We start from the raw sequence: 115,401 nt of genomic DNA, 5'->3' as shown, positions 1-115,401 counted from the left end.
CTGATGAGTGAACTACTACTTGAAAAAGTTCACGCTTCTAAGAATGTAGCAGATATGTTGATAAAGTCTATTACCATGGATAAGTTCAAGCATTTTATGGACTTGATCAACAACTTAAATTGTTAGATGGGAGGCATCCCAACCTACTATCCCAAGTGGAGCTGCGGGTTATACTTTCGTATTTCTCCTAAGGGGTGAATATTTGCCAAAGTAGAAATTGTTGGAGTATATGGCTCATATTGAGTGGAACACATGTACAAGGAAAGCATGATGAGCAAGAACAATGAAGCTAGGTTGCAGGAGGACATCGTCAACGGTTACATCGATGGTTTACCATCGCGAGAAAACCATCGATGGTTTCAATCTTAGTATTTCAATCTCGGTATTAAACCATCAACGGTTTGCTGAAACCGTCAACAGTCTTATTTGACTATAATTTCGAAATTTGAATTGGGAAGATCAATCAATAGGTTGGGGATTCGAAGGCAAAACCTCTGAGGATTGGTATAGGGGTATTTTAGGAACTTCCTAAGTCCTTTGTACGTGTAGGGTTAGTATATAAACAATATTGTAACCCTGGTTTGACGATTGATAGTGAAAATTCAACCGCTTGCTCCCATGGACATAGGCACATTGTTGAACCACGTAAATTATTGTGGCATGCGTTTTATTGTTTTGATAATTACCTATGTGTGATTGTGTTTCCGTATTTTTCATTGTTGGTTGTTACATTACACAATCCGATCGATTTGTGTTTTCGCTGCGCATTGTTATTTTTGCACAACATAAAAGCAGAATGAAATCTAAGTTAGAACTTTGGAGAGTCAATTAGAGTCTAGAGGGTTTAGGATAGGTAAGAATAAGACAAAACATATGAAATGTAATTTCGATAATATAATGAGTAGCAATAAAGAGAAGATTAAACTAAATAATCAAGATATTAATAGCATTGATGGATTTAGATATCTTAGATTTATTATGTAAGCTAAAGGGGAAATTGAAGAAGATATAGTACATAGAACTAAGACAAGTTGGTCAAAATGGAGGAGTGTGTTAGGTGTGTTGTGTGATTGTAGAATACCTATAAAATTAGAAAGAATGTTTCAAAAGACAGTTATAAGACCAACTATACTTTATGATTCAGAATGTTGGGCAGCTAAGAAATAACATGTGCAAAAAATGAAAGTTGCTGAGATGGGTATACTAAAGTAGATGAGTGATCTAACATTAAAAAATAAAGTAAGAAATCAGCATATACACAATAATTTAAGTATAGCATCGATTGAAAACAAGATAAGGGAAGGGCAATTTAGTTGGTTTAGGCATTTGAAATGTAGGTCTAATAGAACACCTGTGAAAAAGGGTGAGTTAGTTATTATTTCTAGCATAAAAAAGGGTAAGAGGTAGGCCTAAAATTGTTTGGAATGAGGTAGTGAGAAAAGATTTAATAACACTTAATCTAATAGAAGAAACGCGTGAATTGACGAGAAATGATTCATCTAACCAATCCTACCTAGTGGGACTTAAGACTTGTTATTGTTCCCTAAGGTTTCAAAAATGTCATAAATTTCACTTAGGTTTTCAAAAATGTCTCAGGATAATCAAAAATATATAGGTTTGCTCTCAAAAATCTTATCCTTTTACAAAATATGAGAAAATATTTTTAAAATTTTCATAAAATATTTCTGCAATTCTTGAAATCTAAAAGAATATTTTTAAAATTTTAGAAAAAATATTATTTATTTGATAAATTTTAGAGGAGATTAGTTGTCACGCCTCGAACCCTAAAATGAGACCCAATGGTGAAAATGTAACCTAACTTGTCCCTGTATCATACAAATCATCCATAGATATAGTACAAAGGATGAGGGTCTGACCCCGTGGGGTTCCCAGGCACCCTAAACACATTTAAACACAACAGAATATACGCAACGGAAAAGGTCATTCTCTATATATACAGTACCATACCAGAGTCTATACAAGAGCAGACACAAGGCTCTATCAACATGTACAAACTGGTGCCCAATACATCTCAAAATGGCAACCCACCCAAAATACAGTCCTAGCACTTACCCAGCGCTAATCACAGTACGTGACCAAGAAACGCAATTTGCTCTAGCCAGAACTCACACTTCTTCAATTTAGCATACAATTTCTTATTCCTAAGCATTTGCAAGACAAGCCTCAAATCCCCCTCATGCTCTGCAGCGCTTCTAGAATACACTAGGATGTCGTCAATAAATACCACGACGAACCGGTCTAAATATTCGTGAAAGACCTTATTCATCAAATCCATAAAAGCTGCAGGTGCATTAGTCAAACCAAAAGGCATAACCATAAATTCATAATGGCCATACCGAGTTCGAAATGCTGTCTTAAAAACGTCTTCCACTTTCACCTTCAGCTGGTGATACCCAGATCGTAGATAAATCTTAGAGTAGATCTGCGTGCCCTGAAGCTGGTCAAACAGATCATCGATCCGAGGTAGCGGATATTTATTCTTTACCATCACCTTGTTCAGTTCTCTGTAGTCGATGCACATCCTCATCGACCCATCCTTCTTCTTAACAAACAAAACGGGTGACTCACTCGAAAAATGAGCAGCTCGGAAGCTATCCCAAGTGTAGGAGTTCTGTCGTGTAATATTTAGCCCAAGGGCTAGATCGTATCCTCAGGAAATGCGTTTAATCTCCGATTTAACGTTCTCCCAATCAAAATTAAATTGCACTGAACTTGGTTCAGATTCGGGTTTTCAAGATGGTTCAATTTCACTTTTGATAAATTAAATGACACATAATTTAAAATCCTAAACTAACATGCACTAAATAAAAGAAAACAAGAATAGAAACCCTACGTCTACTTAAGGAAATACCTAAACGCGCATTATTAAAGATGGCAGCTACAAATAAGGAATTAAAACATGCAAAGGAAACTCAATCAAACACACACATGCGCAATAAAAATCAAATCTGCAACATAAACCAAAAATTGCGAACCAAAATCACAAATTAAACACTGACTAAATACTGAACTTTTAATACGAGTCAAGAACTCGAACTGAAGGAACAAAGCACGAACAAAGATCTAAATTTAACGAATCACAATAACACCTTTCTCCTTTTTTTTATTATTATTATTTAAGAACTAGAATGGACATCACCAAATTAAGGTACTAAATCGAGCACTACCGATCCTAACACATACTCAATTAAAAGAAAAAGAAAATAAGTAAATAGATAAATAAATACTGTAAGAAGAATAAAAAGCCTAAATAAATATCCCAATGAAAATTTGTACTTTAATAAAAGTCTAAACAACAATCAAAGTCTAAAATAAAATTCAAACCAATTTAATTCAATGCTCAAACAATTAATACTAATAAAATAATCATAAAGAAAAGTTGAGAGAGAGAGAGAGAGAGAGAGAGAGAGAGAGAGAGAGAGAGAGAAGAGCTATGCAGGGGCTGCTGTGCCGTGAAGCTGTTGCTGTGCTGGAGAAGTTGCTGCAAGCTACGGGTATTGCTGCTGTGCCGTGAGGGTCTGCTGTGTTGCTGGTGTTGCAGCTATGCTGTGCGTGGGTGCTGTGCTGAAGGAGGACTAGAACAAAGGGCAAGGAAGAGAATAGGGAAAGGTAGAGCTAAGGAAGAACAGGGGAAGAAGGAAAGGGAAACAGAGAAGGAACAAAGCAAGAAAAAAAAAAAACTAACTAAAGAAAAAGAAGAAGAAGAAGAAGAGGGAAGAGAGGAGAATGGGGAGCCACGCTACCTACACAGGAAGAGGAAGAGAAGGGTTAAATAGGATAGGGGGGAAAGCCCTAGACCTGGATAGGAGACCCGACCTGGCAACTTGACCCAATTGGAGTTGACCCGAATTGCTATATTTTTTTCATTTTCTTTATTCTATGTTCATCGCAAATCTGACTCTTCTGGAGCCCATATCTCACAAAACTCAAAACACGAAAGTTGTAGATAATCCTTTTATCTTTTTATAGAAATTTGAATCGTCTTGATCAGAACTTGGACGGAAAAGTTATGTATGAAATACGAACAAGTGTTGGTTTTGGTTCCCGGGAATTTTCCTACGACAAAAAATTACCAAAACTTCATAAATAGTGCAATAAAATTCAAGAATGATGATTTTTGCACTTTATTAAAATATTGGACAATTTTGGACATTTAATTAAAAATATAAACCATAAAGCCGGGTTAAGATGCCCAATTACGCAGTTTTGGCGCGTAATCAACGGGCGCTCCCCAAGGAGAAACACTAGGACGAATGTACCCCTTGTCTAGGAGCTCCTGAAGTTGTTCCTTCAGTTCTTTCAATTCAGCTGGAGCCATACGGTACGGAGCTTTCAATATCGGTGCCGTACCTAGAACTAGCTCTATCGCGGATTCCACTTCCCTATCTGGAGGTAACCCTGGCAAGTCCTCTGGAAACACGTCAGGGAACTCGCATACTACAACAATTGTTTCCAACTTATTTTCTTCAACCGGCGTATCTTTCACAAACGCCAAATACCCTTGGCAGCCATCTAGGAGTAGCCTCCTAGCTTGCAAAGTTGAAAGGATTCGTTGTGTAGAACGCACACGACCCCTGGAATCTGAATTCCTGCTCCCCTGGTGGTTTAAACAACACCTCCCGCCTGCGGCAATCAATACTAGCATAACTGGCCGACAACCAGTCCATCCCAAAGATGATATCAAAACCATGCATGTCATAGACCACTAGGTTAACTGGTTGTATTCTTCCCTAAATTTCCACAAGGAAGTTACGGACTAACTTACTACACCCGACTGCAGACCTAAACGGCATAGTCACTACCAGTTCATAATCCAACAGTTGCACCTCCAAACCACATAATTTAACAAAATTACAAGAAATAAAAGAATGCGTAGCTCCAAAATCAAAAAGTACTACAGCTTCATGAAAAAACACATAAATAGTACCTGTGACCACGTCACCAGCGTTCTCAGCGTCACCAGGAGTCAGAGAATATACCCTAGCCTGGGCAGTACCCCCCTGCTGACCGCCACGCTGTGTCGGAGCATTCCCTCAGTATTACTACTGTGTGACTCCGTCATTCCTCTGCCTCGGACAATCTCTCATCTAATGTCCTTGTCTACCACACCGCATACAGGCTCCCGTAGACAACCAACACTGCCCCTGGTGTTTCTTACCACATAAAGAGCAACGTGGAACACTTGCGGCATTCTAGGACGTGCCACCACTATTTTTCTTCCACTTACTATGTCCTGCCCTAGATGAATAATTAGAAAGCGCTGGTCTCTTCTTCGTAACCTGAACTTATGCATCCTCTAGTAAACACTCCTCTGCTACCTTGGCTTTATCAACCAATGTAGCAAAATCCTGCAACTGCAGAATCGCCGTCTGCTTACGGATCTCGCTCCTCAGACCCCTCTGAAACTTCCAAGCCTTCTTTGCTTCATTAGGAATCACCAATGGAGCAAATTGAGATAGCTCCTAGAACTTGGCAGCGTACTGTTGCACTGTCAGTGAACCCTGCGTCAAATTCATAAATTCCTCCATTTTCACGTTTCTAATTGTGGCCGGAAAATAACATTCAAAGAAGATCTCTTTGAATCGGACCCATGTCAACACTATCGGTATCGGTCGATGCTCCTTCATCTGCTTTACCGACCCCCACCATCTCTCAGCCTCCCCTACCAACTTGAACGTGGCGAAGGTGACTTTCTGCTTTTCAATGCAGTTTAACACACCTAAGATCTTCTCGATCTCCTGGATCCAATTCTCAGCATGAACTGGATCTGTACCGCCCACAAAAGCAAAGGGCTTCAATCTGGTGAACTACTCAATGGAGCAACCCAACTCAGTCATAGGACGATCCTGCCCTCTATTCGTACGCACTACCTCAGCCATAAGCTGCTGTGTGAATTCACGTAACACACTAGTAGAGTCGTTACCAGCCTCAGGGCCGGCACCCTCACTACTACTGCCACCTATATTGGCAGTGATATCCCTGGATTCCATCCTGAAAACATTTACGAGAATCCATTAGAAGGTAATAGCCTAAGCATCAACTAACACTATCATACTATAGACTCAGTTCCTTAAATCCACATCCTGAATATCGATGTACTCCATTAATTTAACATCATCATTCTAACTCAAGTTCTGCCCTTCCACTTGGAAACAACACCATCAATAGATTGCCATGATTTTCTGAACCCTTCGAATGATCCAGAAAAACACAGAAGTCTTCCAATTGTTTTCGTCTCCAGGTATACAAAACAAAACTCAAGGCCATATCCATGTCCTATACTCTGGTATATTCTAGATTGTAACAACTAGAAACTTCTTAGTTTAGCACATATCCCGAACCAAGCAGCATGAATCAAATCATACTTCTGACTGGCTATGGGCTCTGATACCAACTGTAACAACCCGACCCTTTACACGAACTCAAGTGTCACTCACATACATCAAATACCTATACCTATTCAAGATATGGAAACAACCCGGCCCTAAACAGGGACATACGGGTGTAAATCATACATAATCATGATGTAAATGTCGCGGAAAAACATAAACATCCATTGGGATTACTACTAGCCTTATACCAGAGTTCACTAATACATCCATAATTTGCATACATTCGTTCTTAGAGTAATCGTCATATTACAACCCTCCAAAAAAAAAGACTTTCATCAAGTTTAGTACAAAATTTAGATGCTTACGTAAGCTAACCAAAATAACCTCCCCAGTCCCTTTATATACTAGGACCGACGCACAGACGGACCTGAAAACAAAGGTTGTAAGATAGGGTGAGACACCTCTCAGTAAGGAAAAAGGAGTTACAACAGTGTGTGACTGCATACATGCATATTTTCATTCAAGATCTGGAATATAAATCAAATATTTTCAATACAGTAATGCATCAGGTATATCATCATTCATATTACAAAATTCCCACATCTATCTTTCGACCATTTAATGATTTATCAGATGACCAATAGCAAAATATCCCTATAACCAGTTTTACCCCGTGGCTCGGGTTGTGCACTGATACTCGTCCAATGCCCTGTTCGTGCAGGCACTATTGAGTACCTACATACGATCCAACTGCCCCCATTGGCCCAATATCAGCCAATGGTTTCACCCTGCTAGCCAACCATCTTGGTACCCACATCATTTAATACGTGTGGTTGCACGTGTACATCTAGCTACGATATCGTGCAGTATCATATAACAGTAGTTTATTTCAACTCTACAAAGAAAGTATTTTTCAACCCTCCCAGGACTCTTAAGCTATGGTTTCGTGTATCATAAATTCAATTTATACAAATATGATTTTATCTCCCATATTCTATATCAATAGTATAGAAATAATTCCAGCGGGTTCAAACCGGCGTCTTTCCACTCAGTTTACCCCTCTTTGTTTACTGATGCGGCTCGGTGTATCACCAGCCTCTGTTTATCACATTGTCAGTATAACAAATTGGAATTTCATTCCCATATTCTATATCAGTAGTATAGAAAATACATTCATTTCCATTTCAACATATATCACACAAGTTTGATACAAAAACCCGCTAAATGATAGAAATTCAATATACATAGTTTAACTAAATAAATAAAGGAATCGAGCCTCTCCTACTATAGTATAAACACAAATAAACAATATTTGTAAAATTTGGAGATCACACGTCGAAATCGTTTTTACCAAAAATCGTAAAATCGTCAAACCGGCATTTATACTCAGTAGAATTTCACAAATAAGCATTTAAATCATACATAATAACATAAACTAGTTTTTTAGCGGTTTAGTTTTCCAAAATAACTGTTGTAATCAAGTTCCCCTTACCTTATATTCGAAATGAATCTTCGTATGAAAACGGTCCAAAACGACAACCTAAGATCCCGAAAACCTAAAACCACAGAATATAACCTTACTATGTTTTCTACTGCTATCCAAATATCCAATCAAAATTAGGATCAGATTTCTATCTCAATTCTTGGGAAAACCCGAAACTCTCCGAAACGACGATCCGATTCACTAAAAGTGTAGAGTTTCCTCTTCTTATCCAAACAGTACCCTCCGTTTTTTGAAACGGGCAACGAAAGGCGAAGGATCTTAGAGAGAGAGGGAGAGAGAGAGAGAAAGAGAGAGAGAGAGAGAGAGAGAGAGAGAGAGAGAGAGAGAGAGAGAGAGAGAAAGAGAATAAGAGAATTTATAGAATAAATCCTAACTTAGCCCTTAAGTAATCTAAATAAATATCTCCTCCAAGATATTTATATATAAATATCTCAAAATATCTCTTTTCAAAATATCTTCTCCAAAATATCTTCTTTTTTTTTTTCTTCGAGGTTGGGTTACTACAGAGACAACCTACACAGCCAACAATCCGTCAATCGCACTCCCAGGCCAGCCCAATCCCAAATCTCAAAGTCCCACTCCCACTGCCGTCACTGACTGCTATCCACAAGCCACGATTCCCTTGCTCAGTCACTCGCCCAGTCGGCCCTCGTCGGACACCCATCTCTGTCCTTGCTCTCTTCTCTGTCCCTCGTGGCTTTTCTGATCTACGATCCCAACTCCAAAGGCGATTCGGGTTCTTCTAGGGGATTTTGTTGTTGCGTGGTTGTGGTTTCAAAAGACTCCTACTCCTCCTTGTCATCTTGGCGACCTCCTCCTTTGATGGCGTTGATGACGAATTAGTTAGCCTAGATCCTTCTGCTTTTGAGGAATGGGAAGGTGTTGAAATGGGGAGGTGATGGAGATTAATGAGAGGGAGAGAGAGAGAGAGAGTGAGGGGTGTAGGTTTTTGGGTAGCTGCGGGAGATGTTATTGGAAACGAAGGGATAGGGGAAGCGCCATAGTTGTGCACACTAATTTTTGACACACAAAATCACATTACTATATTTTATCAAAACCACTCTCCTCTTTTACCAAATTATGGGGCAATGGGCTTTGCTCTTATTTTTGGGAGAAATTTTATTTATTTGTTTGCTAGGTTTGGTTCCTCAGAGTAATGAAACTAAATTATCATTAAAGTCCTAATTTTTTTTTAAATAAAAATTGTAATTTAATTTGGTTTTTTTATAATTTAAATTGTGATGCAATACTCGTGCTCAAATTTTTAGAAGGGCTTGACTTGAGAAGATCATGGAGACAACAACAGACTTTTGTTTATATGTTTGGTACATATAAATAGAATGAAATATTAGGGATGGTGAATAGAATTGAATTTATTATCTAATTTTATCCTTCTTTATATTCAATTTTTCATTCCGTATCTTTCTACTCCCATTACATTCGACAAAATCAACATGAAGTTAGAGGGCATTATAGTTACCCATCCCACATATTTGAGTCAACTCGAATCTTTTGAGACTATTAGGTATTATACATACATACATATACATATATACATATATATATATATATATATTCTTAATAGATTAAATATAATTAAAAAATTGATTTATGATCAATCGATTGATTTTTGGCTTATATTTTACCCTTTTTTTTTTAAGTTTTTCCCACACGGGGTTTTGTTGGTATGTATTAATTTAGTTACTTCTAACGTAATCTTAAAAGTTCGTTTGAGGCCATTGAAGACGATTTAGCATGGTATGTATTAATTTGATTGCTTCGATGTTATTATTATTATTATTATTATTATTATTATAAAAATAGTCTAGAAGTAAAATTGTGCACTATGATTAAAGTAAAATAGGCAAGAAAAATTTTCCACGTATTTTTTATGTGATGTCTTAACTGTTTAAACATGAGTTTTTCACATTAAAAAAAAAATGAACTTGATATTTTTAGTGTGTGGTTGTTGATCAACTCTTGATCCAAGATTTTGCAAGTGTTTGCTTTATTGAAAGGATTAAACTTTAACATTTTTATAATCCTAGGAACTACCACAAAAAAAAATATTACAAAAAGGAAAATAAAATATCATGGAATCCTCATATAGTGAAATATGCATTGTTTAAGCAATGGACAAAATATCATAAAATAAAATATTACATGAATCAGGAATTGTTAATTGGTATAAACGATTAAATGATTAATATAATTACTAGAAAAGTTAATACACAAACTAATTACAACTTATCATATACAACTTAAATTATTATGATACAAAATAAATTTTTAATAAAATTATATTTGAGAATGGCGGATTATCTGCCCATCCGCCATGAATTATCCGACCTGAAACCGCCTAATCCGCTATTTAAATGAGTCGAATATGGATTATGATTTCTTCACCCGATAATCCGCCTTATCCGTCACGGAATATCCAACCCAATCCGCTTTGCCAGGTCTAGGTGAGACACCTCTCAGTAAGGAAGAACACAGGTTTATCGGTGTGTGGCGTTTGAGTGTTATCATGACATACTAACATGCATAGCTCAATAGTCAAAACAATCAAAACCAATTCTAGTATTTTCACAAAACAAGCAATACAATCTGGTTTCATCACACCCTTTGGCTCGAAGCCGGACTATCTGGTGGTATTTCACACCCTTCGATAAAAATCGGTGATCTGGTGATATTTCACACCCTTCGACCAACACCAGCAATCTGGTAATTTTTCACACCCTTCGGCAAACGCCAGTAATCTGGTGATATTTCACACCCTTCGGCAAACGCTGGCAATCTGGTGATATTTCACACCCTTCGTAAAATGCCAGCCAATCTAGTGATATTGCGCACTCTTCGGCAAAAGCCAGATTTTCAAACCTAGAACAATTCGGAACCCCGTTCCTATTTCACCAAAATACAACATATGTATGCTCATATAACCAAACAAACCACACCCATTTGGTAATCTAAATCATGGTTTTCCAAACAAATACAGTTTAAACAAGTTAAGGCACGGCCATCCCAGTAATCTAGTATAAATCAACATATACCCTCAGTTTTCAACAAAACTAGGGATGCAACCCGTCGCCCCCTTTTCCCAAAACTGTAATAATGAAAAACTTATAGTTTTCCCCGTTAGATCCCCCCAAATGAGTCACCAAAACACATACAGGACCGTGAACCACAGTTTCACCGAATCTGATTTCAAAAATAACCAATATAAACATAGTTCCCGTTACCTTTTCCCCGAATAGCAAATCCCGAACTCCAAGGCCCCTAAACAGCGAACCGAGTTCCAAAACCTACAAACCACAGTACATAATATACTCATAAGACTGTTTCCTACAAAACTACCAGATCAAAATTGAAAATCGAGTCTTACCTTGATTTTACGCCGCAACCCGAAAATCTTTGAAATGGGATTCTGATCCGTAGAACTTGTAGAGAATCATTCCACGATCCTCGTGGTAACTTCAGATTTCTGATTTCAGCAACGATCGGCGAAGAAATCTAGAGACAGAAAGAGTATGGAGAGTTCTAGATAGAGAGAGATTTGAAGTTTTTTAATGAAGAAGTAATGAAAATTCTATTTATAGTACCTTTGACCCGGTCAAACTCGTCGACGAAATGGTGCCCTCGTCGACGAGGCCATATAGTCCTCTCGTCGACGAGACGAGAAATTCATCGATGAATCCTGCTATTCTAGGTTTCCCAAAACTCCTCGGCTTCTCCTCGTCGACGAGTCTCTGAATTTTGTCGACGAGAAGTACAAAGACTTCGTCGACGAAATTTGGCTTCGTCAATGAGGCCTGCTCTACCAAATGCCCCTCTCTTTAAATATTTAAAAACCATTATCAAAAGTCAGGTTCTTACAATCTCCCCTCCTTACAAAAATTTCGTCCTCGAAATTTGTCATCTCTCATTGATACCAACGAATACATATACACAATTCTAGAGAAAATTGACGACTACTACAGCATAGCCCCATCATACACATACACATACATACCCTCACTTATGGCAGAGGAATACCGTGGTTACATATACAATTGTCTCAAGAGGTCACAATACACACACTCCCGACGACTAACCACCTATCCTAACCCATAGTAGGATCACGTATAAGTGCTCAAAACAATTGTGGATACTCCCGGCGTATTTTCGTTTCCAGTTCCCAAGAAGCTTCCCAAATCTCGTGGTTTCACCACAATATTTTCACTAACGGTATCTCTTTGGTACGAAGTTTCTGAACTTTACAGTCCAGAACCTGAACAAGTATTTCCTCATACGCTAAAGTATCCCCAATTTCTAACTCATCATAACTAATAACATGTGAAGGATCCAACACGTACCTCCTCAACATGGATACGTGAAACACATCGTAAACCCTCGAAAGTGCTGGAAGTAATGCAATCCTGTAGGCTATCGGACCCACTCGCTCAAGTATCTCGAATGGTTCGATATACCTCGGGCTCAACTTGCCCTTCCTCCCAAATCTCATCACCCCTTTCATCGGAGCGACATGCAGAAATACCTTACCCCCCACCTCGAACTCTAAATCACGGCGACGAACATCTACATAACTCTTCTGCCGGCTCTGAGCTGATTTAATCCTCTCCCAGATCAAACCTACCTTCTCAGACGCCTGCTGCACAAGTTCAGGTCCTAACACCTGATGTTTACCAACCTTCTGCCAACACAAAGGAGATCGACACCTCCGACAATACAAAGCCTCGAATGGTGTCATCCCAATACTAGGCTGGAAGCTGTTATTATAAGCGAACTCTACTAGTGGCATAAATTGTATCCAGCTACCACCGAAATCTAACACACAAGTTCACAACATATCTTCCAATATCTGTATCGTCCTCTCCGACTATCCATCAGTCTGGGGGTGGAACACAGTATTGAAAGTAAGTTTCGTCCCCAATGCTTCCTGCAAACTCGTCCAGAATCAATAAGTAAACCTCGAATCTCGATCTGACACAATGAACACCGGTACTCCATGCATTCTCACAATCTCATGCACATACATATCTGCTAACCTACTCAAAGGATAACTAACCTTCATCGGTATGAAATGAGCAGATTTCGTCAATCTATCCACAATCACCCAAATAGCATTCTACCCGTGAAGTGATGGCGGCAATCCGATCACAAAATCCATGGAAATATGCTCTCATTTCCATACCGGAATAGGCAAAGGCTGCAACGGCTTTGCCGGCCTCTGATGTTCAACTTTCACCTACTGACACGTCAGACATTGCTCCACGAACTGAGCAATCTGCCTCTTCATACCCGACCACCAGAAGGTCTCGTGCAAGTCCCGATACATCTTTGTACTACCAGGATGTACCATATACAAAGAACAATGGGCCTTCTTTAGAATTGTCCTTCTGATCTCATTATCATTCGAAACACACAGTTTGGTCCCAAACCTCAATACACCCCATTCAGAGATGTTAAACTTTGTAGCTAGTCCCTGTTGTACCTTTTCCATAACCTCTACCAACTTTGCATCACTAGCCTGCGCGGCCTTTATACGCTCAAATAAAGTTGACTGGACCACCAAACCAGCAAGATAAGCCCGATGATCACCAACCACCAACTCTATACCTGAGCTCTCCAAATCTCGTATGATGTGACACTGAGTTACAACTACAAATACAGCCGTTGGCCCTGACTTCCGACTCAACGCATCAGCTACCACATTAGCCTTCCCCGGGTGATAACTGATCGTGCAATCGTAGTCCTTGATCAACTCTAGCCACCGTCTCTACCTCATATTCAACTCCTTCTGCATAAAGAAATACCTAAGGCTCTTATGGTCAGTGAAGATCTCATACTGCACCCTGTACAGATAGTGTCGCCAGCTCTTCAACGCATATACAACCGCAGCCAATTCCAAATCATACGTAGGGTAATTCTTCTCGTACTTTTTCAATTGCCGAGAAGCATAAGCTACTACCTTACCTTACTACATAAGCACACATCCCAAGCCTTTTAGAGACGCGTTGCTATAAATCACAAACCCACCATCCCCCGAAGGAATGGTCAATACTAGAGCAGTAACTAGTCGGTGTTTCAACTCCTAAAAACACTGCTCGCAATCAGTGGTAAACTTAAACTGTACTCCTTTCCTGGTCATTCGTGTCAGAGGTCCAGAAAGTTTAAAGAAACCCTCCACGAACCGACGATAGTAACCCACCAGTCCCAGAAAACTCCAAACCTCCTGCACATTCTTCGGCCTTACCCAGTCGACCATAGCTTCAATTTTGCTAGGATCAACTAATATACCATCACCAGTCACCACATGGCCTAAGAACGCAATCTGACTCAACCAGAATTCACACTTCTTCAGCTTAGCATACAGCTTCTTCTCACACAGAATCTGTAATACTAACCTCAAATGATCCTCATGCTCTTCCGTACTCCTCAAGTATACCAGAATATCATCAATGAACACCACCACGAACCGATCCAGGTACTCATGGAAAACCCTGTTCATCAAATCCATAAACACTGCCGGAGCATTTGTCAACCCAAAAGGCATGACCAAAAACTCGTAGTGGCCATATCTGGTTCGAAAAGTCGTCTTCGCTACATCCTCCGATTTATCCCTTACCTGATGATATCCTGACCACAAATCGATCTTTCGAAAAGACCCGTGTCCCCTGCAACTAGTCAAAGAGATCATCTATACGAGGTCAAGGATAGCAATTCTTCATAGTTACCTTGTTAATCTCTTGGTAATCAATGCACATCCGCATCGACCCGTCTTTCTTCTTCACAAACAATACTGGAGCTCCCCAGGGCAAAACACTAGGTCGAATGAATCCCCTGTCCAGTAATTCCTATAACTGCTCATTCAATTCTCGAAGTTCTGCTGGAGTCATTCAATACGAAGCTTTAGAGATGGGTGTCTTACCAAGCAGCAACTCTATCACAAACTCCACCTCACAATCCGAAGGTAAACCGAGTAAATCATCTGGAAACACATTCGCAAACTCGTTGACCACCCAAATGTCCTCGAGTCTTAACTCATCTTGCGATGGTTCCTTCACACAAGTTAGGTACCCCTGACATCTGTCCAAGAGTAACGTCCTCACCTGCAATGCCGATAGAATCTGTGGCGTCGAACGCACACACGATCCCATGAATTCATATTCCTGCTCCCCAGGTGGTCCAAACACTACTACCTTCCTATGACATTCAATCACCGCATAACTGGAGAACAACCAACCCATCCCCAGAATGATATCAAACCCCGATATGTCGTATACCACAAGATTAACCGGTAGTAGCTTCCCCTGAATTACCACTGGGCAGTCTTCTAACATCTTCCTACAGAATGATACACTCCTAGATGGCGTAGTAACAGATAACACCTCATTCATGTCTCGAGTCTCAACCCCACATCGTCCCACAAAATTTACAGATACAAAGGAATGGGTTGCACCTGAATCAAACAAAACACAAGCTTTATTTAAAAGTAACAATAAGGTACTTGTCACCACGTTCCCTGCATGCTCAGCGTCTACTGGAGTAAGAGAGTATACTCTGGCCAGAGCTGTATTTGTCTAAATGGTTCCCCGAGGTATCTGATTACTCCTTCGGCTCACACTAAATGCAGGCACGTCTCACCAAGGCCCCTGACAATCATGAAACATGTGACCTGACTGACCACAATTGTAGCAGTTACCTCCAAATGACCGGCACTCACCCCCGTGCCATTTGTGATATATGGTACAACAATCCCTAGTCTAGCTCCCCTGGAAACTCTGGCGCTCAGTATTCTGATGGTAACCCGAGCCCTTGCTCCTCTTCTTCCACAATCCCTGACAAGATCCTGTCTGAGAACCAAAAGGTAATATCCTCTTCCTCGATTCCTGATCCACCTCGTCCTCTCGGATACCGGTCTCAATCACCGTGGCTTTATCCACCAACATCGAGAACTCGCGAATCTAAAACATACCCACCAGTCTGCGGATATCCTTCCTCAAACCCTTTTCAAACCTCCGAGTCTTCTCATACTCGCTAGAGATCAAACATGGTGCAAAGCAGGACAGCTCTATGTATCGAGCCGCATACACCTATACCATCAAACTCCCCTGAGTCAGAACAGAAAACTCATCTACCTTCGCATCACGCACTGAAGCTGGGAAGTATCTATCAAAGAACACCTCTTTAAAACCGCTCCACGTCATCTCCTTAGGACCACCCCTCTGCTTCTCCAGCAGATTCATTGCAGTCCACCATCAACCCGCCTCCCCAGACAGCTGGAAAGTAGCATAGAGGACTCGCTACCTATCCGGGCAGTGCAGGACTTCCAGAATCCTCTCAGTTTTCTCCATCCAATCATCTGCTGTCGTTGGGTCAGGTCCTCCAGAGAACGTCGGAGGATGCAAGCGTGTGAAACCTCTCAATGGTGCACCCCGCAGTAGTAAGAGAGCACCTGCGTCTCCCCACACTCCGCCCTATCTCCCCTAACACCTGCCTCGTCAAACCTCAAGGCATAGAAGGAGACTCATCACTCACAATCTCCTCGGAGCCACTTCCTAGGTCATTATCCTTGGGCTCCATTTGGCAGCACAATAGAAATCTATCAACATCCCTACGACACATACAATTAACACCATGATCTACACTAATCGTGTTAACTACTTCCTGCTAGGTCTAGGTTTGTCCTATCACACCGACACGAAAGTCGTCAATGATTTGCCCTACTTTTACTAGAATCATCATTCCAAGAAAAACACGAAATACAGTCGACAAATCCCGGTCTAGCAACCGAACAACCCTCAACCAACTCTACCCATATCTACATCCTATACTCTGGTATGTACTCACAACTAAGTCTAACCAAGTCTACAAGATCTAGTAACCTGATTAGCTCTAATACCAAGTTATTACGCCCCAAACCCTGAAATGGGACCCAAGGGTGAAAATGTAACCTAACCTGTCCCTGTATCATACAAATCATCCATAGATACATTACAAAGGATGGGGGTCTAACCCCGTGGGGTTCCCAGGCACCTTGAACACATCCAAACACAACAGAATATACGCAGCGAAAAAGGTCATTCTCTATATATACAGTACCATACCAGAGTCTATACAAGAGCAGACATAAGGCTCTATCAATATGTACAAACGAGTGCCCAATACATCTCAAAATGGCAACCCACCCAAAATACAGTCCTAGCACTTACCTAGCGCTAACCGCAGTACATCGGCCACTACGCTCCCTATACCAGGATGCTAGTTCCGGTTACTCGAAGGACTTGTAAAAATGTACGTACAGCAGGGGTGAGACACTTCTCAGTAAGGAAGAACATAAGTTATATCGGTGTGTGGCATTTGAGTGTTATTATGACATACTAACATGCATAGCTCAATAGTCAAAACAATCAAAACCAGTTCCGGTATTTTCATAAAACAAGCAATACAATCTGATGTCGTCACACCCTTCGACTCGAAGTAGGACTGTCTGGTGGTATTTCACACCCTTCGGTAAAAATTGGTGATCTGGTGATATTTTACACCCTTCGGCCAACGCTGGCAATATGGTGATTTTTCACACCCTTCGGCAAACGTCGGCAATCTAGTGATATTTCACACCCTTCCGCAAATGCCGACCAATCTAGTGGTATTGTGCACTCTTTGGCAAAAGCTAGATTTTCAAAGCTAGAACAATTCGGAACCCCGTTCCTATTTCACCAAAATACAACATATGCATGCTTATATAACCAAACAAACCACACTCATTTGGTAATCTAAATCATGGTTTTCCAAACAAATACGATTTAAACAAGTCAAGGCACGACCATCCCACTAATCCAGTATAAATCAACATATACTCTCGGTTTTCAACAAAACCAGAGATGTAGTCCGTCGCCCCCTTTTCCCAAAACTGTAATAATGAAAAACTCATAGCTTTCCCCGTTAGATCTCCCCAAATGAGTAGCCAAAACACACAGGATCATGAACCACAGTTTCACTAAATCCGATTTCAAAAATAACCAATATAAACACAGCTCCCTTTACCTTTTCCCCGAATAGCAAATCTTGAATTCCAAGGCCCCTAAACAGCAAACTGAATTCCAAAACTTACAAACCACAGTACAAAATATACTCACAAGATTGTTTCCTACAAAACTACCATATCAGAATTGAAAATTGAGCCTTACCTCGATTTTACGCCGCAACCCGAAAATCTCTGAAACGGGATTCTGATCCGTAGAACTTATAGAGATTCCTTCCACGATCCTCGTGGTAACTTAAGATTTTCGATTCTAGCAATGATCGACAAAGAAATCTAGAGAGAGAGAAAGTAGGGAGAGTTCTAGAGAGAGAGAGAGAGAGAGAGAGAGAGAGCGAGAGATATTTGAAGTTTCTTAATGAAGAAGTAATGAAAATTCTACTTATAGCACCTTTGACCCGGGCAAACTCATTGATGAAATGGTGCCCTCGTCGACGAGGCCCTATAGTCCTCTCGTTGACAAATCGTAATATTCCCGGTTTCCTGAAACTCTTCGGCTTCTCCTTGTCAACGAGTCCCTGAATTTTGATTACGCGTCAAAACTGGGTAATTGGGCATCTTAACCCGGGCTTTACGGTTTATATTTTTAATTAAATGTCCAAAATTATCCAATATTTTAATAAAGTGCCAAAATCATCATTCTTGAACTTTATTGCACTATTTATGAAGTTTTGGTAATTTTTTGTTGCAGGAAAATTCCCGGGAACCAAAATCGACACCTGTTTGTATTTCGTGCATAACTTTTCCGTCTAAGCTCTGATTGAGACGATTCAAATTTCTAGAGAAATAGGAAAGGATTATCTACAACTTTCATGTTTTGAGTTTTGTGATAAATGGGCTCAAGAAGAGTCATATTTGCGATGAACAGAGAACAAATAAAATGAGAAAATAAAAAATATATATATTTGAATGGGTATTTGATGTGACCCGACCATGCATGGCCGGGTCGGGTTGGCTAAACCGGGTAGGGTTCAATTTTTCCTCTTTATAAGCTTCTTCCCCGCACAGCTGCAAAATCCTTTTCTTCTTTTTTTGCTTTCATTCTCCTTCTCCTCTTCCTCTTTTTCTTCTTCTTCGTCTTCTTTAATCTTTTCCTGTCTTGTCTCTCTTTTCAGCTCTCTCTATATCTTTCTCCTTCTCGTTTCTTCTTCTCCTTTCCCCTTTTTTTTTTCCTCCTCTGTTTTCCTACTGAACTCCCTCTGCACACGACCAGCCCCGTTCCTAGCTACCACCAGCAGAAGTCGTGAAGACCCGAGACTACCACCACCGAACACACCAGACACCAGCACAAGGCCAGCCACTCCATCCTTGGTAGCATCCTCAACTCCGGCAGCAGCAGATCCTCCAGCAAGCTCTGCAACTTGCTACAATTTTCCAGCAGCCACCAGCCCAAGACCTCTTGCTGCCACAGCTCCTCCTGCAAACAGCCAAGCTTCTCGAGTCACCTGCAGCATCTCTTCCATCCATTTGTTCCAGCACCAGGCTGAGTAGAGCACAACTCCCGTTCCACCAGGCTCTCGGTCTTCCACACAACAACAGCTGCAGTTCTCAGCCAGCCTCCCAGACCTCTACCCGAGCCAGAACAACAGCCTTGCTACAACCGGAGATCCACCTCTGCAACAACCAGCTAGCCACCACCATCTGTTTTACTCTTGCTCTCTCTCTCTTATTTCTTTATTTAGTAATACTATGTTTTGATTTGTTAATGTTACTTAAAAAAATATGAATTTTAATGTTTTATTCTTATTGTAGTAGCTATTTAATATTTTTTTTTTCTTTCGTTTTGTTTTGTTTTCCATGTAATTTAGCGGTGGAGTGGTTTATTTCCGTAAATTCGGTAATTCTAAATATATATATATATATATATAAGAATAAAAAAAAAATTGTTTTGGTTCAAAGAAATTAGGTTCGTCACCTTTTCAATATTTAATTTTTATTTACTGAAGCTTGATTTAGTTTAGGGTCGGTTTTTATTAAAGTTTGTGTTTTTATCGTGTTTTGTTTTCATTTAATTCATTAAAAATTTAGTTTTAATTCGAGGTCCTTCTTGTTAAAGGTTCATTTTGTGTGTGTGTGTGATTGAGTTTCCATTATGTGTTTTAATTCTATTATCAATGTTACCATTTTTAGTCAACGCGTGTTTTGATGTTTTTTTGAGTAGTTTAGAGTTTCCATTCTTACTCTTTAGTTCCATGCATATAGTATTAGGACTTTAATTTGTGTTTTTATTTAAATCTTCACAATCTTGAAAACTCCCGAATCTGAATTGAATTCAGTGCATTTTTAATTTCGATTGGAAGAATATAAATTTTGAAATTAAACGCATTCCCTGAGGAGACGATTTAACCCTTGGGTTTAATATTACACGACAGAACTCTTATACTTGAGATAGTTTCCGAACTGCTCATTTTTCGAGTGACTCAAATTTCATCGATGATAAGTACAAAGACTTCATCGACGAAATCTGGCTTCGTCGATGAGGCCTGCTCTTTTACCAAAATGCCACTTTCTTTAAATATTTAAAAACCGTTATCAAAAGTCGGGTTCTTACATTAGTGTTGTAGTATATTTTCTTCCTCTAGTAAATGGAAGGGATCTTTGAATAAAGTAGAAAATCACAATAAAATTATAATTTGAAAAAGAAACCAATAAAATTTTTATAAAAACTAAAAATTCAACCCCTTTTTTGTTTTTTATTTTAAAAATTACTGTTTGAACCACCGGGAGTGGAGCCTTGACAGTGAACCCGTATCAGCTTATCGACACTCTCGCCCTGCCATCCCCATTCCTGCAACTCATCACACTGAAAACCTCCATACCCTCCCATGTCTGCTCCGGTCCTCCTTCACCAGCTTTTCTTTTCCCCTCCTCCTCTCTCCTTCAAAACCCCTGACCCAAAACCCCTTCAAAAACCACTCTCTCCCATCATCGCCGGAACACCCCAACCTCTACCCTTCTCTGGCCGTAAGCTACGCGCCGCCGTGATCGGCGGTGGCCCTGCCGGCTCCTCGGCTGCCGAGGCCCTCGCGGCCGGCGGACTCGAGACTTTCCTGTTCGAGCGCAGCGCCGCCACCTCCAAGCCCTGCGGCGGCGCCATCCCCCTCTGCATGCTCGACGAGTTCTCCATCCCCGCTCACCTCATCGACCGTCAGGTCACTCAGATGCGGATCATCTCGCCGTCGAATCTCATCGTCGACTTCGGCAAAACACTAAAGCCTCACGAGTTCATCGCCATGCTCCGCCGCGAAGTCCTCGACTCCTACCTCCGCGATCGCGCCCAATTCAACGGCGCAAATCTCGTCTCCGCCCTCGTCACGCGTCTTGAGGTTCCCCGCTCTCCGAGCGCACCGTACGTCGTGCACTACACGATCAACAACTCCCGACGGTCCCTCGCCGTCGACGTCGTCATCGGCGCCGACGGAGCGAACAGCAAAGTGGCGAAGGCGATCGGAGCCGGGGAGTACACCTGCGCGATAGCGTTCCAGGAGAGGATCAAATTACCGGACGAGAAAATGGCGTACTACGAAAATCTCGCCGAGCTGTACATGGGCAGTGACGTGTCGCCTGACTTCTACGCGTGGGTGTTCCCCAAGTGCGACCACGTGGCGGTGGGCACGGGTACAGTGCAGTCGAAGCAGGATATTAAATTGTACCAGAGAGGGATCAGGCGGCGGGCGAAGGCGAAGATCAACGGCGGAAAAGTGATCAAGGTAGAGGCCCACCCAATCCCGGAGCACCCGAGGGCGCGGCGCGTGAGGGGGCGGGTGGCGCTGGTGGGGGACGCCGCGGGGTACGTGACGAAGTGCGCGGGGGAGGGAATATACTTCGCAGCGAAGAGCGGGAGGATGTGCGGGGAGGCGATAGTGAGGGCATCGGAGGGTGGGGAGAGGATGATAACGGAGGGTGATCTGAGGAGAGAGTACCTGAGGGAGTGGGACGCGAAGTACCTGAGCACATTCCGGGTGCTGGACCTGTTGCAGAGGGTGTTTTACGGGAGTAACGCGGCGAAGGAGGCTCTGGTGGAGATGTGCGGGAGCGAGTACGTGCAGCGCGTGACGTTTGAGAGCTACCTGTACAAGAGGTTGGCGGATGGGAATAGGTGGGAGGAGGTGAAGATGGTGTGGAACACCATTGGGAGTTTGGTTCGCTGTAACATTGTGGGCGGAAAATGGGGCGTTTGAAAGTGGTTTGTGGAAAATTCTGCTTTGGTTAATGAAAAAATTTAACTCTCTTCCTGATTTTGTTTGTTTTTCTCTTTAATTTCTTAGGGTTTTACACGCAATGGCCCAAAATTGTTGCAATGAGTTTTTTGGGTGAAGTGTGACTTACACACGTGCCATTTCATACCATTAAATCAATGAATAGAATTTTTGGAGACTGCACCTGCTTCCAAACAAGTAAGATTTGAGGGGTAATTCAATTTTTAGAGGGCTAATTTAAATAAATTAAATTAGATTCTTATATTTTTATTAATAATTTTTGAAAATATCATAATTATTTTAAAATATTAAAAATTCTATTATGAGTCTTAATTTGGGGTGAATCTTAAATTATTATTATTGTTATTATTTCACATTGAATTCTAAATTATTGGAAAGAACAATTGTTTAGTCACTTAAATTGAGAGAGATTTTTAATAGGATTTCAAAAAAGTTAATTATAAAAACTTGTCGTTGGTGTATTCTTTTTTGTTTTTTTGGTGAAATTAAAGTAGTGGAAAGTGAAGTTTGTTTTTTTCTTTTATTTTTCTTTTTTGTTTTAATTGGTACTCCTATGTATAGATTAATAATGTTATAGTTTATAATTATGAATGAATAGTTGTACTTATAAAATAACTCAGTCCTATTAGGTCTACCACTATATGTCATCATTTGTGAAATATAGACACATTAATATTTATTTCTCATCATGATATGTTTTTAAAGACATTTTGGTATTAATCTTAATGGACTTCCATAAGAAGCATATGCATTTTATGTAACGGCCTAAAATTTCCATCCATTTTTTTTTTCTTTTTCTATGTTAATAAATGATCTCTGAAACCTTACATGAGCATTATTATCATCATCACGGCCCGAAGTGGGACCGTGGTATCTTGTACATTTCATATAACACCTGAGCAGCATAAGTACATACATATCCAACAAATATCAAAATACAATACCAGAGTACTATATACCTAACTGTACACACACATACATATATACATGACTTTTCTCAAAAATTCCCAAAATATTGTGGGCTCCACAAACCAACCCAAAACTCACCCAAAAAACTACGCCAACTCAACACCGCCTCTACCCCTAAGCCGGCCCTGCTCACCTCTTTAGATTACATGAAATGTTTAATAATTTTGGGGTGAGACACATTTTAGTAAAGATAAACATGTTATCACCAGTGTGTGACATATGAGTCAATAAAAAAATATCATTTAATTAATATTTGACACGATATATATCAAGAAAACATTTGTATAATAATACATGTTTATATCATATAGAATATGAAAATTTCTGAATTATCTATTCAAAAGTATTTCTATCTTTAATACGTAATCTCTGCTTTTTGGGTATACTATACATAGCTATATATCTGTAAATTTCCCCCTGGATGGCTATATGTCATGACTTACCCTCTCATGACTGGGTTGTGCGGCCCGAAGGCGGGGCTAAACACTAGTTGGCCCTCTAGTGCTAGCCTAACTGTATGCATATCTAAATGCTTATAGTACGAAAGACCCGCTCCACCTGGTCCGAACGCTAGGGAGCTCACAACTCTTCCTAAGTGCACAATTAGTTGTAACATACTCTATTTGAGACGTATGGTTGCATTGTTTATACTGTAACGAAACGGTACCGTGTTCTATAAACCGTTGTATTCCATCAGGGTTTGATACTGTATAATAATATTTCTATATAAATCTAATTGTTTTGCCATGATTCTATATTTTTGTATTAACCATGATCTTGTATAACTGTATAACCATGATGCTATAATAACTGTATATCTGTATATTCTGTAATTTTGTAACTGTAATATTGTATTCTGTATGTCATGGCTCTATATTCTGTAATCCATGGTTCCATATTTTGTATATCATGGTTCTATATTTTGTATAATCATGGTTCTGTATATTTCTTTATAATCATGGTAGATGAAAACACTGTATAATTACTCTGTAAAATATTGTACAATCATGCTTTGAAATATACTACGAAATCATAATACTGTAAAATATTGTATAAGCATGATTATGTAAAATACTGTATATTAATAAGTTGTATTTCTGTGTAATTTTGTATAACCATAGCTTTGTATATAAAACTGTATAAGTTGTATTCCATAATTTTGTAGGCTATATAATCATGCTTCTATAAAACTGTATAACATATTCTATAATATTCTAATATTTCTCATGTCACATAATTCAATAAAACTCTATACATATGTTCTGTAAAACTGTATAATTTTCATGCTCTGATCAAATACTATATTATACTGATAAAATGTCAAATAAGACCGGTATAACATGTATTCCCCTTACCTGAATATCTAATTCTAAATATTACTCATAATTTCACACATGCGGCGCTCATAACTTTTAACTCCTTGAAATAACACCCATATAATTTTCAGTCACACAACTGAATTTAACATAATAATTATCATATTTTTATTTTCCCTAACTCCACGTATTCAATATTTATAAACTATAATTTACCTAAACTCTTGGAAATATACCCGCTGGGGTCCTCAACCCATATCTGCAGGGTCCGAAAAACACCCTAATCCTGATATACTAAGATCAGGATTAGGGTTATGAATGGATGAGGGTGGTCGCTATTCATCCATATCTTGTCCAGCTCTTCATGTCCCCATGAACCTGCCCATATGTCTGCACTAATTCTTATCCTTATGAACTTGCCTCATGTGTCTGTATTAATTCAGGTCCCTATAAACTTACCCCATATGTTTGCACTAATTTATGTCCTTATGAACTTGTCTCATATGTCTGTATTAATTATGTTCTCATGTGAACTTGCCTCATATGCTTGTACTAATAAAGTTAGTATTAACTAACTTGTGAAGGTTATAAATACCTCCTCTCACATAGTCATTGTAGAAAGAAAAGAAAAGTAGAGAAAAAGAAGTAGAAAAAGAAAGAAGTGGAAAGAAAAATGAAAAATATAAACGAAAGTGAGAGAGATATTTTGTACAAGTATGCCAATGTAAAATGGCTTATTTAATTATTTATTTATTTTTTGCATATTTTATAACAGTTATTGCTATTTTCCAACATTGCTGCCAAGCGTTTTCCCTATTTTAATTGGATATTATTAATTTTTGAACGAGGTGTCCATCTGCAGAGCCCCACCGCTCCAATTGCTGGAGAAAAGAGATCTTCACAAGAACAATCGAAGCTCTTCCAAATCCAAAATGTGAATCCAAGTCGTCTTCCTCTTTCAATTTTTTTTCCCTCTTCTTCTTCTTCTTCTTCTTCCTTCTCAAATCTCCCTGGCCATGGACTTCTCAACCCTCCAATCCAGAGCTTCCACTGCCTACATTCCTCCCCACCGCACCCAGCTACACCCCCGCATGCACTCCTTCTCCTCTTCACTTCCCCCTCCTCCCCCCACTCCCAAATCTCCTCTCCATTCCCGTGAAAAATGGCTGATCCTCGCCGCCTCCCTCTTCCTCCTCCCCTTCGTTTTCTACTTCTTCTCCATGGCCCGGGGCGTCCACCAATCCTCCAAGTTCTCCGCCCCCAAACCCAAGGGCTTCGCCGTTGTCGTCAGCGGCGGCGCTGCCGCGTTCCAAATCCGCGTCTTTGAGTTCTTGGTCGAGGGTCGGGTTCCGTTCGTCGATACCTGGGGCTCCAGTTCGAAAGTCCTGAAGGTTCGCCCGGGGTTGACGGCGTTCCGGGAGGATCCGAGTGAAGCAGGGAGTTCAGTCTTGGGGTTGATTGAGTTTGCGAAGCGGAGGGTGCCTAGATCGGAGTGGGGCAGCACCAGGGTGCAGTTTATGGCTAGTGGGGAATTGGAGAAGTTGGGTTTCCGTGTAAGGGACGCGATCTTGGAATCGTGCAGGCAGGTGCTGAGAGCGTCTGGATTTTTGTTTAAGGACGATTGGGCGGCTGTGATGAAAGGTTGGCTTTGGTTTATAATATTAAATTAAAATCAAAGTTGTTTGTTTTAATAATTTGAATTGTGCATGAATTCATTTCCTTATGAACTTTTGAATTATAGGCTGTGAAGTTAACCTGTGAAGTTAATCGAAATTGGGTGATTTTGAATTGAATTACTGATTATTTATGGTAGGAATCCCGGAGTATGTAATGTCTAATTGCTTCACGATAGTAGACACTGTTACTAAAAGCTTTAGCTAGTTGTTTTTATTCACTTTTGTATAAATGAAAGGAATGTGGTCCAGAAGTTATTGAACAATAGTAGATATTGCTACTAAAAGTGTGTTGATTCTAGTGTAATTTAGTTATAACACATACATTTGAAAGTTAAGAAAATCATCGAAAGGAGTTTTATCTTTTATTTCTTCATTTCTTGTCCTTATTGCTTGTAATTTAGTTTGTGGATATATTTTTTTTCCTGTTCTATTTTCTGGGTCAGGGAATCTAGAGAAAAGGATTCTTTCATACGTATCATCCGGTCTTCTCATATGCAAATTTACTCTTGGGCTGTCAACATCATTGACTGAAATACTATGTGAGAAATCTACTCTTGGGATTTCAAGGTCACAGGGTGGGAAAAGTGGTAGAAATAAGACCCCAAATGTTAGTTGTTTCATGTCTGCTTATAGTTATGTATTATGTCATAAGGAGGACAGTAAGCTGACCTGCCGAAAGTCTGAAACTGAATCAATAACTAAGACTTACTGGTGACACAACCTGTATTTACTGATATTGGATGATGCTAATTACATGGTGTGGTGTCATGAGCTTCGGAACTTGTAATGGCTTAATGGATTGCATTCTCTCAAGTAATAATCTAACATCCAAGTCAATTTCTTTGGTAGTGGATATCTTAATATTTCTCCTTGTGGGTTTAAAGGGTTTTATCTTTTACTGCATGCTTTCCTTAATTTTTAAAAATTCTGTATTGATGCAGGAGGAGAAGAAGGTGTTTATGCCTGGGTGGCTGTAAACTATGCACTTGGAAACTTGGGACGGGAGCCTCACGAAACCATTGGGGTGGTTGAACTCGGTGGGGCTTCTGCACAGGTTTTGTTCATTCACTTGTTTATGTCAATAGTTGTAAACTATTTGTTTTTTGTCAAAAGTTGCATTAATCAAAGTATCAAACATAGGCAGATTTCTGGCAGATCCTGATGAATAGTGAGAACCGTTTTATCAATTTATTGAACTGTACAAATCATTTTGTTTGTAATACTAGATTTCACTTTTTTGTGTCCTCCAATAGGGGTTGGGGTTGGAGGTTAGGGTGGGGTCTAGTGGCTGATGCCATGCTACATCTTTTGTCATTTTTTTTGGCCATTATAGAGACTCTTCTTTTGGGCTTTTATATTTAATTTGCTATTCTATAATTCTAGCATCTTTCTACCATTTTCCCTGAAATAACCTGTGTATTAGTCTCCAAAACCAGTCTCCTGCTTCCTGTCCCACTTCATATTGTTATTGCTAGGAAGTAAGCCATCTAGCCTATCTTGAAGGAAACTAAATTTATGTTATAAAAGTCAATTATACTTGCTACTTATCTCTAAAAATATAAAATGATATTGAAAAATATATTTAATTTATAATTGTGATTATATACCTAATGTGAGAACAAATAATAATAATTACTGTCGTTGTTGTTATTGTTGTTAATTATTATTATTATCATTATTATCATTATTATTATTCTTGTTATTATTATTATATTTGTCACCATAGTCATTATCTTCATCATCATTGTCATTGTCATTTGTTCATTTATAGGAAAACATTTGGGTTCTTCATCATCATCAACATCATCATTATCATTATTCTTGCTATTTTTATTTTTGTTATTACTATAAATGTATGTGTCACTATCGTCATTATCTTCATAATCGTTGTCATCTGTTCATTTATGGGAAGACATTTGAGTTAAGATTGCTCCTTTGTCTGTTTTCCCCCCTTTTTCTCTGGCTTTATAAGCTCCTACCCTCTTCTTTATGTTCTTTGGATTGAAGTTATATTATTGTGATTTTCATCTCTTAAAAAATCTCAATGATAGGGAACTGGAAGGGCTAGCTCATCTAATGGAGGTTCTTGCTTCCTTCACCTCTCATTCAAGGGCAAATGAGAAGGACTTGCATAAGGGATGGTTATAGTTTGTTTTTTGCACAAAATTTCTTGATGCATTTGCTGTAATACTCCTCTTTTTCTACTTTTTTTGGATAGCATTGTTTAGCAAGAAAAATTTGCTTCTAAATTAAATCCTTCCCATGAATTTCGATTTTTATCAAAGTTAATATTATGATTTATCGTAGGTGATAATACCTTAGATGACCTATAATCCAGGTTGAAAACTAAGGTGTAGTCCTAAGAGGGGGAGAGGTGAATTGGGTTTTTAAAAGTTTTTTAATTTTTTTTTTATTATAAATTCACAACCTTTTGTAAGTTTCTTAATCACACAAGAATGATTTGATTTTCAATGCTTAATTAAGCCAATCACAATCCACACTAAATCAATGAATTGATCAAATACAAACTAATGATTCTTAATGTGATACTTTCAACAATGTCAAACAATACCCAATCAACCAACCAATTTACCAATCACAAGTTACTTAACCAATATTTTTGCAGCAGCACTTTCAACGATTCAGTGTATTTATGAACTTTATGCACTTCCTTTTAACCAAGGTTTCCGCAAACGATTAATCAACGTACTCCCTTTAAGGTTTCCGTAAAAGATCAATCAACGTACTTCCTTAAATTAAAATTTTTTCAATCTCAACTTTCAGTTTCCTGCATTTAGATACACAACCACGCAATTTATATATGCAGAAAAATTAAAGAGTAAGGGTAGAGAGTGAGACCGAGCTTTTACGAGGTTTGGCTTATACCAGCCTACGTCCTCTCCTTAGGCAAGACCACCTAAGGATTCCACTATAACACTTCTTTACGGGCGAAGCAAACTGTTACAATCCCTCCTTCAAATTAGGGTGGTGCCCCCTCTCCAAGCGATACCCCACGCTTGGTACAACGATCCAATAACTCTGAACCGTCAAGAAAATAAAGAGACAAGAAAGAATTCTTGTGTACAAGAAGTGCTCTCAAATAGAGCTGGTTAGTACAAGATTAAGCACAACTAATACTTCAAAGTAAATATCAAATAAGAATGAATTCGAAGCTCAAGAATGTCACCCTCCCTCTTGGGACTACACCTAGTTTTCAATTGGGTTCAGGCGACTGACCCTCATAAACGACTAGTTTTTTAAATGACTTTTAAATTTCAAATTCAAGTTGCTTGTGCCCCAAACTTTATAAAAACTTGGGAAACACTTCAAGTTAGATACACAACCACACAATTTATATATGTAGAAAAATTAAAGAGTAAGGGTAGAGAGTGAGACCGAGCTTTTACGAGGTTTGGCTTATACCAGCCTACGTCCTCGCCTTAGGTAAGACCACCTAAGGATTTCACTATAACGCTTCTTTACGGGCGAAGTAAACCGTTACAACCCTCCTTCAATTAGGGTGGAGCCCCCTCTCCAAGCGATACCCCACGCTTGGTATAATGATTCAATAATTCTGAATCATCAAGAAAACAAAGAGACAAGAAAGAATTCTTGTGTACAAGAAGTGCTTTTAGATAGAGTTGGTTAGTACAAGATTAAGCACAGCTAATACTTCAAAGTAAATATCAAATAAGAATGAATTTGAAGCTCAAGAATGTCACCGGGTTTCTTCCTTTGATTTGAATCAAACTCAGAAGTTTTTGCTCTCAGATCAGTAATCAAAGACTCAATATATCTTGGAAAATTCTCAGCAAGAATATGTGTGCTAGAGGGTTTTGAGAGAGAGTGAGCAATATAGTTTGAAAACTGATTTTCAATTCTTGGTGTGTGATTTGATTTGAGAAACCATGTATTTATAGACTCAAAAAGTGATAAATTCATGTTACCCAAGTAACTTGGAGTGTTTCCTAAGTTTTTATAAAGTTTGGGGCACAAGCAACTCGAATTTGAAATTTAAAAGTTATTTAAAAAACTAGCCATTTACAAGGGTCAGTCGCCTGAACCCTTCAGGGTTAGTCGCCTAATCCTTTGAACACAGTGTATTTTTTTTAGTTCAAAATAGGGTCAGTCGCTTGAGGTGCTAGGGGCCAGTCGCTTGATCCTTCACTGTCTGTTCAAATTCATTTCAAGATTTTTGTCAGTCGCCTGACCAAGCACAGGTCAGACGTTTGAACAGATAAAGATATTGTTTTTCAAGTTTGTTTTCAAAATCCTTAGCCATCTTGCTTTGATACTTTTAAAGAGTACTTTATGGGGTTTTTAAAGTAAGGTCTCTAAGTCCATATTAACCCCTAATGAGCTTCAAAGCATTCAAAATGATATTTAAAGTGAAGTACTTATATAAGACTTCCTAAAGACATTAAAAACTCTCTAAACTTTGAAGTCTTCATGTATATCATTGCTTTGAATCATCTTTGCCTTGAGCTTGAGTATTCTTTAAGCTTCACACGTCTTGACCATCCTGGACCTCTTTGAGCTTTCATTTGATCACCTTGTCAATGAAGTATGGCTTATGGTACTTGTGATCTTTGGGCTTTCAATTCTTGCACCTTTTGAACTTGACATACTTGGTTTCCTGAAATATCATCATTTAAACCATAACTTGTTAAATTATCCTTTAGTTGTTATCATCAAAACAAGATTCGAAAGCCATGTTAGGCCAACACAGGTGAGTCCTCACTAGAGAATAATCCTCCATTTTTTTTTTCTTCATTTTGAAGTTGTATTGGTGTTGTGATTTGTTTGGTGTTTGTGGAGGTATGGGTGTATGCAATTAATGTAGAAGGTTTTATGAAGATGGATAGATTTTTATGGGTTTTGGGAGAGGTGAGAAGAGGAGGATTTTGTGGGGCATGCTTGCTTTGGATTTCTTTTGGTAATGTGGATAGACTGATTGAGAGTAATGAGAGAGGATTTTTGGGGGATAAATTCACTTATCTTTTGCTTTGAGATAGCATTGTGTTCCTAGTCTCTTTTTGGGCACTTTCTTTTGGTTTTTTTGGGTATTTCTCTGGCTTACTTGTGCACTAGAGGTTTGCTTTGATGTATATTTTGTTTTTTCATCCTCCCTTTTGTTTTGGCTTTTTAGGAGGATGCCTTGGCTGCTCTTTTGTGTTCTCTTTAAAATAAATCTTCTTTTTCTACCAAATGATGATAATGGTTGTTAAAATTGTGTTTTGAAATGCAAATGGTACTTTTTTACGTTGCTAAAATGAATTAGTTTCTTAGGGTGCATAAAAAATCATTTATTTGCGTAGCTATAAGTGGTTGGGCTGTGAGATACTAGGTGTGCTTCCGAATTGATCGTCTCTTGGGCTTGTGTATTCATTCAATTTTGTTGGATCTTGGAGGGAAGGCTTCTTAGTGCTTGGTGGGTTACATTGATCTATAGGCCCCCTAGGTATGTTTTTAAATCTTTATTCTAGGAGCTCTTTTTGTTTATAGTTTTTGTGCTCATAAAGTCATAATTAGTCCTAGGTGGCGGTTTTAATGTAGTTAATTTTCCCATTACAGAAGTAAAGAGGCTCTAGGGTTACTTCTACAATGCAATCGCCTGACTATTTTATTAGATAGTGTGGATTAAGGGATTTTCCTTTAGTCAATGCCATGATCATGTGGGTCTTTTTTTTGGGGGGGAGGTGATTGTGTGGCAAGTGTAAGATGGGTTTTTGTGTTCCAATGAGTAGGACGATATTTTTCCAAATATAACCCAAGGGGTGCTAGGTAGGTTGGTATGTGATCACTTTTGTCTCATTATGGAATCTTTGAAAGGTACATGGGGTCCTACTCCATTTCAATTTGAAAATATGTGGTTTTGTCACCCTTCTTTTCTTTCTTTCTTGAGGAGAGTTGGAGAAAGTGCTTAGGCGGAAGATGGGAGAGGTTTGGGTTTATAAAGAAATTGCAACACCTTAAGGCAGGTTTAAAGATTTGGAATATGGAGGTGGCCAGGGCACTGTGGTGAGGATTGGGCGGTTCAGAAGACCACTTATGATTTCATATTAATACAGTTTTGGGGCTTCGGAATGAAGAGAAAAAAGAAAAGGTTTTGGTTTTGTATTGTTTTTGCTATATTCTGGGAGAAAGCTTCATTTTCGGTTGCGTTTTGGGATTATTCTTTGGGGTTTCTAAGGGTATTTCGCTGTCCGATACTCAGAGGGATTGGAAGGCAGCATTGATGCAAATACTTTGCTTCTTTTTTCCTTTTGTTTTTGCTGAGGAGGAGGATGGCTTGTACTCTTTTCCATGTAAACTTTTTCTTATTTCTTTCACTAATGAAAATTTTCGCCATCTGAAAAAGATATGGCGGTGTTTGAAGATTTGCGGTTTAAGAAGGCTAATATTTTAAGGTACCTTGAGGATATCTTGAGGATTTGGATCATAGTTTCCAGAAAATTTAATATGTTAGCAAACCATAAATTGGTACAAATCTCAAGGATTTAGATAATTCTTTTTATTCTTATTGTTGATGTTTCGAGTAGTTTGATAGAATAGGGTGCTGGATATGGGTTTCTGTGGGTAGTGATTGTTTTGGATTTGCAATTCGTTGATGATATTTATTTATTTATTTTTTTGTGTCTAATGATACGTCTTCTTTTTGTAATATTCTTACCATTTTATAGGTTTTTGAGTGTTGAGGTTAGGTCTTTATGTGTGTAAAATTTTGTTTAGCTTTCACTATGAGGTTTCTAGTTTTGCTATGCTTGTGGGCCGCAATCCTTTGTCAATGGAACAGCAAACAGAAAAGCAAAAGATTTCTTTCCTTACTTCAGCCCACAATTATTTCCTTATTTTTCAATTCATTATTTTGTACAGTTAGCATATATTTAGTTTACATGTATAGGGCTTGACAGATTATCGTTTATAGGGCTATAATCATGCTAGACCTATTTACTTTCCATGTATAGCATTCTTGTTAAGTCTATATATAATATACAGAACTCAAGGCCAGATTATTCGGCCATTCACACAATACTTTGACATGGTATCAGAGCCAGCCGACTGCTATGTTATTTTTTTCCCGTCGAATTTTTTTGTCTTCTCGGTTTCATGGCTGTTGTGGTTTTTTTTTTTTTTCTCCCTCTTCTGGAATTTTTTTTGTTCTCTGTTCTTTTGATACTTCTTTGGCTGCGTGGCTGTCGGCACAGCAGGTTTTCTGGTTTGCCATTTATTTTAGTGCAGGCAACAACTTTATGTTGCTGTTTTTGGTACTTCTTTGTCTCGGCACAGCAGGTTTCTGTCCTTTTGATTCTTGGCGCAACAGGTTTCTTGGTTCAAGATTTATTTTTTTAAGTGCAGGAAGGTTGGTCTTGGTTCTCTCTGTTGCTGTTTCTGGTGCTTCTCTGTCCTTGTGATTCTCGGCATAGCAGTTTTTTTTTGGTTCAAGATTTTTTTTTTTAGTGCAGGCAGGTTGTTCTTGGTTTTCTTTGTACCTGCGTTGTTTATTTTTTTTGGGCTTCTCGATTTTCTCCTTTATTTAGCATGGACTCCACACCTGTGTGTGCCAAGTTTACGGGCAAAAATTATTCTACGTCGGCTTTTCAATTTGAACTTTTCCTAAAGGGAAAAGATCTTTGGGGTCATATTGATGGCACGGATTGTGCACCCAATCCTGATAAATCTAAGGAGTTAGCGGCTTGTCCTTCATGGGCTGTGCTTGGTGCCAAGGATTCAGCGGCTTGTCCTTCATGGGCTATGCTTGATGCTTGGATTATGTCTTGGCTTCTTGGCTCGGTTGAGCCACATACTGTCCTCAACTAGCGATCTTATCGCACCGCTCAATCCATTTTGACTTATTTAAAAACAGTATATCATTAAGATAACAGTGCCCATCGTTTTCAGTTAGAGCATGCGATTGCCATGTTTCAACATGACAATCGTTCCATCCAAGACTATTATTCGGGGTTTCCGACTATTTGGAATGAATATTTTGATCTAGTTACTGCGGATGTTTAGTTGCCTCTCTTTCCATTATTCAACGTCTTCACGAGACTAGTCGTCGTGATCAATTTCTTATGAAAGTCTGCTCCGAGTATGAACTTGTTCGCTCGTTTCTGCTGAATCACTTGCCTGTTCCTTCTCTTGATGTTTGTTTTGGTGAGTTACTTCGTAGTACTCAAGTTACTCTGGCACAATCTCATGGTAGTTCAGGGTTTGTCCCTGTGGCTTATGTTGCTCAACGACGAGGACTGCCTGCGCATTCTAGCACGTTGTAGTGTTTTTGCTGCAAAGAATTTGGGCATATCGTTGCTAATTGTTCCAAGAAATTCTGCTCTTATTGCAAGAAGAAGGGTCACATTATCAAAGGCTGTCGTATTCGCCTGCAAAATCGTCAGGCCCAAGCATTACGAACTTTTGTTAGTGTACCCCCCACAGTGACTTTTGCGGCCCCTGGCTCTGCTTCAGGTGACTCCTTTGTTCTTGCACCTCCTACAGTGAATTACTGCACACTCGAAATGGTGCATCAGATGCTAATTTCAGCATTATCGGCAGTGGGGCTTCAAGGTAACAATTCTACTAAAGTTGGTATTTGGACTCGAGTGCCTCTAATCACATGACAAATAATCCCATTACCTTGTGTCATGTTCGGTCCTACGCTGGTCAATCTGCTATTCAGACTGCCAATGGTAGTTCTTTGCCAATAGCTGTTGTTGAAGATGCCTATTCTAAGTTCACTGATGTGTTTCTTGCTCCTCAGCTTTCCTTGAATCTTATTTTTGTTGGTTAATTAGTTGATAGTAATTGTGCTGTTAATTTTTCTGGTAGGTTGTGTTGTGCAGGACTAGTTAATGAGGGAGCCGATTGTGAAGGGACCTAAAGTGGGGCGCTTGTTTCCACTACTTTTGCCTGTTGCAACAAGTTCTCCAATTTTATCTATTAAGTCTTTTGCTTGTAATAATGTTTTAGATCTTAGTATAGTGTGACATCGTCGTTCAGGCCATCGCAATACTCAGATCTTATCTTATGTATTAAACTCTGGTTTACTTGGTAATAAAGAATGTTCTTCTTTATCTCTTGAGTGTGGCTCTTGCAAACTTGGTAAAAGTAAAACTCTTCCCTTCTCTTTGCATGCTAGTAGAGCTTCTCAATGCTTTGATCTTATCCATAGTGATGTTTGGGGACCTTCCCCGGTTAGTTCACATGAAAAATTTAAATGCTATGTGACTTTCATTGATGATCATAGCAGATTTACTTGGGTTTACTTTCTTCGCTCTAAATTCGTACTTTCACTGAGTTTTTAGCGTATGTTGACAATCAGTTTTCTACTTCTATTAAGTCATTACACACAGATTCTAGTGGTGAATATGTGTCTACTGAGTTTCAGGCATTTTTGACTTCTAAAGGTATTATTCATCAACGTTCATGGCTACTCCCCAACAGAATGGAGTAGCCGAACGAAAAAAATCGTCATCTCCTAGATGTGGTATGTACTCTCTTTCTAGAATCCTTTGTTCCATCCTTGTTCTGGGTTTAGGCTCTGAAAACTCCTACTTACTTGATTAATCATTTACCTTCTCAAGTCCTACTCATGGAGTCTCCCTATTTCTACTTATTTGCTAAGCAACCTAGTTATGATAACCTCCATACCTTTGGTTATGTATGTTATGCTCATTTACCTCCTCATGAGCGACATAAATTATCTGTTCAATCTGTTTGATGTGCATTCTTGGGATATAATATGTGTCAAAAGGGATTTGTTTGCTATTGTAACGACCTCAAATTCCTTAATATAAAATGTAATATAATATATAGAAAAGTTGACCCGAACCCGTGGGTAACGGGGACACCTATCAATCACAGCGGAAACCTAAGTAGAAGTTAGTATAAAATGTCAAACATCCAACCATAAAACATAATACCAGAGTTTACTATATCATCAAAATACTGTTCCTATATACAACCTCCAAAAAGTCAAAATAACACTAGGATCATACAACAAAAATCTCCTGATCCTAGTTCAACGCTTACCCTTCTAGGAGGGAAGCTTCAATCACCCAACGGCGGCCCTGACCCGCTGGTCTCTCTGGATTTCCTGAAAATTATTTAATGTTCGGGGGTGAGACACTTCTCAGTAAGGGAAGATAAATTAAATACAACTGTGTGGCAACATGAATATTTAATGTAATTATACATTTACAGTACATTTCATATATCTGTAGACATTTATCATAACATACTGAATAATCATATACTTTCATAATTGCTGATAAATCATATCGTACATAAACATCTGTTATACTGATAATACTGAAAACATACCAAGATTGAATAGTTAGCTAATGTCATGTATTACCCCCTATGACGGGTTGTGCAGCCCGAAGGCGTGACCCGACAATGGCTGGCCAACTACTGCCGAGTCAAATATGTCTGTAAGTATGATGGGCCTGCCGTACCCTGGTCTGGATTGCCAGGTAGACGTCCACAATCTACTGAAAGCCACATCGACTATCCATCTCCCACCTCCTCGTGGGGTGGTTAGCACTAATCTGATTATAAACATCTGATCTATAAGCTACGATACCGAGCTCCTGAACTTCATAAATACGGCCTCGTGCCGTTCGTTTTATAAATACGGTCTCGCCCCGAAATCATACGTAAATGCGGCCTCGCGCCGAAATCATACATAAATACGGCCTCGCGCCGAAATCATACATAAATACGGCCTCGCGCCGAAATTATACATAAATGTATATCATTATGAAAATATTCAATTCATCATGTATTTTCAACATCATAATGTACTGTAGTCTTTCATCATTTTTCAAAACATATTTCATTCATATCATCATCATATCATGATATTTTCCACATAAAATAATATTCATGTCACACATTTGCTGTATAAAAACCATACATTGTATTCTAAAATCATAGTTTTTGGCGTTTCATACATATATATACATTTCAACATAGTAGCAGTATTTTTCTCAAACGTACATTCCATTCGTAATATACAGATATAATATATACTTTCCTGAAAATAACTTTTCTCATAAATAACAATAATTTGCATGAAAGTAATTGCTTTAGTTTATTCCCTTATCTGGCTACTGAGAAAGCCCCTAAAATTTCCTAGCCTAATACCTATAGGATTTCCTGATCAAGACCTTGAAAATGAAAACTCACAGTACTAAACTTCAGTATTTCTACGTGTACGTTATTTCCTATAACTACCGTAAGGTCAAATTTGGCTTAAAAAGCCTTACCTCAACTCAGGGATGATTTCCAACTTACTTTCACCAATGATCCGCTCCGACAGATTTGGAGAGAACTTCTCCAGGAGCGTCGTGGTGGCTTTGGATTGTCAAACTGGCGTAAATCCGGCCCAAAATCAAAGAGAGAGAGAGAGAGAACCGAAGGGGAGAGAGAGAGAGGATGATATTTTCCAAAATTTTGATGTTTAAATCGGGTTTTTGATATTTATAGGACTGGATTCGTCGATGAGCCACGTCATTCGTCGACGAGTCCTTCAATAATTTCGTCGACGAAATCCACTCCTTGTCGACGAAATTCAGACTGCTCAAAAACCTCTCTCGATATTTTCTCGTCGAAGAATCCCCTGTATTTGTCGATGAAGTCGACCTCCTCCTTCTGTTACTGTTTTCCATTTCCCTTCCTCTTTATTATTTAAATTCCATTTTATTCGGGTTGTCACAGCTATGATCCTACATTACATTGTACACGCATTTCTAGGAATGTTATTTTCTTTGAAAATCAACATTTCTTTTTTGTGTCCTTTGTACCGTCCTCTTCTCCTGTTATTCTCCCCTCCTTTGAGGAGCAGTTCTCAGATCCTCATCAAATCAGTTCTCGTTTTAAACCAGGTATTGTGCATACGCGACGCTCCGGCCCACAGTCTCTTCCGGTGGCTCATTTGATATTTGATCCTACCACGCACTAGATTTAGTCAGTTATAGCACCTCTAGAGCCTTTGGTATGTCGCTCTTCTCGAGTGTTTGTACCCCCGGATAGGTATGGGTTTCCCTCTTCAAGTTCTGGCAATTCTGTTTCAGCTCTTACTGCTGTATTGTCCAATTTAGATATTCCCACATCCTACTCATATGCTGCCAAGCATGATTGTTGGCAACAAGTTATGCAGGAAGAAATTGCCGCTCTAGAGGCCAATCACACCTGGGACATTGAGCCTTGTCCTCCCACCATTGTTCCTCTGGGTTGCAAATGGGTTTACTCAGTCAAGGTCCGATCTGATGGAAGTCTGGATCGTTACAAAGCTCGCCTTGTTGCACTTGGGAATAATCAGGAATATGGTGTCAATTATGAAGAGACCTTTGCTCTTGTGGCTTAGATGACTACTGTTCGTACGATTCTGGCTATTGCTGCTTCCAATGATTGGCCACTACATCAAATGGATGTCAAAAATGCTTTTCTTCTCGGGGATCTTAAAGAGTGTATTTATATGAAGCCACCCTCAAGCTTGTTTCCCTCTCCGACTTCACATGTTTGTAAGCTTCGTCGCTTTTTTTATGGTCTCAAAAAAGCTTCGAGGGTCTGGTTTGATAAATTCCGCACCACTTTATTACAATTTTCATTCAAGTAGAGCAAGTATGATACTTCATTGTTTCTTCGGAAATCAGACATGGGTATTGTTGTTCTTTTGGTTTATGTTGATGATATTGTGATTACTGGTTCCGATTATGCTTTACTTGCTCAACTCAAGACTCATCTCTTAGAGTCCTTTCATATGAAAGATCTTGGGTCTCTCATATATTTTCTTGGTCTTGAGGTGAATCATAGTCCCTTAGGTATTTCACTCAATCAACATATGTATGTTAGTGACTTGGTGGCTACTACTGGCCTTCAGAAGGGTACTTTTGTTGATACTCCCATGAAATTAAATGTCAAGCTTTGCAAAGAGGAGGGTGACTTACTTGCTAATCCCAGTTTATACCGGAAGTTGGTGGGTAGTCTTATCTATCTCACCATTACTAGACCAAACATTTCTTTTGCTGTATAGCAAGTCAGGCAGTTTCTTCATACTCGTCATCTTCATTTGGCTGCTGTCCGGAGGATCATACGCTATGTTTAGGACACTTCTGCCTGTGGTTTATTCTTCCCTACAGGCAATTCTACTCGCCTTGCTGCTTATATCGATGTTGATTGGGCTGTGTTATCCTAACATTGCTTTCAATCTTATTTTGATGATAACAAATGAAGGTAAATTTAACATGTTGTGGTTTAAGTGATGATGTTTCAGGAAACCAAGTCTATGAAGTTCAAAAGTTCAAGTATTAAGAGTCCAAGATCACAAGTAAAAACTCATACTCCAATAACAAGTGATCAAAAGGAAGCTTAAAGGATCAAAGATAGACAAATCTTGTGGAAGCTCAAAGGATATTGAAGCTCAAGACAAGATTGACTCAAAGCAAAGATATACATGAAAACTTCAAGTTTAGAAAGTTTTAAAGTCTCAAGGAAGTCTTGTGTAAGTACTTCATTTAAATATCAAAATGAATGCTTTGAAGCTCATTAGGGTTAATTATGGACTTAGAGACCTTATTTTGAAAATCCTGGAAAATGTCTTTGAAAAGTCTCAAAACAAGTTAGCAAGAGTTTTTGGAAACAAACTTTAAAAACAATGTTTTTAACTGTTCAGGCGATTGACCCTTGTCTGGTTAGGCGACTGACAATTTTTTACTGAATTAAATTTGGAAGACAGTATAGGATCAGGCGACTGACCCCTGTGAGTTCAGACGACTGACCTTGTTTTGACCTTGAAAATACACTGATTTTCAAACATCAGGCGACTGACCCCGATGGGTTCAGGCGACTGACCTTCGTAACGACTAGTTTTAAAACAACGTTTTAAAGTTTCCAAATTGAGTGGCCCAAACTTTGTAAAAACTTTGGAAACACTCCAAGTTACTTGGGCAACACGAATTTATGACTTTTTAACTCTATAAATACATGATTTCTCAAATCAAATTGAAAACCAAGAATTGAAAATATGATTTCAAGCCTATATTGCTCCTACTCTCTTAAAGCCTTTGTTGCACACATCTACTTGCTGAGATTTTCTGAGAATTACTGAGTTATTGTTCACTGATCTCTGAGCAAAACTTTTGAGTTTTGAATCAATCAAAAGAAAGAATCCTGGTGATATACTCTTTGAGCTTCAATTCTATTCTTCATTGATATTTACATTGAAGTATTGATTAGTTGTGCTATATTTTGTACTAATCTTCTCTATTTGAGAGTAATTCTTGTATGCAAGAAATTGTTCTTGTTTTCTTGACGGTTCAGGGTTGTTGAATCGTTGTACCAAGCGTGGGGTATCGTTTGGAGAGGTGTACTCTAGCCTACTGAAGGAGGGATTGTAAGGTTGCTCCTACCCGCAAAGGAGTGTTATGGTGGAATCCTTAGGTGGTGTTGCCTAAGGTGTGGACGTAGCGGGTATAGCCGAACCTCGTAAAAACTCGGTCTCACTCTCTTTCCCTAAACTCTCTTTAATTTTCAGCACATATATAACCGCGTGGTTGTTTATTTCAAATCTATAAACTGTGTGGATTGGATATTAAATAAACTGAAAATTAATTTAACTTTGGGATTGCGGAAAAACGGGAGTACGTTGGTTGATCAATACTTATTGTTGAAACCATAAGGGAGTATGCTGATTGATTAACACCCAAGACTCATTAATTGAAAGTTTATTTAAATTCTGAGTTTTGGAAGAGTGTTGAAAATTTCAACTGTGCTTCATTAAATCTATCAACACAAGGCTTTTATCAAACTCTACTTTGAGTTATTCAATCGCTGAATCTCGGAAGCTTTGCTGAATTCATTCTATAGTGGGAATCTTGTTTTGATTATCTTGTTGAGTGGATTGAAATATTCAAAAGCTGAAAGTATTACATTGTGAATTCTTTGGTTGGGTGTTGATTGAAATTATTGCAAGATCAAGTTGACATACTCATTAATAGAGGCTTAAAATTTGAATTTGATTTTCAGCTGGACGAAGTGATTAAAACTTAAACATTACATTTGTGATTGTTGAATATAAAAAGGTTCAGAAAGATTTTATAAAAAGATTCTTAAAGAAATTTTTAAAACCCAATTCACCCTCCCTCTTGGGACTATACCTTAGTTTTCAATTGGTATTAGAGCGAGGTTGTAGCAAATCTTAACCTAAAAGCTACACAAAGATCTAAATGGCACACCTAGGCGTAGCTCTCTTTGCCGAGGGTCAATCCTCAACTAGGCATGGAGGATTGACCATACCTTTTGTGGTCTTTGTGGTCTTAACTATACCTTTTGGAAACAAAGAATGAGAATCTACCTTCAAATTATGGATTGAAAAGCATGGAGGGTTGTCACACATGGTGATCTTATCCCTACCAAACTTGTAGATGGAAAAGAAGTACCCAAAGAAGAAAAAGACATGACCGAAAACGATCATAAGATGTTACAAGTTAACTCAAGTGCTATAAATGCATTATACTGTGCCCTTGACATAAATGAATTCAATAGGGTCATGGCATGTAAATCGGCCAAAGAGATATAGGATAAACTAGAGGTAACCTATGAAGGTACCGTTGATGTAAGAGATAATAGAATTGACATGCTTACTAGCAAATATGAAGCCTTAGGATGAATCCGGATGAATCTATTACAAGTATGTACACTAAGTTTACACACATAATAAACTCCCTTAATGCCCTAGTGAAAAACTACTCTGCAGATGAGTTGATCCGAAAAATCCTTAGAGGTCTTCCACCCATTTGGGAACCTAAAGTTACAGCAATTACGGAAGGAAGAAATGTCAATAATACCTCCTTAGAAGAATTAATTGGATCACTTCTCACCTATGAGATGACAATAAATGAAAGGAATGCCGAAAATAAAAACAAGAAATCTATAGCCCTTAAGGCTGCCAAAGAAAGCTCTAGTGATGAAGACGAAGAAAATGAATTAGATGATGAAGAACTAGTATTCATTACTAAGAGACTTGGAAAGTTCTTTAAAAGAAATAAGAAATTTGCTAGAAAGATTAGAGGTTCAAAATTTGAAAAGGAGAATCAAGCAAAAAGGCAAATAAGAATGAACCCCCTACTTGTTACAATTGTAAAAAGGTTGGGCATATTAAACCTAATTGTCCACAGCTGAAGAAAGACAAGAAGAAGAAAAAGAAGGCAATGAAAGCTACATGGGATGATACAAGCTCAAGTGAATCAGAGAACGAATCAAGTGAACAAGAAATGGCCAACATATGCTTCATGGCTCATAATGCTGAGGTAAATTCCTACTATAGTTCATCCGAAGAATCAAGTGATGAGTCATGTAGTGATTCATGTGATAGTATGCCTTCATACAAAGAAATTCAAGCTGAATTATTTGCATTACATAATAGGTTCATAAAAGTATCTAAAAGAAACATTGCCTTGAAAGAACAAAATGAACAGCTAAAAAATCAACTAGATACATCAAAATCATTTAAAAAAGAAAAGGACTCTCATATTGATGATCTCATGAAGAAAAACATGTCTCAAGAATTGGTAAAACTATAAGTAAATGGTGAAAGTAAGAAAGACTTGGAAATAAAAGACCTTAAAAGTAAAATTGACAACAAGGATAAAATCATTTACAATTTTACTAAAGGAAAGGAGAACTTTGAAAAGTTGTTTGGAAAACAAAAAAATGTCATTAGATAAAGAAGGAATAGGATTTAATGGACTTGAGAACAAAAAGAAGAAGAATCTTTATATGGGATACTTTGTTAAGGAATCAAAGTATTATGCAAGCACATCTTCAACTAATATTTATCAACACACTACGTGCTTCTTGTGTAAGAAAAAGGGACATATTAAATTTGATTGTCCATTTAAAAGAAAGAATGTGAAAGTCAAGAAAGTTTGGAAAATTAAAGAAAACAAATCTGAAATAAAGAAACCTAAGAAGGTTTGGATACCTAAGAGTAACGTATTGAACCCTTCTTGTAGGTTTGCCTTAGGACAATCTCATCAGAAGACAAATGGTACTTGGACAGCGGGTGTTCTAGGCACATGATCAGAGTTAAGTCCAAATTCACCACATTAATGTTAAAAGATGGTGGATACGTCACATTCGGAGACAATGCCAAAGGCAAAATTATTGGGATTGGTAAGATAGGTAAAGAACCTTCCCTTACCATTGATGATATGTTATTAGTAGATGGATTAAAGCATAACCTATTGAGCATAAGCCAATTAAGTGACAAGGGCTTTGATGCTATTTTTAAGCACGACAAATGTATTGTTGAAAATGGAGAAAAATATAATATTCTATTCACCGCTAGAAGAATTGATAATATGTGTATTGCATAAATTTTGAAACGCTAAAATCTCAAAACATCACATGTTAAGCATCTATGAATGAGGCAAGTTGGTAATGACATAGAAGGCTAGGTCATGCTAGTATGGACTTACTATCAAAACTAGTCAATAAGAACTTAGTTAGAGGACTACCTAGCACAAAAGTTTGTTAAAGATAAAATTTGTGATGCTTGTCAATTGGGAAAACAAACTAAGTCCAGCTTTAAGAAGAAGAAACATATATCCACTAGCAGGCCCTTAGAGCTTATTCACTTAGACCTATTTGGTCCCACTAGGACACAAAGTATAGGAGGAAAGCAATATGCTTATGTCATCGTTGATGATTACTCTACGTTTACCTGGGTACTCGTCTTAGCCTCAAAAGATGAAGCATGTAATACATTAATAAACTTATGTAAAAGACTTCAAAATGAAAAAGGCTATGGTGTTCTCAATATTAGAAGTGATCAAGGAAGATAATTTAATAATAAAGATGTTGAAAAATTTTGCCATGAGCATGGAATTAGACATAACTTTTCAGCACCTAGAATTCCACAACAAAATGGTGTTGTTGAAAGAAGGAATAGAACCCTTCAAGAAATGACTAGGACAATGTTAAATGAAGACAAACTACCTAAGTACTTTTGGGCTGAAGCGGTTAATACCGCATGTTATGTAATAAATAGAGTGTCCATTAGATCAAGCTTAAATAAAACTCCCTATGAATTGGAAAGGAAGAAGACCTAACATAGCTTACTTTCATGTATTTGGATGTAAGTGCTTTGTACTTAATGATAAAGATGACTTAGGGAAATTTGATGCTAAATCAGATGAAGGTATCTTTCTAGGGTATGCAACAAATAGTAAAGCTTTTAGAATTTATAATAAGGGAACTCTCACAATCATTGAATCAATCCATGTAACGTTTGATAAATCTAATCCTTTTACAAAAGTAATTGAGATTGAAGAAAAAGATGATGCTTCACAAAAAGATATAGAAATCATAGAAGTTAAAGAAGAGAAAAATGAAAAAACCCCAAATGATGATCCTATAGAAAATTCCAAGTTACCCAAAGAATGGAAATATGTAAGAAATCATCCTAAAATCAAATCATAGGAGAACCTTCTCGAGGAATAACTACTAGATCATCATTGAAAAACTTATGTTATCACTTATCAAAAGAAGAACCTAAAAACATAGAAGAAGCTTTAAGTGATGATTCTTGGATAATAGTTATGCAAGAAGAGTTGAATCAGTTGGAAAGAAATAGAGTATGGAAATTAGTTCCTAGACCACACTATAATTGGAACAAGATGGGTATTTAGGAATAAAAAGGATGAAAATGACATAGTAGTAAGAAATAAGGCAAGACTTGTAGCTCAAGGATACAATCAAGAAGAAGGAATAGACTACGATGAGACTTTTGCTCCCGTAGCAAGAATGGAAGCTATTAGAATGTTGTTAGCATATGCATCTCATAAAGAATTCAAACTATATCAAATGGATGTAAAAAGTGTTTTTCTAAATTGTTTCATAAATGAAGAAGTTTATGTGGAACAGCCTCTTGGTTTTGAGGACATAAATAATCTCGATCACGTATTTAGATTAACAAAAGCATTGTACGGGTTAAAACAAGCTTTTAGAGCTTGGTATGAGAGGTTGAGTGGATTTCTACTAGAAAACGGTTTTTCAAGAGGAAAGGCGAATAGCCTATTATTCATAAAATCCAAAAATAAAGACATGTTTATCGTACAAATTTATATTGATGATAATATATTTGGTGCTACAAATGATGAATTATGTAAGGAATTTGCAAAGTGTATGCAAGATGAGTTTGAGATGAGTATGATGGGAGAGTTAAATACTTCCTAGGATTACAAATCAAGCAAGCTAAAAATGGAACGTTTATAAATCAATCAAAATACATAAGAGACATGTTTAAGAAGTTTGACATGGAAGGAAGTAAACCCATAGGAACTCCTATGAGTACCTCCATAAGCCTTGATAAAGATGAAAAAGGAAAACCAGTAGACATGAAATATTATCGAGGTATGATAGGAAGTTTGTTATACTTGATAGCTAGTCGACCAAATATAATGTTTAGCGTATGTATGTGCGCCCAATTTCAATCAACTCCTAAGGAATCTCATCAGATAGCCGTAAAAAGAATCCTAAGATACTTGATAGGGACAATTGATTTAGGACTATGGTATCCTAAGGACACCGGTTTTGAAATAATTAGTTATTTAGACGCGGATTATGCAGGTTGTAAAATTGATAGGAAAAATACAAGTGGAACTTGTCACTTTCTAGGACGGTCTCATGACTCTTGGTTCTCCAAGAAACAAAATTCCGTAGCCCTATCCACCGTTGAAGTTGAGTATCTGGGAGCAGGTAGTTGCTATGCACAAACAACAATTAAAAGACTTTAATTTAGAGTACTCAGCCATACCAATTAAGTGTGATAATACAAGTGCAATAAACATTTCCAAAAATCCGATATCACACTCAAAGAACTAAGCACATTGATATAAGACATTATTTTCTAAGAGATCACATGCAAAAAGAAGATATAATACTTGAATTCGTAAATACAAATGATCAATGGGTGGACATTTTTGCCAAACCTCTTCCAGAAGATAGGTTTATATCAATAAGAAGAGAACTTGGGCTATTACACAGTAGCGAAGTGGTTTAGGAAGGATATAAGATGAGTAAAAAAGATAAAATTGAATTTTTGGAGAGGTTAGGCGACTGAGCTCAGTGACCTTAGTCGACTGAAGTGCTACTAACTTGTGAAAATTGAATTTCATAAAATGTCAGGCAACTGAGCCTGAAACTTCAGGTGCCTGAACTGACGAGACTATATATATTTTAGTGCGAAACCCTAACTTTTTAGATCCTAGTCTATTGACCTCTGTTCCATCACTCACCCGAACCTCCTTATCTTTGATCTTCCTTAGCTCTAAACCTAAAAAACCTTCAATCAAAGTGAAGAAATCATCCTCCCACATCTCCTACCTACGAATTTCTAGGGTTTCCTTCATCTTTCACACATCAAGATGCCTCGCACCAAGACAACGACAAACTGGGGTGCCTCTTTAGGGAGAGATGACGGAAATATCGAGAGATAGCTCATAACTCCTCAATCCCAGCAATGATATAGAACTCATCTTCGTTCTACGAAACCAATCTTCAGTAAAATACTTGATACCTCATTCTTTCGTTTAGAATTTCCAGACATCCTACCAATGTTTCAGGAAATTGGTTGGAAAAATTTTGTAGTTTATCAATCGAAAGGCCTTTATCTGAACTTGGTGTAAATATTTTATGCTAATATGGTACAAGGCGAATCCGTATTGACTATCGAGGTAAGGGGAAAGGCTATTACTTTATCTCCATAGACTTTGGCCCCTATATTGCACATCAGCCCAAGAGAATTTGAATGTCCGACACTTGCTCAATCATGGATTTTGGATCAAGGTTTTACCCCCGAGGAATTTTTGCTATTGATCATGGTAGAGGAACCAGTATACTTTGGACATCCTCCCTTGTATAAGCAGCTGAACCTACAAGCACAAATCCTTCAGAAAATAATCATGAACAATATCCTACCCCAAGCTGGCTCATATGATCGCATATCCTATGTTGATTGCTTTGTGTTATGGTGTTTGCTAAAAGGGAAGAAACTCGACTTGTCAAGCTTAATTTTGAAATGGATGTGGTCTAAATTGGAAGCCCGTTGAGTCACTCTTCCGTATGGTGGTGTCTTGAATCTCCTATTTGCACACCGTAGTCTCACCACTCCTACTGAGCTATTTATTAAGTGAACTCGATATGATCTTTTCAATTCTACGACCTTGAAACAAATGGGATATGAAAAACATCAGCAGAGTTGGTTTTTGAAAGGAGGACGACCACCAAGGCCAGCAGTTGTACCTCCTCCTCCAGATTAGCAACAAGAGCATGCACCTGATACTCCATCTTGGTTTGTACCTTTCCATCATCAGTTCAATACCTTTAGTAGTGACATGCGTTCAGGACTTTAGTCACTTCAGGAGAACGTGACCTCACTCCAGACTACTTGCTCATCACTTGACCAGTGCCTTACTCGCATAGAGCAGTATAGTGCTAGTTCTTCTCGGAGTGTTGATCCCATGGACATCAGCTCTGCACCTCGTAGTGATGATACATCTGATTAGGAATCTAAAGAAGGAAGTGATGAAGGTACTGAAGAAGATGTTGCAGCAGATGATGCTTATGTAGCTGATGGTGATGATGCCTCTGATGATGATTGATATATTTGTTGCTTTTTGCGTTGTGTTTCAGTTATATCTATGTATTAGCTTTGCATCTCAGCTGTTTTTGTTTATTTTTGGCTCAGTTGTGACATTTTGTTCACCGTGTTGCACTAAATGAATATGCTTATTATTGCGTGTTATTCTAAATATCCTTGTGACTATGCTTTTTATCTCTTTTTGATTGATGTCAAAGGGGGAGAGAATTTTTTAGAGCAAAAATGAGGGCATAGCAAAAATAAGAGCATATTTGAATAAATAGCAAGGGGGAGAAAGCCAAAATGGCCAAAATGAGGAAATATAAAAATGAGGAAATATATGCAAATTGAGAAATTTGAGCTATAATGCAAAAATATATGAGATAATACTCTAATAATGATATGATATGATGACTTGAGATATATTGAAATGAACTATGATGCACTAATACTTGATTATGATATATAGATCTTTGAACTTGCACTTGAAATCTTGATTTTAATACATATGAATGATTTTTCCAAACATTGTTAAAAGTATGCTTATTGTAAAGGGGAGCCCTTATCAAGGTTCTCTCATCTTTTCTCCTTATTTGTCATCATAAAAAAGGGGGAGATTGTTGGCCTAACATGACTTTCAAATCTTATTTTGATAATAACAAATCAAGATAAATTTAGCATGTTGTGGTTTAGGTGATGATGTTTTAGGAAACCAAGCCTATGAAGTTCAAAAGTTCAAGTATTAAGAGTCCAAGATCACAAGTAAAAGCTCATACTCCAACAACAAGTGATCAAAAGGAAGCTTAAAGGATCAAAGACAGACAAATGTTATGGAAGCTCAAAGGATATTGACGCTCAAGACAAGATGGACTCAAAGCAAAGATATACATGAAGACTTCATGTTTAGAAAGTTTTAAAGTCTTAAGGAAGTCTTGTGTAAGTATTTCATTTAAATATCAAAATGAATGCTTTGAAGCTCATTAGGGTTAATTATGGACTTAGAGACCTTATTTTGAAAATCTTGGAAATGTCTTTGAAAAGTCTCAAAACAAGTTGGTAAGAGTTTTTGGAAACAAACTTTAAAAACAGTGTTTTTAACTGTTCAGGCGACTGACCCTTGTCTGGTCATGTGACTGACAATTTTTTGCTGAATTAAATTTGGAAGACAGTATAGGATCAGGTGTCTGACCTTGTTCTGACCTTAAAAATACGCTGATTTTCAAAGATCAGGCGACAGACCCCGATGGGCTCAGGCGATTGACCTTCGTAATGGCTTGTTTTAAAACAACGTTTTAAAGTTTCCAAATTGAGTTGCTTGTGCCCCAAACTTTGTAAAAACTTGGGAAACACTCAAAGTAACTTGGGCAACACGAATTTATGACTTTTTAGCTCTATAAATACCTGATTTCTCAAATCAAATTAAAAACCAAGAATTGAAAATTTGATTTCAAGCCTATATTGCTCATATTCTCTCCAAGCCTTCCTGCACGCATCTACTTTCTGAGATTTTCTGAGAATTACTGGTTATTATTCACCGATCTCTGAGCAAAACTTCTGAGTTTTGAATCAATCAAAAGAAAGAATCCCAGTGATGTTCTCTTTTAGCTTCAATTCTATTCTTCATTGATATTTACATTGAAGTATTGATTAGCTGTGCTATATTTTGTACTAATCTTCTCTATTTGAGAGTACTTCTTGTACGCAAGAAATTGTTCGTGTTTTCTTGACAGTTCAAGGTTGTTGAATTGTTGTACCATGCGTGGGGTATCGTTTGGAGAGGTGTATTCTAGCCTATTGAAGGAGGGATTGTAAGGTTGCTCCTACCCACAAAGGAGTGTTATAGTGGAATCCTTAGGTGGTGTTGCCTAAGGTGAGGACGTAGGCGGGTATAGCCGAACCTCGTAAAAACTCGGTCTCACTCTCTTTCACTAAACTTTCTTTAATTTTCAGCACATATATAACTGCGTGGTTGTTTATTTCAAATCTATAAATTGTGTGAATTGGTTATTAAATAAACCGAAAATTAATTTAACTTTGGGATTGTGGAAACCAAACGGGAGTACGTTGGTTGATCAATACTTATTGTGGAAACCATAAGGGAGTACATTGATTGATTTACACCCAAGACTCATTAATTGAAAGTTTATTTTCTGAGTTTTGGAAGAGTGTTGGAAATTTCAATTGTGCTTCATTAAATCTATCAACACAGGGCTTTTATCAAACTCTACTTTGAGTTATTTAATCGCTGAATCTTGGAAGCTTTGCTGAATTCATTCTATAGTGGGAATCTTGTTGTGATTATCTTGTTGAGTAGATTGAAATATTCAAAAGCTGAAAGTATTACATTGTGAATTCATTGGTTGGGTGTTGATTGAAATTATTGCAAGATCAAGTTGACATACTCATTAATAGAGGCTTAAAATTTGAATTCGATTTTCAGCTGGACTAAGTGATTAAAACTTAAACATTACATTTGTGATTGTTGAATATAAAAAAGTTCAGAAAGAATTTATAAAAAGATTCTTAAAGAAATTTTTAAAACCCAATTCACCCTCCCTCTTGGGGCTATACCTTAGTTTTCAGGCTGGTTGTGCGGATACACGTCGCTCCATCACTGGTTGGTGTGTGTTCTTAGGTGATGCATTGATCTCTTGGAAGAGTAAGAAGCAAGACGGAGTTTCTAAGTCATCGATGGAATCTGAATATCGGGCGATGTCTTTTGCCTGTTCTGAAATTATTTGGCTTTGAGGTTTGCTTGCTGAGTTAGATTTTTCTGAGACCGATCCTACACCTCTACATGCCGATGATACGAGTGCTATCCAGATCATGGCCAATTCTGTCTATCATGAGCGCACGAAGCATATTGAAGTCAATTGTCACTTTATCTAGTGAAGTATTTGAAGCTCTTGTTATAACTCTTCCACACATTTCCACTGAATTACAAATTGTGGATATCTTCACCAAGGCTCTCACTCGTCATCTACATTGCTTCCTAAGTAGTAAATTGATGCTTGTTGATCAAACCACATCAATTTGAGGGGGGCTGTCAACGGAACAGCAAACAGCAAACAGCAAACAGCAAAGCAAAAGATTTCTTTCCTTACTTCAGCCCACAATTATTTTCTTATTTTTTAATTCATTATTTTGTACAATTAGCATATATTTAGTTTACATGTATAGAGCTAGAATCATGCTAGACCTTATTTACTTTCCATGTATAACACTCTTGTAAAGTCTATATAATATACAGAACTTGAGGCTAGATTATTCGGCCATTCACACAATACTTTGACATCCTTGACTTATTTAGGTATTCTTTTCGGTGGCAATCCATTGTGGTCCGCCCCTTCCCCGGACCCCGCATACGTGGGAGCTTTGTGCACCGCGCTGCACTTTTTTATTTAATTTAATTTAATTTAATTTTTTCGGTGGCAATCCCCATTTTGTTTGTTTTAAGGATCTAGATGGTTGGAAAGTGCTCGTTTTTCTTTGGGGGGCAGGGTCGGGGGCGGGGGGCTATTTTAATTGAGGTTTGTATTTCCTCAATATCTCTTTATTTTTTTGTTTGTGTTGAAAGTTCTTGTAGATGTTGTAAATATATTTGAAAGGATTATGAGGGATCTTCTTTGGTGAGGCTTGCAGTAGAGAAAGATGGGAGGTTGTTTGTAGGTCTAGGGTTGAGAGTGGGGGCGCTTAGGCCTCAGGAATTTGGTGTTTAAAAGCTTGCCCTTGTGGGTGAGTGGCTATGGCGTTTTTTTTCGGAAACTAGTTTTTCTTTGGCAGAGTTAGCAAGAGTAAATTTGGTTTGCATGCAAATGGATGGGATGCTAAAATTTGGTTTCACCTTTTTCTTTCCTCTTCCTAAATACATAGTGGGGGATGGTTCATGTGTCCATTCCAGGGGGATCTTTAAGTAAGAAAGCATAATTTTTCTATGCTTTTCCTACTCCATTTCTTGTTACTTTGTATTCGAAAGCATCCGTTCTTTATTTTCCAGTTATTCATAAAGATTGCATTTCCTAAGGTTTTCATTTTTGTAGGAATCTTAATGATAAGGAGGCTGAGGAGCTCTTCGTGCTTCATTTGTTGGATTCTTTTTGGCCTTCCTATTGAGGTGTTATAGACCAAAGACAAACACCTTGTGAGTGGTCAGCACTAGTTGTGGCATGCCAGTTTAACCAGTCAGCTAAAAGTAAACTGCATGATGCAGGAGCAGCAACAATGATCTGCAGCCATTAGAGATAAGAAGGGAGTAAAGGGGAAGAAGGAAGAGGAAGATAGGAGAAAGGAGATAAACACACGTTCACTTTCTCAATTCAAATTCAATAACCAACTTCTACATGGTCTTCATACACAATTTATAAGAAAGCCTCTAATACATGAAATTACACATATACCCCTGAAACTACATGGAATTACAAATATATATATTTTTATAGCAAGAGAAATTTCAAATATGGAAAGAATTTACAAGGTGGGAAATAAGACATCTCCCAAAAAAATCTGGAATGAACCAGAAAAACCCTAAAACAAAAAAAATAATCTGAAATTAATCCAACCAGTTCATCCAATAGTTTCCATGAAAATTCTAAACTTGACACATCATAAAAAGGTCAAGAACTAAATCTTTTCTCACATCAAGTATGAATTCAACTTCTTCCCAGAAAAAATCGTGCATTACGTTCCAACCATAGACCCCATAAAACTGCATACTTGCTACACTTCCATAGAGCTGCCCTATCCTTTCTTCTTCCAATGCCTGCAAAAGAAGTGATTAACAAGTCTTCCACTGAACAGGGGCATACCCAACTCTCTTCCATAAAATCGAACATCTTATTCCAGATCCTCCATGCAAAATCATAATGCAAAAGAGATGAGAGGCTGTTTCAGAATTCCTGTTTCAGAATTCCTAATCTGCAGCAAGTTATTGGTATTAATTTTGTCAAGCACAACCAACAAAGTAAATGCTTTAATTTTTGTGGGTACTTTAACCTTCCAAATAACAGGATAAAGAGGAAAGGGAGAGTTTGAATAGGTAAAAAACTTACAAGAAAACACCCCTGAATGATCCAGACACCAAGAACGAACATCCCTAAGTAAGGATAATTTGCAATTGTTCAAGATGGACAATTCTACCTATCATGATTACAAATAAGCCCATAAATTGCACAAATATTACAAATAAGCCCCCAGATACACGTACTCCTATATTAATTAGGCTAAACACACAATTAACTATTAAGTAAACCCAACAATCCCTTTACCTTATTCCTCTGAATTATTCTTGAAGAAGGATCTTTCCATGGTCTGCTTCTTATCCAACATCAAATCTCCCCCAGTTAGAAAAAATCCAGCCTCAAATTTTGAAATGTTAATCAATCAAATTTAAGAAGCAAACTTGGACTCTTCTAAAGCGGCTTAAGCGAGAAAATAATCCATGTTCCCATTGACATCATCATAAACTTGAATTGAGAATTGGCATCAATGAACTTATCAGGGATGACAAAACTCTACATTAGGAATGTTTGAAAGACTTTTGATGTCTTTAAACACATGCATTTTCTTGCAGTCTTCAAGTTGAGTAACTCTGACAGATTCTTTGTCTTGGTTGGTTGGTAGAGCAGTCTTCAAAATGGTCTTCTTCCCATTATAGTGGAAAACTTATGTGTTCTCAAATCCTTGAGTCACACCCAAATCATCTAACCAAGGAAAACAAAGGATAACATGGTCAGTATTCATAGGCATGATATTACGCCAAACATTAGCCAACTTTTCGAAAACGTGTAAAGTAGTATTATCAATCCAAGATATGTCATAAAGCTTTGGGTGGGGTTTCGAATGAAGTTGCATACGAGTGACTCCATTTCTAGAAACCACATTCATAGGTTATCTTCCTTCAATAATGTTTTTGCAAACATTTCCTCCACACTTGAGAAAGGTGTGAAAAAGCTTGAAGTTTTGCCCAAAGTGAGACAAACGGCATCCCTTTTTCCATTAATTTGTCAACATATTGCTGGGTTATACATATATACACTGCAACTATATATCACCAAAAGTCCATAAGACATTTGCCCACAATTCTCAATCTAATCATGCAAAATAATGAACTTGACTCCATATTTTCAAGAGATCTCATCAAGTCTCTTTTAATCTTGAGTGTCACGTAGAAATGGAACAAATTCACTTTGAGAACTCACAAATGCTGCAATGCAACCTATTTTTGATGCTTGCTGCGACAATTTCTCACTTTTTGTATCCAATTATCACATTTGCTTACAAAGTATCAAGTCTACTCACAAAATATCATGCTACAAATCAAACTATCATGTAAGAAACCCAAAATATCGTGGCTGAGGCAATTTATCGCGAGAATGAAAATTGCAAAACAGATTGAAATTTTGCCTTGTGCGATGCCGGCATGTGGGGCATGTGAGCCTCCAGTGAGGGCCCTCTGGCTATGAAATTTCAGGCAAAGGTAGATTGGGGTGTGGGGAATACAGTGGTGGTGGTGGTGTGATGAGAAAAGTACAAGAAAGGGTCGACAGCTGGGCAGTCTTCTGCCAGCATGTGGGATCACACACCTGGTCTGACTGTGATTGAATGTTACAGGCAAGCTGTTTGGTGGTGTCTGTTTCTGATGGCATGGAAATTTTCATGAAAATATTCGAGGGAAGGAGTGTTTGAAGGTTTAGGGACACGACTGGGTTTTTTTTTGAAGTTCAGTAACTGTTCCTCTTTTTTTTTTTTAAACTGAAATTCAGGGCAGAGAACAAGAAATCAGAATCAGAGAGAAAGAATGAAGAGAAACAGAGAGAGAAAGAAGACGAGAAGAAGGAAGAATAAGGGGGAAGAGAAGAGACCTGCAGGCAAGGAAATTAGAAATCAGAGAGAAGAAAAGGGAATAAGAAGAAGAAAAAGGAGAAGGAGGAGGTAGAAAGAAAGAGATCTGCAAACAGCACTGAGAATAGAACAGAGTAGTGAAAAGAGAAAGAAGAGAAATTGGAGGCAGAAACGAAGAGGGGGAGAATGAAAAAAGAAGAAGAGGGGAAGAAGAAGAGTGGAAGGAGATGATGGGCGAATTGAAACGGAAGAATGGAGATTGTGGTTGGGCTCTGATACCAAATGATGCAGAGCAGCATCAATGATCAGCAACCATGAGAGATAGAATCATAGAAGGGAAGAAGGAAAAGGGAAGAGAGGGGAGAAGAGATATGAGGGGCAAACTCATGCTTGCTTTCTCAATTGAAATTCAACAACCAACTTCTACATGGTTTTTACACACTATTTATAAGAAGGCCATTAATACATGAATACATGTACCCCTAAAACTTCATGAAATTACAAATAAACCCCCTAAATTACACATATGCCTCCAAATATACATAATTCTATATTAATTAGGCTAAACACACCATTAACTATTAAACAAAGCACCCAATCCCTTGACCAAATTCCTTTGAATTATTCTCCAAGAAGGATCTTTCCGTGGTTTTGCTTCTTGTCCTACATCACCATGATTTCACTTAACAAATTCACAACTATTGAATATATAGTAAGTGAAGTACCAAGCAAAAATGAATGTGAACAAGAGTCAAGTAGCAAATCGTAAAGGTATGCAATTCATTTATCACAGTAAGCAACATGGGTTTAACAAAGGAGGCATGAGGCTAAACATATTTGCAATAGGTAGTGAGTTTTACAATGATTGATGAAAATTCATAGAAATATCAATGTGACCAAAGAATCGTACTCCCTATTTTCACTAAGCATTATCCTACTCAAAGAATAAAGCTTATGCTAGTATTTACACGATGGTTACCCAACCCATGTGGACAAGACAATTGATCACAAGCAAGCATAATATCCTAAACAAGCTTCGCTCATGACATTCTCCACTACTTATGTGGTTGTTGTCCTCATAGACTTTTCCCTTCCGCTTCACTAAGAACTTGTGTGTTGGGTTGTGAGGTCTTTAGTGGTGCTCTAGTTGATTGAATTTAGGTTGGATCTTCAGTGTCAGCAATGAATGGTTTGAGGCAACGTGGAACACAAGGTGCACTTGCAACCAAGCAAGAAGATAATCTTTGTAAGGGGCCTTCCATATTTGCAGAGTAGTCTCCTATCTTAACCTTTTGGTGACTTGATATCTTATTGATGGAGAGAAACAAGCATGAAGTCACCTATGTTGAAGTGTAATGGTCTTCTCCTTTATCTATCCATTTATTCATTGCTTGGAAGCTTTCTTTGCTTAGGCTTGGGCAACCTCTGTGTTCTATCCCCATTCTTTCGTGAAAATGAACCCTCTCAAATTCTTTCTTTTGTATTGATCGTCCATGATGTGAGGTGACAATAATAGCTAGCCTACAACAAGGTCAAAAGAACTTATGTTGGTTTTTGAGCTTTTTTGGGCTTTGAAGTAGAGCTAATACGTGTCGATTTGCATAACTCAATTCTTGTGGTTGGGACTGATGAAATGGTGCAAGCACTCTTCTAGTAGCCCGTTTAATCTTTTCATCTATCCATTCGTGTGAGGGTGATAACTCAAAGAGATGTCAAGTTGTGAACTGAGGATTTTGAAAAGTTTTTACCTAAAAGTTTCATGTCAATATTATGTCTCAGTGAAGATATCTTGGTTAACACTCAAAAACTAAACAATATGTTTGAAGCACAATTGTTTTTTCTCTTGTTGAGTAGTACCTTGGTGTTGAGCTGCTTGAATAGTACTAAACAATATGTTTGAAAATACTGTTTTTCGAAAACTTGTCTATAATCACAAGTATAGACCTCTTGTCCTCAACTCTGGGTGGATTTGTGATAAAATCAAGTGAGACACTTTCCCATGATTTGAACGGTCACGTTGGTACTTGAAGAGGCTTCAGCAACTGTTCAGTCTTCTTCTACTCAACCTTGTCTTGTTGGCAGGTGAGATGGGTTTAAGCATACTCAACCACCTCATCCTGCATGTGTGGCCAATAGCACCTTTTGGTTCAACGATGGTAAAGTCTAATGCTATCTTCGGTGGCTTGCCCGCATGTGTCATGAAGCTCTCGCAACAGTTTCTTCCTCAGGTTGCCATATCGAGACATGAAAAATCGGTTATAATGTATTAATAGTAGGCCATCCTATAACAAGAATTGGTGCGCATTGCTATATTCAACCAAATTCGTGAGGTTTTAGGCAGCTGGATCTTTGACAAAGTTCTCCTTAATGCTCTTTTGCATTATTGTGGTAGCTTTACTTACCATCAAGTGAGTTAAAGTTGTAAGCATGGAAATTCGGCCTCATACTTAGTGCATTTACGACTGGCTTCAAACACCCCACCTTGTGCTCATAGGAGAAATCAAACTTTGCTAGGAATTCTTAACAACGGTCCTACTTGCGAAATAACTTAAGCTATGTAAAGAAATGGCTGATAGCCAAAGTTACCCATCTTCACCATGAATTTAGACCCAAATAGGTAATACCACCACACATAAAGGCAATGAATCATTGCCAATATCTTTGTCTCTTGAGTTGTGTACTTCCACTCAGCTTCACTAAGCTTATAGCTCTTGTATGTATTAGAATGCCTATCCTATAACAACATTCTACTGAGTGCATAGTCTACCTTGAAGGGGTTCATGATGTTTGAAACATCAAGCATTAGATCCCTTATCCTGGCTTCCTTCAAGTTGTCAAAGACTCCTTAACATTACTGCATTTAGTTCCACTTATGAATTTTCTTCAGTAATTCGATTAGTTGGGCAATCCTTTATGAGTACTCCTCCAAGAACTTGCAATGGCAATTGGTGAGTCTAGGAAAAGAACACAACTCCTTGCTTCTTGTTGGGATCATTTTATCTTGAATTGCTTTCACCTTCTCCATATCTATTCGAATACGAACTTGTTCAATCTCATGACGAAGGAATTTGATACCCTTCTAAGTGAAAGAGCAATTCTCTTTCTTCACGCATAAGTTGTTCTCCTTTAGCAAACACCTTCTGTGAATGCTCTTAATGTTCCTCCAATGGAAATACAGAAAACAATGTCATTAGTGTACTGCGACAAACTAGTGGAGGTAGTCATGAAACACTTGATTCATAAGTGTGCAAGTAGTTGGTGCATTCATCAACAGGGTATCATCAAGAGTTCATAATTCCCGTACCACGCCATGCAAATAGTCTTTGATTCACCACGACTATCCTTACCTAATAGTAGCCTAACTGTAAGTCAAAATTTGTGAAACACTTGGTATAACTTAGCTTGAGGGTGGGCCTTGGATCAATGGTAAGGTTGCTCCTTTATGACTAGTTGGTCATGGGTTCGAGTCCAAGGAAGCAGTCTCTTTGCTTAAGAGCAGGGGTAAGTCTATGTACACTATAACGACCCTGCCCCTACCCTCGCAAGGTGGGGAGCGTTGTGGCCTAGGGACCCCCTTTGGTATGACTTAGTTTGATTAGCAATTAGTAGAATGTGACTTTTGTTGTGCATAGTCACTTTGTGAAGCCCATGATGGTCCGTGGATGTCTGCATGCTCCCATCACAATAGTCCACACACATCCATATGCTCCCATCATGATAGTCCTCATTCATCCAAATGCTCCCATCATGTTTTGCTCCAAACAGTGCTTTGGGAGGACATACATAACTTGCTTCCAATAACTTGTCAAGTTGCTTCCTCAATTTTGCTAAAATGCACATTGCACCATGAACCTTTAGTTGGAGGTTTCACCCCTAGTGGCAACTCGATTTCAGGGTTCACACCTTGTCATGGTGGCAAGTTATGTGGTAACTTATTTATCACCACAACCTTGTAGTCCCAACACATTTTGGGTGGCATTAGATACCAGCTCTTGTTTGACATCTTAATCCACCAAAATGAGGTGAGATAGGTTGGTTCACCCCTCCTCAATTGCTTCTTGAGTTGCACAACAAAGAGGAACTTCTCATTGTCTCTTTTCTTGATGTCTTGCAAGAATTTCATTTCAAATATCACTTGGAAATTTTCCCTCGAAACAACTATGAAATTCTCATATCCCATCCAACCAAGCTTCATAGTCACATGCTTGACTACTCCTACTCCTAGTGTAGGTTGGTTTGTAAGTTAACCACATTCATGTGTCATGAGTCCTTATCTAGCTTTAAGTTAAGTCTTTGCACTTCACCCAATGAGACAAAGTTATGACTAGCTTTGTTATCCACCATAGGGCGGGTGCTTCACATTGATTCACAGATCTACAAACATTAACATTTAGCTTGGCCAACTTTGAGTTTTTTCTTCTACCTCTCCAACATGTTGAGTAACCGCATTATAACCATTCTCGGGCTTTCCTCCTCATCCTATCATTGTGTCCCCTCCGCAAGGAAAGCTTGGAAGGCATTGAGTAATGACTTGTGAGGGCAATCAGCAACTTTGTGAAGGCCTCGTCATAAGAAGCATGTGATCTTACACTTACCACCTGATGTGTTAGAAAGATTGAGATGAGGATGCTTCCTTTGAAATTGATTCCTTGTTGGCTCCCTCCTTTTGGGTTTCCCTTCTTGAAAGACTTTCCATTGTGTCCACTTGATGAGCCACTCTCCTACGCATAGGTAAACACTCTCCAAGAGTTGGTAAAGCATGTCGCAACAGCCCATGTAATAGGCAAGTCCTGAACTCTTTGACGATGAAGTTCAACCCTTACCCAAATAGTTTCAGACCTTCAAGGAAATACATTTGTTTGCCTTTCTCTGATGTGTCTCGAATATCCAACATCAAAAAAACAGGGAATTGTTTCACATACTCCCTTATTGTACCCGTGCTTGAGATCTTGCAAACTACATTGAGCATTGTGCTCAACATTCTTAGGAAAGAATTGGCCCTTGAGCTCTCTATTCAAGTCTTTCCAAACATCAACCACACACTGACAAATTAGAATCTCATTGTGCTTGGTACACCATGACAACTTAGCATTCCTGTTCATATATGTTGTTGTTAGGGTTACTTTTGCCTCATGAGTCGGTCCTAACTAGCCAAGTGTTGCTCCATGTCAATAAGAAGTTCTTCAACTCCCTAGAATCTTGGGGATCACTATATGCTCTAGGTTTTAGCACCCTTGTTCTCCTATATTCTACCCTTATAGAGTTCGAATTCCCTAGAGCACGAACCATGAGGTTCATCTTAGCGGTAAGCTCACCAGTGTTGTAGATTTTCTAATGTACCACAAATATCTTATGTCAATTCTTCTATGGAACTTTAATATTGTTTTTGGGATCTCTCCAATAAATCTACATGTTTCTCAAATTTGGCCATCTCTATAGCCACATGGCTGGTAGTTTCAGCATGTGCCTCTAGCGCATTAATTGTGTCAATATTAATACGACATGGTACTCCCATCGATGCTTCACGCAATCCCACAATCCATAGGCAGCGGAATCATGAAGTAATTGACCAAGCTCTTATATCAATTGCTATAGGCTGAACACTTCAAATCTTGTGAAGAGCCATTTAACACTAGTTGTAGAATGCTAACTTAGCTAGTTAGCCAAAAGTAGACTGCGGTTTCACCACATGAACAAATTCACATGCATCAAATACAAAGTAAGTGGAAGCAGTAAGCAAAGATGAATGTAAACAAGACTCATGCAGTAAATTGTAAAACAAGTTAAACAACACAATTTACTAATCACACTTTTGTGGGTAGCGTATGTTTAGCAAGGGAGGCAAGTAGGCTAAGCGCGTATGCTATAGCTCGTAAGTATTACAATGATAGATGAACACTCATTCGCCTCAACTTTCTATGTTAGTCTCACTCTATCACTAGGAAACATCAATGTGATCGAGTCATATTCCCTATTTTCACTAAGGCATTATCCTGTTCAAAGAATAAAACCTTATGAGTATTTACACAATGGTTACCCATCCTTGTGCACAAGACAAGCGGTCATAGACAAGAATAATACTCTAAACAAGCTTGGCTTGTGACAGGAGGGGATGGTAGAACTCAGACGTTGGATGCTTTAGGTGTGTTCTCATGTAATTTTTTTTTTTAAATTTTTTTCCTGAATGATTCCTCAAATTCCTTTCCACTTGCTTTTTTTTTGGAAAACTAAGGTTCCCTTTAAACACGATTCTGTTTGGACTCTTGACAAGACCCTATATTTACAAAAAAACTTATTAAGAGAGAGGAAAAGATACAATTAGTGCATTAAATCCTATTTTCTACATTCTTATCCCCTTCTCAGCTAATATATGAAACTTGACAGATAAGAGTATATTTATTTGAATATTTTGAATTTGGTTATCCTCATCAATTTATGATCATATCTTCCTACTGTACCATTGTTATGAAAATTCAGTTTAAATGTAGCCTGTCATTGACTTTGTTGCCCTGCTCTGTTCTGGTGTTCTGAAATCTGAACTAAATTTGTTTATCTAAAAAATACTAAAATTGAGCTTTGAACTAGTTCTCTAATATTTGCAGGTTGCATTTGCTCCAACTGTTCCACCCCCATTGCAATTTTCACGAATCATCAAACTGGCTGGAGTTTTTTACAATCTTTATACTCTGGGCTTGCCTCAATTTGGTCAGGTGTTTCCCATCTAAATTCATTTTTATTTTATTTTAGTCACAATGGCTTTAGCTCTCTGATCATTTGTCACTTGTCTAGTTGATACTAACATTTTCTTCTGTCTCCTTTTCTCCTTAGCCTCCCTAAAAAAAATTGTTCCCACCTTTCTTGTATGTATATGTAGTTCTAATGCTGTATTGCGTGATTCTGCTTGAGTATTTTTTTTTTCTAATTTTTTTAATAAGTAGATTCTTCTTGAGAAGTTATGGTATAAAATGTCACAAAATTACTTAGTTTAGCCCCTTATTATTATTGATTTTTTATGTGAATAGTTACAAATTATTTGGCTGGATCACCATTTTACATTATTTATTAGTTCCTATTGGATATTGCTTTTTATGTTATAGTTAAATTTGTCTTATTAAACAACTAATTCCTATGATGCTGAGGGTGTTAACAACTATTAATTTACACTCGTACTATACAATTTTTGTTGAAGCATTTCAAACTATGATACAAATACTTTGCCCTGATGAAGTGAACATTTTCTGACACAGGGCTTCAGAATTTTTTCAGAATTTTTAAATACCTTCCGCATGCATATCATATACAGGTTACTCTTAATGAGGCCATAACATTTAGTATTATCATTTTCAAGTTTATTGCTACATGTTCATACTGGTTCCTTGGAGGGATGGAATGTGCATGCATACATGCATGCACAGCAAGCACATTTATGACAGATTCCCTTGTTTTCAGGCTTTAAAGTACCTTGAGGCACAAATAATTAAGTTTAAGTTGTATTAGGTGTATACTTTACGAATTTAGGCATGGTCAATCAGGCATTCGCTCATGAGGCATATGTCATATATGATTGGACATAATTTCTAAAATGTTTAAGCAAGATTTCATGATTCTTGTATCATTAGGTTGTGTATGATGTGATTTTAATATTTTTTTGGGTAAGTAATCTGATTTGACTGCCGTTGTCTTTTTTATTTATTTTGTTATATTTATGTGTTTTTTTTTTTGGATCATGTTCTGTTTGTTTTTGATATTTTCTTAATTTTTTGTTTGTATTTTTTATTTACTTTATTTTATTTGTATGTGTTTTGTTTTTGGGTCATGTTCTGTTTGTTTTTGATATTTTCTTTCATAATTTTTTACATATATCAGTTGGTGATTGTATATTGATGCTGCTTAGTGAGTAAAATGTCTTAAAGAGTTAAATTGTCTATCATTTATTTTTTAATCATTATATTTTTTAGGCTTATAAATATATTATATTTAGATTGGGCTTTTGTTTGGGGTTTTAATGTATTGGGTGTTTTGGATTGTTATAGATGGGCGTTCTCTTCTGTATGTTTTGGATGCTTTGGATCCTCTGATCTTCAGCGAGATCTCTTACATTCTCTTCTGTATGTTTTGGATGCTTTGGATCCTCTGATCTTCAGCGAGATCTCTTACATATATATATATATATATATTTTTTTTTCTTTTGTTTTGTTTTTTTTTGGGTATTTTAGGAGGATTTCTTATCCTCCTTTTATATTACCCTTATATAGAGTCTTCTTTTCCTATCAAAAAATATATTGGATTGGCTCATCCAAACTTAGCTTGCTGTTAGAAGGGATTACTTGTTTTATTAATTACAAATGCACTGTGGAAACCTACTAAAAATTTCTTTTATGTGAACCTCAAATACATTGACATGCTTATATCAGTTATATGCAATACCAGAGTTAAAATCAGTTCTTAAGGATTTGGTTTCTATTGAAGAATGTTGTTGTTGGTGATGGTAATGGGGTGTCAAATGGTGGTGGTGAAAATTGCAGCAGCATTGATCTGACAATGGTGGCCATAGTGTTAGGGCAGTGGGTATAGTTGGTATTGCTTGGGTGACAATGGCATGAGTAGTGGATTTGCAGTAGTTGTTGGCCTTAACAAGGGTTCTTGAGTAATCAATGAATGTTTTGCAAAGTTCTGGTGACCACTTTCATTAAAATTAGTATCATATCTATCTGTTCTTTGTTAAAAAGTTAACTACAGCTTTTTGAGTAGTAGTACTTTTAGCTGGTCTCACAAATCCTTGCTTCATAATTCTTAAGAAAAACGGAAGACAAATTGTATAATTTTACTGCAGTTCTCATTTGTTTGAGGCAGCAAGCTTTTGGTTATTGACTTCAGCATGCTTCCACGAATTCCATATTGTGAAAGGTCCTTAATTTTAATGTATGATTTTTTGTTTGGTGCAGGATGCGGCTTGGGATTCACTGCATGAATTGCAGAATTCTAGGGGTTTGATGTCATGTAAGTGTTGGGCTATTTGTTAATTGTATGGTATTGCGGATAGAAAATTAACTTTACTGCACTTTAATTTTTAGAAAAATCATATATTATAAGCGTTGGGCTTTCTCTGATTTCCAGCATGATGGTTAGCTTCATTAGCTTAATATCGTTTTTTATTAATGTATTAGCTTCCTTTTGTTTTTATTCTTTTCCTTTGCTTTGTTATTATTTTTTTTTATTTATTATGATTTCTCATCGCTTTGGGCGTTATCATTGAATCACAGCCAATTTTGTAAAGAGCATTTGCTTTAATATGCAGTTTCAAGTTCCACAGACAGAATTGTGAGCAATCCTTGCATTCCTAGAGGATATGAGCTAACATCAAATTCGAGTGATTCAGAACTTCTAATATCCCATCCAGTTGGAAACTTTTCTGCTTGTAGACAGGAGGTTTTGTCCTCGTTGAAAAAAAGACAAGGTAGCCTTTTCTCCTCTTTCAATATGATGAGTATTTAAGCACTTCTTTCCTATGTTTTTTTTGGGGGGGGGGGGGGTATTTTTTGGTCCACTGCTTTCTGAGAGCATCCAATGAGAAATTATAAAAGAATCTGGTCCAGCAGTAGAAATTGCTGATAATGGAAAAAAGGTTGGCTAATATGCTGGGTGGATTTCTGACAGATGTATCTGACCTGACCCAGTTAAATTTTTTGAGTGGGGTTTTCTCATTCATATGACTCATTTAAATTGCAGTTTATATTGGTTTGTGCAGGTTGGATAAGTGAATTTTACTTAGTCATTCTATTTTACAATAAATCATGGTAATGAGACTTTATTAAAACCTACAATTATATCCTACAATGTTGAAACATAACAAGGCTTGAAATAAGGCAAATGTTATAAGATTGGATTTTAGAAAAAAACCAAATAAATAAGTGAACATTTTTGAACCCTTGGTAGGGCTGACAATAGGTACCCTTGACATAAAAAGCAAATTTTCATAGTTCTTATCTTTATATGAACTTCTTGACGTAAAATTTTTGGTTTTAAAAAATGTTATATCATTTGATAAGGACCTAATAAATTTTTGACTTTAAAATTTGGCAATTGGGTAAAATAAAACTGTGCTTGATGACGATTTGTCTTCATCTGTGCAGATACATGCTTGCATCCTCCTTGTAGGATTGTCTCATCTTTTCCTGTTGAGTTACAAGGCCAGCCTGTTCCTCCAGAGAACTTTTTCTATACTTCTGAGGTTTGTACAGTGAAGTTAGTTTGAATTTGCTATTGATAACTTACAATCTGGATAAGTTTCGTGCTTATCATATAAATATGCTGGATATCTACAAACCTTCATGATTTTTTTTTTATAAATAAAGGAATATTTATTGAAAATGCGTCAAGGGGATGTCAGCCCGCAATACAGAAAGTCAACCACCCTGAATGGTGTTACGAAGATCAAAGATTACATTATAAATTTATAATCATTTACAACAGTCCCACTATGCCAGCTATCCACTACTCTTTGCTGATCTGGAATGCTGAGGTTGAATGATTGAATACTCTCCTATTCCTCTCTTTCCAAACCCACCAGAAAATTCTGAGGTGAATGAGAGATATAGCCTTTCTCTTCTTTTTGTTGCCTGATTCTCTTTCCAGGCCCAGAGTTCCCCTCTTACAGTGTGGTGATAACCCACTGTTGTCTAGTCAAAGTCAATGCGATATTCCAAAGATTCCTGATCCAAGTGCAATAAATGAGGATGTGCTTTACAGATTATGCATCAGCCATGCAAAGGGGACATCTGTTGGCGATGAGCAGCCCCATTTTCTGCAAGTGATCCAAAGTCAATGTGATTGCCAATTGGAATCATTTTATACCACATGATTTAGTAGATAAGCATTGCCTTGTTCTTGCTCATTTAGGGTATAGAATCTCATGCTGAAGAATAAATTGCTCTAAGAAAACTCAAGAACAAACTTCTTTCACTTATTAGCAGTCATCTACTAATGTTTCAAGTGAGACTGTGTAAAAGTAATGAGAGGATTGAGTCACGCAGATAAGTAATCCTTTGACTTTAATTATCTAAAATTGCCTTAAGGAAAGTTCCCAGTTAAATATTAATCTTTCTATAAAACCAAAGAGGGATAAAATAAAGATACAAAAACAAATAAATAAAGAGGAAAAAATTCAATGAAGCTTCAAAAATCACTGAAGCAGACTCCTTTTAAAAGCTGCAGAGGCAAAGCCCACATGGAGGAAAGAGAAGAGACCCCTTCTTCTAATCCCCACCACCCCACTACAAAGAAAGTTACTCCTGAAGTAACTACATAGTAGACACGTTTTAAAATCCAAAAATCTTCCCTAGCCAAACAACAGATTATGGCAAAGAAGCCCATATTCCAGTCTTTTGGCTTCTTTACTCCTCCCAAAACCCCTGAAGGATAAGAGAACAGATCTTCAAAAGTTCCTGAACAAACTCAAAACCCTCCAAAAGTTCAAACAGCTTATTCCACAGTCTGCAACAAAGTAATTGAAAAGTAGATGGGCGAGTCTTGCCATTACAAAAGCACATCACACAAAATCAAGAGATAGGGCCTTAATGGGCCTTCTGATCTGCATCAGATTGTTGGAATTAAATCTGCTGAAGACCCAAGGCCTAAACAAAGGCCCTAACATTTAGTCTGAACTTTGGCTTTCCAAATGAATTTTTGAGAAAAATGCAAAGCATTAAGTAAAACTATCTAAATACGAGCAGAAAGATTTACAAGAATAAAAATCAATCTTGCTGAAGGTAAAAGGAGTAGAAAATTAGGTAAATGCGTTACATGTGAACACAAGTATTTACAAGAATAACTACTAGAACCCAACTGCTGCACTGAATGACAACTTAAAGGAATCCAATTAAGCAATCTGCAAAGCTAGGTTGTCTGCGGTCCATCCCCATATCATTAAAATTTCTGAAACATTGGAAATTCAGTGGTGGAGTATCCCACTGCAAACTTTAGATATTGTTTGGTATTATTTTTTCTGTTTCTATTTTTAGTTTCCGCATAAGCTTTCAACCAAATTTTATGATTTTTTGTTGTTGAGGCAAGAGATTGCTATTGTACTTTAATGTCCATAATTGATTTTTGTAGATTGAATCATTCACTTGTACAAAATTTTTAATTTACACTTTATGACCTTGTGAATTTAAAATATAATCAAAATGATTAATCCATAAATTTTCTAAAATTTTGAAAAATAATAAAAAGTAATGAAAAATCATTTTATACCATTTTTTATTTGTCATGTACAATAGAATTGTTCTTGTAGCACTAAAAAAATGAGTTAAAAAATTATGGTAATTAAATTAAATGATCATAAATAATATCTATTTTGATTATAATTTTTACTATTTTATATTCTTTTGTGTTTTTATTATTTTAATCGTATATACATATATGTTTTAAATTTTTATTTGATTCAAGGACAAAATTGAACATAAATTCAATTAGGTTTTTAATTTGTTTTAGTTTTGGAAATATTAACCTAGTAGATTGCTGGTTTTTAGATTTGAGTTTCTATTTCTGGTTTCAGCTTGTTTCTGGTTTTCGTTTTCGTAACTTCAATAGCGCTACCAAACAGTTCTCTAGCTTTCTTGTTCTCTTGAGATTTTTGGCCAGATTTGAGATTTGTTTTGTCATGCATTCTTTTGTTGCTTTTTTCTTCATGTTTTAGTAGCTTTTATAATGGTACAAACTATACTTCATGTTGTTGGATGGTTAGGATGCATATCTTTTTCCCGAAAGAGGTATTTTCTCCTTTTCCTTGTTCTTAAACACTAGGCAAATTCTTCTTATAGAATGGTGTGTGAACTTATCCAACAAATATATACTTATGCGATAACAATTAAAAGATTTGGTAGTCACTTGGTCTTGAACACATTTATGTTATTCAGAATGAATTATACCTAGTGATGACAATTACAACACATACCCTTTAATCCACCCATATCCACCATAAATAAATGGGTTAGGGTACACCCATGTAATTACATAGGTCATAAATGGGTGAACCATTTAGACCCAAAAATTAAATGGATAAAAATGGGTGTACTTACTTAACCCATCAACCGTTTCAAATTTTCAACCTGATTAATTATAATATTAATCTATTAATGCACCATATTTAAACCATACTATGATCACATAATTAATATTAAAATTTGGATATCTATGTATATATGTGACATAATTATGGATTGTTCAGTTTGAATATTTATGTATTTACATATGTAGTTGATTTAGTTCATCCAAACCAATTAATATGCATGCGTGTATGTAATTATGTAATTGTTTCGATTTAGCTATGTTTGTAACTATGTAGGCATGTAATTATAACATTGGCTGCACCTATCAATTGAAATTGAACTACATAATTATGGAATATACTATTATTTGGAAATCAATGTGCATAATTTTTTAATTATGGACATCTTGGTTCGAATATATACGTGATTATGCTATTATGTGTTTTGTAATTAATTTAGTTTGGTTATCTGAACCAATTAATATGCATGCATGAATGTACATAATCATGTAGTTGATTTGATTTAGATGTCCATAATTATATAGATATGTGATTTTTGTATTGACTTCAACTATCATTTGAAATTAAATTATATAATTAATTACATGATCAGCACTATATTTCGGAAATCTATATGCATAATTTTATAATTATGGACACCTCGTTTCAAATATGCACATTATTACGCAATTTTGAGTGTTCGCAATTGGTTTGGTTCGGTCATGCAAACTAATTAATATGCTTGCATGAATGTACATAATTATGTAATTGATTTGGTTTAGATATGTCCGTAATTATATAGGTAGGCAATTATAGTATTGGTTACAACTATTATTTGAAATTAAACTATGTAATTACATAATCAATACTGTAATTTGAAAATCTATATAGACAATTTTATAATTATGGACACCTTGGTTGAAATATGTATGTAATTACACAATTATGAATGTACGCAATTGGTTTTTGTTCGGTTTGGTTATCCATAGTTCAAACCAATTAATATGCATGCATGCATACATACGCATAATTAATTTTCAGTTTGAATATGTATGTATTACGTGATTATGAGCGTAAAAAGTAAGGTGTAGTCCCAAGAGGGGGGGTCAATTGGATTATAAAAATTTCTTTTAATTTCTTTTAAGAATCCTTAACCTTCTCTTATTTCTTTGAACTAATTATTGACTTGTTTGTTTAATTCTTTAATCACTCAAGAATTTAGTTCTTTTAATTCAATCAATCAATACAACTATGTAAACAACCAAGCAACCAAACTAATCATTCAAGTAACCAAGTCAATCATCCACAATTTGAAAAATAAACAACCAAATGATTTGCCAAGCACAAGTTACCTGCTGCACAATTTAGATTGATGGAAATTTGCAAGATTCAACACTCTTTGAAATATAAACACAAACTACTCAATATCAAATTTTAAACCATTCAATCATAATATAGCTTTTGTTGTCAGCCCTGGATATAAATTTGAATTAAGCCTTGTAGTGAATGATAATTTGTGTTTGCTGATGTGAAGCCTTGTATTAATTGATTTGCTTAATATGAAATGTAATATAAAATCCAACACACTATTTACACTCTTCCCAATATTCAAAATTCAAATAAAATCTCAGTTAATTTATCTTTGGGATGTTTAACCAAGTAACGTACTCCCGTATGGTTTTCGCAAGATATGGTTTAACCAATGTACTCCCTTTCGGTTTCCGCAACCCAAATCAAAATTAAACTTTAAGTTTACTTGATTCCCAAATATACATAGTATATATGATTTTCAATTTAAAACATCCACGCAATTTAAATATGTACTGAAAATAAAGAGTAGGGAAAGAAAGAGTGAGATGGAGATTTTTACGAGGTTCAGCTTATACCCAGCCTACGTCATCACCTTTGACAAACCACCGAAGGATTCACTAAACCTGTTCCTTTGACGGCCGGAACAATACCTTTACAACACTCCTTGGTTAAGGCTAGAGTCTGCCTTCTCCAAACGATATCCCCTTGCCGGTCACTCCTTTAGGCTAGAGCCCGCCTCTCTAAGCAATATCCCCTTGCTTAGCCAACGATCCAAACAATCATTGGAATCGTTAATCTACAAGATAAAGATCGAACAGATGTGTACAAAGAATGCTCTCACAAAGAGCTGATTAGTACAATTTAAAAACTAATATACTTCAAACAAATCACAATATGGAAATATGAAGCTCAAGAAGATATCACCGTAAGCTTTCTTTCTAGGTTGAAAGAATTAAGAGTAGACTCAGAATTTTCTTGATAAATTCACAACAAACTTCAGTAGTGAAACTTGGAAATTGATTGCACAAGAGAGCTTTAAGAGAATTGGGAGATTTGAGAGCAAGGAAGCTTGTTTGCTGTATTTTCTTGGTGTTATTAATCCTTAGCCCTGGGGGGTTATTTATAGATGAGTAATCAAGTCTATTTCGTGTTCCCCAAGTGTCTTGAAGTGTCCCTAAAGTTTATAGAAAGTTTGGAGCACAAGAAATATAAGTTTGAATTTAAAAACTTTTAAAAAATATGACCGTTAACAGTATTCAGACGTTTGAACTTTCGGGTTCAGTCGTCTGAAGTGGTTTTGCCTCTTTAAAAAACCTTCAGCAAAATCTTCAAATGACTGAACTTAATCTTTAGTCGTCTGAAGATATTCTTCAGATGACCAAGGTTGAGGGTCAGACGACCGAAGTGTCCGGTTTAGTCTTTTGATGTTCCGCCGTGAACAGTGTTCAGTTGGCTGACAGCTTCGACCCTGCTTCAGTATTTTAGTCATAACTTTTTCTATACAACTCCAAATTAGGTGTTCTTAGTGTCAAACGAAAGTAAAGAGAAAATGCTACAACTTTCATGTTGGACACTTTAAAATAAAGATTTTTTGATAGACAAAAATGCACCTCAATGCGGATGTAGAAAAAATGACAGAAATTGGGAAATCCTCTTTTTGGTGTTTTTCATTCCAAAAATGATTCTAACCTTTTTTGAAATAATTTTTGACCTTATAAAAATATTTTCCAAGTATGTTAAAAGGTATTTAGGTCCAAGAAATTAGCCTAAGAGTTTCATGCATCCATATTGAAATTCTTTGAAGTACTTACATGACATTTCCTATAGACTCTTTCAAATTTTCAATTTTTGAATTCCTTGAGGTCTTTATGCTTGCTTCATCTTTCTTTGAGCTTTCCATGTTGATCACTTGGGCTTTCATTCTTGAAGCTTTTTCTTTAATATCAATGCTCTCATGATCTTCAAGTTTTAATCCATGCCTCAAGCTTTGATATAATCATCTTTCTTTGAAGTACAAGCTTTCATGAATTCTTTAACCTTGCATTCATCATTGAGTCCTGAAAATAAATCACTTAACCAAAGCATGTTAAGTTCTACTTGTTTGTTAGCATCAAAACAAGATGTTAAGTCTTGTAAGGTCAACAGAGCGTATAGTTGGTTCGGTTGTGCAAACAAATTAATATGCATGCATGTACATAATTATGTAATTGGTTCAGTAAATATATATTCATAATTATATAAATATGTAATTATAGTATTGGCTACAACCGTCATTTGAAATTAAACTCTATAATTAATTTCATACTTAGTATTATAATTCTGAAATCTATAGCTGTAATTGTATAATTGTGGACACCTAGATTCCAATATGTACGTAATTACGCAATTATGAGTGCACCCAATTGGTTCAATTTGGTTATGCAAACCAATTATTATACCTGCATGCATATACATAATTACTCAATTGGTTTGGTTTAGATATATTCATAATTATGTAGATATGTAATTATAATATGGGTATACTTGTCATTTGAAATTAAACTATACAATAATTCAAAGATATATGTACATAATTTTGTAATTATGAACAGCTCGGTGTTTAAATATATTTGTATAACTTAATTATGTAATTATGTATGTATGTAATTGATTTGGTTTGGTTTAGATATGTATGTAGTTATATACTAACATAATTATAATATTGATTACACCTATCATTTGAACTTCAACTACATAATTATGTAATAAATTACGTAATTATTCTTATAATTTGGATATTTTTCAACTGAGCAATAGATCAAATAACCCTCAAAGAGGCAATGATAACGTTTGAAGTTATAAATTTCACCTAGTTTTCAACAATTGACCATGCATGTTTTAAAATTAAACGGGGAAGTGGGTTGACACATGTCTAAATGGGTAGTCATAAATTAGTGAAATATTTTATATAAATGGGTTATAAATGACTGAACCATGGCTTTAAATCGCGGTAGCTGGTAGCATAACATTACAGTAACGGGTGTAATGGGAAGTGGGTGTGGCAGATGTTACATAATGGGAAGTGGGTGTGGCAGATGTTACATAACGGGAAGTGGGTGTAACAGCTATGAATTTTTTCAAGCACGCCCAACCTTGTGCATATTAGTGTACTTGCATATTTTAAGCTTTTAACCCTTCTTAGAAAGAGTTTTAGTATATTTTGGATCCTTTAGTTCAACTAAGTAAGTTGTTTGGTAAGGTCAAGAAGTTTACATTTGTTTAAACCACCATTGATAGAACTATTATGTGTGTGCGTATTTATGCTTCTCATTGTTCTTATGTGCGATAGATTCTTATGTGTTCTAAATTAATTAATAAAACAAAATAAATTATACACTCCTTTAATCTATTAGACACAAAACATTCGAATAATACAAATATAAAATAACTAGAAAAGAAAGAAGGTTGAAGTTGAAAAGTATAGAACGTAACTATCAAATAACTAATATTATCAAAATAAATTTTTTTCCTAACAAGTTAGTATTTTCAAATGGTTAATTAATGCATCTCTTGTGATTATTTAAAAAAATAGTAAATTTTGTATCATTATCATCCTCATTATAATCTTTTCCCCCTCTTGCCACATAGTATATTGAGAATGATTTATGAAAAAGACCGGGGGGGGGGGGGGGGATTGAGAAGAAAAAGTAAAAAATAAAATAATTTTGTTGGTGTAACAGTCCTGCAGCAGTTACGTAACGGTTGTTGCGGCCTTTTGAACGGTTGCGGTCTGTAACGGCCGCTACAGCTGTGATTTTTCTTCCCACCAATTTTGCAGTGTGTAACAGTATCGGTAACACAAAAAACACAACGGTTGCAGCCATTATTTAAAACCATGGACTGAACCGATTTTGACCCTACGCATCTTGACCCACTCCCACCCATTTAACATCTCTAATTGTACATACTACTAAAAAACAAAAAAACATGTCTAATCATACCTTTGTTCACATAGATGATGAACAAATGCATCCCCAAAATAATTTGAATAACCTAGCCTAACAAAAATTGTGCAGCAAGTCACATTTGTCTCCTTGTGATTATGACATTGTTCACATAGATGAAGAAACACTTGCACAAAAACACTTGACTAACATTGCCTAACAAAAAGAGTGCAGAGTGTCATGCTTGTCCCATTCTTTATTACTGTTGTGTTTTTATATACTTCCCAGTCTGAAATTCTTTTCTATCTTGGAACAGTAACATTGTTCACATAGATGATGAACAAACACTTTCCCTCCAAAAAAAAAAAAAACAGAACTTCCATGGCCTAACAAAAATTGTGCGGCATGTTATATCTGTCACTACTGTTTTGATAGTGTTGTGCATATTTTTCTATACTTCCCAGAATTTCTTTTCTATCACTGAACAGATTGTGTTTCCTGTTTTGTTTTTTCTCCTTTTTAATTGCTAATCTTGTGTCTTCTTATTCTGTATCCCCCCCCCCCCCTTCCTTACAGCTATTCGGGCTCGTCCCCAAAGCTTCATTGTCTGAATTAGAGACGGCGGGACAGCACTACTGTCAAGACGATTGGGATAAACTTAAAGAACAATATCACAGCATTGATGATTTGGATTTATCAAAATATTGCTTTTCTTCTGCATATCTGGTGGCGCTCTTACATGACAATCTTGGCATCTCTATGGATGATAAGAGGTATTTCCGCTGCCTCTGGAGCTAAATAGGCATAACAGCAATCTTCTTTTGTATTTTTGTGTATATGTTTGACCCAGATATCTCTGATTCATCTCACTGGATTGTCTATATCCATAACCCATTTATTAATATAGTGCTCATTTGAGTAACCTACACTTTTTTCCAATTTTGCCATTGCAAGTTATGTTTCGTTCCCCTTGGGCACCCTTGTTTGGCGGGCTAAGATTTTGGTAGGATTGGATTGGCTGAAGAGTATTGGTCTAGAATGGATAGGATGATTATACCATTCCATGTTCGGTCTGCCACCTATAAAGGATATGACAAAAGGTGGGAATTTCTTCCTTTAAAAAAAATTCTGGTTTTTATGCTTTTTTCCTTACCCTGAGGTAGCTTCTTTTTTCCTTTTCTTTTATTTTTTGGTTGGTGCGGGTGGAGGATCCCATGTGTGGTCTGCTATCTATAAGGGATACAATAAAAGGTGGAATTTTCTTCATTTTTTTTTTTTTTGGGTTTTTATGCCTTTGAACTCTCTTACCCTGAGCTAGCTGTTTTTCTTTTTTGCCGACTTAGCATAGGGTAGGTTAAGAGTGCTTAGCCAAGCCCTTGCTCATGAAACAGACTCCCCTCAAGTCTCATCATGGGCTGCCACCTACTTCAACTCCGCATACGTTGCAATGTGTTTTCCTTTCACTTTTTCTAACAGATGCCTCAACAACTCAGATAATCATAACAAGACGAGCTACGCCTCACTTTTTTTTTTTCCCAGTTTTTCCGTTGTGAGTTTTTTTTTCGGTTGTGTTTTTCTCTAGTCCCACAGTTCGTATAGTTGCTTTGTGTTTCTCTCTCCCAATTTCACTGCAGCATTGCAGAGCTGGGACCGTTGTAATAATAGTAAGACTTGTTGGTTGTGTATTCTTACATCTCTCTCTCAACTGCAGAGTGTGTTTGGTAGCATGCTGAATAATTAAGTAGATGGATAAGTAATTAAACAGAAAATAGTTTAATCAATCTAAATCTAAGACTTACTATGCACGTACGTGGGACATGTGTGTTTATGCATGTATATGTACGTGTAGGTACATGCGTGTACATGTGCGCTTGTGCTTGCATGCAGGTATGAGTTTGTATGCAGTTGTGACTACCCATGTAGCTGTGCATTCATGTGCATTAGTGTGTGCACATCTAAATGTGTGTTTTTCTTTATAAAATTTAAATAATAAAAATTAGCCATTTAGTTTTTTTTTTTTTCAATCGCAAAATAAAATTATTTAGTTCTGTTAAATATGCTATATAAATTACTTGGATTTGCAAATAAAATATTCAAGCATAAAATTGTAGAAATGCGTATTGTGTTTCTAAAATTTAATTATTTTAGGAAGTTTAATTAGTTTAAAAAATTTTTCATCAAAACGTAATGTAGAATAACTTAATATTATGTGTGTACTCGCTCTCATATAATTGTTTATCCTAGACAATTCCTGGCTATAATTTTTTGTATATTGACATCAATTTATATGATTTTTAATCAATATTATAATTTGTTACACTACAGATATGTAATGCATGTGCAAAGCCTGTGCCACAAACTATTTGTTTAGTTATGGAATTCATTTGAATCCTGATTCATCTTTCTAGATTATTTATATTTGCTTATTTGTCAGATTCAAATTTAAGTAATTTGGGGGAGAAGTTTAGTTGTCTACACTGTACAAGAATTGTTCTTACTTCTCGGTATACTGCTATGATTTTTTTTTGTACCTAGGGATGTCTGGAGAGGATTAGATCCGTGGTTTTAAAATTCACAACAAATCCTTTGTTCCTTATGGTGAAATAGTTCTAGAAAAGAGGGCTCTCATTTAGTTAGTTGGGATGTTGTGAAGAGGCCTAATTCAAAGAGGGATTTGGGGTTTGTTAATGTTGTTTCTAAGAACATATCCTTAATAGAGGGTTATGGTGAATGTATTCGCTATGGCACAAGGTAATAAAGAGCAAATACGGAATACATAAGAATAGATGGGGTTCCAAAGGGAGTGGTAATGCTACTCATGCAAATCCTTGGGAGTTTGTTTCCTAGTTTGCAAGTCTTGTTTTTCCTCTCACGTGTTTTAAAGCTGGTATTGGGGATAAAATTTGATTCTGGGAGGAAATTTGGATTGGTGAGTCTTTGTTGGAGGTGTTGGTGCTGCGTCTGTTATATTACTACTTTACCTAAAAACTTAAGCTATTAGGTTGTGGGCCAACAATGTGTATCAAACTTTAACACTCCCTTGCGTATGCAGCTTGACAGCCCATGGAGAGATAAACACACGATATGAAACACCCATTACAGGGAATACAATAATTTTTTAAACACCACAAATAAATGCAGGCAACAAGACTAAAACCCAAGACCTCTTGGTAACTAGCTCTGATACCAAGTTAGACCACTTTACCTGAAAGCTTAAGCTTTAGGTTGTGGGTCAATAATATATATCAAGCTTTAACAACATCTATTAATTCAGGTGTAATCCCAAAAGGGGGGGGTGAATTGGGTATTTTAAAATTTTTTAGATTATTTACCACTTAATCCCTATTTCTATATTTAACAAATTAATTGCAGGGGTTTGAGGCTGATTTAAATTATTATATCAATGAATTCTTTTTACCCAATTAAGTGCCTGTGGGGTTATTCAACGTACACACATGCAAGATAGATAATGAAATGCGTTGCGAAAAATAAAAGGAGTAAAGGAAGAGAGAAGGCAAACACAGTTTTTACGAGGTTTAGCCAACCCGACCTATGTCCTTGCCTTGAGCAACCCACTCAAGAATTCCACTAAATCCTTGCTCCTTTAACCGGGACAAAGATTCCCTTACATCCGCTGCTTACAAGAGGCACAACTTCCTCTTCACCCGGTTTACAACCCGAACCATGATTACAATATAGAATTTAAATCTGCAAAACAGCTCAAGATTTGCTTTCAACAAAGCTAGTGAGTACAATTGAGAATCCTAACACATATCCATATGATAAAACTTGAAGCTCAATATGTATGTAACGATACAATCGTTATATGAATGATATGCTTCAACCAATTTCCCTTTTATCAAATCTCTCAAAATAATGATATAAGTAAATGCTTTGGAGAAATTAGGTTTCTAGTTCAACTTACTAGATGCACGAATACCAAATGTGGACTTATTAAAAAATTTGTCTTGAATATTATAAAGATCAAGATCAAGATCAATAAGCTTTATTCCAAATATTCAAAACACAATATGATCTTTGTATATGAATATGTATATAGATATATATATATATATATATATTATTTATTTATTTATATATGATGTGTTCCAAAGATCAAAACCCAATATAATATTTTTCAGAAAATATCCCACAATAATACATATAGTTATGAACTCTATGGATATTTAATCAAGTGATTTTGTACTATCGAAAATATCAAATCTTTAAATGAATTCACACTTGAATCAAAGAATATTGAACCAATGACAAAACTTTTCTCCAGTAGTGATCTTGTCAAAAACACTCTATATATGTATATGAACACTTAAGATCAATCTCTCTAATAATATTCAATAATATATGTAGAGATGAAAAGCTTTTTGAGAATAATTATTAACAAACAAACTGATTTACCAAACCTCAATACCAAGTTGATTGCACAACAATCGCTAGAATGACTTTTGAAGATCAAGATAGCCTTAGCTCAGATTTGACGTACAAACTTTGAAGTCCCAAGCAAAAGTTTCAGCAGTGTGTTTCCCAAAGTTGTGCTAATCTTACAATATACTCAATCGTATGCCAAAGGTTGTTTTTTTTTCGGGGCACTAGGGTTTAGATGTTGATTATATAGGTAACCTTGCCCTTAGGATGATTTCTAACCGTTGGATCAACTTGATGTAGAAATAACTCGTGTGTTCTCTCATTAAAAATCAAAATTTTAATCTTCTCGTAAGTTCAGACGACTGAGGATTAGAGCTCAGATGACTGAAGTTCCTTAGAGTTTCGAAAAATTAACCTGGACATAGGGTCAGACGTCTGAAGTTTCGGGTTCAGACGACTGAACTTAATCTTCAGTCTTCTAAAAAAATTTTTCAGACGACTGAGCTTAACTTCGGTCTTCTGAAGTTGAATCTTCAGACGACTAGTCAAGGAATTCAGTCTTTTAAACCGAACATTTTCTAGATTTTCGTTTTTATTTTCAAAAATCTGTTTTTGCTCTTTTATAAAATATTTTTTGGGGTTTTAAAAACTCTCTAAGTCCATAAATGTTTCCTAAAGATGTTCATGAGATGCACGAGTCCTAAGGTCAGTTTAGGGTATATTTTGAGTCGAAATTAAATCATATGAAATATCTAAATACATTCAGTTCTAAATACCTATTCCCATGACGATCTTGAACTTGCCGCTTGCATCTTCATTTTTCAACTCTTTTAGTTCCATGGATTTTGCAAAGATGTATATACTTTAGTCTTCATGGCTTCCATGACTTTCTATCCTTCCGTGCATGCTAAATATTGTTTCTGTTTACAATCCTAATACACAGATCAAATACCAAGTGATTTGTCATTATCAAAACAGGATTGGACTCATAGAGTCAACAATCTCCCCCTTTTTTATGATGACAAATATACGAGCAAAAATATAGAATGTGTTACGCCTAACAAGACTCCCCTCAAATAATGCACAAATATTCAACAAATGAAATATGCTCATGCCAAATGAAATATGCTCATGTTCATACACAATTAGTTTTGCCAACCATATTTGCCTATTTTTTCTATAGCTTGATTCTTCTCCCCCTTTTGACATCAACAAAAAGGTGTATAGTAATACATGAGTTGACACAATCTTATAATCTTCTCCCCTTTTAAATCTTAAAGTTTTGAACTTATTCAACCATTAGATTTGAAAAATTGTACTGTGAAATGTGTCTCATTGTGTTAATTCTATTTACTTCTCTCCCTTGCTAATGTAGAAAGCTGTGTTGTTGAATGTAAATTGCAATGTGAACATATACAGTGTGACAAATTTCAAAGATTATGTGATGATTAGCATGTGTAAGTCAATAAACTCTTGTCGTGATATGAGTTTAATGCCAAATGTGAACAAATGTGATACCGAATGAGAACAAATAAGCTGAATTTGAAATTTTTAACCAATTGTAAATATTAAGTGATGTTGCTCCCCCTAAATTATGTCATCTAATATAATTTTAGGCAACCTCTCGACTATGCATCAGACCTAATTCACGCCTAATTTGGATAAACCTATCCTCCGCAAGTGGTTTCGTGAATATGTCTGCCCATTGTTCATCTGTGCATACAAACTCAAGTGTTATATCTCTTTTTTTGCACATGATCACAAAGAAAATGATGTCTTATTTCTATATGTTTAGTTCGTGAATGTAATATAAGATTCTTTGAGATGTTTATTGCACTCATATTGTCGCATCTTATAGGTATTGTGTCATAGCTTAACCCAAAATCCATCAGTTGTTGCTTCATGTATAGTGTTTGAGCACAACAACTTCGTGCCGCTATGTATTCTGCCTTAGCTATGGAAAGAGCTACTAAATTCTGCTTCTTGGAAAACCAAGAGACTAACGAATGTCCTAAAAAATGACATGTACTACTCGTGCTCTTCCTATCTACTTTGCTACCAGCAAAATCAGCATCTGAATAGCTGATAATCTCAAAAGATGTATACTTAGGATACCATAACCCAAGTTCCACGGTTCCTATCAAGTATCTAAATATTCGTTTGACAGCTAACAAATGTGACTCTTTTGGTGCAGCCTGAAATCTTGCGTACAAACATACGCTAAATATTATGTCAAGTCTGCTGGCAGTCAGATAAAGTAAGTTACCGATCATTCCACAATAGAGCTTGACATCTACTGGTATACCTTGTTCATCTTTGTCTAATTTCAAAGAAGAGCTCATAGGTGTCCCTAGTATTTTTCCATCTTCCATATTAAACTTTTTGAGTAGATCTCTAATGTACTTCGATTGATTTATAAAAATTTTATGTTTCGCTTGTTTGATCTGAAGTCCTAGGAAGAAGTTTAGTTCACCCATCATGCTCATCTTAAATTCATTTTGCATAGTGCTTGCAAACTCATTGTACAAGTCTTTATTTGTAGCTCCAAATATGATATCATCTACGTATACTTGAACTAAGAGCATGTCATCTTTCTTAGACTTTATGAAAAGTGTTGTGTCTATCCTCCCTTTGATAAATCCATTGTCCAGTAGAAAGTCGCTTAGTCTCTCATACCAAGATCTAGGAGCTTGCTTTAAACCGTATAAGGTTTTAGTTAGTCTATAAACATGTTTTGGATACTTATGGTTTTCAAAGCCTGGGGGTTTTTCTACATATATCTCTTCACTTATGTAGCCATTTAAAAATGCGCTTTTGACATCCATTTGATATAGCTTGAAATCCTTATAAGCAGCATAGGCTAAAAGCATTCGAATGGCTTCCATTCTAGCTACAGGTGCATAGATTTCTTCAAAATCTATTCTTTCTTCCTGGTTATATTTGTGAGCTACTAGTCTTGCCTTATTTCTAACAACTATCCCATGTTCATCTTTCTTGTTCTTATATATCCATTTTGTTCCAATAATTGTCTTATCCTCAGGTCTAGGGACTAATGTCCATACTTTGTTTCTCTCAAACTGATTTAACTCTTCTTGCATGGACATCACCCATGATTCATCCTCAATTGCTTCACTCACATTTTTAGATTCTTCTTGAGATGGAAAGGCAAAATGACTAATCATATTCCTAAGTGAGCATCGTGTGGCTACTCCACGTAATAGTTCACCTATTATTTGATCAATGGGATGACTCTTTATGTACTTCCATTCTCTAGGTAGTTCATTAACCTCATTTTCAATTTGATTAGTTTCAGTAGATGGTTCCTTAATTTCATTTCTCTTTTTCGAATCATTTTCAATAAACAGTTTTTCAAATTCCTTATTTATCTCAATTTCATCTTCATCAATCCTTTTAGAGAAGGGATTTGACTCATCAAATACTACATGAATGGATTCTATAACAGTTAATGTTCGTTTATTATATACTCTGTAGGCTTTACTATCTAAGGCATACCCTAAGAAGATACCTTCATCTGATTTCACATCATACTTTCCTAAATGTTCATTGTCTTTAAGCACAAAACATTTACAGCCAAAGACATGAAAATATGATATGTTTGGTCTATGGCCATTCGATAATTCGTATGGAGTCTTATTAAGAGAAGGTCTAATCAAAACTCTATTGAGAACATAGAAGGCGGTATTTACTGCCTCAATCCAGAAGTACTTAGGTAGTTTATGTTCGTTAAGCATAGTTCTGGCCATTTCTTGTATAGACCTATTCTTTCTTTCAACTACGCCATTCTGTTGTGGTGTTCTAGGAGCTGAAAAATTATGAGTTATTCCTAGTGAATTGTAGTAGTCTTCCATGCTTTGATTTTTAAATTCTCTACCCCTATCACTTCAGATTTTAGTGACAGTATAACCCTTTTCATTTTGAATTTTCTTATACAAATTTATAAATTCTTCACATGCTTCATCTTTGTGACCTAAAAAGAGTACCCATGTATATCTTGAATAATCATCAACTATGACAAATGCGTATGATTTTCCTCCTAAATTCTGAATTGGGTTTGGACCAAATAAATCTAAGTGTAGCATTTGAAGTGGCCTGATAGTAGAGATTTCTTTCTTCTTCTTAAAGCTCGTTCTTGCTTGTTTTCCTAGTTGGCATGCATCACAGATTTTATCTTTCACAAATTTTGTCTTAGGCAATCCCTTAACTAATTCTTCCTTAACAAGTTTAGATATTAAGTACATGTTTGTGTGTCCTAGTCTTCTATGCCAAATCCAACTAATCTCATTATAGCCGAGAAATAAGTAACATGTTGAGAAGCAAGGCTATCAAGGCTAGTGATGTATACATTTTCATGATGATCAGTTGTAAACAATATTTTGTTTTCAGATTTGTTCTCTACAGTGCATTTGTCATGTTCAAATGAGACTTTATAGCCTTTATCACATAGTTGACTTATACTCAATAAGTTGTGTTTCAATCCATCAACTAACACATTATCAATGACAAGTGAAGGTTCCTTACCTACTTTACCAACTCCAATGATTTTACCTTTAGAGTTATCCCCAAATGTAACAAGTCCTTCATCTTTGGATATGATAGATGCGAATTTAGCTTTGTCTCCTGTCATGTGTCGCGAGCATCCGCTATCCATATACCACTTGTCCTTCAAGGAGGACAATCTCAAGCACATCTACAGGATATAATCTGATAACTACTTTTGGTACCCAAATTTTCTTGGGTCCATGGGGATTAATACTAGATTTTCCTTTGACTTTTCAGACTTTCTTAATTTTGACATCTTTATTTTTTAAAGGACAGTCAAATTTTATGTGACCCAACCTCTTACATTTAAAACAAGTAATATTTCTATGATAGTCTTTAGTTGGAACATATGATTTTGACTCTCTTACAAAATATTCTATGTGGAGATGTTTTTGTTTTAGATTCTCCTTCCCATTAAAACCAAGACCTTCCTTCTCTAGGGAATTTTTTTGAGCTCCTAGGAGTTTTTCAAAATTATTTTGACCTTGTGTAAACTTACAAATAATCTTAGATTTATCTTTTAAATTCTTTTCCAACTCCTCAATTTTCAAATCTTTGTCTTTCATGAGAGATGCATGAGATTCATTTTGATGTTCAACTAACTTTGAAAATTCTTTCAATTTTAATTTCAAACCAGAATTTTTCTTATTCATTTTCTCAAGCATTTTAAGGGTGTACAAATATTCCTGATGCAATTCATCATACGAAAGCATGCTATTTTCACTTTCTGAATCACTTGAATAGTAAGATGAAGCAGAATAAAAAGATTGTACCTCGTGGTCATTGTGAGCCATCAGACATAGATTCGCAATCTTGTCATCACTGGATTCAGATTCTGAGCTACTGGTACTGTGAGTGTCCCAGCCCACTTTTAGAGTCTTCCTCTTCTTCTTCTTAGACCCTTTCTTCAGCTGGGGACAATCCGGCTTGATGTGTCCAAATTCTCTACAGTTATAACACATGGGAGGATCATCTTTTTGCTTCCTTATGCTTGACTCTCCCTTTTTCGCTTTGATGTCTTGAATTTTCTAGTGTATTTCTTGTTCTTTCTCATGAACTCTCCAAATTTCTTAGTGATGAGTGTCATGTTGTCATCCGATTCGAAATCACTTCCTTCACTGGAACAATTAGATACTGCCTTAAGTGCTGTAGTTTTCTTTGCTTTAATTTGCTCATTCTTCTTCTCATTTATTGCAAGCTCATAGGTGATGAGCGATCCAATTAGTTCGTCAACCGACATCTCCTTGAGATTTCTCCCTTCTGCTATTGCAGTAGCTTTAACTTTCCAAATTGGTGGTAGTCCCTTGAGTATTTTCCTGATCAACTCATAAGTAGGGTAAGATTTTCCAAAAGCATTTAAAGAATTTGTGATGTGTGTGAATCTAGTGTACATGGATTGGATAGATTTATCAACAATCATTTTAAATACTTTATACTCACTAGTGAGCATGTCTATCCTACTATCTTTTACTTCCTTAGTATCTTCATATGTAACTTTTAATTTTTCCCAAATCTCTTTAGCAGAGTTACATGTCATTACCCTATTAAACTCATTTACATCTAGTGCACAGAATAACAGATTCATTGCAATAGCATTTATTTGCACTGATTTCCAGTCTTCTTCAGTATACTCATCTTCAGTTTTGGGTACATTCACCTTATCAACTACTTTCATAGGGACATGGTTTCCTTTGGAAATAATTTTCCACACTTTCCAATCTACATTTAACAGATATATACTTATCCTTCTTTTCCAGTAGGTGTAATTTACACCGCAAAAAATAGGTGGTCTAGTGGACAAGTGTCCCTCACCGAATGGAGTTTCACCGACGTGTACCATGTGATCTTTTTACAAATGAACAATTAAGTCTATGTAAATCCGCTCTGATACCAAATGTTAATTCAGGTGTAATCCCAAGAGGGAGGTTGAATTGGGTATTTTAAAATCTTTCAGATTATTTACCACTTAATCCCTATTTCCATATTTAACAAATTAATTGCAGGGATTTGAGGCTGATTTAAATTATTATATCAATGAATTCTTTTTACCCAATTAAGTGTGTGTGGGGTTATTCAACATACACACATGCAAGATAGATAATGAAATGCGTTGCGAAAAATAAAAGGAGTAAAGGAAGAGAGAAGGCAAACACAGTTTTTACGAGGTTCAGCCAACCCGACCTACGTCCTCGCCTTAAGCAACCCACTTAAGGATTCCACTAAATCCTTGCTCCTTTAACCGGGACAAAGATTCCTTTACATCCGCTGCTTACAAGAGGCACAACTTCCTCTTCACCCGATTTACAACCCGAACCATGATTACAATATAGAATTTAAATCTACAAAACAGCTCAAGATTTGCTTTCAACAAAGCTAGTGAGTACAATTGAGAATCCTAACACATATCCATATGATGAAACTTGAAGCTCAATATGTATGTAACGATACTATCGTTATATGAATGATATGTTTCAACCAATTTCCCTTTTATCAAATTTCCCAAAATAATGATATTAGTAAATGCTTTGGAGAAATTAGGGTTCTAGTTCAACTTACTAGATGCACGAATACCAAATGTGTTCTTATTAAAAAATTTGTCTTGAATATTATAAAGATCAAGATCAATAAGCTTTATTCCAAATATTCAAAACACAATACGATCTTTGTATATGAATATGTATATATATTTATATATGATATGTGTTCCAAAGATCAAAATCCAATATAATATTTTTTAGAAAATATCCCACAATAATACATATAGTTATGAACCCTATGGATATTTAATCAAGTGATTTTGTACTATCGAAAATATCGAATCTTTAAATGAATACACACTTGAATCAAAGAATATTGAACCAATGACAAAACTTTTCTCCAGTAGTGATCTTGTCAAAAACACTCTATATATGTATATGAACACTTAAGATCAATCTCTCTAATAATATTCAATAATAGATGTAGAGTTGAAAAGCTCTTTGAGAATAAGTATTAACAAACAAACTGATTAATCAAACCTCATTACCAAGTTGAATGCACAACAATCGCTAGAATGACTTTTGAAGATCAAGATAGCCTTAGCTCATATTTGACGTATAAACTTTGAAGACCCAAGCACAAGTTTCAATAGTGTGTTTCCCAAAGTTGTGCTAATCTTACAATATACTCAATCGTATGCCAAAGGTTGTTTTTTTTGGGGCACTAGGGTTTAGATGTTGATTATATAGGTAACCTTGCCCTTAGGATGATTTCTAACCGTTGGATCAACTTGATGTAAAAATAACTCGCGTGTTCTCTCATTAAAAATCAAATTTTTAATCTTCCCGTAAGTTCATATGACTGAGGATTAGAGCTCAGACGACTGAAGTTCCTTAGAGTTTCGAAAAATTAACCTAGACACGGGGTCAGACGTCTGAAGTTTGGGTTCAGACTTCTGAAGTTGCGGGTTCAGACGACAAAAGTCAGGGTTCAGTCTTCTAGTGTGCTTTTGCCTGTTCTTGTGTTTCTCCAATAATTCTTCAGACGATTGAACTTAATCTTCGGTCTTTTGAAAAAATTCTTTAGACGACTTAGCTTAACTTCAGTCTTCTAAAGTTGAATCTTTAGACGACTGGTCAGGGAGTTCGGTCTTCTGAATTGAACATTTTCTGGATTTTCTTTTTTATTTTCAATACTCTGTTTTTGCTCCCTTTTTTTGCTCTTTTATAAAATATTTTTTGGAGTTTTAAAAACTCTCTAATTCCATAAATGCCCCCCTAAAGATGTTCATGAGATGCATGAGTCCTAAGGTCAGTTTAGGATATATTTTGAGCCTTAAATTAAATCATATGAAATATCTAAATACATTCAGTTCTAAATACTCATTCCCATGACGATCTTGAACTTGCCACTTGCATCTTCATTCTTCAACTCTTTTAGTTTTATGGAGTTTGGCAAGATGTATATACTTTGATCTTCATGGCTTCTGTGACTTTCTATCCTTCCGTGCATGCTAAATATTGTTCCTGTTCACAATCTCAATGCACAGATCAAAGACCAAGTGATTTGTCATTATCAAAACAGGATTGGACTCATAGAGTCAATAGCATCTATTTACACTTTCACTCTTCACAATGCACCAATTTCAGCTTTTTATTCTTATGAGAGGGGCTCTCTTTCTTGGGATTTTCATTTCTTTAGAAGTCTCAATGAAAGAGAGGTTGGGGAGTAAACTCTTTTTCAGGGAGTGCTGGATTCTTTCATGCCAAATTCACAGGGGGATACAAGGCTTTGGACTGGGTACGCTTCAGGATCTCTCTCTTTAAAGTCTCTCTTTTCCAATCTCATAAAATCCACAGATCCTAGCCCTCTCTTACACAATGCTGTTTGGAAAGTGAACATTACTTTTAAATTCTGGGCCTTCATTTGGATTTAATTCTTAACAAGATTGACACAAATGATATGCTACAAAAATATAGGCCTTACAAAGCCCCTAGTCTGCTGTACAATGAGTCTAATGAGACCATTAGTCATTTGTTCACTCATTGAAAGGTAACAAGATGCATGTAGAACAATTTGTTTTCGTACTTTGGTGAGGTTTGAGTTGCTCCAGCTTCAATTCAGTATGATTGAATCGGTCAATTGTTTTGCCATATAGGTGTAACTCAAATATTTTTTTGTTGTAGTATGATTGAAGGAACTTCATGCTGTGTGCGCCCATTGCTCTTGTTTTGTCTTATAAATATACTCTTTGTTCTAATTTTTAGAGTTTTCTGGCATTCCGGTGAACCTAAAATGCACTAATAGAACGTGCGTTCACAATCATGGACGTGCTTGTTGAGAGTATGTTTTGCTTGATCTGCGAAAGATATTATAGTGGCGTAAGTTTGATTGAGCATTTAAACTCTAGCATTCTGTTTTAGACATAAATTTACAGTAGGCACCCTTGAGCGCAAGAACTTTACATTTTTCCATAATAAATTATCTTACGACAACACCGTGCTTCAATTTAATGCATGTATTTTGAAAAGTCAAACATCAATGCAGCTGAACAAGTCACGCTAGTTACCTGGGGAACATCCCAATGGTTAGAGGATGGGACTTTCATAGTGGAGGTCTCAGGTTCTAAGCTTTGGAAGGGGTTTGGAATGGGGGTATGGGCTAGCCCTCATTCTGTAGCTTAGGCCCAATTGGCCTCCCAGTGGGCCCAAAAAAGGAAACAACAGTCACTTTCCAAATGGGTGGGTTTACTGTTTGGTAACATTGCCAAGCCCAGTTATCAATATTTTTTCCCCCATATTGTTCCTTTAATTGACTTTGAACAAAATGAACATTTATTTTCTTCTCAGAGAGGATATCCTTAATATCATGGATTTCGAGTCATTTGCAGAGCCAAATAGCCATTATAAGGGTGTTTAACCTGCTCTTCCAGTGTCCTGGAACTTATTGAATTCTACTGTATCTTCAACACCCACCAGTCAACATCAGCTGTTATTGTTTCCTTGTTTTTGATCTCAAAGGGATGGGCGTCCTTGCAGAATTGAAAGCTCAAAAAACCTGACATCAGCTCATGGAATTTTCTTGTTGGATTCAAAAGGGATAGATATTCTCCCAGAATCAAAAGTTCTTAAAAAACCTGGCCTGCTGACTAGATGAACTGGAATCCCATGTAGCCCCTCTTTATTAACATCACCCTCGATCTCACTGCAGGAAAAAATATGCAGAATTTTTTTCTATGGGGGATATACATTATCCTTCAGGGACTCCAACAATGCAGCAACTGGTGTGCATGCAATGTAGAGAGTGCAATTTCTGTACCGTATTTATGATAAATCATCAATTGCTTTAGTTCCATTTCATTCACCCTAATTTTTAACATTGATCGACATGGATTCCTATTCCATCTCATGGAATGAGAAAGAGGTTATATTTATTCACTTGCATGTACTGACTCTTTTTTTTTTTTTTTGGGGGGGGTTGGGGGGGGGGTGATTTTCTTGTGGAATACTTTTTCAGATGTGCATGCTATTCTTTTATGCTCCTAACTTTTTTAAAGCAATTTATCTAGTCTTAGACTGCCCAAGTTTGCTCATATCCACAGCACATGCATGCATGTTGTGGAATATTTTCCTTGACTCTTGAATTTCTTTAGGAGCTACCAGACACTGGGATCAAACTAAGCAGCAAGTGTTTTCCATTCTGATTTTGGTTTGAGATTATTTGTTTTAAAGTAGCTTTTTAAATAATGAAACTGAGGTCTGAAAATTATTGTCTGCAGGGTTGGATTTGCAAATGGTACAAGTGTTCCCCTTGACTGGACACTAGGAGCTTTCATCCTCCAAACAATGCTGGAACCCCTTGAATTGGAACAGGGTAATCTGGGCCAGACAGATGGAATTGAATCAATCACGTATTTCTCGTTATTTGCTGTTCTTTTAATAGTCGCGCTTGCAGCATACTTTGTATTAAAATTGCGAAAACCCCAGTTAAAAACAATATATGACTTAGAAAAGGGGCGTTATATTGTCACCCGCGTACCCAGGTGATTTTGTTAATCCCGCGTCATTTCTTTTTTCTTTCTTTCCTTCTATGTTTTTGAGATCCTATAAATTACTTGTATATTCCATGATCATACACCTCTTCTTTGAACTGTACATGAGAGAGAGAGAGAGAGAGAGAGAGAGAGAGAGGGAGAGAGAGAGAGGTCAGGGCTTCACTGCTTCGATCCACATTCAATGTCTAAAATATAGAGGGAGTGAAAGTGTAAGTTTGTTCAGCTGCAAGGATCATACAGATGAGAATCTTGGTTTGCAGTTGAGAGCTTCATGGGTTAAGGACTTTGAGTCAAGGATTTGCGGTTTATGGTTGGGTGGAGGAACTGTTGATGTTCTTTAAATGCAGACAGGTTCTGCAATCTTCCTCATACCAGCCTGGGGCTCTTGGAATTTCTGGAGCAATACAGATCTTCGGTTTAACAATGTGCTCAGGTAATGGAATAGGAGTCTTTGGTTAATTTGATAATAAGCAAAAATTCTCACTTCTTAAACCTCAACTTTTAGTTGATTATATTGGCGCCAATGTTAAAAGGAAAAATGATTTAACATTACCCATAGAGGGATCAGTATGACCTTTTTAAATTGTAAAGAAGAAGATTGTATCTTGAAAATTTTAAACAATTTTAAAAATGTTATGTTGCTTTTTAGTTTTTGCATGTTATATCAAAATTTGAAAAAAAAAATATTTTTATGGTTTTCAAATTTTTATAAAGAGCAATTAAAAGATAAGATAATTTGTTTATATTATATTTCAAAAGCACTGACAAATCTTCAAACAGTCCAATTAATTCACAGTACAAATGCGCATTTTCATCCTGTGCGTTGGTAGTTCCACACCTAGATTTGATTGATGTCCATTTAACTTTTAAATTTGATTGATGTGAATTAAACTTCATTGAGGTTACTAAACTTCAAATTATTTTTATTACAGTCATTATCCTTCAAATATTGTTTCAATGTTCATGGTTCTATTCAATTCGACTATTTGTTAACTCTCAAAAAGTAAAAAGGTTTTGGAAGTATCTCAACGCATTTCCACCAAGGACAAGGATGCGACTTGTTTGGGGAGGAGGGCACTTCTCTTTCTTCCCTTTCTCTTCTTATCCTCCTCTATCTTGAGAGAGTATATTGGGTGAGCAAAATTGAAGAGAGAGAGCATTCTAAGGGAAACTAGCATCACAACATAATGAACCTAAGGAGGAAAATCAGTAGTTGCGTTGCATTTGCCGTTAATGTTGGTAGTCTTACCTTTTATTTTTCATTTCTTTTTTGTTGTACTTTTGGAGAGAGTTCCAACTTTTTTAGGGAGAGAATCAAACTTAATAGGCAATGAGCTTAAAAGTTACTAGCCAGTGAACCTTCATTAACGCTTGTGTAAGTGTTCATGGTTCAAGTAATCAAACCGAACAATATAATGTTAAACAAAACCAAAGGTATTGGCTTGCCAATGTTTTGAACTAACGTTGAATTGAACTTATTGTTTATTTGATAGTTTGGTTTGTTTATTCAACTTTAATTGATTGTCATAACATTGCTCATAACGAACTAAAAATTTTAGAATAAGAATTGTGCAAATGGATATTAGATTTTTTGCAGAGTGAGACTATTGGGGGAGCATGCTCAGCAGCAGTAGATTGGTAGATTGATAACGATAGCTATTAATGTACGTCCAGTCCCACATCGTCTCTATGAGTAGTTCCAAAGCCAATATAAGATCCTCTTAGCCCTCTCTTCTTAATACCTAGGTTTTGAGGATGAGCTCTCTAACATGGTATCAGAGTTGGGTCTTGGGCTGCTTGACTCCTGCATGGGTTGGACTTTTCCTTGCCTTATTTCCCCCCATTGGCTCTCCTCGCCTCATTTCCCTCATGGGCTCAAGAGGGAGTATTAATGTACGTCCAGTCTCACATCGTCTTGTGAGTAGTTCCAAAGTTAATATAAGATCCTCTTAACCCTCTCTTCTTAATACCTAGGTTTTGAGGATGAACTCTCTAACAATAGTCAACGAATTGACAACAGCCGATGATATAGAGTGTCGGTCGCTTTGTTGACACTCTCGAGGTGCTCAACAGCAACAGTAGTGGTTGACACTCTCGTTTGAAGTCCCAAAAAATGTTCACACTTCAAACTGGTAGGCTACTGTGTTGCACAACAAAGAGTGGAAAAGAGAGGTAAGTTGTAACCTTATAGGACTGGTGTGAGGCCTATGCAACAGGCCAAAAAGACTTGTAGAGGGAAAATTACAAAATGCAAAGGTAGGATTTTGGGCCTTTTCGGTTTTAGGTTTCTCATTTGAGCCATAGCCCCTTTGTATTGATTCTTCAATTTTAAGACATCTATAAGGCTAAAAAGTATGTCATGCGCGTGGCATGTGATTGCACGTGAAGAATATTGTATAAAAAAGTTTGGATATAGTTTATATTTTAAAAACAAACTAATAATATATTGTTACAAATATTAAAGTATGAAGGCTCAAATTTATTTATAAATAGTTATATTTTTTTTTTTCAAAACTATAAAATACAAACATAAGCATGGAAAATTGTTGTGGCTCTACATAGATACACGGATACAATAAATCTTTAAAATATAGTATATGGAATGAGAAAGAATGTTCTAATTAAAATTATTTGAAATATTACATTTCAGTGTTTATATAATGCTATAAACAAAAATTATAATAAATGCATACACATTTTTATTACTTTTCATTTTGAAAAATAATCTCAATATATGAATTTTTCTTATGAAAAATATTCATAAGATTGTTCCAATTTTTATTGTGATTTGCCATCTAAAATCTTTACAATAGTTATTCTTTGTTTATTTAATGATCAATTAATGAGCTTTTTAAATTTTGAATAAATTTAAATTTTATCACGTGGAGAATTTTTTATAGATCTTGTTGACACCAAACCCAAGTGACTCGTTTATTGCCAATAAGTTTGGTGATTATTTTGAAAAACAAGTAAAATATAAAAAATCGAGCCATCGGTTTTCTATCTCACTCTTTTCATTTTGAAAACAAAGTCGCCACATTATTTTTTGAAATGGCAAAATGAAGGAAAACATTTTTTTTTTTTTAAAAGAGATTAGGTTTAGGAGTACATTTGTTTATAAAGAAGTTAACCCATTAATTCTTTAAAATAAGGACCAAGTGCCTAGTACCCTCAAACACCCATTTTAAGAACAATTACCACTCTTACATTATATGTCTATCTTCCTTAAAGAATCTAATTTTTATGAAATAGGATTTTCAAAGATTTTTTTTCAAAAAAATGAGAGAATGCAAATACGGTCAACCATCCTTAGAGGTTTGTACTCTCAAGTACGGTTGGTCGACCTTCCCCTAATGGATAGTCAACCACCTACAGTAGGTAGCCACCTTTTTTTCTTTTTCATTTCAAAATTTTTTTAAGTCTTCCAGTTTTCATGGAGTTCATGGAGAGGTTTAAAACCCATGGAGATCCCACTACTCAATGTCTTTTCAAAAAATGACCAAAGAAAACAAAAACACATAAAAACATAAACAAAGAAAAAAGATTTTGTTTTTTAAGTTATAGCCATGGGAATAGACTGCCTACAAACTTTCTTAAAAGAAAGATCAAGCCATTTGTAGTTCCCCAAAACACTTTTAAATTCAATTTAAAAATATTTTTGAGTTTTCAAATAAACCTTAAAATCTTGGGGGGAAATGAATATTTTGGTAAAAAAGAAACACAATTTTTCATAAAATTTTTTGCATAAACAAAGCCTTGAAGTATCTTAGCTTTTAGAAAACAAACATTTTTCCACCCTAAAAGTTTGAAAAATGGTTCATTTTTTAAATGAATTATTGATTTTTTTGGCAGGAGAATCACAAGCACACCTTGAAAACACTTGAAATCAAAGTAAAATCATCTTGAAATATGTTCAAAAGCATATCATGAACATTCATTTCAAAAGACAAACCTTTATTTTAGAAAATCCTTGAAAAATGATATTTTTTTTATATTTTTTTAAAGAGAAAACAATAAAATCAACATCATTTGGATAATTAGCAGACTCTACTAAACACTCCCATGACTGTATAAATAAAGTATTGACTCAAAAAATTTTAAAAAAATTAGAAAGATAGTCAAAAAATAACCTTTGTATTAACTGGTCGATCATGCCTTAATAGTCAATTAACCACTTGCAGAAGAAAGATAGTTGACTGTACCCTTGAGGTTAGTTGACTGGTTGCAAATAGCTTCATCATTTTTTGTAAGTTTCATGCAAATTTCTACGATACTAGAACATGAATTCAGTCTAAACATATCCTAGATGACATATCAATTTGAAAAAATCCACACGCGTACATAGGAAAGTGGGTAGAAAATTTTGTAAGTTTTTTTTAAAAATTGTATTTTTAAATAAAAGTTCTCAAAATCAATTTGGTTGAGAAGCTTGCATACCTTACATTTTAGAAACACTAAAATCATTACCTTAGACAAATTGACATTTAGAAAATTGCACTATATAAAGAAAACATAACAATGCAAACCTATATGTACATAATTGAAATGCAAATATGAAAATGAAAAGAGAAAGGTGATACGGCTGACTTGAATCATAAAAACACTATAGGCTTGTGGGAAAAAGATCACTCAGAAAGAAAACAAATATGGAGATAAAGAGTAGAAATGAAATAAGAGAATATATCTTAACAAGATCAAACTTTGAACTCTCTTCAATAACTCATGCAACCTCAAGCTCTCATGTTCCCCATTAATGTTGGTATATATGTGCATAATGCTCACCTCCTACAAGTTAATTGGTACACTTACTTGACCTCCTACAAGTTGATTGGCACACTTACTTGACGTATGACTCAGATGAGGTCGAAGTGGTAGACCGCATTGGTACTATGAAGATAGAAGACGTTTCCCTCCGAGACACGGGGGTCTGAGGCAGCGCCACCGGTGGGGGGCATTGCCCCCCAAACAGTGGGGTTCGGGGACTATCCAATTTGAACGGTGGGCACGGTAGGTAAGCGACGGCTACTAGTGTGAACGGTAGCCACAGTTGATGAATGACAACCACTAATGTCAACGGCGGCTATGGTAGGTAAGTCGCCACCACCTACCATGGTGGGTGAGCCACCCATGTGTTTCTTCCATGGACCAGAGACTATAAATAAGACACCCCCCCCCCCCCACCAGAGCAAGACACACATCTCGACTGGTTGTGTCCTCGTCTGTTTTTCTATTTGTTGTCCTTTCACCATTGAAACACATCTAGTGAGTGCATGGTTATACACATTGGTATAATCTGATTGTTGTCATAAAACTTTGTATTATCTTTTCAATCGTTTCTTTAAAAGCAAATCTTGGTATTGTTATTTTACAATTACGACATGTCCCAAAAAGATCCATGCATGGTCTATTTATAAACCATGCAAAATAGAGGGGAAGTAATTTAAATTTTGAAATTTAAATTTAAAATTTCAACTTCCATAGCTACTAACCAAAAACTACCATTGCCTTGATTTTTTACTTGACATGTGGTAATAATTAGGACACATGACACACACAAAACCACTGTCTAACCAAAAGAAAAGAATTCAAAATTTTAATTTCAATATAACTGATAAAAAACCCTATGGAGACAAGTTAACTACTATCGAGTTGAATCCAATTTTCTTCACTCATGCATGAAGAAACTAGTAAGGGAAAGGGTCAGTCGTTTACCTTTAAGTGGCTGGTACACAGCCCTGTACAATATTCTTTTTCTCTTTGTTTAACTTAATTCTTAAATTGTTCAGCTGAGTTATGAAATGTTTGGTCAAAAAGTAATTATTGACAGTCTACAATTTTATTTCTATACTTTATCTTAGAAGTAATACTGTTATTTCTCTAAATGATGTTATACACTTCATAATAATTTTTAAAGAAAAAAACATTAGAAGAATTTAAACCAAGTATTTAGCATTTACATTTTTATTTTTTAATGAAATGAATGTTTTAATGGTAAAATATTGATGTGCTCAAAAAAAATTGTAAATGTTAATTTATCTCATTTCTATTAAATTAATTTTTTCAAGAAATTCTCTATCTTAATTTTTAAAAGATAATAATATTTCTGTTTATGAAATAATTTATACTATTCAAACCTTTAAATATGACGAGTATATAGAATGCTTTTATTTCATTTTTTTAGCCAAATGAAGTTTCCTTTTTTATGTTCAAACATTTAAGTTATCTAAAATATATTTATAAATATAATTTTATCTAAATTAGGTCAATTTAATTTCTTTTATGAATATTTTGTTTTATTTCTAAAGTAGAAAATATTATTCCACAAAATGATTAGATGTAGAGATGTAATACTATTAGTTTATTTTATTGTTTAATTAAATGAAAAAAATTTCTCTTTTTGGTTCAAACATTAACTTCTAAACATTCTTAATGTAATTTTATCTAATTTTGTTTAAATTTACTTTCTGGATAGAGTATATAAATGTAATTTTTCAAAAAATATTTAGTCTTACTTTCAGAAGATAAGGACATTTTTATTCGCAAAGTAATTTACAGTATTTATCCTTTTATATATACCACAAATGAAAGAGTGTGCGCGTGTATATATATATATATATATCTTATAAATAATTATATATGTATTGCTTTGCTTCAAATTTGGTTCATGAACCAAACCAAGACGATAATATTTCAATTTATGAAATAATTTATACTATTTGTACTTTTATATCTGACGAGCACATAGAATGTTTTTATTTCATATTTTTAGCCAAATGAAGTTTCTTTTTTATGTTCAAACACTTAAGTTATCTAAAAATATATTTATAAATATAATTTTATCTAAATTAGGTCAATTTACTTTCTTTTATGAATATTTTGTTTTACTTCTAAAATAGAAAAAATATTATTCCACAAAATGATTAGATATAGAGATGTAATACTATTAATTAGTTTATTATGCTGTTAATTAAATGAATTTTTTTCCCTTTTTAATTCAAACATTAACTTCTAAGCATTCTTAATGCAATTTTTTCTAATTTTGTCTGAATTTACTCTCTATATAGAGTGCATTAGTGTAATTTTTTAAAGAATATTTAGTTTTACTTTCAAAAGATAAGGGCATTTTTATTCATAAAATAATTCGTAACATTTATACTTTTATATATAACACAAATAAAAGTGTGTGTGTGTGTGTGTGTGTGTGTATATATATATATATATATATATATATATAATAAAGTTGAACTAAGGTAAATTGGAAAGTTGGGGTTCAGAGTAGATTATCAAATAGATTTGATTTTCAAATATTTTTAAATAACCCTACCTTGCGGTATTATCTGCATTCTTTTCCTTCTTCTCTTGCTTCTCTCTTCCCTTCGTTGTATTATTTGCATGCATGCTACTAAAGTAGAGAAGCCATACTTTAGTTTAAAGGAAGGGAGAGCCTACTAGATGTTGCTCTCTGACAACCTCCTTTCATCACCCATTACACTCTTGAGATTTTAGTAGAAGCAGCTATGTTCATCTTCATCATCAAAACTTAAAATCTTTTTCTTTACATATTATTTTTATTTGAGAGAGAGAGAGAGAGAGAGAGAAAACAAGGAGGAGATCAATCATGGTCTCCTCATTTAATGCCAACAACCCAATCTTCAGGGTCACTACTATTACACTTCGGATTTGAGTAGTACAAAGATGTTCATCTTTGTTGATGGTCGTCGATGTCGGGTTTTGAGTACCCGTTTGGGTTGTCAACATTTGATAACTGTTTTTAAAATTAAACAAGTATAGAGTATTAAATTATCTGTTCATCTAACTTATTCTTTTTATCTTTGAAAGACAGAGTCGTTACTTTATTTTAATTTTTGAAAAAAAAAAAAAAAAGGAAAACCTTTTTTAAAGTGATTAGGCTCGAGGGAACATTTGTGAATAGAGAAGATAACACTTTAAATTAATTCTAATTAGAATTTAAAGCGTTAGCACCCTAAATAACCCGCTCCTTTGAATAGTGACCATGCTTACCTTGTGTGTGCTTATGTACATGTCATTTTGAAATAGTTTTAATTTATGGAAATAAGCATTTGAAGTTTTGAAAAAATGAAGAGGTTAATTTTGAAAACCAAGCGGTCGACAACTTGTGGATGTCAGTCAATTGCCCGTTGCATTTTTGCATTCCCTTAATTGTTCATTTTAGAATGTTATTCCATCTTTACCCCTTTGAAAAGGTTTTTGTAAGACTTGTTTAGAGGACTAAACCTCATGAAAGTCCTACTACTTTAATGCCTAATCAAATCCAATCATATAAAACACATGCAAGCATACACATAATGAAGAAATGAAGAAGGAATTTGGTTTTTTTTTTTGTATGACTGAATTTACAAAGTAGAGTGTCTACATATCCTCAAAAGGGGAATCAAGTCATCTGTAGTTCCTAAAAAAAATATTTTAAATTCAAGTTTAAAAACATTTTTAGGATTATTTTTTGAAAATAAAAATAAATTTGCATGACTTGATTTCTTTGGAAGGAAAACTATAAAATGCAACTTGAAATATTTCGAATTATCATTCAGAAAATAGGTTTTTTAAATCATTCAACAGTCGCAACATAAAGGGTTCATTCAAAAGTTAAATTCTCTAAAGGACATGTTTGGTTTATTTTAAAGTAGAACCATAAAATCATTTGAAAAAATGTGTATTTTTGGAGGGAGGACCATAAACTTGACTTAAAATTATTTGTAAAATATTGGAGAATATCATAACCACACTTCATGGATGTACGACCTTAAATAATTTTAAAAAAAAATGCAAAAAACCATGAAATTTTTTTGAAAACCCATGCAAATCCATTTGTTTTGATGAAAAATTGATTTTTTATAGAGAGACCATGAAAACTACAATGAAAGATCAATCAATATTAATTAAATGTGCTTTACCATGTGTAGAAACACCACAATGCTTGAAATCCTAAAGGAAATCAAGAGAATGCAAAAAATGAGCATTTTAAGGATTTGCCAGTTGACCGCCAGTACCCATTGACTCCTAAACATGGACTTCAAGGACAATATGGAATTTTGGCATTTGAACATGCTTCTTTCTGTGCAATCAGGATAGAAACATATTCTCCAATATTTAGCATGCATTTTTGACATGGGAAAGTAAAGAAATCATAAAGTATAAATCATAACATTCAAAGATACATAAGCATGCTTTAACATGCCAAACTTCACGAAACGAATAGAAATGAATAAAGTAAAGGGTAAACCACTTACCTTTTAGAAAAATAAACTTCAAATGGATCAAATAAAAAACCCCTCACTTTGAAACACATCCCAAAGTCCCTTTCAAAAGAAGAGGATTGTTGTTTCTCTCCTTTCTCTCCTTCAATAGAAAGTCCCCTTTTGACCCACAAAAATGCCTTGAAATCCTTACCTTGCCCCCCTCACTTATACATGCCTTAATCTCTCCCAAAACAAGTCCTTTTAAAGACCTCTTGTGGAGTGGAGGGAAGCCCCCTTTTGAATTCAAATTTGAAAATAACTACTGATAATCATCAACCATCAACTACTAATGTCGAAGGTTGACATGTGGCATCAATGGGACACATGACCAGCCCAAAATTCCTAACTAATCATATGCAAATAATTCAAAATTATGAATAATGGTTAGATTGAATAATCGCCTTTAGGGACCGATCAACCACCTATGGGTAGCACCAAAATGAATAAAATGAGAGAAAGGTCAGTCAACTGCCTTAAGCGATTGGTTGACCACCTAGTGAAGAAATTGTTGTCTCTTTTTATTTTTCTTTGATTTTTGCTTTTTTTTTGGGGGGGGGGGGGGGTGGTTAAAAATTGTTTGGTGAGAAAATAACTATTGGCAATGGTCATTTTGACAGAATGATTGAAATCGAGATTGACATGTCTTAATTACCTCTCTCTAACTTTTACTTTTTATGTCAAATTTTTATGCTTCTTTGTTACCATCTTTTATTGTACCGAGGTGATATAGAACAATGTGACATGTTAAGGAGGGGTGTGACAACATTTTTTACTATGGACACTAAAATCGAGGCAAAATTATGTCATTATAGGCTTTTTTACTCTTTCTTTCTGTCAATTTTTATTGTACTTGGTGATCCGAGGTAGTCCACAATTGTAAGAAGATATTTGACAATGATCTTGACCTTGTGCAAAAAAAATTGAGGCCGAACCCCAATCATTTTGGGTTTTTTAGCTCTCTTTCTATCAATTCTGAATGCACCAAATGTTTCAAAATAGTTTTAAAATAATAAGCAAAGGTATGATAGTGATTTTGATTTTATACACAAAAATCGAGGCAAAATCCTATCATTCTGAGTTTTTCAGCTTTTTTTCTACCAATTTTGACTACATCAAATGATCCAAGGCAGGGAAGTATGAAGAGCAGAGATCTAATAGCGTGTTTGACCTCATGCATGAAAATCAAGGCAAAACACAGTTTTTGTCATTTCTGACTTTTTGCCTCTCTATTTACCAATTATGATTACACCACGTGATCTCGGATAGTCTAAAATGGCAAGGAGGATTTGACAATGATTTTGACCTCTTGCACAAAAATCAAGGTAAAAACTTTTTTTTTTTTTTTTTTTGTAATTTTCTAACATTTTTGGTCACTTCTAGAATTCTTAGCCCTTTTTTATGGACCTCACATATATGTTTTTGTTTAAATGAAATTTTAAAAAATCAAAATTTTAAAAATTAAAAAATTTAATATAATATAACAGTATTAATTATTGAAATCAATAAATAACTAAAATATTAAATTAAAAAAAAACTAAAAAACAAAATCAGGTCGTGTGCGTAAAGGACCATACACGAGCGCATATTGTTATGCACTCGCAGGATCCAAAACGGCGTCATTTTATTTTTAACTTAAAATAATAATAAACTCACACAAGTATGTTGTTCACACACCAACCACTTAACAAAACAGTGTGGTTTTGCATTAGTTTTTATTTAAAAAATATATAACAGGGGGGGGAAAGACATCATTTTGCCTCCCCCCCCCCCCCCACGACCTTTTTCCCCATGCAGTTGACATCATTATCGACCCTAGTTTCCCAAGTAAAACCTGCCGACCACCCCCACCCCAATTTTCTCCCCTTTTTTTATACCAAAACCACCCTTGCCACCACCTAACTCACCTATCCTAACCTCCTTGAACTCCCTAACCTCCCTCTCAACCACAAGCACCCATCTACCCATATTAGCTTCGACCAAACAAGACCCAGTTGCCCCTTTCTATTTATTTGTTTATTTTGTTTTATTTATTTTTTAATCCTTTTTTTTTTTTTTTTTTGTCTTTTTAAGCCCCAAAAACACAAAGAAGAAGGGGGCTCGACCTAGTCTCTCCATCTCTCTCTCTCTCTCTCTCTCTCTCTCTCTCTCTCTCTCCTTCCTTTCTTTTCTCTATCTCTCAACCTAAGGGCTCCCCCTCCACTTATGGTACTTCCACTCTCATTTTCACTACCTTATTCTCCTCTCTCTCTAGCTTTCTATCTTTCTCTCTATTCTGTGAGTGCGTTCCTTCTTGGTGAGACAATGTTTGTGCATTCATGCATGTGTATGCATTTGTGAGTACAAACATGTGTGATGGAGAGTATGTATGCATATATGTGTATGGTGGTGTTGTATGCATGTTATAGCGTGCTCATAGAAGTGTGTGTTACATGTGTGAGTGGGTGCATTCGCATGCATTCATGGGTACATAAGTGTGTGTATACATGCATGGTGAGAGAGTAAGTAATATGCATGCATGATTGTATATGTGCATGTGTTATTCCGCGAATGCGTAATCATGCATATGGGTGTGTGTTTAGTATGTGGCAGTGTGTGTTGACTTTAGTGTATTCCTATAAGGGGGGTGAATTGGAAATTTAAACCTTTCCTATGTCAAATTCAAATCACAATCAGTATTTCCCAACCTAGGGTTTTTCTAAGTATTAACCAATTCAGTAGAAATCAAACTGAGCAAAAATGTAAAGCAATTGAAACAATCTCACTATTTCTAAAACATTCACAGTAATTAAGATAACAACATTCAAGTGCGTAAATTTAAGTGCGAAAATTAAAGCAAGCACAAGAAATGTTATCGCGGTTCGGTCAATACAACCTATGTACCCACCTCAACTCACAAGCTCAAGGATTACCACTATTGCTCACTTAACGGATGGAGTGACACATTTTACAACCAGGTCAAATTAAAGCAGGGCTGTCCTCAACCTTTACAACCAATCCTTCCGAACTGGATTAATGCCCCCTCAGGCCATGCCTGGAATACAACCAATTTAACATACAAAGGGTGTACAAAATGAGTGCTTCTCCAACAAGCATATTTGTACCAATACGCACAAGCAATAATCAATGCACTTCCAAAAGATAAGAACTATAAGCTCAGTGCAAATATGTGAAATAATACTCAAGGTAATGTCAATAATTAATCAAGTGTGAGAGTGTATTATCAATCTATCTTTGAATTTATATCAACCACAAATAGGGCTTCAAAGATTTCCAAAGATATAACCAAAATATCTCAAAATGATTTTCTCAAAGTTTAAGCACAAGAAATATTTTTCAAATCAAGTTTGTCAAAAAATTTTCTACAAAACACAAGACAAACTTAAGAGTCTTGCAATAAACAATGCAAAGACTCACAAGCTAATAAAAAGTTTTCCCCACAAAATGAATATTGATTAACTCAAGGGGGAAAGCTTTTGGGCTTAACTCTCAATCAAAAAAAATCAACAAGCAATTTGTGAGTATGAGAGTTTGAGCAATAGTAGGACTTGTAGGATCACTTAGAATACTCTCACTCAAAGATATTTTGCAATAGGATGAGCAGGGGAAGAGTATGTGGCTTATGTGTGAAGAAAATGCTCTCAAAATTTCAGAGGAAATAATCAAATTGCTAATTTCATGCTAATCACACCAAATGAGGGGGTATATACAGAGTAGGGCAAATATCTAACTATAGGGGACATATAGAGTATTTTAGAAATTGTTTAATTATGTTTAATAAAAATTAACCCTGTTTAAAACGCAGTAAAAATGTCCAACCTGAGAGGTTTCGGTCGACCATATTTAAGGTTCGGTCAACCATATCACTAAGTTCGGTTGATCATGACATTTTTGAACTAAGGTTCTGGTCGACTAGATTAAGGCGATTTTGAACCTTCCGAGGTTTGATCTACCAGAGCATGTTCGGTTGACCAAATTCAGAGGTTCGGTCGATCAGGTCAAATTTGAACTAAGATTTCAGTCAACCAGGGCGTTGGGAATTCCCCACGTGTCAATTCGGTCGACTGAGGCTTCTCTGTAGGTTTGAGTTCAGTCGACCGAATACACTTAAAGTGTTCATTTAAGTCCTGATTTTTACCAGAAGTCACCCCAGTTCACATAATTATAACTTCTGAGTTATAAGAGATTTGTTATGAGGTGTTTAGGGACCTAAGGTCAGTCTATGGCTTAGGCTTTTAAATTCAGCCAAAAAATCTAGCGTCAGTCGACTGAAGGTGACCCCTAAGGTCATTCTATGGTCTTTGAGCTTTGTCATGCATTAATTATTGCAGACCTTGGATTATAATTACAGACCCGAATGATAAATATGAAACAATATAATACAACTTGAAATAAACAAGGATTTCATGCTTTGCTCCTCTACATTTCCATGGAATGCGCTGACTGATGTGCTCTGTAGTAACTCGCAAGAAAAAAATTAATTAAAAATAATAATTATTATTATTAAAATAATTAATTAAATTAACAAGTAAAATGAATAGTATGATAAAAAAAACATATTAAAATAATATATATATATATATATATAGGTAAGGTATTATAATATATATGTAATATATAAGTTAAAGTTTGATATAAAAAAATATATTTCAGGAAGCTTCTTTGACTATTTCAATCCAATCTGAATTGGATTTCCTGCGCATCCAATATGAATTGGATTTCCGCCAGTGCTCTTAGTTTCTCTCTCAATCTCGTCGTCTTCTCGTCTCCTCTCTTCCACTTTCCTCAATCTCGTCTCCGATATTCGACCGATCGAAAATCCGAAAATACCGTTGGACTCTGTTCGCTACCACCGACACTTCTATTGGAGAGGATCTGCGTGGGAGCGGCATAGGCATATCTCTTGGGGTAAGGCCAATTTTCAAACTTACCTCAATTTCTCTTAAACTATAAGCCCAATTAACGAACGAAAATTGTCAGGAGATTCGTGGAGAGATTCTCTACAATCTAACTAAAGCGGGTATTCAAACTAAAGTTCTGGGGTACCAATCCTAAATCGAGGGTAAGTTTCATAATTTAGGCTTTATTAAGCCATTTAGGGTCTTCAGAACTTAGGAAAATTTTAGGAAAAATTACTCTACGGATCGTGATGAGTAATGCAGTGAAATTTTAATTTCAGGGTTTCAGGGATTTTGAACATTGTGGGGCGTAGGCCGGGGTGTTAGCAAGCTTTTCAAGAATCAGGTAAGGGGATTAAGTTAAGTCGGTAATTTTATAAAATTTGAATCAATTTAATTGTTATGTTTATATAAATATTTATTTATTCATTTGGAAATTTAAAAGCTATTTCGAAAACCAAGCGTTCGAAATGGATTTTACAAACCTAAGATACATGGTATGGTATTTTTGAATAAAATGAATGGTGGAAAGCTTGTTTGTTTATATGGATATGTTAAAATGTGGAAAATCGTGTGGCAGATGATTTAATTGGTATGGATTATTATATATCTAGATTCAGGATATTGGAATATTGAATTGTTTTTGAAATACTGAATTGTTTGAGAATTATTAATAATGCTTGCAATAATACTGGAATTGTTTATGAAATGTAGGAGTTTGAAATAACGGCCAGTGAACGGGTATTGTTTGATTGGCCAAGGGCCAAGATTATTAGTTGATGGCTAAGGGCCGGGGTTTTATTTAAACGGCTGTGAGTTGGATTGTATTTGTGGTCGGGGGCCAGGTTTTTAGAATAACAGGAAATATATGTGAAATGATATTTTAAATGGTAATTTCTATTATCTAAATTGCATGGTATGCTTTAGGAACCCTTGGGATCAGTGTATTGTGAGCATGATACCGTTGCTAGGGATTTGTTATGTGGTCATATGCACCCACACCCATGCTGAGAGGTGTAGGGTGGCTTTGTTCGATTTGCCTACATGAGGTGAATGCACCCCCTGGGTGAGGGCAATCGGTCCAGCAGTTGGAGCTGCATATACCCGCGGAGTATGTTAGTGGAGAGTACAGATGACTATTGTCTGGGTGGATCCCCCAAGACATTAATCTAGCTTTCGGGCCGCATAACCTATGCCATAGGGGAAGTAAATGGCGTATTTGTCATAGGGAGTGTCTTTTATGCATATCTATTAATTTATGTGAATATGAATAATTAATAAGATAATTTCGAGGGCTTGCTGAGAAAGGCGAGTGCCCTAGTAACAGTAATGGTATTAGAGCAAAGGGAAGCTACTTGTATGGGCGGGTAATCTTCCCTATCCTTTGCTAATTGTGCGTGTGAGTGTAAAATAAGAATGTTTTCATAATGTGTTTATCAACTTAGTGAACTGGTTATTTTTTGTACACTAAATGTATGCTGGCCACACACTCACATTAACTTAGTCTTTCCCTTACTGAATTGTGTCTCACCCCTACTTTACAAACTATCTTTTCAGGAAATCCTAGAGATCGGGTCTAGCGGGCTAGAGAAACCAGGCTAGAGGTGTAAATTTATATAGGTAGTGTGTTGATAGAGATTTTATTTTTGTTTAGTTTTATGGGATGTAATTATGTGAAAATGGATATATTTGTGTATAAAGATAGTTAGAACTCTGGTAATGTAATTTGAGGATTTTGTACTTCATTTCCGCTGCATATATGTGTTTTATATACGATGAACAAGGTATTAGGTACACAGACGTCACTAAAGTAGCACTCCGGGCCCAAGTGACGGGTCGGGGTCGTTGCAAATGGTATCAGAGCCTAGGTTTGTTAGGTTCTACAGACTTTGAGGATTGATAATTACCAGAGTATAGGTTAAGATAAGATAGGGATAGGATTGGGTAGGTTAAGATGGGTTTTGGTCTGGAAGCTTGGAGGCAGAAATCTATTGACGGACTTCTATGATTTTCTGAATCAGTCGCAAGTTTCAGAAAACCATGGTAAATCCATCGATGGTTTCGTTTCTGGGTTGAGGGACTGGAACTCAGAAAATTTAGGTTGGAATGTTAGGATGAGTGGGTATGTGTGTGAAGTTAAGGTTAGGATGGAGATTTTTACCTCAATAGTCTTGTGATAGAATTGGAATATGAATTATTAAATTAGAACCCGTATATTATATCAATTCCATTATTCCATATTTGCATTAATTATGTTAAAGGTGAAATTTCTAAGTCGGGTTATATCCTATTTACATACTATCAGATAGTGTCATTGTATTATTTGATTTAGGAGCATCTCACTCGTCTGTGTCTCAGGGATTTGTTAAATTATGTGGGTTAAAGGTTCAACTGCTAGAGACAAAGTTAGTAGTGGGCACACCGACAAGGTCAGTGTTAGTATGTAGGAAGGTGATCAGGGATTATCGAGTAGAGATTCAGAGGAGAGTGTTGTCTGCTAATTTGATAGTCCTTGATATGCATGGTTTTGACATTATTCTAAACATGGACTGGCTAGCATCCAGCTACGCAAGCATTAACTATCGCAGGAAGGAGGTGGTATTCAAACCTCCTGGGAGCAGGAGTTTGTATTTGTTGGGTCGTGTGTGCGTTCGGCACCAAAAATCCTTTCGGCTATCCAGGCAAAGAGGTTACTTTTGGGGGGATGTCAGGGTTACCTTGCAGTGGTGAAGGAAGTGCCAAAGGAGGAACTCAAGTTGGAAGATATCCCAGTGATAAGAGAGTTCTCTGATGTTTTTCTAGAGAATTTACCTGGGTTGCCTCCTGATCGTGAGGTGGAATTTGCAATTGATCTGATCTCAGGGATAGCACCAATCTCCAAAGCCCCATACAGAATGGCTCCGGCTGAATTAAAGGAGTTAAAGGAGCAACTACAGAAGCTTATAGATAGGGGGTTTATCAGACCGAGTGTATCACCCTGGGGTGCACCGGTGTTGTTTGTGAAGAAGAAGGATGGGTTGATGAGGATGTGTATCGACTACTGGGAGATTAATAAAGTAACAGTGAAGAACAAGTATCCATTACCCCGAATTAACGACCTGTTTTATCAGCTTCAAGGTACGCAAATTTTTCTAAAATTGATCTGTGATTTGGATATCATCAGGTGAAGGTTAGATCAGATGATGTAGCGAAGACTGCTTTTCGAACTCGGTACGATCATTACGAGTTCTTGGTTATGTCGTTCGGGTTAACGAATGCTCCAGTGGTATTTATGGATCTGATGAACAGGGTATTCCACGAATACTTAGACTAGTTTGTTATTGTGTTCATAGATGATATTTTGGTCTGTTTGAGGAGCCCTAAGGAGCACAAAACTCATCTAGGACTAGTACTTCTGGTGCTCAAGGAAAAAAAGTTATTTGCTAAACTTAAAAAATGTGAATTTTGGCTAGAGCAGTTTGCATTTCCAGGTTATGTGGTATCCAAGGAAGGGATTTTAGTGGATCCGAGCAAAGTAAAGGCTGTAGTTGATTGGGCAAGGCCGAAGAACATATAGGAAGTCAGAAGTTTTTTAGGTCTTTCCGGATACTACTGCCAATTTTTCGAAGGGTTCTCCAGATTATGAGGGTCTTTGGCACGAATCACGAAGAAGAATGTGAAGTTTGACTAGACCGACGAATGTGAGCAGAGCTTCCAAGAATTGAAGCAGCGTCTAGTCACTACCCCAGTGTTGACCCTTCCATCAGGTGAGGGTGGATTTGTAATTTATAGTGACGCATTACAAAAGGGACTTGGTTGTGTTCTAATGCAGCAAGGGAAAGTCATTGCATATGCGTCTGGCCAGTTGAAAGAGTACAAAAAGAACTATCCTACTCACGACTTAGAGTTGGAAGCAGTTGTGTTTGCGTTGAAGATCTGGCGACACTACCTTTATGGTGTAAGGTGCGAGATCTTTACTGACCATAAGAGTCTCAAGTACTTCTTCACCTAGAAGGAGTTGAATATGAGGCAGTGCAGATGGCTTGAGTTGATAAATGATTATGACTGCACCATTAGCTATCACCTAGGAAAGGCGAACGTGGTAGCCGATGCATTGAGCCAGAAATCTAGGGGTACGTCAGCCTCAGCAGTTATGGCTTCGCACCAGATCGTGATGGACCTGGAGAGGTTGGGTGTGGAATTGGTAGAAGGGATTCATCAGGCGTTCATTTCTAGTCTGGTGGTTTAATCGACTTTACGGGAGAAAATCAGAATAGCTCAGTTGAAAGATGCAGAGTTGATGGAGATTGTAGAAAAGATACAGAATAAGCAACACACAGACTTTAATGTTGTTGAGGATGGAGTTCTCAGATTTCACACTCGATTTTGTGTGCCAGATGACACAGAGATAAAGAGGACGATTCTGGGGGAAGCTCATTGCTTTCTCTATAGTGTTCACCCGAGTAGCATGAAGATGTATAGAGACTTGCGTGAAACATTCTAGTGAAGTAACATAAAGAGGGAAATTGCTAAATTTGTGGGTCAATGCTTAACATGTCAGCAGATGAAGGCAGAACACCAGAGGCCAGTGGGACCACTTCAACCACTAGACATCCCTACGTGGAAGTGGGAGTATATCTCGATGGACTTTGTATCAGGATTGCCTTCAACGTTGCATGGGCAGAATGCCATATGGGTAGTGGTTAACAAATTAACGAAGACTGCCCATTTCATTTCGGTTATGTAATGATCCGAAGAATAATGGTATTTAAATGATAATTAAGAGAGTGAAAAATGGAAACAGAAAAGAAAAGGGGGCACAACAGGCTTCGTCAACGAACGCGAACCGTTCGTCGACGACGTTGCGTACTGGGCTCATCGACAAAGGTGTGCCTTGTCGATGAGAAGATATCGAGAGGATATTTGGGCGACCCTAATTTTCGTCGACGAGGGGGAGAGTTCGTCGACGAGTAACCTTCTTGACCTCGTCGACGAGGTGACGTGGCTTGTCGACGAAGGTCATGGTATAAATAGTGCAAACCACAATTTTTTACGCAGAAACATCGGCAGAAACACTCTCTCTCTCTCTCTCTCTCCTCCCTATGGTTTCTCTCTCCTCTCTCTTAGATTTCGGCTTCGTCGTTCACTGGATCAATGATCTGAGGCCACCACGACGCTCTTAGGGAAATTCTCTCCAAATCTGCCGAAGCGGATTGTTGGTGGGACTGAGTTGAAGTTCATCCCTGAATTGAGGTAAGACTTTTTATGCCAAATTTGGTCTTCTCATAGTTATAGGAAATGTTATTTACGAAAAAATACTGAAGTTTAGTTCTGAGAATTATTAAATTCAGGGTATTGAACGGGGAACCCTGCGGATGTAGGACGAGTGAATTTTTAGGGGGTTACTTCTCAGTGCCAGTAAAGGAATAAACTAAAGCAGTTATTTTTCATGCAAACTATATTATTATTATTATTATTATTATTATTATTATTATTATTATTATTATTATTATTATTTATCAGCAAATTTATTTTCAAGAAACATGTATAATATATATGAAAAGATTGGTAATAATGCATGTTTGGGGAAATACTGCTATTACGTTGAAATGTATATATATTAGTATGATAAGCTAGGAAATATGATTTTTAGAATGGAATGTATGGTTTATATAGCATTGTGTGACATGAATATTATTTTACCTAAAAAGTATTATGTTATGAAAATTTTACGAATAAAGCATATTTTTATAGATTATGAGATAATGCAGTACATTATGGTTTCAAATACATGATAAATGAATTATTTATTCAGAAAGATATTTATGAAATGTTCGGCACAAGGCCGTTATTGATAGCCAGCGTAAGGCCGTGTATAATGTATGATTTCGGCACAAGGTCGTATGTATATGTATAATTTTGGTGCAAGGCCACAGATATGAAAGTAATCGGCGCAAGACCGTATGTATTATGCTACTACGGAAAATGCTATCAATCTATTTATGTTAAATGGTATATTATCATGTATTATATGTTATCAGAACCCGGATGTTAGTTTAGTTCAGTTATAGGAGCACGGTATCATTGCTATACAGATCAGATATCTATGTTCAGATTTGTGTTAACCACCCCAAAAAGGGGTGGGATATGGATAGTCAATGTGGCTTTCAGTGTAGAGTTGTAAACGTCCACCTGGCAGTCCGGACAGGGTGTGGCAAGTTCATCATACTTACAGACATTCTTGACTCGGCAGTGGTTGGCCAACCATTTTCGGGTCTCGCCTTCGAGTTGCACAACCCATCATAAGGGTAATACATGACATCAGGTAATTATACATCCTAGGTGAATTTTCAGTATTATCAATTATATTAGATATTTCATGATGAGTATGATTTATTAGAAAATACGAAAGTATATGATTATTCAATATGATATGATGAATGTTTTCAGGAATATGAAATGTACTGTATATGTATAATTGCATCAAATATTCATATTGTCACACAGTTGTATTTAGTTTATTTTCCCTTACTGAGAAGTGTCTCACCCTCGAACATTAAACAATTTTTAGGAAACCCAGAAGGACTAGCGAGTCGAGACCGCCGTTGAGTCAGTTGTGCTACCCCGTTAGGAGGGTAAGTTTGAACTAGGATTAGGATATTTTGATGTAGGATCTTAGAGATATTTTTGTATTTTTGGGAGTTTGTAGATAAACACCGTGTTTTGGATTATATTTGACTCTGGTATTATGTATATTGTGATTATGAATATATGATTTTTATTTACTACTGCTTAGGTTTCCGCTGTGAATGTCAGGTGTCCCCGTTACCCACGGGTTCGGGTTGACTATTTTATTTATTATCTTTTATTTTATGATAAGATAAGGAGGTCGTTACAGTTTGATATCAAAGCCTAGGGTGCTAGGTTCTGTTGACTCTAGAATGCAGCAGTAATAACACCAAAGTATAGGATAAGGAAATTTGAGGTCTTGTTTTGTAGTCTAGATGCAGGACTTCCGTGGTGGTTTGTGTGATTTTTTTGGGGTGACTATTTTAGGAAAATCATGGTAAACTATTGTCAGGTTGGGTATCTAGGTTGTAAAATTTAACCTTGAATTAAGATCAGGAGTGATGAATTAATTAAGGAAGTATTGTACTAGTTGGATGATATGATATGGTGATAGGGGTTCTAAGTTAAGTTATTTGTTTTTCAGGATAGACCCTGGTGGTAGTAGTGCTCATGCCAGTGGAAATGAGGGCGTTGGACCCTCAGGCGTTGCGGGTGGTGATTCAGATGTAGTTTTACGCAGTGTGGCACAGCAGGTTATGGCGGAAATCGCCAGGAATTCCAAGGAGCTGGGTGGTTCATCTGCAGGCCACAACAGCTCGATTGAGAAATTCATTAAGATGAATCCTCCGGCATTCTCAGGAGGAACTGATCCTGCAGTCGTTGAAAACTGGGTGCAGGAGATTGAAAAAGTATTTGCAGTGCTGCAGTGTTCAGAGGAGCAGAGGGTACTATTTGCTACATATAAATTGACTGGAGAGGCCGAGAGATGGTAGACATCGGTGAAACTCTTAGAATAGTAGATGACAGTACCTGTGGAGTTGTCGTGGGAGCGATTTAAAGAGATATTCTTTGACAGGTATTTTCCAGCCTCGTCCAGGGAAACTAAGATAGAAGAGTTCCTAAATCTGAAGAAGATACAGCAGACCGTACAACAATACGTGGCGAGGTTCATCGAACTATCTTGCTTCGCTCCGTACATTATTCCAGACGAGGCGAAGAAGGTACAGAAGTTTGAAAGAGTTCTGAGGAGAGAAATGTATAAGCAAGTGTCGATACTGAAGTTGTAGGATTTTGCTGAACTGGTAGATAGGGCTACCATAGCGGAGATTGGAGAGCAGTTGAAGACTGACGAGCAGAGACAGAAGAAGAGATCCACACCTTATGGTTCCCAGCAGGGAGTCGGTCGTGGTTCATGGAAGATAGGTGGCTACTACAGAGATCAGAGGCAGGAGATGGGGACTCGAGCTTTTCAGGGTGCACAGCCACTTCCAGCTTGCCTAACTTGTGGGAAGGGATACCCGAGGGAGCGTCGTGTAGGGCGAGGTATTTACTACCAGTGTGGGGAGCCAGCGCATATGATGAGGGATTGTCAGGCTCAGATTGGTGCTACTCCTGCTCTTAGACCTGCTCGAGGAGGTTATTAGGCGCCATGTGGAGGCCAGCAGAGGAACATGGCTACAGCTAGGGTCTTGGCTCTGACGTCAGGTGATGCTAAGAAAGCCAATGACGTGGTGACAGGTACGATTAATATGTTTTTATTTAAAGTTATTGCACTTTTTGACTCAGGGGCCGCACACTCATTTGTATCTGTGGGGTGTGTTAAATTGTGTGAGGCTGAAACACAATCACTAGATGTTGAATTATTAGTGGCTACACCGACCGGGTCAGCGGTGAGATGTAGTAGGATGCTCCATGGTTGTTCAGTTGATGTTCAGGGGAGAATTTTATTTGCTGAGTTAGTGGTGCTGGATATGCATGAGTTTGATATCATCTTCGGCATGGATTGGCTAGCAGCTAATTCTACCATTATAAACTGTCGTGCAATAGAAGTGATATTCAGACCTCCAGGAAGACCAGAATTCAGATTCACAAGGTCACGAGTGCAATCTCTACCTCAGATGGTCTCAGCTGTTCAGGTGAGGAGGCTGCTCCAGAGTGGCTGTTAGGGATTTGTGGCTTTTGTGAAGAAAATGTCAGAAAATGAATTGAAGCTTATTAATACGCCTGTGGTGAAAGAATTTACAGATGTATTCACAAATGAATTACTAGGCTTGCCACCTAATTGTGAGGTAGATTTCCCTATTAATCTACTTCCAAGTACAGCACCAATCTCTAAAGCACCGTATCAAATGACACCGGCAGAGTTGGCAGAATTAAAAGATCAATTGCAGGATTTACTTGATAAGGGCTTCATACGACCTAGTGTATCTCTATGGGGAGCTCCAGTATTATTTGTGAAGAAGAAGGACGGGTCTATGAGGATGTGCATAGATTACAGGGAGATTAATAAAGTAACAATAAAGAACAAGTATCCTTTACCCCGTATCGATGATTTTTTTGACCAACTCTAGGGTACACGGGTGTATTCGAAGATCGACCTCGGATCAGGCTACCATCAAGTAAAGGTAAGAGCAGAAGATGTATCGAAGACGGCTTTTAGGACCAGGTATAGGCATTACAAGTTCCTTGTTATGCCATTTGGTCTGATGAATGCTCCTACGATATTTATGGATTTGATGAATAGGATTTTTCATCCATATTTAGATCAATTTGTTGTGGTTTTTATTGATGATGTACTGGTCTATTCGAGCAGCTATGAGGAGCATGGGATACATTTGAAGTAGGTCATATAGATACTCATAGAGAAGAAGCTATATGCCAAGTTCAGTAAATGTGAATTCAGGAGAGGGAATTTCTGTGGATCCTAGTAAGATTGAGGTGGTAGTGAATTGGGCTAAACCGAGGAACATCCAGGAGATCAGGAGTTTCTTGGGGTTAGCTGGTTATTACCATCACTTTGTCGAGGGATTCTCAACCCAGATTTGAATGGGATGACAACTGTGAGTAGAGTTTTCAGGAATTGAAGCAAATACTTGTCACAGCGCTAGTACTGATCATCCCGTCAGGGGGTGAAGGTTACGTCATTTACAGTGATGCGCCCTTAAAGGGACTTGACTGTGTATTGATGCAGCATGGCAGGTTGGTGGCGTTTGTGTCCAGACAGTTGAAGGAATATGAGAAGAATTACCCTACCCATGATCTTGAATTAGTTGCAGTGGTACACGCATTGAAGATTTGGAGGCATTACCTGTATGGCGAGTTGTGTGAGATTTTCTCCGACCACAAGAGTTTAAAGTATTTCTTCACCCAAAAGGAATTGAATATGAGGCAGATAAGGTGGTAAGGATTTTGTGTCACACCCCGAACCCCGAAATGGGACCCAAGGGTGAAAATGTAACTAACATGTCCCTGTATCTGATAAAAACATCCAAAGATACAGTACAATGGATGAGGGTCCAACCCCGTGGGGTTCCCAAGCACCCTAAACACATCCAATCACAAATATATACGCAGCGGAAAAAGGTCATCTATATACACATATGCAGTACCATACCAGAGTCTATACGAGAACAAAACATAGCTCTATCACAAACGTACAAACGGGTGCCCAAACACATCTCAAAATGGCAACCCACCAAAATTACGTTCCTAGCACTTACCCAAGCGCTAAACGCAGTAAACTGGCCACTACGCTCCCAACACCAAGACGCTAGTTCCGGTTACTCGAAGGACTTGTAAAAATGTACGTACAACAGGGTGAGACACCTCTCAGTAAGGAAGAACATAGGTTATATCGGTGTGTGGCATTTGAGTGTTATCATGATACAACATACACGTAGTTAAATGCATTCCAGTACTAGTTCACACAGTGCATACACGCACACATACACATGATCAGCAATCCAAGTGTCGTCACACCCTTCGGCCCGAAGCTGATCTGCGACAATTCGGCGTTGGCCTTTAGCCAACCCTCGAAGCATGGCGCCACCGACACATGGCTAGTCCTCGACTCCCATGGCATCGTACCGGTGCATAACTGGTGGATCCACACCCTTCGGCCTAATCTGCCGAAATAGGCTCACGCCCTCGGATATAGAGCCTAACACTCTTGCCTACATGGCAGGCGATAAACATAGGCCCTCGGATATAGAGCCGGATACTCCTGCCCACATGGTAGGCGGTAAAATACATGCCAATATAGAGCCGGACACTCTTACCTACATGGCAGGCGATAAACACACGCCCTCGGATATAGAGCCGGACACTCTCAGTACCTGGAACAATTTCGAACCATGTTCTTACTAGCATTTCAACATATCACACACACATGCATGCTCATATAACCAAACAAATCACACCCATTTGGTAATCTAAATCATGTTTTTTCAAACAAATACAGTTTAAACAAGTCAATGCACGACCATCCCAATATCACAGTATAAATCAACATATACCCGCGGTTTTCAACAAAATCAGGGTCGCAGCCCGTCGCCTCCTTTTTCCCAAAACTGTAATAATGAAAAACCCATAGTTTTTCCTGTTAGATCCCCCCAAATGAGTAGTCAAAACACACAGAGGACCGTGGACCACAGTTCCACCGAGTCCGATTTCAAAAATAACCAATATAAATATAGTTCCCCTTACCTTTTCCCCGAAAGCAAATCCCAAACTCCAAGGCCCCTAAATAGCGAACCGAGTTCCAAAACCTACAAATCATAATACAGAATATGCTCACGACACTGTTACCTACAAAACTACCAGATCAGAATTGAAAACCGAGCCTTATCTCAATTTTCGCTGAAACCCAAAAATCTCCGAAACGAGATTCCAATCCTTAGAAATTGTAGAGAATCCTTCCACAATCGTCATGGTAACTTCAGATTTCCGATTCCATCAATGGTCGGTGAAGAAATCTAGAGAGAAGGAGTGCAGAGAGAGTTTTAGAGAGAGAGAGAGAAAAAGATAAGATTGAGTTTCTTAGTGAGGAAGTAAAGGAAAATGATATTTATAGCCCCTTCACCCGAGCAACTTCGTCCACGAAATGGTATTCTCGTCAACGAATCTTTCACTGACTTCGTCGACAAATCGATGGCCTTGAGAATCTTGATATTCCCGATTTTTGAAACTCCTCGGCTTCTCCTCGTTGACAAGTCTCTAAATTTCGCTGACGAGAAGAACAAAGGCTTCATCAACGAAATCTGGCTTCGTTGACGAAATGTGTCAAATTCCTAATTTTTCCCTCTCTTATTTATTTAAACCCATTTATCACGATTCGGATTCTTACAATCTCCCCTCCTTACAAAAATTTTGTCTTCGAAATTTGCCATCTCTCATTCACAAAGTTATACATACAATCAAACACATATATACCACTCTCAAGAAACATTGGCGACCACTACAGCGTAGTCCTATCATACACATACACATACATACCCTCACATATGGCGGAGGAATACCGTGGTTACATATACAACAGTCTCAGGAGTTCACAATACACCTATCCCAACCCACAGTAGGATCATGTACAAGTGCTCAAAACAACTATGGATACTTTCGGCGTACTTCCGTTTCCAGTTCCCAAGAAGCTTCCTCAACCTCGTGGTTTCGCCATAATACCTTCACTAACGGTATCTCTTTGGTACGAAGCTTCTGAACTTTACGGCTCAGAACCTGAACAGGTATCTCCTCATACGCTAAAGTATCCCCAATTTCCAACTCATCATAACTAATAACATGTGAAGGATCCAACACGTACCTCCTCAACATGGACACGCGAAACACATCATGGACCCTCAAAAGTGCTGGAGGTAGTGCAATCTTATAGGCTACCGGACCCACTCGCTCAAGTACCTCGAATGGTCCGATATACCTTGGACTCAGCTTGCCCTTCCTGCCAAATCTCATCACCCCTTTCATCGGAGCAATACGCAAAAATACCTTTCCTCCCACTTCGAACTCTAATTTACGGCGTCGAACATCTACATAACTTTTTCTGCCAACTCTGAGCTGATCTAATCCTCTCTCGGATCAAACCCACCTTCTCAAATGCCTGCTGCACAAGTTCAGGTCCTAACACCTGACGTTCACCAACCTTATCCCAACACAAAGGAGATCGACACCTTCTACCATACAAAGCCTAGAACGGTGCCATCCCGATACTAGACTGGAAGCTGTTATTATAAGCGAACTATACAAGTGGCATAAACTGTATCCAGCTACCACTGAAGTCTAACACACAAGCTCAACACATCTTCCAAAATCTGTATCGTCCTCTCCGACTGTCCATCAGTCTGGGG

At 36.7% G+C, this 115,401-nt stretch overlaps 2 protein-coding genes across 4 annotated transcripts; both read left to right on the top strand.

Annotated features, from left to right (window-relative positions):
- The first annotated feature begins 20,414 nt into the window (after nucleotides 1-20,414).
- On the top strand, nucleotides 20,415-22,140 carry LOC131148010 (geranylgeranyl diphosphate reductase, chloroplastic-like). The gene has a single exon (XM_058097748.1). The coding sequence runs from the start codon at nucleotides 20,728-20,730 to the stop codon at nucleotides 22,081-22,083; it is 1,356 nt and encodes a 451-aa protein (XP_057953731.1). The 5' UTR covers nucleotides 20,415-20,727; the 3' UTR covers nucleotides 22,084-22,140.
- A 3,060-nt stretch (nucleotides 22,141-25,200) lies between these two features.
- LOC131148009 (probable apyrase 6) lies at nucleotides 25,201-88,401 on the top strand. Of its 3 annotated transcripts, none has more exons than XM_058097744.1 (8): nucleotides 25,201-26,048; nucleotides 27,025-27,137; nucleotides 61,169-61,276; nucleotides 63,512-63,566; nucleotides 63,865-64,023; nucleotides 64,700-64,797; nucleotides 73,425-73,621; nucleotides 88,048-88,401. In XM_058097744.1, the coding sequence occupies exons 1-8, from the start codon at nucleotides 25,424-25,426 to the stop codon at nucleotides 88,313-88,315; spliced, it is 1,623 nt and encodes a 540-aa protein (XP_057953727.1). In that variant the 5' UTR covers nucleotides 25,201-25,423; the 3' UTR covers nucleotides 88,316-88,401. The 3 variants fall into 3 exon arrangements, with proteins under 3 accessions (XP_057953727.1, XP_057953729.1, XP_057953728.1); XM_058097746.1 differs by lacking the exon at nucleotides 88,048-88,401 and adding an exon at nucleotides 73,803-73,938 and having other exon boundaries at nucleotides 25,207-26,048; XM_058097745.1 differs by lacking the exon at nucleotides 61,169-61,276 and having other exon boundaries at nucleotides 25,207-26,048.
- Nucleotides 88,402-115,401: the final 27,000 nt, after the last annotated feature.

This window comes from Malania oleifera, chromosome 2 (assembly GCF_029873635.1).
Source record: "Malania oleifera isolate guangnan ecotype guangnan chromosome 2, ASM2987363v1, whole genome shotgun sequence".
NCBI classification, from domain to species: Eukaryota; Viridiplantae; Streptophyta; class Magnoliopsida; order Santalales; family Ximeniaceae; genus Malania; species Malania oleifera.
Note: the sequence above shows the minus strand (reverse complement) of the source record. Positions and strands in the feature narration are given on the sequence as shown.

Excerpts from the sequence above, each read along its gene's own strand:
- LOC131148009 (XM_058097744.1), top strand. The coding sequence starts at position 25,424 with ATGGACTTCTCAACCCTCCAATCCAGAGCTTCCACTGCCTACATTCCT. Across the intron at positions 26,049-27,024 it reads TTGGGCGGCTGTGATGAAAG|GAGGAGAAGAAGGTGTTTAT; the intron begins GTTGGCTTTGGT and ends GTATTGATGCAG. Across the intron at positions 27,138-61,168 it reads TCGGTGGGGCTTCTGCACAG|GTTGCATTTGCTCCAACTGT; the intron begins GTTTTGTTCATT and ends TAATATTTGCAG.
- LOC131148010 (XM_058097748.1), top strand. The coding sequence starts at position 20,728 with ATGTCTGCTCCGGTCCTCCTTCACCAGCTTTTCTTTTCCCCTCCTCCT.